Here is a 144,179-nt window from a genome sequence, read left to right on the forward strand (position 1 = left end):
GCAGTGAGCCTATGGAAATCATTACCACGGGAAGCAGTTGATGCCAAAACATTGAATGTATTCAAGAGGCAGCTAGATATCGCACTTGGGATGATTGGGTTCAAAGGTTATGGGGAGAAAGCAGGATTAGGCTATTGAATTGGCTAATCAGCCAGGACCGCGATGAATGGCAAAGCAGGTTCAAAGGGCTGAATGGCCTCCTCTTGCTCCTATCTTCTATGTTTCTACCTGCACTTGAATCAAGCTTTAAAAAACCCTTGAGTGAAAATTAAAAGCTTTAAAAACAATGCAGATGAGAGAGAAAAAAAAAGGTACTGTTGCCAAGCAGCAAGGTTTGCTATGATGCAAAGTGGCAGAGACAGGCAAAGGCTCCGTTAGAAAGGCAGAACCTCCAGAAGGTCAGTGAGTGGGAAGGTTTCTTTCAGAGAAACAAGCAGGTCATTCAGAGAGGAAGAGGTCTGTAACATCAGCAGTGCAGTTTAGCAGCTGAAAAGAAGTGGAGTAAGTGACCTGTTTTGGCAATTTGTTTAAGCGTCTTATGAAGTGATGTTAACTGAAGAAGATAGCATCGAAAAAATGCGTAGGCTTGCCGGAAAGAAATCAAATGCAGCCATGCCAACTGAACAAGGAACTTAACTGAACCTTCTCTGAGGTTTGAATATCTGTAGGGTTGTTGTTCAGCGTTGAATCTTTATTGCTAATATTTATAATAAGTGCCTTTCAAAGAATTGCATAGTGTAAAGTAATAATTACATCGTATAAAGTGGGTGGCACAGTGGTTAAGCACTGCTGCCTCATGGCACTCAGGACATGGACTGGATTCCAGCATCGGACGACTTATCTGTGTGGAGGTTGCACATTCTCCCCATATCTGCTTGGGTTTCCCACCACAGTCCAGAGATGTGGCAGGTTAGGTGGATTTGCCATGGTAACTGTGGGGTTACAGGGATAGAGTGGGGTTGTGTGCTCTTTGGAAGGCTGGTGCAAACTAAGTGGGCTGAATGGTCTCTATCTGTGTTTTTTTTTTCTTTTGATGTTTTCTCTTTTAATTTTTTTAAGTACTTCAGCAGCCTCTCAGTGACTGACTACCACAGTGGCCAAATTGCAAAACTTAAGCTTCTGGTCAACCAAGCCAGGTTGCATTCTGAAATCTGACTTGTCCAATATTATAATCAGCTGGGATTAGAATGCCATCATTTCTCTGAAATAGAATAAAATGGTTTTCAAACTTACGACAAAATGGAAGCATCTGAGATAGAGAATTCCAAAGATTCACACCCCATGGGTGAAGAAATACTACCTCATCTCAGTGCTCAATGTTTCAGAACACCCCCACTCCCAGCCAGTGGAAACCTCTTTCCTACTTCTCTGTTTGATAATTCTGATAAGAATTTTGAGATCAACTTTCAATCCCCAGAGAATATCGACTCAGTCTGTTTGACCTTTCTTCCTAGGAAGTAGTTTGGTGAACCTTCATTGCACTCCCTCTATGTCAAGTTTATCTTTCCCCAGGTAAACTGTACATAATATTCCAGGCTGATCAGGATTATAGTTGTGTTAGACCTTTTTACTTCAATTCTCAAATCCTCTTGCAATAAAGGCCATCATATAATTTGCTTTCTTACTTATTTACTTCCTGTCTGTGGTAATTACGTAAGCCTGGTGGTGGTCAGTTTAGTTTTAGCACAGCAATGACGGATTTTCGAGTTTATCTTGGCAGTACTCACTCTGAAGGGTAGTTCATCTTTGAGGTGAATAACCATTGTTAGGGAGATTGAAATATAGTGAGGACTGTCACATAGCCTTGCTTAACTCTGGTCCAGATTTTGAAGGTATTGGTTTCAGATCTCCCACTTAGACCAGTTGCAGCCACATCATCATGAAGCAGTTACCGGATTACAAAGTATCTTGGACATCCCAATCCTCCAAGCTCAATCCGCCGAATCTTGCAATTCACTGAGTCAGTTGCTTTGGTCAGGTTGGTGAACGCAGAGTTCCTGGTGTTGCTCTCAATATTTTTTCTTGCATTATTGTGGTAGAAAAGATCATGTCAGAGATTACTCACTGGGCCTCAGGGAAGATTTCCTCAGCGACAGGAAGTAGCTAATTCATGAGAATGTGAGCCAGGATTTTTTCCCTGCTGTGAACAAGAGAGACATACATATCCCTTCTTGGAGATAGTTACAATGATCACATTCCTGAAGTCAGTGGTGAGTTCTTTTCGGTCCCAAATCCAAAGGATAATTGCATGGTATCTTGATGTGACCAGACCTGGAAAGAAATAGAAATGGGGTCATAGGCAAAATGATGCAGGAGGCCCCATTGTCACAGGAGTGGGGAGGAACCCTCTGACTCAGAGGGGGGGAAGGATGAGATAACCTCTACAAAGTTCATGGGAGTCTCTAATCAAACTGCCGATGTAGCAGTTGAGTGAGAGTGTCCTTGGTAACAGGCCGTGGCCTACCCAGCTGCAACTCGTCGCCTGAGCCCTTTGTAAAGCAGACTCAATAAAAATAAATAAAATCAAAATAAAACAGGCCCAGTTTGTGAGTGATAACACTTCCAGACATTTAATAAAAGAGAATAAAGCAGACCCAGTGTAAGTCTCTGTTAGGCTGCACAGGTGATTTCCCGGTGCTGGTGAATGGTTGAATAAAACATTCACAGTGATTTAGTGGTGGGAAAGCCATTTGGTTGTGTGTGGTTAACACTTCGAGGTATAAAATTTAAAAATCAGCTCCAGGAGGAACCTTATGGCACCGCAGTAGTGTGCCTATCTCTGAGCCAAAGACCTGGATTCAAGCCCCATCTGCCACAGAGGTGTGTCATAACAAGGGGCAGCACAATGGTTAGCACTGCTGCCTCACAGCACCAGGGTGCCAAGTTCAATTCCAGCCTTGGGTGACTATCTGTGTGGGGTTTGCACATTCTCCCCATGTCCGCGTGGGATTCCTCCAGGTGCTCCGGTTTCCCCCCACAGTCCAAAGATGTGCAGGTCAGGTGGATTGGCCCTGTTAAATTGCCTGTAGTGTTAGGTGCATTAGTCAGAGGGAAATGGGTCTGGATGGATTTTTCTTCGGAGGGTTGGTGTGGACTTGTTGGGCTGAAGGGCCTGTTTCCACACTGTATGGAATCTAAAAAAAAATCTCCAGAGATATCGATTAGGAAAGATCCATAAAGCAGACCCAGGAGCTGCTATGGTGCAGCGATTATGTCCCCACTTCTGAGACAGAAGGGCCAAGTTCAAGTCCCATCTACAACCGAGATGCGTAATAACATCCCTAAACAGGTCAATTAGGAAAAGATCTACATTTAAAAGAGGAAGGGCTCTTGTGACTCAGTGATAGCGTACATACCACTGGGCCAGAAATCCTAGACTCGTGTTCCATCATCTCCATCTGAACCGGTTGATTTAAAAAAAACAAAGTCTATAACAAAAGAAGCCTTATTAAGGCCAAGTTGAAGAAGAAAGAAAAAGCAGAGGGGTGGGGTGGTGGCCAGTGATGTCGTAGTGTCATCATTGGGCCAAGCTGCTGAACGAGAGAAGTGGCATCGTATCCCACCTTGACAGATGATCAAATTTGCATTTAATAATCTACACATAATGGGTGAAATGACAAATCTTTGGTCTGTTATGGTACAATGGTAATGTTCCTTCTAGGAGACCTGGGTTCAAGTCCCATCTGCTCTGAACATATAAGGAGACATGTTCATTGAAATAGCTGTTAAGCAGACCCAGAGGGACCTTGTGATGCAGTGGTAGTGCCCGTTTCTGATTCAGGATGAAGTCTCACCTGCTCCAGAGGTGTGTATAATAGCATATTTGCACAGTTTGATAAGAAAAAAAAAGCAGACCCTGCAGTAGTCGTGTGCAACGGATTGTGGCAATTCACAGACTCCCAACCCAATTGTTTATTTTGGAGTGGTGTGGAGATGGTGAGTCACATGTATATTGGTTGTGGGCAATTGCACTCTCTTTTTAGTTATTTGAGAAATGTGTTATGTTTGATTTGATTTGATTTGATTTGATTGAACTTATTATTGTCATATGTAACAAGATACAGTGAAAAGCATTGTTTTGTGTGTAATCCAGGCAAATTATACCTTACATAAATCCATCAGGCCACCTCCAAACGGACCCCAGCACCAGAGATATATTTCCCTCCCCTCCCCTATCAGCGTTCCGAAAAGACTACTCCCTCCGTGACTCCCTTGTCAGGTCCACACCCCCCACCAACCCAACCTCCACTCCCGGCACCTTCCCCTGCAACCGCAAGAAATGCAAAACTTGCGCCCACACCTCCCCCCTTACTGCCTTCCAAGGCCCCAAGGGATACTTCCATATCCGCCACAAATTCACCTGCACCTCCACACACATTATTTACTGCATCCGCTGCACCCGATGTGGCCTCCTCTATATTGGGGAGAGGGGCCGCCTACTTGCGGAACGTTTCAGAGAACACCTCTGGGACACCCGGACAAACCAACCCAACCACCCCGTGGCTCAACACTTCAACTCCCCCTCCCACTCCACCAAGGACATGCAGGTCCTTGGACTCCTCCATCGCCAGACCATAGCAACACGACGGCTGGAGGAAGAGCGCCTCATCTTCCGCCTAGGAACCCTCCAACCACAAGGGATGAACTCCAATTTCTCCAGTTTCCTCCTTTCCCCTCCCCCCACCTTGTCTCAGTCCCAACCCTCGAACTCAGCACCGCCTTCCTAACCTGCAATCTTCTTCCTGACCTCTCCGCCCCCACCCCCACTCTGGCCTATCACCCTCACCTTGACCTCCTTCCACCTATCGCATTTCCAACGCCCCTCCCCCAAGTCCCTCCTCCCTACCTTTTATCTTAGCCTGCTTGGCACACTTTCCTCATTCCTGAAGAAGGGCTCATGCCCGAAACGTCGATTCTCCTGCTCCTTGGATGCTGCCTGACCTGCTGCGCTTTTCCAGCAACACATTTTCAGCTTAGCACCATTGATACAGGCAGAGGAACATCTTCCACTCCACTTCCTGAAATTGATGACCAACCCTTTCGTGACACTTCATTTTTGGTTGCAGTTCAGCCCCATCCTCCTGCTGTTTGAGCATCTGGTGCAGAGCATTTGGGAAAATCAGAGGACCACCTCAGGCGGTCTGCTCTTGGGCCTGGCCAGGCTGATTATTAACAGGTCCCAGCAGCACACTGTGAAGGGGAGGGTTGTCATTTCTGGTGACTACTTACCTCTCTTCCACAGTTCGGGTTTGGAGGAGTGAACAGGAGCACTCAATGTCCATCAATGCTCTCGTCACTTTTAGGGAGTAGTGGATATTGCAGGGGAGAGAGTGCAGTTCCCACATCCTGTGAGTGAATTTGAAAAACGTTTTCAACCAATTTGACTCATTCCATTTTATCAAGTAATGGCTGAAGGTGCTGGATTGTTCGAAGATTATGGGCCTTGACAACATTCTGACAATAGTACGGGAGACTTTGCTACAGAGCTAGCCACGCCTCTAAGCAAGCTGTTCCAGGACAATTGCAACATTACTACCTACCCAACAATATTTACTCACGCACGTCCAGTCCACAAAACTCAGGACAAATTCAACCCAGCCAATTACTGACAGTAAGTTTTTCAATCCTCAAAGTAATGGAAGGGATTGTCAACAATACTATCAAGCCATATCTGCAAAGGAATAACCTGCTGATTGACAAGTCAGTTTGGGTTCCCCAAGTCCAATAAGCTCCTGACTTGATTATAACTATAGTGAAAACATGGACAAAAGGTCTGAATTGGTGAACTTGAAGATGAGAGTGAGTGCCAAGCCCAAAAAAAAAATCCCTTGATATTCAAAAGCATTACCATTGCTAGATCCATCACTCAACATCCTGGGGATTACCATTGATCAGCAATCGCACACATAAATAGTGAAGACAACAGTATTCAGAAACTGAGAACTCTGCAGCAGGTAAGTTGCCTCCTCTCTCCCTGGAGTCTGTCCACCACTTACAACACACAGGTCAGGAGTATGCTGGAATACTCCCACTTGTTTCAATGAGTTGTTTTATGTCCATTCACACGATGAGGGTGTCTCTGGCTAGGCCAGTATTTATTATCCATTAAGAGTTAACCACATTGCTGAGTCTCGAGTTACATATAGGCCAGACCAGGTAAGGATGAGTTTTCTTCACTTAAGGACATTAGTGAATCAAATGAGTTTTTTTTTCAATAATGGATTCATGGTCATCACTGGACTCTTAATTCCAGATTTTTATCAAATTCAAATTTCACCGTCGGCTGTGTAGGATTCAAACCCCAGTCCCCAGAACATTATCTCGTCTCTGGATAAACAGTTGAGAAAATACCTCTCGGCCATTGCCTCCCCCAAGGATTCTTTTTTTGAGTTCAGTTTTATGAAGCAGAAGAGAGAGTGTCCAAAGGAACGACACATATTTCAAAATTCAATATAATCCCCAAGGATCTGGTGGGGTGTGGAGAGAGCTGGCAGGTTTGATCTTAGTACCACAGTGGACACGAGCCTTCCCTTGGTAGGTTTCTACTTTTCTCACTTATTATGATAGAATTTAACTTTGCAGCAGCACCTTTACTAGATGAGCTGATTTCAGGTCTTCCTAAATCAAAGAAAAACATAGTAACAACACAAGAACAGGCCCTTCGGTCCACCAAGTCTGCGCTGAGACATGACACCTTTCCGAAACCAAAGTCCTTTTGCCTAACGGTGCATATCCTTTTATTTCCTGCCTATTCATTATGTCAAAATACCTCTTAAATGTTGCTGTTATATCTGCTTCTACCACCTCCTCTTGCAACAGATTCCAGACACTTACCGTCCTCTGTGTAAAACATTTGCCTCTCGCATTTCCTTTAAACTTTCCCCTTTTTACCTTAAGCCTATGTCCAGTAATTGATATTTCTACTCTCAGAAAAAGATTTGACTATCCGTTCTATCTATGCCTGTCAATTTTGTAAACCTCTATCAGGTCGCCCCTTAGCCTCCGACAGTCAAGTGAAAACAACCCAAGTTTGTCCAATCTCTCCTCACAACTAATACCATCCAAACCAGGCAACATTCTAGTAAATCTTTTTTAAAAACCCACTGCAAAGCCTCCATAACCTTTTGGTAATGTGGCAACCAGAACCATACGTTTTATTCCAAATGTGGCCTGACTAAAGTTCAGTACAGCTGCAACATTACTTGCTAATTTTTGTACTCTATTTTTGGATCAAAATCCAGCAGCTCCTTTCTTAACAATGTTGCTAATGTATCTGCGTGATTTGGACTGCAACACAGTTCACAAACAATCAGAGGGACAGCAAATGTTAACCTTGCCAATGATGCCTACGTCCACACAAGGAATATTAAAGCTATTGATCACTTAATTTGCATTAACATTGTTCATTCATCAGTTTGTAAAGCATTGTGACTTCATAATAGCACAGAATTGTGTTGATCAGCGTCAGCCATGACAGTGAACTGATTTAAGAAACTAAACAAAATCACATCATCTCCCAGGGTTCTTGAATCTTTTCCTAATACTGACATTCATAGATGTCCAAGCTGGTTTTTCCATTCTCATCTGGTTACAGTGAATGTTGGAGGTCATTACCTCAAAAGTTCATGCTGCTCCATATTGTTCTTTAATTTTAGTGCCAGATAACTTGCAGTGCTATGGGTCCAGAACATAGACCCTAAGTGTTCAATTTATCAATCTGTCCTTCAGTTCAGTGAGACTTTGCTTTGGGAACTGGCCAGAGGCCCAAAAGCACCAATAGAACAGTGTAGCCAAGGTTTCCCTCTGAATTCAACCTTTGTTGTAACTGTTCTGGAAATATTCAATAGGAACAGAATAGAGAGAGGTTTACTGCTTATCTAACTCTACGCCGTACCTACCCTTAAGGCTGTTTGATAAAAATTATGCGGCGGTGTTCTAGTCTGAATTCTGAAATCAAATGTTTCATCTTTTTCCACTGCCACCAATCAAACTGATAATGATTTTAAATGTTTAAAGCAAGTCAGATAGTTCTAATGTGTGGCTTTCCACAACTAATGGGATAAAGGAGGATAGCATCTCCAGTTGAATAATACACTGGAGAAACTCAGCAGGTCTTGCAGCATCAAAAGAGCACTGGACTGGAAATGTTAACTCTGCCTTTCCACAATATATGCGGCCAGACCTCCTGAGATTTCCCAGCAATTTGTTTTTGTTTTGGATTTCCAGCATCCACAGTTTTGTTTTTTTTGCTTGGTGTTCTGAAGAAGGGTCATTGGACTCAAAACATTAACTCTGCTTTCTCTCCATAGATGTTGCCAGACCTGCTAAGTTTTTCCAGCAATTTCTGGCTTCCACAGTTCTTTGGGTGTTTTTTTGAATGTATTGCAAGTTTGGGCAAATTCAGACCAAGATCTCTAAACTGAAATCATTGGGTAGTCTGGATTTGGTTTGTACCTGAGAAGCAGGCAAATGGATCCGGAGTGAGTGAGTGAGAGTGTGTGTGTGTGTGTGTGAGAGAGAGAGAGAGAGGGTGAGTGAGAGAGGGGAGATAGACAGACAGGTGCCGGTAGTGACTTAAAGCATTTTGAAAAATGAAAACAAGGTCCACAGATGGGTAAATATGTAGAAATCCTCACTGAGGGTCAACTTTATTATGACAAAGAATCAGTTAGTTAACATTGTATGCAAATTCACCCAGCAGTACAATTTTAATGTAATATAAATTAAAAAAAACATGCATACTCCAGTATTTTCCAGCAATTGTTCATATACACAATATAAAGATGGGGGCTTAACACTTTTTTTATGGATAGCTTTGTAAACAATGTGTGCTTGAATGTATTTGGACCTGGTAGGTAAGACCTCAACCTTACTTACAAAGGGTAGGGCTCTCTATTTGTGGGGAGTTATGATTAAATCTGAGAGACAGCAGGACAGTCAGGCACAGACAGCTGGCCTGGGTATGGAGATCAGTTTGGTTAATTGGTATCCCAATGTTTTATGGGGAGGACACTCAAGAGTCTAGTACTGTCAAAATCTACTGATCAACTGGTGGAAATGTTCTGAAGGCAGTATTTGCTCTCCCTGCAGCATTTAAGAAACAGCAAAGGCTAAGTGCTCAGACCATTGGGCCATGCTGTTTTGACAGTGCTGTAACCAAGGTGAACCTCCTTTACCAGTTCTGGCCCATTTAGATGCAGCACACCGTCAGCTCGGTGCTGTACAAAGGCACTCTCTCTCTGAACAGCAGTAAAAGATCTCTAACCTTCAACTCATGCTGGCAGAATCAATGAAACTTTTCAATCTAAACATCCCTTGGACAAGAAGGTGGGAAGTTGAAGGAAAGCTAACACAGTGTAACAGACTAAATTAACCCTTTGAAGGTCAAGTAGAATGCCAGGCTTCTGCCTCCCTGAAAACAAGGTTTCTAAATTATTACTACAAAAGGTCTTCTGTCTTATTAATGAACAAAGTTCCTTCCTGCTGTTTGTGGCAAGAAAGAGAATAGGGAGAACTCTACTCTGATCACATTGTGTCAGAATCTCAAATATCACCAACAGGAGAAAGTGGAGCTGCTTTTGTGCAAACCACTTCCCAACACTCTCCATTACACAAGTCACAGGGGACACACATGACAAGGTGTTTGGTTCAAACAGTAAGATGATTTGATGGTCATACAAGAATACACTGCCACCTAATCAAGGGCAATTATGGATTAGCAACACTGGCCTTGCCAGAACTGCTCACATCCCAATAAAACTTTTTAAAATCAACTTTGGATTTTGAATTAAAAATGGTTCACCCCAGCACAGCTTCTCTGCTGGTTAATAACTCATTTTGCAGCCTCACCACCAGATCTGAACCTGATAGTGGAGATAAAACCCTCACTCATAAATGTAAAAAAGTAGATAACAGGAAAAAAAATCAGTTAAGACACATTGCAATTAAGATTCAGTGTACACAGTCCCGTATAGTACAACAAATTCTTATACATAAGGCAAAGACCCCTGTAAAGGAGGTGAGGGGTCAGACATATTTACAACAACTCAACTCAATTTTGTTCTGATAATTCATGCTGCCACTGGGATTATAGCGAGAAATATAGGTTTTACATTTCTTGCAGGTAGCTCTAAATCTGTTGGTATAGAAAGTACCTTTTTGAGCCACTTAACAGATGGGTAGAGAGATCACTTGCAGCTGGTCCACACTTGAGTAAAGGCAACAATCAAACCCCTGCTTCCCCTATATGTCCGTTTCAGGAAAATGTCTGTACATTAAAATATTTTTTTAAAAACTGTAACAGCTGAAAGTTGCTTTAAGTGTGATGGCTATAACCATTGGTGTCTGAGCTATGCTGCTACGACAAGCCTTGTAGGACCAAGAATGGATTAACTTCAAAAAACAAGACTACAAGAAACCCCAAAAGGACAGTGAGTGACTGGGCTGGTAACTCCACGTTTGTCTGTTGCTCAACATGGCCTAGCCCCTGTACTTGATCTACAGTCAGGCAGGCATTTCCTGCACAACTACACCACATGGAGAGAATGCAAGAACTGGTCCCACTTCAACAGTGCTGGACAGAGGTGCAGTAATGGATAAAAAGGTACCACTGGTCTTTGTGTGTTTATAAAAACAAAAAAGTACTTCCAGTTTACTCCCAGGACAAGTGGATTGATTTACTGGCCAAGTTTCAGCAGAGTATCAGCCCAAATCAAACTCCAAAAAGAAACCAATGCGGAATGGGAAAAAAATGCAGTAAAACTAGCCTCAGGAACAGAAGGAAACTGAGAAACTGGGTGTTACGAATGAGTAAATAGTCTGAAGAATTTTGTACTTCAGACTATTTACTTCCTACTCAGCTAAACAAGCTGCTTCAAATCAAAATCAGATTGAGAGACTTTTCTTACAATTGTTCTTTCACAAGGTTTAGACTGTGTTTATGTTATCAATGAGCATTTTCACCATCACCTGAACCCACCTGGCTTCTACCTAGCTTGACCACTGCACCAGAGGGTAGGGGTGGGAAGCTCTTGAGTTTATCAGTGCACAGTGCAGTAGGGTGTCCCTACAGGGAATTTCTCTTGGGTCACAGCATATCATACAAGTTCCAAAAATGACAAATCGAGGAATAATGGAAAAGCATTCCCAATCTGTACAAAAGCTACAGGTCTCAGTGTCAGTGAAAGGCTCGTGGGTTTCACAGCTGTTCAGTTCATCAGCTTTAAAAAGATTGAACAGATCCAGGAAGTATCTCTGCCCTCTCCAATGTTTCTGCTCAAGTTCCATCTTGAAAAAAAAGTGTTCACGAGCTGAGCATTTGCAGTGTCTGCTCTGCATTGACCCACATGGGGGAAATGTCCATAGTTCAAAGTTGAAACTCCTTCCTTCTTACTTTCACCACTGATATCAGAGGGCAGGCAGAGTACTCAGAAAGGTCAATGTCACATCTTAGATGCAGCACATCAAATCCCAGAAATTACTCGTGTGGCCTCAGCTTATCTTTGTTAAGCCATTTGTATCCCATATCATCAAACCTCCCCCCACCCCCAACCCATGACTAACATCCCAACTGAGTGTTGCATCCCTCCTCTGTAACCACGACAAGTTTCAGAACTTGTCGGAGGTAGTGAAGGAGGGAAAGTAGTTTCCAAAGAATAGTCCAACCCACTTCACTCCCCACGTAGGGGGGGGGGGGCTGTATGTCATCCTGAAAGCGGCAGACTTGGCCGGCTGGGAATGGAAGGCCCGCAGGCTGCTAGAATGAGTCACTCCTCTATCATTTGGCTGATAATGTTGATGAGGTTGTCCATCCCCCACAAGTAGCCATCCTCTCGATTGCCCTCCACCCAGGGCCCCCTGTGGTTCAGTGTCCCATGATCAGGTAACAGCACTGTCTTCCCAAAGTCAATCATCCAAACCTTCGCCAGCTCGGACTTGTCATGGACGAACAGGAGAGAACTTCCAACCACCTGGAAAGAACGAAACAAAAAGACATATTTCCCTGGTCAGGAGTCATTCAGAAGAAATACAAGGAAGAGGCCATTCAGCCTGAACAACATTGCTGTTGAATAAAATCATGGCTTATAGTTGATTTTTCTCAGTCTTGCCCCATTTCCCTTCATTCCCATGGTGCCCAGAAGTCTTTTGATCTCAGTCTTGAACACACTCATTGACCGAGCATTCCACAACTCTCTGGGTTAGAACATTTCAAAGCTATACAACCCCCTTAGGAAACTTTGTCTCTTCAGTCTAAAATGGCAGAAGATAATTTATAAATTTGCTTTTGGTGCATTCTCAGCATATAGCTGTTAATTAGTCCAAATTTATTGCCATCTAGAATGGCTTGAGAAAGCAGTGAATAACATGTCATCTTGCACTGCTGCAATCTAAACTACACTTTGATATTAGGGGATGAAAGGTGAGAGAGACAAAAGAAGCCATCAGCTCAAGTGAACCCCAGAGGAGGAAGCAAGGAGGTGACTCTGAAGCACTCCATGGTTAGCCAACCCAATGACTCAAATTATTTTAATCAGCCAGGAACCTAATAAGTGCAGAAACCATGAATATATTGAACAGCCTCCAAATCAAACTGTTGAGAAATCAAGAGTGTGTGTGGAGACTGTGCAGTCTTGTCTTAAGCAATTGTTGGAGAGCCACTCACACCCCAGCTACCAAGAGATATGGGGCAATAATGATAAGAACATAGAATTCCTACTGTGAAGATAGAGGCCATTTGGCCCCCTAAGTCTGCACCAACCCTCTGAAGAGCATCCCAACCCATCCCATAACCTGCATTTAACGCAGCCAATCCTCCTAACCTGCACGCTTTTGGTTGTGGGAAGAAACTGGAGCACCTGACAGGAACCACACAGATACAGGGAGAACATGCAAACACCACACAGCTAGTATGGAATTGAATTTGGGTCCCTGGCACTGTGAGGCAGCATTGTTAACCACAGTGCAACCCAAATAACCTTCAAACAACAATACTTGCCAAGTCTCAAACATGGCATAAGTAAATGGGCAGAGTAACAACAGGAAACAGAAGTACAAGCAGCAACTTAATCCTGACCCCAACTCAAAGATTAGGAATGATGTTGATACAAACAGATCAAATCAGGAACATTAAGTAGACAATTAAGAGGCTCCTGGACAGCCTAATTATATAAAAAGGTACAAAATCATGGGTGACACGGTGGCTGAGTGATGAACAATGTTGACTCACAGCACAAGGGACCTGGGTTTGATTCGGGTAACTTCTGTGTGGAGTTTGTACATCCAGCCAGTGTCCACATGGGGTTCTTCCAGGCACTCCAGTTTCCTCCCACAGTCCAAAGATGTGCAGGTTCAGTCAACTCGCCATGCTAAATTGCCCATAGTGTTCGAGAGATGTGTTAGTTAGTGGTAAATGTAGAGTAACAGGGGAGGGGAATGGGTTTGAGTGGGATACTCTTCAAAGGGTCAGTGTGGCCTTGTTGGGCCGAAGGACCTGTTTCCATACTGTAGGGATTTTAAGATTCTCATTCTAAGAAATCAATGGCAACAGCTCCATCTACACAGAACTTTGATTCTGAAAGTATCACAAACATTAAATTTTTGTTTCCTTGCCAGCTGCATCTGGGATTGCTGTACATTTTCAGCTGCTAATGTTTTTTAATGCATATATGGTTAAAGTAGTAAACAGGGATGTTAGTTCACAGTGGTCTGTACGCTGAGTGGGTAGACAGGCAACATGCATTACCTCATGTGTGTTGAAGAACTCAGAGCCCTCCAGAGCTGCCCTCAATTCCTTCAACCGCGTCAAATAGTTTCTCTGCAACAGAACAATACAGGAATATCAGCATCATTTACATGAACAAAGGCAGGTGGGGGATGTGGAAGGGCAATTTGGGAGTCTCCGTGTATTGGTGGTGAGTGTGCGTGAAATAGAGGAGGAACTGTCCAATCCCAGGTGGAGAAATGAGGGAGAAATCTGTGAACTCTGACATGAAGAAAGCAGAGACCACTTGGCTCCTTTAGTTTACTCTGACATTCACGGCTGACCTGGTGTGGCCTCCACTCCTCATTCCTGGTGTCCCCATAAGCTCAGCTCATCAATCCATCAAAATAAAACTCCACCTTGAATATATTCAGGATCCCAGCCTCCACTGGAGAAAAGAATTCCAAAACTGACAACACAGAAAAAGAATTTCTCCATCATAAATGGGAGAGTCCTTATTTTGAATTCAAGCTCCCTAGTGGAGGTCTGATAATGCAGAGCCCTAAGTTAATGTTCTGGGGAAACTAGTTTTGAATTCCACCATGGGAGATGGTGCAATCTGAATTCAAAAGAATAATTCTGGAATTAAATGCTAGTCTAATTGTTGTTAACTTTGTCAGTTGTTGTAAAATCCTATTAGGTTAATTTGTGTCCATTAGGGAGGGAAATCTGACATTTTTACCCAGTTGTGTGACTTTTGGCCCACAGTAACGTGATTGACTTTTATCTGCCTGCTGAAATGGCTGAATTCACCACTCAGTTCAAAGGCAACTGGGAATGGGCAACATGGAGCGGCATGGTGGCGCAGTGGTTAGCATTGCTGCCTCACAGTGTCAGAGACCTGGGTTCAATTCCTGCCTCTGTGAGGAGTTTGCACATTCTCCCCGTGTCTGCGTGGGTTTCCTCCGGGTGCTCCGGTTTCCTCCCACAATCCAAAAATGTGCAGATAGGTGAATTGGCCATGCTAAATTGCCCGTAGTGTTAGGTGAAGGGGTAAATGTAGGGAAATGGGTCTGGGTGAGTTACACTTCGGTGGGTTGGTGTGGACTTGTTGGGCCGAAGGGCTTGTTTCCACACTAAGTAATCTAATCTAATGTCAGCAATGCCAACGTCCTAGAGGGTAAAGAAAACAAAAGACACCTTTTACTTTTTTTAAGTGCCATTAAGTATAGTCTCAACCTGCACAGCCCTTCCTTGTAAGGCAACCCCTTCATTCCAGGAATCAGCTGAGTGAATCTTCTCTGAACTGCTTCCAATGCAAGTATTCCTCTCCTCAAGGAAGCCACAGCTGGATGCAGTATTATAGCCTCACTGGTCCAAGCTACACTTGTAGCAAGATCTACCCTTCCTTTACGCAACATCCCCTTGCAATAAAGGTAAACATTCTATTTGCCTTCGAAAATGTTTGTTGCATCTGCATGCCACCCTGGTAATGGAGGATAGATAGTTACCAGGATGTTTCGATTGCTGTCCACAAAATCTTTCAGTGCTTCCATGACCTCCTCTTTGAGTCTGGTTTTCTTGAAGCTTGTGCTGCAGGAGCCATCAGCCTTCTACGGATATGAAAGAGAAACAAAAAGCCTTTAACATGAGTGAAGGCAGATGTACAGGTCCAAGTGAAATGAATGCCAGAGTCACCATTTCTATGGAGCGTGATTCCCCAAACCCTGCTGTCTCCTCTAGCCCAACTGACTTCCCCAAAAACATCTGGCTGGTGTGGGACTCTTTTACACTGAGTTCTGACTGCCACACCTTAGGAAGGGTGTACTGGCCTCAGAGAAAGTGCTGCATAGCCTCTCCACATCTATGCTTGATTGACCAGGGTTAAGTAACAAGGAGGCAAAAGTGAGGACTGCAGATGCTGGAGATCAGAGTCAAGATTAGAGTGGTGCTGGAAAAGCACAGCAGGTCAGGCGGCATCCGAGGAGCAGGAAAATCAATTTTCATACTCCTCGGATGCCGCCTGACCTGCTGTGCTTTTCCAGCACCACTCTAATCTTAAGTAACAAGGGGTGATCACATCCATAGACACACATACACACGGGTGTAATTACCCAAATGATTAAAGTGATAGGAGGAAAAACTTTTACAGATAGCTCTTCTATAATACAATGGTTGCTTTAGAAACAGCGCTTAAAATGTTGGCAATATAATCGCATTACAGCCAACACACATTTTAGAAGTTGGTATTTTAGAAAGAATGTCCCCAATTCACCAATCATATTATAATGAATTTACCTTAACAAAACGCATGTTACAGCAGAACGACCTGTACATGTACTGAATTTTTAATGTCAGGAGTGGACTGCAAGACTATGGAGCCATATTAAACAGAGGCATTCAAAAATGGACTAAATAGTTATTCACAGGGTCATAAGGAGGAACAGCACAGGGGCATCAAGTGCATTGCTCCTTCTGAGAGCCAGTTCAAACAAAATGGGCTGAGATTCCACGTTTAAGCCCTGAAATTAAAACAGGTTAAGCAGTGAATAGATCTAAATGTTTAAGATAATAAAGGAAATAGTATAGAGTAAGAAACTTAACTACGGTGATTAGGGAATCTTACACCAAGGGATATTGTCAAAAGATTAGAGACAGACATGTCTGAAGTGAAATTAAGGACTAATTCCATAGACAAAAGAGAGGGAGCCATCTTCTGCAATTTTACAATTCTAAGTCAATTATTAATTTTAAAATGGAGATGGATGGGGTTTTGGGACCAAAGGCATTATGAAATATAAGGCATAGGCAGCTAGAGTCATGGATCAGCCATGGCAGATCTGGTTCCAGAAGGTGAGTGGTTTACTCCTTTTTCTAGCTTTCTCTGACAATGTTGATTCTTGACTGGCCCAGACAGCCCCCCACCGCCTCCTCCCCACCTACCCTGATGCCTTCTATCCTGAATCCAAGTGTTGCAGTTGAACTGAGTGTCTCCCGCCACTGCATGTAACGTGGCTTCAGGACAGCTTTCTGCTCATGCTCCTCCTGCGTGGGGGCATTTGGATCCACTGCGATCATCTTCTCGTACATGTCTTTCCGCAGTTTGGGCTTTTCACGAGCTTTGGTTAACTCTTCCTCAAGGTATGTCCTTCAAAAGGAAAGTCGAGTTCCAGTTAGAAAAATGTGAGGGCTAAACCAAAAAACATCACCATTTGTAAATATGGTTACTGTACACACTGTCCAGTTCAGCTCTCTCCTTCACCTCTTAATCCACATCCTCCAGCAATACAGTCTGCCTGAGTGGGTTTGCGTGAACGTGCATGTCTGCCTGCCTGAGAGTGCGTGTGTGTGTGTGTGCATGTATGCCTCCCTGCAAGTGTGCGCGCACGCATGCATGTCTGTCTGCCTGAGTGTGTGTGAATGCCTATCCCCGGAAAGAGAGAGTTTGTGTGCATCTCTGTCTAAGAGTGCGTGTGTGCTGGGAGTTATAGTAAAGAGAAAGAGAGGAGCGATCACAACTAGGTATGGAGCACACAGCTTGCAGCTACAGCAGAACATTGCACCATTCCCAGCACCTCTCTCACAAGGATCTGGGAAAGATGATGAATTATGCAGCCGACTAGCAAAGGAACAAGCAGTGGTTTTAGAGGTCACATAATGCCCTGCATTTAAATGCAGCTGAATGGAAAGTTTGAGGGTGCTTTGCAAACCACACATTTGCATTCTGGTCTGGTTTTCACAAGTGAGCATGCCACAGCCCCATGCTCAGATGTGTAAAGAAATGTGGCTAAATGCTGCTGCAGGCTCTTCAGCGTTCAAAGCAACAACTCCACAGCATTTCTAGTATAACCTGGTTGCTACGACCAAAGCTGCAACAACTGAACAGGGAACAGACAGTGTTTCCTGTTTGTTCAAAATTCCTGTTTTGAAAACACTGCAGAGATTTAGTGACATCAGAGCACAGAGTGCCGATCCTCTCCTGCTTCTGACAAGATGCTGTCATTGTCTCTTGCTGTAATCTCCCAGAGATGCTTAGCCCCAGCTGATCACTTTCCAGACATGTGGAGAATCACAAGTAGCCCTCACACTCTGAGCATGCACTCACCACAGAAGACATGGGGGTGGTGACTGAATCTTCACACTCTAATCCAAAGGGCATTCAATTAAAGTAAAGCCTCTCAGCCCAAGATCACTAGCTGCACAAATAAGCAGTCAAACCAGGATCCCTGTGATCTGGATTGCTTCAAAAGCAGTGACCAACTCCAATTACAAACTTAACTAACATACATACAAATCCTTTGAACAAGGTTCTGAAATGATGCATCAACATATCAGGGCATTAAATTCTGAATCTAACAATTCACATTTATAATAGTGCCTTTAACTGAATAAAAACATCCTAGGATGCTGCACAGGAATCTTAGGAAGCAAAAGTGAACATACAAAAGGGAGAGATTTGAAGCAGCATATTAAAAACAACAGAGATACAGAGGAGAACTGAAGGTACAGTTGCGAATGGGAGCACAATAAAAGAATGAACAGTTCAAGTGACCAGAATTGGGTTTGAGCTTGAGGGAGAGGCTGAACAGGCTGGGGCATTTTTCTCAGGAGTGGAGGCTGAGTGGTGACCTTATAGAGGTTTATAAAATCATGAGGGGCCAACATCTTTTTTAGGGTGGAAGACTCAAAACTAGAGGGCATAGGTTTAAGGTAAGAGGGGAAAGATTTGATAGGGACCTGAGGGGTAACTTTTCACAGACAGTGGTGCATGTATGGAACAAGCTGCCAGAGGAAGTGGAGGAGTCGGATATAATCACAACATTTAAATGGCATCTGGGTGCATATATGAATAGAGGGAATGAATAGTTTAGAGGGATATGGGCCAAATGCTGACAAATGGGATTAGGTCAGATTGGGATGTCTGATTGTCACGGACAAGTTGGACCAAACGGTGTCTTGCCATGCTATATGACTCTATAGTTGGAAGAGAGTAACCAAGTTCTGGGTTGCAGGGTTGATGGGAGTTACAAAGATCTCAGAAATTTACATAGTGGGTGAGATCAGAGAAATCAGGGAGAGTTGCAAAGCTGAAGGAGGTTACAATGAAATGCCACAGTCAACGCTCACTGCTAGCTGTCACTTTGTAAAACTAAGAATACAGTCCAGGAACAGGCCCTTCAGCCCTCCAAGCCTGCGGCAACACATTTTACCCTTCCATACTAAGATTGTCTTCACTTCCAGGATCCATTGCCCTCTATTCCCCTCCTATTCATCCAGGTGCTTCTTGAATGCTGCTACTGTGTCTGCTTCTACCACCTCCCGTGGCAGCGCATTCCAGGCACTCACCACCCTTTATGTGTAAAACATGCTTCTCACATCTCTTTTAAAACGCCCCCACCCGCCGCACCTTGAACCTGTGTCCCTTGGTAATTGACCCCTCCACCTTGGGAAGAAGCCTCATACCTTCCACTCTATCCATGCCATTCACAATCATACAAAATTCTATCAGGTTGCCCCTCAACATTCTGCATTCCAGTGAAAACAAACCCAATCTATCCAAACTTTTTTTCATAGCTGAAATCCCCCAACATCCCAGTAAACCTTTTGTGTACCCACTCCAAAGTATCCACATCCTTCTGGTAGTGTGGTGACCAGAACTGTACGCAATATTGACCTAACTAAAGCTCTAAAGCCTTGTATTCATTGCCCCTTCCAATGAAGGCAAGCATGCCATAGGCCCTTTTTAAACTACCTTATCAAACTGCGCTGCCACCTTCAGTTATTTGTGGATCTGCACACCCTGATCCATCTGCATATCAATATTCGTAAGGGTTCTGCCATTCACTCTATAATTTCCAAAACACATCACCTCACATTTGTCTGAATTAAACTCCATCTGCCATTTTTCTGCCCATGACTCCAACTGATCTATATCCTGCTGTATCCTCTGACAATCCTCCTCCCTATCTACAACACCAATCTTCGTATTGTCCACAAACTTACTAATTAGACCAGCTACATTTTCCTCCAAATCATTTATGTAGACCACGAATAGCGAGGTTCTAGCACTGATCCCTTTGAAACTCCACAAGATACACCTCCCCATTCCAAAAACCATCATTCCACCATAACTCTGTCTCCTATGACTCAGCCAGTTCTGTATCCATCTTGTCAGCTCATGCCAATACCATGTGACTTCACCATCTGTACCAGTCTACCAGTTGGAACTTGTCAAAATCCAGTGGACAAGATCAACTGCTTTTGCCTCAATCATCTTTGTCACCTCCTCAAAAACACTCGATCAAATTAGTGAGGCACGACCTCCCCCACACAAAACCATGCCGTCTATCACTAATCAATCAATTTGCTTCTAAATGCACATAGATCTTGTCCCTAAGAATCTTTCCCAATAACTTCCCTACCACTGACATGGCAATTATTTCCAAGATTATTCCTGTTGCCCTTCTTAAACAATGGGACAACATTGGCTATTCTCCAGCCCTCTGGGAGATCACCTGAGGCCAAAGGGGATGCAAAGATGCTCCAGCAATTTGTTCTCTTGCCTCCCTCAATATTCTGAGATAGATCCCATCAGGACCCAGGGACTTAACTACCTTAATACGTTTTAAAACGCACAACACCGCTTCCTTTTTAATAACAACTTGGCTTAGAGATTCGACACTTCCTTCCCTGAGATTATCCTCCTCCAATGCCTTCTCTTTGTTCAGGACATCACCTACCTCTTCAGGCTCCACACTCAGATTCCCTTCTTTGTCCTCAAGTGGGCCAACCCTTTCCCTGGCTACCCCCCTTGCTTTTTATATATGTACAACAAGCCCTGGAGTTCTCCTTCATCCTGTCTACTAATGACTTTTCATGACCCCTTTTAGCCCTTCTAATTCCTCGTTTAAGTTCTTTCTCACTTTCCTGATATACTACAAGGGCTTCGTCAGTTCTCATCCTCCTCGGCCTTACGTATGCTTCCTTTTTCTTCTTGTCCAATGTCATAACTTCCCTGGTCATCCAAAGTTCACGTAGTTGTGGTTCTGTTCGCCGCGCTGGGAATTTGTGTTGCAGACGTTTCGTCCCCTGTCTAGGTGACATCCTCAGTGCTTGGTAGCCTCCTGTGAAGCGCTTCTGTGATGTTTCCTCCGGCATTTGTAGTGGTTTGAATCTGCCGCTTCCGGTTGTCAGTTCCAGCTGTCCGCTGCAGTGGCCGGTATATTGGGTCCAGGTCGATGTGCTTGTTGATTGAATCAGTGGATAAGTGCCATGCCTCTAGGAATTCCCTGGCTGTTCTCTGGCACTCATCCACAGATTCAATCAATAAGCACATCGACCTGGACCCAATATACTTCTCGCATTGAAACACATGCATTTCAGAGACCACCTCCCCTGCTCTTTCCAGCAGCGTTTCCCTGGCTGTTCATGTTCTTGGTCATGTTTGCCTTGGTTTCTACCTTGTCCTCAATTTCTGCATCTACTGCCCTAGTCCTCTGGTTCCCACCAAACTAGTTTAAACCCTCCCAACCACTTGGCCAAGTAGCCCCAACTCAAAGGACATCAGGTGTAACCTGTCCACTTTGTACAGGTCCCAGTTTTTAGTTCAAGACTCAGAGCATGAACACCCAGAGTGATAACAGGGTAACTTACCGCACACCCATCTTACAATCCATGATTGAGGGTGAATCAAATTCTGATAACAGATCATCCATCTGGTTATAGCTGTCTCCATCTTTGTCCACCACTCCATAATATCCTGGCACATAGGGGCGCAGTAAAGAATCCTTCATCAAGGATTCCAAACACTGATGCTCGCATTCACAGTACTTCTTCAGGATCTTACCATAATCTCCAGCTTTAAAATTACCTGAAATAAATACAGCAGCTTTGTGAAACACCATTATTCATCCTTCAACTGTTCACATTTCTGCTGCCGTCTAACTCACTCCAATATCCTAAACTCAACCAGCCCCACAGATTATTCTCACAGACAGGGCTTGATCTGTGAGGGACAGCTCTTGAAAGGGGAAAAGGGGTCTGCTGTTGATCTTCTCCCACTGCAAAGGGACAGTAAATTCCTGTCAAATACAACTAGACTAATGACATTTGAGGCTCAAATATGTGGCAGTCCCAATCTTGAAACAGAAGTTGGTGACTTCAAATACTATTCCCGAGAGACACAAAATCTAAGCTGATGCTCTCGTGCAGCACTGAGAAAGTGCTATCTGGTCAACGTTCCTTCCTTTGAACAATACATTAAACCAGGGCCACAGCTGCCTTCTGTTGCAAATGTGTCACATCTCATTCCTCATTCCAAATACAAGCAAGGAGTTCTTCCCAGTCAATATTTATGCCTCAACCAATAGTTTATCTGATCCCCATCATATTGCTATTCGGAGGATTGCACCGTGCAGAAAGTGGCTAACTCATTTCTTGTCCATCACAATTGGTGTATTCATTGGGTGTAAAATACTTTGGGGTATGGTGGGAGCTTGAAAGGTACCACCTTATTGTTAGCTTTCCCGCTGATGACAACCAAAGGAGTAAAAGCCCTTCAGCAGTGTGAAGTTCCAGCTTTACAGCATAGGGAGATTACACAAGGATAAAAGCTTCACTGTTCTGGAGCTAGCTTAATCATTGGTGCTTACAATGGGCAGCCTACTCTTATAGAACCGTGGTTACTCTCCTGACAGAATTTTACAAGGTCTTAGGACGTAATCAATTGAATCCCGGTGTGGTCAATCTCATCCATCAATTTCTACTTTCGATTTGCATCTAACCCTGCCTCTTATTGGTACAACTCTACAGTGCCTAATGAGATATCACATGCTTTAACCAAGAGCTGAAGAATATTGCCAACCTGTTTGATCACAAGGAACGTCAATAGGTCTAATTCTAACCTGACACAAGCCGTGTCTCCATTTCTAGCTCATAAACACTGATCAGGAGTGGAACTCAGAGCCAGTGCATTGATTCCTCTCTCCTCAATCTACTCCAATTAATCCAACAATGCATCTCTCCCAATGATACCCAGGTTGCAGTCAAACAAACTGGATATGGAAAGTCATCACTGTTTGCACTACCCCAAAGGGGAACTGGCCAATGAGCTATTAGGAGAGCTAAAGCTACTTTCTCAGTGCCAGCCATTCTCCTACGTAACGGAGCTACCCACTGACAGAGAATGTTCAGGGTGAGGTTACCTGCATGTCCTGCTAATTGTACCCATGGATAGCGCTTCTTGAAGGAAACAACAAATGGGGACCAGTGCACCATAGTCTTCAGCTTTTTCCACGACTTATTCTGCAAAGGAAAACACCAATTAAACAAAAATAGAATTACAAGATCTGGAGTGACCCTCTCCCACACTACCTCATCCCAAGGTCACTAAGACCCACCCACTTCCCAGTTCCCCCACCACCCGAAAACCTTGTACACCTGAACCGCCTCAGAAATCACTAACAATATCTCCCCCTGCAAAAACTATTGATGTCCCTGTCCCACCCTGAAAGCCATCAGCATCCCCATCATACACACAAACACTTCCCCCACGCAACTCGTCTTTATTTTTTAATTCATTCATGGGATGTGGGGATTGCTGGCTATGCCAAAATTTATTGCCCACCCCTAGTTTCCTTTGAGGTGGTGATGAGCTGCCTTCTTGAACCACTGCAGTCCATTTGGTGTTGGTACCCCTCACAAACCTGTTCGAGATAGGGTTCCAATGGGTGAACTCAAATTAACGATAACAACTTGATCTTATTCAATGGTACCCGAGTGTTTATGACAAGAGTGAAACAGAATCTAACACAGGGCTAGAGAGACAGAGATAAGGACAAATGGCCATTGCTTGCCTAAATAAGTTGGATTGAAAGAACACTTTAATGGAAGACAGTGCTGGGGAGATTTAGCAATAGATACATCGAGCGTTGGTTGAGGCATCTGAAAGTTATTCCACCAGTTCAACTTATCACTTCAGCCCTGAGTAATTAGTCTACTCTGCATCAAGTGAGTGACCACACAGATAGTGCTCAACGCTGGAGCAAAGAAAATCTGGGTACGCAAAAGGCCAGAATTGGCAGAGCACTTTGATCTTAGAGAGTTAAATGGGGTTGCAGGAGGTTTATTTATGTATAGGTGCAAGTGAGGAATGCTGATGTTGGAGATCAAAGTCAAGAATGTGGTGCTGGAAAAACACAGCAGGTCAGGCAGCTTCCGAGGAGCAGGAGAATCAACATTTCGGGCATAAGCCATACATCAAGATTTACTGATGTATGTGTATTAGGGGGAAAAAAAGTGTACATCAGGCATTGAATCATATAAAAACAAGATGAGACTTAAAGCCTTTGTAAGAAACCTTTACTATTAACAAATCAATCTGACATAATTGTCAGTGACAGGCAGTCCTATATGCATTTATGGACACTGCTGAAGTTAATGCTCCTCAATCTTCCGCAAACTTCAACACTTTCTTGGCACATTCCCCTATCTTATAAACAAGGGCTACGCAAATAGCAGGGAAGCCATGAGTGTTTATAATGAATGCTTATAGCCTGTGAACATTTGTTTTGAAGACATCTGCAATCAATGTCACAGCTAAAAATTGTGCATTCCCTTGTGTTCTGAACTCATTTAAACCTTTCCAGCATTGTCTAAGCTCAAAGGTAAACACAGCTTCTTACTCAAGCTGCAGCTTCACTATTGGAAAGCCAAACACATGCAGCAATTCTCAAGAGGGTCCCCCTTGTCCTCACTTTCCACCCCACTAGTCTACGCATCCAATATATCACCCTTAAACACATCTGCCAATTCCAACTAGACCCCACCAAGAACATTTCCCCTCCCCACGCTTCTCTGCCTTCCGCAAGGACCATTCCATTCGCCATTCCTTCGTTCGCATGACTCTCCCCACTGGTACCTTCCCCTACAACTGTAAGAGATGTAAAACCTGCTGGCACACCAACCCCTTCCCGCTCCCCCATTTCCACCCAGGACCCCAGGTGAGACAGAAGTTCACCTGCCTCTCCTCCAACCTAGTTTAGTGTATCCCGTGCTGCTGATTTGGTCTTCTCTACATAGGGGAGACCGAACGTTAACTAAGGGCACGTTTCCCCAGCAGCTCAGCTGGGCCCATAAGGGCCAGCCTGACCTCCTGGTCGCTACCCATTCCCCTTCCCACACCTCTCTTCAACATGTCCATCCTTGGTCTCCTCCATTGCCACAATGAATCAGACAGCAAATTTGAAGAACACCACCCCATCTTCCACCTGGACAGGCTACAGCCCAGGACTCAACATGAAGTTCTCCAATTTCAAATAACCTTCCCACCCATCCCCCGACTCCCTTTCCAATCCTGTCTCCTCCCTTCCATCCCACCAACTAACCAGATTCGTTCTTCCTTGCGACCAACCAGGTCATACCCACCACCTGTATTGACCTATCACTACCCCACCATAACCCTTTCCCCTTCACCGCCCCCCCAACCCCAAGCTCCATTCCTGAAGATGATTCATAGCCAAAACATCGACTTCTCCCAACTCCTGATGCTGCCTGCTTGTCTACTTTGGATTCCAGCATCTGCAGTTTTTTTTGTCACTAATGCATCTCATCTCAGAATGACTTCACACAGAGGTCTGGATATGATGCTGTGCATTCCCATGAATCTGACTTCAGCCAACTCATTCCCCTTTGTGCGAGTGTCCAAAACAATACACACACAACTTCCCCCACCCAATGTGGGCAGCCCTCAACATGTGGGCGGCACGGTGGCACAGTGGTTAGCACTGCTGCCTCACAGCGCCAGAGATCCGGGTTCAATTCCCGCCTCAGGCGACTGACTGTGTGGAGTTTGCACATTCTCCCCGTGTCTGCGTGGGTTTCCTCCGGGTGCTCCGGTTTCCTCCCACACTCCAAAGATGTGCAGGTCAGGTGAATTGGCCATGCTAAATTGCCCGTAGTGTTAGGTAAGAGGTAGATGTAGGGGTATGGGTGGGTTGCGCTTCGGCGGGGCGGTGTGGACTTGTTGGGCCGAAGGGCCTGTTTCCACACTGTAAGTAATCTAATCTAATCTAATATACATGCTCTCACAGCCTCACGAGGTGGCTACCACATAGTGCAGAATGAGGGTGTTACTGTTGTGGTGCGATCTTACTTAGAAATGTGCATTTATTCTGCACTAAATTATATTGAACTGTGCAATCGACTAATATTTGTGTTCCATCATTTAGTTCCTCCAATATTAGTTAACCATAATTTTGTACCAACTGCAAATATTGATAATCTCTTCACACTGGAGTCCAGATTATTTAAATAAAGTTGAAAGAGTTCAATATTAATCCATGTCAGAATACTGACCAGGAAATTTCAACCTTTCAGTCACCACAAATGAATGTCCTTTAAGCAGTTCCTATTCCTGCTACTTGGTGCCTTAACCTCCATCCATGAACACTCTACTCCTCTCCCCACTGTCTACCCCGGACTACTGTGCTGCATTCCACCCAGTAACTGACAAGTCCAGAATCCACAAAGTCATTCCCTCAAAGCTGCTTTGTTAAAATGTGACTGCATCCCTATTGGCTTACATGCATGAGCCAATGTTTTGTTGAACATGTGACCCCAGTTTGCAGTCTTACCCCTTCTGATTGTGCAGTGATCCTGGAGGCACATGTGTGGGCATTGGAGTTCAGAGTCAGCTCAGCTGGAACATCAAGTGAACAAACTATCTTTTGACATGGAATGATCAGAGGTTGTCTTTTCAGCTGCCTGGGCCCCAAACACTGGAATTCCCTTCTTAAACAGCCACCTCTCCACCTTTCAGACACTCAAACCTCTTTCATCAACCAAAACCTTGGGTTGCCTCTCCTAATACTTGACATACCTTGGTGTCAAATCTTCTTTGTTAACACCCTTGTGAACTGTTGCTGGGATGTGTTTTGGTATAATGAAGTTGTTGTGTTCTTTTAAGTTGGATGAGATACTGAGGATCTCTCTGATAACGGAATCCGATGGTTTACTCAGTTCAATTAACAACCCACTCTCTAACTCCACAGGTTCCGTGACCAACCAGCCACAAAGGGCAGCCCTGTTAGTTCGTCCACAGGAGTTTGCCTGAATAGGTCAGCCTGTTTCACAAGCAACTGAGACATGCAGTACTTGCACATATCGGGGTTCCCCGACATTCGAACACTTATGAATGTGATCTTGTGAACTGCTCTGTATTTTAACAAAGTCAGGTCTACAGGATCTGGCTGGGTGCCAACTGTCATGACGTCCTTAGCTGCTAGCGCTCAGGATATTGCTTGTTTCATTGTGTGAACAGCCCTCAGATTGCAGATCTACTGCTGATATTGTGCAGTAGATAAGGAATGTTTCATCCACGTGAGCTCAGGCCTTAAGGAGCCACAACTATTCCTTTGTTGAGAAGACAAGCAATGAACTGGAACATGTTGACAACATAGCATTCCTTTGTTGGGTGGTATGGTGCTTTGCTTGCACCTCAGGCAGCAGTCTTCTTCCTGCGACACTCTGCCATTTACATACTGTACAAAAAGTTAGTATTGAGACTGAGGAAGGTTTTGCTCCCTTGGTACCCCAAGAAAGGTATGTTAGTAACTGTGCTACTAGACCATCTCAACAAAACTGCATTTAAATAACACCTTTAACATACCAAAATGTTCACACACAAGCATCATCAACATTCAAACTCACAAGGCCTCTTAGGGCATCTAAAGTCCATCTAAAAGGCATGTTTTAATGACTATCTTAAAGAAGGAAAGAGTGGCAAGATAAATTAGGAAGGAAACTTTCAGACCTTAAAGCCTTGGCAGGCAAAGGCACACTCACTGCAGTGGAGTTGCAATTGGGAATGTTCAAGACCACAATCAAAGGAGCGCAAATGTCACAACGTTTCAGGGTTAGAGGAGATTAGTGAAAAAGAGGCGAGGCTAGTGATTCCTCTTATCTTTCTGGTAGCATGGGCCTCCAAGATCTGTGCATGGTAGCGACTTCTGGTGACAAAATTGGCATACCAATCAATCATCACACGTAGAACCTTGAAGTGGTTGCACATGTATGCAACTTCGAGGGAAGGTTGGGTGAGACCAGGATATGAATTGTAAAAGAGACATCAATTGATCACCGAGGAACCACCATAGGTCAACGAAGGCAAGTGTGAAAGAGCCAGTGAGAGTAGATGGAGAGCAAAGGACACCGAGGAAAAGAGGGAACAAGGTATGCAGGTGGAAAACAAAATAAAAGGAGTGAAGGAAGGAGAAGCGACAGCAGGTAAGGAGGATCATCTAGAATTGCTAGTCATCATCACTATCCCGTTCCCTGTTCTAACTAAGTGAACCTCATGCGGAGCAGCAGAAAACAAACCTGAAAACATAGGAATGGTAACAAAATCAGGTGGAAATGGTGTGATAGGTGGTTTGGGTTAGACACACACAGGAGTTTACTGGAAGGTAGGGAGGGGTGTGTATGTGTGTGTGTTTTTTTTTGGGTGGCACAGGATTTGGATTGGATATATTTGCATGACAATAGCCACAATCCACACAAATACAGATTAGCCAGTGGAACTAACTTTCATATTTAATCAATAGGGGTTTTGCTTGCAGAATGTGATGCAAGAAATGCAAAGTCAGAAAAAACACCCACAGCCTACTCTCAAACCAACAAATTTATACAGTTCAGCCAGCCAGGATAAGGGGCAATACAGGACATGTGAGGACAGGGATGGGGGCAGCAAGGCACTTTATGCCCCATCTGACAGATCCGGACTGTCTCACTCCATTATCATGCTGCCCTGCCCAAGCAGAGTGCTGTCAGCTCTCTGCAACTCGCCTGCAACCGAAGTGATGACACATCTTTTCCATTACAGCCTATTTGTGGTTTCTGCGGATCTCTCAAGTCTTTTTTTTGTGTAACACAATAACATAAGCACAAGTTGCAGCAAATCTGGCAGAAACCACATCCACATGGATGCCTTTAATTTAAATCTACACAGCTGTGAACTGACATATGGATTTAACAAGGCCTTCAGGGTCTGCTGGATTGATAAAATTCCATTTGCAGCCAGGTCAATGAGTTCACATATCAACACTAAGACGTGTTGGTCAAGCTACTTACTGACAATTTTAAACCAGGAATTTTCAAAGAAACAGGAAAGTCTTCTTGAAACAAGGTGGCGTTTGTATAAACAAAATGTATTTATACAGTATCTTTAAGATCATAAAACATCCTAGGGCTTATGGGGGAGGATGATGACAGAGGCAGTATCTAAAGACAAGGACACATTCAATGCTGCATGATAAACAGGCTGAACAAAAAAGCAAAGCTTTCAAGACACTGAGCAGATCGTTTGCCTTTCCCTAACCAGTTCTGCAATATGTGTCAACTGATACCCCACATAAAAATGGCTAAAACAAACACATTCGGTGCAAAATATTCTTATAAACCCTGCCCCCCAGCATCCAACAAATTAGTAGAGCAGGCAGATCCCTTGCCCTTACATTCATCAACCAAATCTCGCAAATACTACACCAATCTGATGCAAGTAAGAGATCAGAATTCAACAGACTGACCACTTGAGAAAACTTTGGAGACCCCCTGCACTAATCACACAACTCCTCAAGGAGACCATACGATTCATTGTTGCCTTGAAACTCCAGCACAAGCTGTGATCTAATTAATCTCCCAGCTTCACTCGTTCCCATTCTTATTCCAATTTAAAAGTGAATTTACCTTCAGGCATATCATTCCAGATCATCACAGCCTCATCATGTAAAACCCTCTAGCTCTTTTGTGAACACATTAAATGTGTCTTTCTGGTTAACGACTCTGTTTCCAGTCGAAGCTGTTTCTTCTTAATTACATTATCAAAACTAAGCAACATGGATTGCAATCAGGAACTGGTCATTAGCAGGCTGGACCCAGAGGTGAACGACAACAAAAACATGAAAATAAAATTCAAGCTGTTATTCAAGAATGGAATTCAGTTCTCCTTACCACTGACTGTTTCCACAGAGTTATATTCTCAATGTCCATTAACACAGCATGCTTCTTTAGTATCAAAAACACTGCTTGGGCAGGTCTCCCAAGTGCCACTCGCATTAAACAGAGCCTCAGCAGCACCAGACATGCTCCAGGAATAAATACTTCAACATTCCCCTTCGGCCAATTCAACCTAATAGATGCTCTCAGTCATAACACAAAATGGACAGGATGAAACATTTACCAGTTTCACTAGCCACAATGCAAGGCTCTCTCAGCTGCCCAAGAGAACACTTCGTATTCCTCCTCTAGACGACAGTCTAATTAAAAACCATTTCATCAGTGAAGCCCCACTACTTACCGCGACTTGACAAGATTTCAGAATAAAGTGATTTCAACAATTTTTTAAGCGATCACAAATCCTTGAAGATTTTTCCGCAGTAGCCAAGGGTTTCAATAGACACTGTACAGAGAAGGCAAGCCCAGTGAGAAATAGAGAGGGAGTTAAAAAGTCATCAACCCAGATCAAAATCACCAAGGGCCAAAATCAAAGAATGTGCCGAGACAGCTGCTGCACAAGGTATGTCTCCACAGTTAATGCTGCAGCTTCCTGGTTTTATCCCATGTCTCAGGGAACGTCAATGAGACACTCCCCCTCAGTACATGTGGGAAAGCAGACTGACGGTTGCAGCGACTCATGACTGGGAAATGATGTCAGAAAGCGACCTTGGCTCAGCATGTTTGTTTTCACTCGCACTTCACACTTGGACAGGATTAGGCCACAAGAGTTTCAGTTGATCCAGTCAGAGTTTCTGCTGTACTATCAGCCTGAGCTGCCTCTGCCACTCAAATGAGAGAGAGAGAGAGAGAGAGAGATTTTTTTTCTCCTCTGCAAAGAGAACTACACACTTCCAGTTTCTGTGGAATGACTATGACTTGGCAACTCATGAAGCTTTGAGATGATTACTCAAAAAAACAATGACAATAAGATTTGATCATTCTGCCCCTCTAAATGAACAGTCAACTTCCTTACACAGAGGATTTGCACTATGTTACTGGACCATTGCCTAAGATGAAGATTGGTACTGTGCAGAATAATAAAATTACAACTAAAGCTTCTCTTCGTTCAGAACTTGTACAATCACTTTTTTTGTAAAGTGCTCAATTCAAATCACAGAGCTGATAACTGCTTAATGCCTAGGCAAGTTTCTAATCCAGATCCTAATTAATCAGCTCAGACATTTTTTATGTTACTACAATGAGTTCATCGATTCCCAGAAACAATTTTCTCAGCACTGCCGCAAAGACACTGGGCAGACAAATATTGATATGGAGCCTTTCACAATGTTAGGCAGCCCACAGCTCTTTACAACCAATTAAGCACTTCTTGAATTGCAATGTGTGTTGTAATCTTGGAAATATGGCAACCAATCTGCACATAGAAAGATCCTACAAATAGAATGTGGTAAAGATCAAAATCGATCGTTTTAGTGACTGTGGCCAAGAGCCAAACAGCCAGGAGACATTGTCCACTAAATACTTCCACTAAATTTACTTCAGAACATTGAACAAAGTTGTCAATGTGATGTATTCCACCTCTAGGCCCTATAATGACTACAGTTATGGTACAGAGACCAGCATTCAGAGAAATGAAAAACCAAGCATAACATGATACACGAATGACTACATACTCTATCTGTGTGCATACAACACCAAAACTGCAGTCACAAGGAGTCTGAGGGACAAATGATATGTGAGCTTTCACGAATTGTTACGGTGACAGTGGGTAAGCAGCTTCATATCCTAACTAAAAAGGCAAGTTCAGAAGAAGCTATGTGGATAAAGAAACAGTGTTCATTTGAAGGCTGCCTTAATTGATAAGCACAGCATTGCTGAATGGCCTGGCAGCTGCCCAAGAACATACAGGCACAGTCCCAGAGATAGATAAACTCAATTGAAAAGGTTCAACTGAAGAGTGTTTGGGGCAGTATGCAGCATAGGTTGAAACAAAAAGCAAGGTTAATCTTCGCACTGACTAAAACCAGAAGAAGAGTTGAACCCAGGAACTCTAGGTCTGGGTTCTCAGGGATTGAGGCAGTGCTTGCAATACCAAGCCATGAGGAAAACCTTAAGACTAGCTTGTTTGTGTGATCTTTAAACTAGACACTCTGGGGAAGGTTGCTCTAGATCTGAAAATAACTATTATAACTCCTTTATTCATAGGGGTAAGAAGGCAGAAAGCAGGAAACTGCAGGCCAGTTAGCTCATATGGAAAATGTTAGAAGTTATTTTAAAGATGTTATAACAGGGTATTTGGTTAAGTTCAAGGTAATCAGGCACAGTCACCATGGTTTTGTTAAAGGGAACTCTTGTTTAGCTAATTTATTGGAGTTATTTGAACTAACTTGTGTTGTAGATAAAGGGGAACCATGGATGCTTTGTATTTAGATTTTCAGAAGGCATTTGATAAGATACCTCAAAAGGTTATTGGAGAAAATAAATGCTTATAATGAATAAGAAAAACATATTGGCATGGATCAAAGACTGGCTGGCTGCCAAGAAGCAGAGAGTAGGAACAAATATATCTTTTTCAGACTGGCAAGTTGTCAGAATGGTGTGCCACTGGGCTGGGGCCTCAACTCATTACAATTTATATCAATGGCTTTGATGATAAGATCAAAGGTATAGCAGCTAAATTTGCTAATGACACAAAGATAGGTAAGGAAAGCGAGTTGTGAAAAAGACAAGGAGTCTACAAAGGGATATAAATAGGTTAGGTGAGTGGACAAAGATTTGGCCAAAGAAATACAATGTGGGAAAATGTAAAACTATCTATTTTGGTGGAAAGATAGATGATGGGAGATGCAGAGCTCTGAGATACAGAGAGATCTGGGTGTCCTGGTGCATGAATCACAGAAAGTTAACATGTAGGTACAGCAAGTAATTAGGAAAGCTTATAGAATGTTCTAGTTTATTGCAAAGGGAACTGAATGCAGGAGTAAGAAAGTTTGTTTCGGCTATACAGGCATGGATGAGATTACATCTGTGATTAGTACTGATCATCCTATTTATAGAAATATATTAGTGAGTCAGAAGCAGTTCAGAATATCTGGAAGCAGCAGATAGCCTGACTAGCCTTTCCTCATAAGGCAATGTCCTCTACAGTGGCTACTTCTAGTATTTGTTCATGTTTCAGGCTCCTAATTCACCTCATTTGACCCAGTTATCCAATAACAAAACTTCCTTACTTAGTGTGCTGAACTTGTTTTAAAAGAGAACATGACACCAATGCACAGGGGTTACATTGTGGTACGGTCACTGGATATGTCATTCCACCATTTTAAGAGTCCCAGGCTAATGCCCTTAGGACACAGGTTTAAATCCCACCATAATAGCTGGTGGAATTGAAGTTCATATTCAAATAATTCAAAATCTAGAACTGAAAGCTAGCCTCATCGATGGTGAATATGGAACCACCACAGCACAAGATTCTGTTAGACTCACTACAGGCAGGAAAGAAATCTGCTGCTTTATCTAAAGTGACCTCCATGTGACTCTAGAGTCTCACCTACCCTCAGATTTACCTAAGCAAGCAGTCATACCAAACCACTGCAGGAAAATTGCCAAACAGACAGCAGTGGTTTGAGAACGCAGACCAGCACTATTTTCACACAGGCAATTGGGGACAGGCAATAAATGTTGGCCAGTGATATCCACATTCCATCAGGGAGCTTTAAAATTCCCAACCCTTGATTACTGGAGTCTATACAAGAGAAAGCGTGGCATCAGTATGAGACATACTGCTTCCTGTCATTATGCCACAATGAGTCTGGATTAACACAATTACAATAGCTTTTCTAATAGCTTCCAAGATCCGGGGCTGCAGAACTTATGAGTCAGAGTCAGTCATGGAGTCATACAGTGTGGAAACAGAACCTTCAGCCAAACTTGTCCATGCCAAACACGTTTCCTAAACTGAACTAGTTCATTTGCTCACAGTTGGCCCATATCTCTCAAAACCTTTCCTATCCATACACCTGTCCAAATCTCTTTTATAAGCTGCAACTGTACTCACCTCTACCAGTTCCTCTGGCAACTCATTCCACATACGCACCAACCTCTGTGGAAAAAGTTGCCACGCAGGTCCCTTATAAATCTTTCCCCTCTCACTTTAAACTTATGCCCTTTAGCTTTGAACTCCCCTACCCTAGGAAAAAGACCTTGGCTATTCACCTTATCTATGCTCATGATTTTATAAACCTCAGTAAAGTCACCCCACAGTCTCCTATGCTCTAAGAGGAAAAAACCTAAGCCTATCCAGCTTCTCCTTATAACTCAAACTCTTCAGTCTCAGTAATAATGTTGGAAAACCTTCTTGCATCTTTTACAGTTTAATAACCTCCTTCCTATAGCAGAGAGACCAAAGCTGCACACAGAACTCCAGGTGCAGCCTTACTGATGTCTTGTATAGCCACAACGTGATGTCCCAACTCCTGTACTCAATGTGGATTGAGGTTAGAGTGATCAGAACAGTCAAGTAGACTGGGTGACAGGGAAGCTGAAAACAGGCAAAGTAAACTCAAAAATAGTAAAAGCAATTAAATAATCATTGCAATAGCATCTGGGCAATTTCAATTGAAGTCATCTTATCCTTACAACCTTTCTAAAACGGCACAAAAGATCTCAAGCACAAGTCATGTATTCTGTTATTCAATGAAAGGAAAAATAAGCAGCAAAGAGAACAAAAGGAATCTAAAGCCAACAGAACTTTTTTTGTTTTACAAATTCCAAGCAGTCTTGGAGAAGGGGAGAAAGATGACAACCTCTCCCTCAGTATCAGCAAAGCGAAGGAGTTGGTTATCAACTTCAGGAAGTGGAGTTGAGGACATCCCCGTTTGTATCAATGGTGCTGAGGTGGTCGACAGCTTCAAGATTCTCGGAGTAAATATCACCAACAACCTGTCCTGGTCCATCCATGCTAACACTACAATGAAGAAAGCCTCTACCAGTGCCTCTACTTCTTTAGAAGGCCAAGGAAATTTGGCATGTCCACAAGGACTCTTACCAATTTTTAGAGATGCACCATAGAAAGCATCCTATCCCAACGCATCACAGCTTGGAATGGCAACGGCTCTGACCAAGACTAAGAATTTACAGAGAGACACAAGGGGCAACTTTTTCACGCAGAGGGTGGTATGCGTATGGAATGAGCTGCCAGAGCAAGTGGTGGAGGCTGGTACAATTATGACATTTAAGAGGCATTTGGATGGGTATACGAATAGGAAGGGTTTGGAGGGATATGTGCTGGGTGCTGGCAGGTGGGACTAGATTGGGTTGGGATATCTGGTCCGCATGGACGAGTTGGACCGAAGGGTCTGTTTCCATTGCTGTACATCTCTGACTAAGTGAATGCAATCCAGTCTGTCATGAAAACCAGCCTTCCTTCCATTGACTCAGTCTATTCTTGTCATTGTGCCTCAGGAAGAGAGAAAAGAAAACTGCAGATGCTGGTAGACAAGCAGGAGGCTGGAAGAATACAGAAGCCAGGCAGCATTAGGAGGTGGAGAAGTTAACATTTCAGGTGTAACCCTTCTTGAGGTCTTGGGGAAGGTGTGAGAAGAGCCGCAGATAAAGGGGTTGGGGGGGGGGGGGGGGGGGGGGGGGGGGTTGGCGGGTGGTGAGGAAGAGAAAGATGAACAGGTAGAGGGTACGAATTGATAGGTCGATGGGAGGAATGAATCCAGTTGGTGGCTGGAAGGAAGGGTCGATCAGAGGAATGGAAGGGAGGGGATGGGGCTGGGAAGGGAGGTTATTTGAAATTGGAAAACTCAAATGTTGAGTAAAGCAACCAACATAATCAAAGACCTCTTCCAATCAGATTAGATCCTTTTTCATCCTCTTCCACCAGAACTATACAAAAGTTGGAAAACACAGACAAATTTAAGAACAGCTTCATCCCTGCTGTTACTTATGAACAGACCTCTCACATATTAGAGTTAATCTTTCTCTGCACCCTTTCTGTAGCTGTAACACTATATTCTGCCTTGTGTTCTATTACCCTGATCTGATGTATGATATGATTTGCCTGGATTCCATGGGGAAAAATACTTTTTGCTATATCTGGGTACATGTGACAATAATAAAATCATATCAAATTGATTTTATCACTCAAAACTTAGCGCCCTCAAGTTGAACGAGCTAAGTTTCAGAATGGAGTTTGGAATGTCCCAGTTCCATGGTAAGCACATATTGTCAGGTTTCTGATTTTTTTTTAAAACTGAAATTGCCATACAAAAAGTTCCAAAGTCCAAACAAGAATTAAGTTTAATCTTAATTGAGCCTCACACTCACTAGTGGGCACCATCAGGTGACCATGGAGCCAGTAAAGTCACAAAATTAATGGACAAAACTATTGTGTTTTAGAATGATAATACCTTGTAAACTAACAAAGAATTGAAATTCTATTTCTCTGTATAATCTTTCTTAAAATAAAGTCTTAGCTAAATATTTACTGAATATTTCTGAGTAATGTGTGAACAGGCTGGGATCAAATACTCTTTTAAAAAAAGACTGAGGCAAACCAGAAAAGATGTTTTGTTTAAATTAAGAGGAGGTTTGGTCAGCTAAACAGATGTGTCCACTTATGGGAGAGGAGGTAACTGAAGGGACATAAACATATGACAGTCACTAACAAGTTCGATAAGGAATGCAGGAGAAAACTTCCTTAGACAGTACAGCAAATATAGTGCAGAACTCACTACCATAAGAGCAGTTGAACTGAATAACGTGGACACATTTAAAAAGTTAAGTATCTGGTAGAAAGGGGAGTAGAATACATCAACAGGAGGTTCGTGGATGGCATAAACACCAACATGCACCTGTTAGTCTCAATGCTGTACTGCTGAGCTGTAAATTCTGTGCAACATTTAAAATAGATGTTTGGAAGCAAAGATCCACAATTAGCCTCAGCCAATTCACTTTACAAAGAACAGTGCACAATGCTATTTTTGAGAATCTAGCTCAGAGCTGAATAACATGGCAGTAATTATCAAAAACAAATTCTTCACACAAGGAGCATGTCTGAGAAGCAATCAGCCTCTGCCAAGAGGGAATAAAGTCAGGATCCAAAATATATTTGGAGGTTGAACATAAACAAACTGACATCTGGGGCCACAGATGTGACTGAAACAGCTGGGATCAAAGGACACAGTGAGAATTTAGAAAAAAAACTATTTAGAATCTATTCCAATGACTTGGATGAAAGCGCAGGGCATACTAAGCTAAATTTGCTGATAACATCAAGACCGGTCAGAAAATAAGATGTGCTAAACAGTCTGCAAAACTACATAGGATAGGATACATAAGTGGACAAAACATTGGCAATTGGAATAATAGCGTGAGAAAATGTAAACTTGCATAATTTGGCACAAAGTATAAAAAAGGAGTCAGATATTTAAATGGAGAAAGATTGCAGAACAGTTGAGAGATCAGACTGTCCTAGTACTTGAATCACAAAAATCTAACTTGCAAATACAAGTGATCAGGAAGGCAAACAAAATGTTGTTGTTTATTCGAAAGGGAACAGAATATAAAAGAAGGGAAGCTTGACTGCAGCTGTACAGGGTGTCAGTCAGTCAATCATTCTGCAGGACCAGTTTTGGTTTCCTTATTTATAAAAGGACATAACTCCATTAGAAGCAGTTTAGTGAAGATCCAATAATTTGATTCCTGAGATGAAGGGCTTATCAAATGAAGAAAAGTTGGACTAATACCCAAGGGCTGTCACTCTCACCTCACCTCTGGAATTCAGCTCTTCTGTCCATGTTTGAACCAAGGCTGTAATTAAGTAAGGAGCTGAGTGGCCCTGGCAGAACCCAAACTGGTCGATGCTGAGCAGGTTAGTGCTGAGCAGCTGCTGATTGAAAGCACCGTTGCTGACACTTTCCATCAGTTTATTCATAATGTACAGGATTCTGGGGAGACGGTAACTGGCCGTTCTGGATTTGTCCTGCTTTTAGCTTATAGGTCATACCTGGACAATTTTCTACATTGTCAGGAGTTGCCACTGTTACAACTGTACTCGAACAGCTTGGCTAGGGACACAAGATTTGGAGCACAAGTCTTCAGTCCTACTGCTGCACTGCTGTCTGGGCCCATAGCCTTTGCACTGTCCAGTGCCTCCACCCATTTCCCGCTACCACATGGAGTGAATCAAATTGGCTGAAGACTGGTTTCTGTGATGCTTGGGACCACTGCAGGAGGCAGAGATGGATCATCCACTTAACATTTCTGGCTAAAGATTATTACAAATGCTTCAGTCTTCTCTTTTGCACTGATGTGCTGGGCTCTTCCATCATTGAGAATGGGGATATTTGTGGAGCCTCCTCCTCCAGTGAGTTATTTCATTGTCCCCCACTATTCACAAGTGGATGTAGCACGACTGCAGTACCTGGATCCAATCTGTTGGTTGTGCTTTTGATGCTTGGCAAGTAGCCCGGTTTGGTAGCTTCACCGGGTTGACATCTCATTTTTAGGTATGCCTGGTGCTGCTCCTGCCATGCCCTCCCTCACTCTCCATGGATTACTAAGGGGATCAAGAGTTACAGAGAGAAGGCAAGAGAAAGTAGTTGAGAAATAGATCAGCCATGAGCAAATGATGGAGCAGATTTGATGGGCTGAATGGCCTATTCTGCTCCTATATCTTATGGTGTTATGGTCCACTGAACCAGGATTATAGCAGTTGAGTGGGGAAGATACCGGTCTATTAGTTACAGATTATGCTGGAGTACAAATCAGCTGCTGTTGATGGCCCATAGCACTTCACGGATGCCCAGTTTTGAGTGGCTAGACTGTTTGAAAGTCTATCCCATTTAGCGCAGTGACAGTGCCACACATCATAATGGAGGTGAGTCTTCAACAAGGTGAGTCTTCATCTCCACGAGGACTGTGCGGTGGTCATGGACAGATGCATCTGCAGCTGACAATTGCTAAGGATGATGTTAAGCATATTTTCCCCCCCTTGTTGATTCAATCACCACCTGCTACAGATCCTCGAGGACCTGACCAGCTTGATTAACAGTGCTGCTGGCAGAGGGGAACATTGAAATCCCCATCCTGAGTACATTTTATGCCCTCCACTACCTCAGAGGTTCCTCCAATTCTTGGTTAACACGGAGGAGTATTGTTTCCTCAGCCAAGGGAGGATGGTACGTGGCAATCAGCAGGAGGTTTCCTGATCTATGTTTAATCTGAAGACATAAGACTTAATAGAGTTCTGCGTTAGTGCTGAGGACTCCCAGGGTAATTCTCTCCTGACCATATACAACTGCGCCGCCACATCTGCTTGGTCTGTCCTGCCAATGGGACAGGACATATCCAGGAATGACGATTTCTGAGACTATGCCAGGCTGTTGCTTGACGTGTCTGTGAGACAGTTCTCTCAGTTTTGGCACAAGCCACCAAATGGTAGTAAGGAGGAGTTTGTAGGGTTGACAGGGCTGTTTCTGCCATTGTTTTTTCCAGTGCCTTGGTTGATGCCAAGTGGTCTGTCTGGTTTCATTTCTTTTCTGAGACTTTGCAGTAATTGATACAACTGAGTGGGTTGCTCAACCACTTCAGAGGACAGTTGATCAGCCACATTGTTGTGGGTCTGGAATTTGCGAGAGGAAAAAGAGTTGTGAAGGCTCTTCAATAAAGGTAGCAATATCCCTTACTTACTCAATAGAGAACTTAAGTACTAAGAGAATGTGAGGACTGCAGATGCTGGAGGTCAGAGCTGAAAAATGTGTTGCTGGAAAAGCACAGCAGGTCAGGCAGCATCCAAGGAGCATTCCTGAAGAAGGGCTTATGCCCGAAACGTCGATTCTCCTGCTCCTTTGATGCTGCCTGACCTGCTGCGCTTTTCCAGCAACACATTTTTAAGCTCTGATCTCCAGCACCTGCAGTCCTCACTTTTTCCACACCCTATGCCCTGGCATCCTAAGTCCTCATCCAGGTGCTTCTTTAATGGGGTGAGAGTATCTGCCTCCACCAACCTCAATCCATATTTCAACCATGCCTGGGTGAAAATTTTTTTTCTCAAATCCCCTGTAAGCCACTTACCCCTTACCTTAAACCTATGCCCTCTGATCTTAAGGTGTGTCTGCCATGGGGAAAAAAATTCTCAAATTGATCTATCAATACTTTTCCATTTTTTATACCTCACTCAGATCTCCCCCCTCAGCCTCCTCTGCTCCAAACACAATCTATCCAGCTTCCTCCCATAACTGAGACTTCCCATCAGGCAACATGCTGGTCAATCTCCTTCGCACCCTCTCCAGTGCAATCACATCCTTCCAATAGTGTGGCCATCAGAACCGCATACAGGATTCCATCTGTGGCCGAACCAAATACTTTATGAAGTTTTAACTAGACTTCCCTGTTCCCAACATGCTCTTATACAGCTAATGAAAGCAAGCATCCTCTATGCCTTCTTCATGACCCTATCTACCTTTTCTAACACCTTGAGGAATCTATGCACTTGTACAGAGAGGTCCCTTTGTTCCTCAGCACTCCCTAGGGACCAACCATTATGCATATCCCTCCCATATTAGATCTCCCAAAATATATCACTTCAAAATTATCAGGATTAAATTCCACCTGCCATTGCTCTGCCTAATTTACCAGCTGATCGATAGACTGAAACCATCCTCCTCACTATCAACATCAATTTTCCTGTCACCTGCAAACTTAGTAAATTATTCCTTCTTATATACACACCCCAAGTTGTTCATGTACATGACAAATAGCAAGGATCCCAGCACTAATCCACATGAACTGCTTGTCACTGGCTTCTAATCACAAAAACAACCCTCCACTATCACTCCTTTCCCTCCTATTGGAAGTGTACTAATTTGTCTTGGATCCATTGGGTTCCTACCTTTTGGTCAAGGCTTCCATATGGGGAGGCCTTGCTAAAGTCAATGTAACCCACATGGTATTTTTATGACCATTTGAAAGGGTTGATAGAGCCTCTGCTTAGCATCTTAGCTCAAAGATCACAACAAGAAAGTGTAACTCTCCCTCCATGCCATATGGAAACACCCAGTCAGACTGTGCACTTCTCAGTGTGTGAGTTGAACCCACAGTCTCTGATTCAGAGGTAAGAGTGCTATCCACTGAGCCACAGCTGTCACCGAGGTTTTGGGAACTTACACCACAACTCCTTCACACTTTGGGGGAAAGAATCAGACCTCCCTTCTGACTGTTAAGTTGCTTAACAGAGAGAAAAAAAAAACAACCTTGCAGATTTGTTACAAAACACAGCTAAACCTTGAAGAAAAATGCAGAAAATGCTGGCAAAAAAAAAAAATCAGCAAGTCTGGTTCCACACAAAGTGCGTATATACATCTCATTGTAATACAGCAGAAAACCCATTCACCTCGGTGGGTGACACATTTTGAGTAATACTCAGTTCACGACCTTAAAAAAAAAATCTCCAACCACGGTAACCACCAAGACCAGAATTCTACACACCAAAATAGGGCACAATGGGCTCATTGTTGACAACAGTGCAAAAGGGACAGAACACAAAAGGGACAATACCAAACTGCTGTGGGTACTTGCACAGGGCAACTGTTACATGCCACTGACATTCAAGTATGAACAATTTGCAATACCCATTTCCTAGGTAATACAGAATACTGATTTGCAAGCTCATTACCGAGACCGGAAGGTTTCCATTATAAGGAGAGGCTGGATGGGTTGGGACTTTTCTCCCTGGGCCATAGGAAGCTGAGGGATGACCTTTTACAGGTATAAATAATCATGAGATCTATAGTTATGGTGAGTAGTAAAGATCTTTTCCCCAGAGTAGGGTAGTCCAAAACTTGAGGTTTAAAGTGCGAGGGATAGATTTAAAAGGGACTAGGGGACAACCTTTGCACACAGAAGGTGGTGCATAAATGGAACGAGCTGCCAGCCGAAGGGGTAGAGGCTGGGATAATTATAGCATCGACAAGATATTTGGATAAATACGTGGATCGATGAACATGGGACAAATGTAGGTAAATGGACTGGTGAGCCAGCATGGACAAAGTTGGAATGAAGGGCCTGTTTCCATGCTGTATAACCCTATGAATTGTATAAACGGCACAGGTTGCTGGCTTTAATACCTTCACTCTAACTGTCTGCAAAGTTTCAAACCAACAGCCTCACCTGAAGCTGTCAACCCTTCTGACAGTATCTCAAGGACTTCAGGTGGCACTCGAAGTGTCAGCACAATTTCAGGCTGCAGTGGAGCTTGCTCTTACCCATACCTTTACTTTATATACAGGCACCAGAAGAGACATATAAACCAATACTGAGAAGCAAACAGAAGTTTATGAGAAGCCACAGTCTCTGCTTCTCTTCCTAGTCATACCCAGCACCTACCCTCAGCTGCATTCAATTTTAAAAATTGTCCAGCAACTGCACCAATGCCTTCCACATTCTGATGACCTTGAAGATTATCTCCTGTCCTCCATCTTCAAATATTGAGTTGCCAGGTCATATTTGCCTACTTTCCATCATTCTGTCCTTTTTCATTCCTTCATAATTTTGAACACCACTGGCAAGTATCCTAATCACCAGAGTTTGTGAAATCACAACTCAAGTTGCTGTTTTTTTTCCTCCTTGCTATCAGGAAGATGTTATGAAACCTGAAAGGGTTCAGAAAAGGTTTACTTGGATGTTTCCAGGGTTGGAGGATTTGAGCTATAGGGAGAGGGTGAATAGTCCGGGACTGTTTTCCCTGAAGCATTGGAGCCTGAGGGGTGACCATATAGAGATTCATAAAATCATAAAGGGAGTGGATAGGGTAAATAGACGAAGTCTTTTCCCTGGGATGGGGGAGTCCAGAACTAGAGGGCATAGGTTTAGGGTGAGGGGGGGGGGAAAAGACTTAAAAGGGACCTAAGGGGCAACTTTTTCATGCATAGGGTGGTGTGTGTATGAAAGGAGCTGCCAGAGGAAGTGGTAGAGACTGGTACAGTTGCAACATTTAAAAAGGCATCTGGATAGGTATATGAATAGGAAGGGTTTGGAGGGATATGGGATGGGTGCTAACAGGTGGGACTAGATTGGGTTGGGATATCTGGTCAGCATGGACGGGTTGGACCGAAGGGTCTGTTTCTGTGCTGTACATCTCGATGACTCCATTTCTGGTAAATATTCCACCTCTTCTGCAATGTCCCTGATACAGCTTCAAAACGACATGCTTTCTCAATGGGCCTCAAGCTATATTTCTTTAAACTAAGGATTTAGGACTGCACAGATTTTTATTTCTTGGGTACACAAGAAAAGGCAGGAAAGTGGAGTTGAGAATTATCAAGTAGCAAAGATCTCACTGAATGGCAGAACACACTCGGTGGGCTGAATGGCTTACTTCTGGGCTTGTCTTATGGTCTTATTGTTTTACTATTAAAGACATACTTTCTTGGTTTTGTTTTCCTGCCTCCTCCACATAATGGATAACCTTACACTTGTATTGTGTCCCCCAATGACAGGTGATCTGTTTCAAATACCACATAAATATAATTATCCACAGTGAGCAGTGTGCCAACCATGCTCAACCAGCCTGTGCTTACAAAACTCAGGATGAAGTATTCATCAGATATGTTTCAGTGATTGGACCACATTCACCAAATAATTCCTACTGTGCTAATGATTACACCAGAAATCAAATCTATCACCATCAATCTGGCTTGCAGTAAAATTTATTCACAAACAGAGCCCTGGTCTTTGGGAGTAAAAGGTATCTGCCCACAAATTGCACCAATGGTATGCGCATCAAACTACATCTCTCATTTTGTCTGCTTGCTGTCACAGTCTATTTGTATCCTTCTGTAATATATCAATCTCTCCCAGCAGTTTGCTGGTTCTCTACTTTTGACATGATCAGCAAACCCAAAGTTAACACTTCCTGGCGAAGTGCAGATCATTTATGCTCAGAGAGGCCCAAAGGCTATTCAATCAGACATCTGTCTCTAGTCTTAGGTACATCCATTTAGCACAAATATTTGCCATTTGCACCTTATCAATTTCCCAATCAACACTTTCCATTTGATGCTACATAAGTAAATTTCTTAACTTGAACTTCTACAAAACAGTATCAAGCTCACACACTTGCCTTCCTCCCCATCCTCAAATCAAAGATAACAGGGGTCATGCAGCTATTCCTGCTGAGACTTTGCACAAACCAGGTATTGAACCAGCGATGCCCCGAACCAAAGGGAGTTCCAATACTAGACCCAAAGGAAAGATAACACTGGGAATTCTTGAAAGAAAACGCACGTTTTCTTTATTGAATAGGTTGTTCTCAAAGTGAAATGCTCTGGCACTAACCTTTTTACCTCATTAAGTAGGCTATTTGAAGGAAGAAAAAAAGAAATGGGAAACTCATGGAGAGCATGATTAGGCCAGGTGCAGAAAGACAGCAGAGCCGAACTGATGGGCTAAACATCCTGTTCCTGTCCTTTACTTTTATGGAGCAAGACACATGGAATTGTTATAATTGTCACAGCAATCAAAACACAACGAATCCGAACAACCTATACCCTGATGACAAATGCCACCCATCGGCAGTCAGTGCGTCATACTCCAGATAACCAGCTCTCACAATCAGGACACTGGAAAACAACTTCATGCCTGCTCAGCCATGACTCAGATAACCAGGCAGTGAAGGATTGAGCTGAAACCTAGCCTCTGTAGGTAAAAGCTTATAAACTCATAGAAAGACATGTAACACATCATACAAGTCCAATTCATACCACTTCAGGTTTAGCCAGTTCCTGGTTAAGTTAGTATTTTGGGTATAGTGGTAATCTTCTTATTTTAGCTCAGATTCAAATTCCATTACGGAAGCTTATGGAATTTAAATTCATTTTATAAAATCCTCAACACAGGGACGTTTCTGGTGTAGCGAAAAGCCTAACTCTGAGCCAGAAAGTCGATATCCAAGTCCCACCTGCTCCAGAGATTTCTAGGAACATAGGTGATAAAGGTTGATTAGAAAATATCCAAAACCTGAAACATAAAGCCAATTGCAGTAAAGACAGCGATCGTGATTGTTATAAACACCCACCTAACTCCCTCATGTCCACTCTGAAAGGAGATTTGCTAGCCTTATCTGATCTGACCTATACATGACTTCAGACCTACAGCAATGAGGTTGACTCAACTGTACTGTGAAACACCTGAGCAAGCCACTCAATTCAAGGGCGACTAGAGATGGACAAAACATGCTGGCCTTGAATGAATCTGCCAATCCCCTAAAAAGAACAGAAAAGCACAGATGAATGCCAGCTAGTGTCCACCATGTGAGAGTCATTAATCAAACATTAGCATGCTCTTTCACTGCCTCTCTTAACCAATAACCAACATATAGTCCTGCACTCTAACTCTGTCCTTTACCACTTACCCACAGGTATACACAACTGCTGAATACCCATATTTAGTGTATATCTTTTTTCTCTCATTGAAGCACAGTGACAGCAGCTGAGTATTGTAAACATAGGGTCAGGAGAAAGCGATTCAGACCTTTCAGATAGGTTTTTATTTGTTATTCATGGGATCCAGGTGTTGCTAGCTTGTCCAGCATTTATTGTCCATTGCTCTTTACACTCAAGAAAGTGGTGGTGAGCTGTCTTCTTGAAACGCTACAGTCCATTTAGCGCAGATGCACTCTCAATGTTATTATTTTGGGTGAGAGGGCTGGATGGTTGACCCACAGCAGTAAAGACATGGCAACATATTTCCAAGACAGGATAATGAGTTACTTTGCTGGTGGTGGTGTTCCCATGTATTTGCTGCCCATATCTTTCAGGGGTGTTGGCGGTGGCTGTAGATTTGGAAGGTACAGTTTAAGGAGCTTTGGAGAATTTCTGCAGTGCATCGGCGCTGTATGGAGTGAATGTTTGTGGATGTGATGTCATTAAGGCAGGTTGCTTTACCCTGGATGGTAGCAAGCTTCTTGAGTATTCTTGAAAGTTGCGCTCATCCAACCCTGCCATCCGATGAGATCACAACTGCTCGGATTGTGCTCTTAACTCCAGCATCCTGTCTTTCCACTATAACTATAAACTCCTCTGTCCACCAAAAAATGTCTAACTCAATCTTGAATACATTGGCTGCTTTATGGGGCAGAACAACCAAATGTCCATCTTCACAGCAACTGACCCATGCTGAAAAGAAAAACACCAGAATCTTGGACTAAACTCCACCCTGAAACATGGGTTTATTTATAAAATTAAAAATCAACTTGGATAAAAAAAAGCACATTAATCAGCAGGGCAAAACACATCGAAATCAATTCCACCTGGGTGGGAGTGATGCAGAGTTTACTACAATCGAAGGTGTATGCAGCTTTTCATTTGTGGAACATTCGATTCACCATATTTCCTATCCAGCCACGCAGAAAATATACCCTGAGGAAACTTTGGCAAATAGCTTAAATACCCTGGAGAAAGTTTCCATCCAGTTCTAAAGACAAACTGGGGCAGGCGTGAAGAAAACAACTCACCACATACAAGATTAACTGCAATCAGAGAATGATTATAAAATGACAACTAAAGACCGGCCCTGAAAGGTTAATTAAAATGTCACAGACGAACACCTAGAAATGTCAGAAACATTTATTTTCCAAAGACACTGGTTGAGTTTGAGTATTCTCTCTCAAACTCCTGTGACATTAATCATGAACTCAATTGGTCCGAACAAGGTCAGAAGTTACAAGGTTATAGTCCAACAAGTTTATTTGAAATCAGGAGTCCACCTGATGAAGGAGCAGCGCTCCAACAGCTTGCAACTTCAAATAAACTGTTGGATTATAATCTGGTGTCATGGAACTTCTGACCTTGTTCACCCCAGTCCAACACCACACCTCCACATCATAGTCCAGACAAGGCTATTCTGTGCTCATTACTATGCTAGCTCTCAAGCAGAGCTATCTGATTCAAATCTACATGAACCACCACCTTTCCAAATGAACAAACACCTCATGCCATTCCCTTACCTTTTCTCTACAGCCTGGCACATTTTTCCTTTACAGGCAATAATCCAATTCCCTCGTGAATGCTTCAACTGACCCTGCCTCCACCATATTTTCAGGAGGGATATTCCAGACCTTAATTTGTTTTGTGAATACGTTTTGATGCATATCATTTCACACAGGTTACTTTAAATCTGTGCCCCCTTCCTCTCAATCACGAGTTTACTTTCCAAACCTTTCCTTTTAAAGAACCTTTATCAAATTAGAAAGTTTACTTTATCAAATGATAATTCATCGATTGTGGTTGGAAAACCAAACCACATTATCAGCATCACCCCCAACTGCATTTGTGGCCAGATTCAACTCTGAAATTTGCAAAAGTCTAAAAACAGTGTTGTAATCCCTACAAATCAGCAGAAACATGGTCAGACAAGTGACATACACCAGCACTTATCTATGCAACATAATCTCAATCCAGGAAGAGAAACATACATTTTTCAGATTTGGAGGTGCCAGTGTTGGACTAGGGTGTACAAACTTAAAAATCACAACACCAGGTTATAGTCCAACAGGTTTAATTGGAAGCACTAGCTTTCAGAGCGCTGCTCCTTCATCAGATGATTGTGAAGGGGTGGCACTCCAAAATCTAGTGCTTCCAATTAAACCTGTTGGACTATAACCTGGTGTTGTATGATTTTTAACTTAATTTTAGATTGCTTCAAAGTTCTCCTTTCATCTTCAACAGCTACTCAACCTGGGGTTAGAGGGGTTGGGGAGAAAGGAGAGACTGGGGAAAGAGGGATGATAGGTTGGGGAAGGGGTTAGAAAGGGAAGAAGCTTTACTGCTGAACACAATCTTGTTCTAATTAACAATGACAAGCAACATGAGTTCGACTGGGACAACACTACTATTATAGGACAAGCCAAGCAGAGAACAGCCAGGGAATTCCTAGAGGCATGGCACTCATCCACTGATTCAATCAATAAGCACATCGACCTGGACCCAATATACCGGCCACTGCAGCGGACAGCTGGAACTGACAACCGGAAGCAACAGAGACAGGCCACTATAAATGCCGGAAGAAACATCACAGAAGCGCTTCACAGGAGGCTCCCAAGCACTGAGGATGTCACCTAGACAGGGGACGAAACGTCTGCAACACAAATTCCCAGCTTGGCGAACAGAATTACAACAACGAGCACCCAAGCTACAAATCTTTTCACAAACTTTGTTCTAATCCAATTTATGCACAAGTCATTCTTTTCAGCACAGTTCATTGATGGACAACAAGGGTTAACTACAGTTCTGTGATAGACTCCACAGCACATAGCTGCTCCTCTGCACAGACTACTCATAAGTCAGTTTCTATAAATCGTACATCTTAAATGGAATACTTTCATGAACTGTGGGGCAAATGCCCTATGACATGGGGACACAATAGTCTAGTGGTATTATCACTAGGACTATTAAGCCAGAGATCCAGGTAATGTACTGGGAACCCAGATTCAAATCTCATCATGGCAAATGGTGGAATTTGAATCCAATAAAAATTTGGATTCAAGAGGCTAACAAGGACTATGAAATTAATGCCAATTTTCGGGAAAACCCATCTGATTCACTAAATGCCCTTTAGGGAAGGAAGCTGCCATCCTTACTGGGTTTGGCCTACATGTGACTCCAGTTAACTGTCCTCTGGGTAATTAGAGATGGAAAATAAATGCTGGACTAACCAGCGATGCCCATGTCCCATGAATGAATACATTTTTGAAAATGTGCACTTGTTGCAATTTTGTCCACAGAATGCTCCAAGGGAAGATCAGTGCAAAACGTAGCCAGCTCACATACTTCCAAACAACATACTAATAAATGATACAAATCTTTGAGATGTGGAGGTGCCGGAGTTCAGCTGAGGTGGACAAAGTTAAAAATCACACAACACAAGGTTAGAGCGCAACAGGTTTATTTGGAAGTACAGGTACAACAGGTTTATTTGGAAACGCTGCTTCTTCATCAGGTAGCAAGTTGGGCAGGATCATAGGACACACAATTTATAGTCAAAGGTATAGGTGTCATACAACTCTTTTGATGTATTGAATTAACCTTGATTGCTGTTAAGTCTTTCACCTTTTAAACTGGGTTGCAGGTTTCGATTCATTAATATGTAAATCCCATAAGTTCTTTCAAGTCACATTCCCGAGATAACTTAAGGTTTTATATATATTTTTTAAAAAGGGACATTTCAGTTCATTAAAGGTGTACGGTCAGAATCTGTCTGTAATCCAATCTTGAGTCAGACTGGTTCGATTTTCAAAGTAGGAATTTATAAAATGTCATATGGACTGACTGCCTACAGATTGTGTGCTTTTTAAACAAAATAGAATGTATCTGCAAACATAAATCTGCAAATGCAAATTCACCCCATAGACTTGTATGTGTGCATGTGTGTCAGGGAGGGAGGCAAGATGAGAGCGAGAGTGCGTACGTGTAGAGAGCGAGGGAGAGAGAGTGAGTGTGCATGTTTGATAAAGTGTGTGGACAAGTGTGACGGTGTGTATGCCTGAGAGAGTGGGTGTGAGGGAGAGAGCATGTGTACAAGAAAGGGATCTCGCCGAGATGTTCCCTACACTACCACTTCTCGCCTTTAAACAACCAAACCTTAAACGGATCATTGTTCACAGCATATTGCCTAATCTTTAGAACAACGTCAACCACAACACCATAGAACCGTGTCATGGCAACCACTGCAAGTCACGTCAGAGTGTCAACATGGATACTACCATTACATGTGGGGACACTACCCACCATGTGTACGACAGGTACTCACTTGACCCAGGTGCTCAGCGGACAAGGGAGATGCAGTGATAGTTTGGCACGCTGCCCTCTACACCGCTGAAGCCAGCCACCAACTCGAAGACATCTCCACCTACTGCCCCATTGACCATGACTTCGCTCCCCCCCATCACCAAACCATATCTCCCAGACCATACACAATCTCATCGTCTCAGGGGATCTCCCACCCACAGCTTCCAACCTCATATTTCCAGAACCCCACACCATCTGGTTCTACCTCCGACCCAAGATTCATAAGCCTGACTGCCTCAGTCATCCCATTGTCTCGGCCTGCTCCTGCTCCCACCGAACTCATCTTCACATGCCTTGATAGTGACCTATCCCCCCCAGGAATTCGCCACATACGTTCGGGACACCACCCACGCCCTCCACCTCCACCAAGACTTTCGTTTCCTTGAGCCCCAACGCCCCAACTTCAGCATGGACATTCGTCCCTATACACCTTCATCAGCATGACAAGGGCCTCCAAGCCCTCCATTTCTTCTGCTCCTGGTGTCCCCACCAGTACCCCTCCACTGACCCACACATTCATTTAGCTGAACTGGTCCTCCCCCTCAGTAATTTCTTCTTCAAGTCCTTCCATTTCCTCCAGACAAAAGGGGTAGCAATAGGCACCCACCCACATGGGCCCAAGTTATACCTGTGTCTTTCTCAGTTATGTGGAAGAGTGCATCTTCCGCAGTTACATGTGCACCATTCCCCACCCTTTGCGATGCTACATTGATGACTGTATCGGCACGATCTTGTGCTCTCATGAGGAGGTTGAACTGTTCATCAACTTCACCAACACATTGCACTCTGACTTTAAGTTCACCTGGACCATCTCAGACACCTCCCTCCCCTTCCTGGACCTCTCCATCAAGGATGACCAACTCAACACAGACATCTTCTACAAACCCGACTCCCACAGTTAGCTGGACTACACCTCCTCCTACCTTGCCTCTTGTAAAAATGCTATCCCCTTATTCCCAATTCCTCAGCCTCCACCACATCTGCTCCCAGGAGGACCAAGTCCACCACAGAGCACACCAGATGGCCTCCTTTCTTCAAAGACCACAATTTCCCCTCCCACATGGTCGATGATGCCCTCCACCGCATATCATCCACTTCCCATACTTCCACCCTCAAATCCCACCCCTCCAACCACAACCAGGACAGAACCCCCCCCAGTCCTCACCTTCCACCCCACCAACCTCCATACATGTTGCATCACCCTCCACCATTTCAGCCACCTACAAACAGGCCCTACCACAGATGTACTTGCCTCCCCTCCCCTAAGACACCGTGACTCTCGCCAGATCCACGCCCCCCCATCAACACATTCTCCCCTCACCTTCCACTGCCACCGCAGGAATTACAAAGTCTGCACCCACACCTTCCCCCCTCACCTCTGTCCAAGGCCCCAAAGGAGCCTTCAACATCCAGAGTTTTACCTGCACTTCCACATGTTATTTAGTATATCTGTTGCTCCTGATGCGGTCTTCTTTCATTGAGGAGATAGGACGCCTACTTGCAGAGAGCATCAGAAACATCTCCGGGACACCCACACCAACCAACCCCACTGCCCTGTGGCCAAACACTTGAATTCCCCCTCCCACTCTGCCGAGGACATGCAGGTCCTGGACAGTTTCCATTGCCACACCCTAACTGCCCGACACCTGGGACCCTCCAACCACACGGCATCAATGTGGATTTCACCAGTTTCCTCATTTCCCCTCCCCCTACCTTATCCCAGTTCCAAGCTTCCAATTCAGCACCACCCTCATGACCTGCCCATCTTCCTTCCCACCTATCCGCACCACCCTCCTCTCCGACCTATCACCCCATCAACTCAGCCATCTTCCCCCAGCTCCACCCCTCTCTCATTTATCTCTCCACCTCTTGGCTCATAACCCTCATTCCTGATGAAGGGCTCTTGCCCGAAATGTTGAGTCACCTGCTCCTTGGATGCTGCCTGACCGGCTGTGTTTTTCCAGCACCCCACTCTCAACTCAAGTGACTCAGCCATTGTTGTCTATCTCATACACTACAAGCAAGGATGCCCCGAGATATGGTACATTGGTGAGACCACGCAAACACTACAACAACAGATGAATGGCCACCCCGCAACAATCACGACACAAGGATGTTCCCTTGCAGTTGGAGAAAACTTCGGCAGTCAAGGACATTCTGCTTTGCATCTTCATGTGACCATAGTCCAAGGCGGGCTTCAGGATACGCAATACGGAGTCACCCAGCAGAGGCTGATAGCCAAGTTCGGTAACCATGAAGATGGCCTCAAATGGGATCTTGGGTTCATGTCACACTACAGGTGTCACACTAATCACTCTCAAACACACACACATTCTGACACATGATCATACTCACACTGACCCTCTCAGACACAAGCATACACTCACGCACACACCCTCTCACAGGCATATACTCAAATCATACTCACACACAATATCAAGTACACGCACATGCGTACTCTCACACTGTCGCTCCCACACACATGTCTGTGGGGTGAATGTGCATTTGCAGATACATTCTACTTTGTTCAAAAAGCACAGAGTGTAGGCAGTCAGTTCATGTGACATTTTATAAATTCCTACACTGGAAGGTCAGAAGACAGACTGACTAACCTCACATTTTTAATGCATCATCTGAGCTGAGATATCTTTTTCTTATATAAAATCTTAAGTTATCTCAGGAGTGTGACTTGAAAGAAGTTCTGGTATTTACATATTAATGAATCAAAACCTGCAACCCATTCTACGATTAAGGCTAAACAGCAATCTAGGTTTGTACAATGCATGGCATCAGTTGTATGACACTTCGAGCTTCTACTATAAATTTTGTGTCCTACGATCCTGCCCCACCAGCTAACTGATGAAGGAGCAGTGCTCCAAAAGCTTGTACTTCTAAATAGAGCTGTTGGACTATAAACTTGTGTCGTGAAACAAATTTTTAAGCTAGTGTCAGGACCGGTGTTGTTAAACCTAAAACTGTGGAGGTGGATTCCAAATCCAGCCTGCAATTATTCTCATAATTGCTTTGAAATGTTAATCTCGTCAAAAATTAGAAAGATTACTGCCAGTGACACACCCAGCCCCTCAGGCACCGCTGAACAGTCTGCTCTATGACTGGCTACACTATTGAATAACTTGCATTCAAATCACAGGCCATGCACACCCAATCTCCTCCAAAAAGTTTACAGATTTGAATTTACAAACAAATACTCTAAGTCTCAGAAGTACTGCACAAAGCAATGAGAAAACAGAAGAAGCAGTTTCTAAAGTTCCACCATTTTAGTTCCTTTGTAGGATGTTGGTGTCTCTGGCAAGGTAGCATTAATTCCCTATCCCAAACTGCCCTGGAGAAAGTAGTAGGATGATGTTTTCTTGTAGTCCTCTCTTGTAGTTCGAGGTGCATGAGGTTACAGGTTTGGAAGGTGTCTTTGAAGGATCATGGGCGAGTCATGCTTTCTTGTTAATAGGCACTGTGCTGTCACTGTGTTGTTGGTGGAAGAAGCGAATAGTGAAGGTATCAGTATCTGAGTTGCTGAAAACAGTACTGAACTTTATCAACACCAAATATCTCAACTTGACCTCACAATGGAAGCAAGATCATAGCTGAAGCATCTGAAGATGGTTGGATCAAGACACTAACTTGAGAAACTCCTGCAGTGATATCCTGACCTCCAACCATCACAACTTTCTTCTCTTGTACCAAGTAGGACTCAGGAGTGATCCCTACCAACCTTCGCATAAACCACATCATCCAACGACATTTCCACCACCTCCAAACAGACCCAACCACCAGGGATATATTTCCCCTCCCCACCCATTTCCGCTTTCCGCAAAGACCGTTCCCTCCGTGACTACCTGGTCAGGTCCATGTCCCCCCTACAACCCACCCTCCCTTCCTGGCACCATCCCCTGCCACCGCAGAAATTGCAAAACCTGCGCCCACACCACCTCCCTCACAGGCCCCAAAGGAGCTTTCCACATCCAAAGTTTCACCTGCACATCCACCAATATCATTTATTGCTCCCGGTGCGGTCTCCTCTACATTGGGGAGACTGGACGCCTCCTCGCAGAGCGCTTTAGGGAACATCTCTGGGACACCCACACCAATCAACCCCACCGCTCTGTGGCCCAACATTTCGACTCCCCCTCCCACTCTACCAAGGACATGCAGGTCCTGGGCCTCCTTCACTGCCACTCCCTCACCACCCGACGCCTGGAGGAAGAACACCTCGGAACACTTCAACCCCAGGGCATCAATGTGGATTTCACCAGTTTCCTCATTTCCCCTTCCCCCACCTCACCCCAGTTCCAACCTTCAAGCTCAGCAACACCCTCATGACCTGTCCTACCTGCCTATCTTCCTTTCCACCTATCCACTCCACCCTCCTCTCTGACCCATCACCTCCATCCCCACCCCCATTCACCTATTGTACTCTATGCTACTTTCTCCCCACCCCCACCCCCTTTTCATTTATCTCTCCACTGCAGACTCCCTGCCTCTATTCCTGATGTTTCGGGCAAAAGCCCTTCATCGATATTCCTGCTTCTCGGATGCTGTCTGACCTGCTGTACTTTTCCAGCACCACTCTAATCTAAAGTCAGGAGTGATCCCCACTGATGACAGCTTTCCTAGGGCTCTGGAATGTCATACTCAGTCAACTGCTACCTTGATGCCAAGGATAAAAATTCCCACCTCTCCTCCTAAGTTCAGCTCTTTTGTTCATGTTTAGACAAAAGCTGGAATGAGAAGCTGACAAAATTTAAACTGAATGTCAATGAACTGTCACTGTAGATGACTCCCTTCCATCACTTTGCTTATGATCAAGAGCAAGATTGATAGAACAACATGTGACTGAGTTGGATTTGACCTGTTCATTGTTGGCAAACAGATATCAGTGTTAAGAATTTGGTAAGGAGCACAGCTAGTTCTGGGATGCAAATCTTCAGTACTATTATCAAAATGTTGTCAGGGCACCCCTTGCCTTTTCAGTATTTTGTGTCTTCAGCTTTCTTTTGATGTCACGTGGTGTCAAATTGGCTGGAAGACTGGCCTCAGTGATGCTGAAGCCCTCAGGAGGAGTTTGTGATGAATTGTCCACTCAGCACTTCTGGCTGAAGATGGATACAAACGCTTCAACCTTGACTTTTGAACTCTTGTGCTAGGGTGACCCAATGTTGGAGATGTGGTTATTTGTGGAACCAACTTTCCCATCATTTGTTTAACTTTTCACTGCTGTTCACGATTAAATAAGGCTGGGCTGCAGAGTCGAGACCTGATCTTTGGGTTCATTTAGCTCAATGTATCACATGCAAGTTGCCCCACGCAGCAGCAACACCAGGTTAATCTATCATTTTTTTGGTATGCCTGGTTTCTACTCCTGGCATGCCCTCCTGCATGGTTGCATGGTTACATGGCTCGATGATGATTCTAGTGAGAGATTCATGCCAAGCTTCTAGTTGAATTCAATTCTCTTGATGGTAAACTTGTTGTAACTGAACTCTCTAGCTGGTGTGACTAATTACTGAGTCTAAACTTTCTCACAAAGGCAATGTTATAGCGTCATAGGGTTATGCAGCATGGAAACAAACCCTTCAGTCCAACTCATCCATGCCAACCATATCCTAAAATGATCTCATCAGATTTGCCAGCATTTGGCCCATAACCCTCTAAATTCCCCCTACTCATTTACCCATCAGATACCTTTAAATGTTGCAATTGTACCAGTCACCACCACTTCCATTGGCAGCTTGTTACACAAATGCACCATCCTCTGCATGAAAAAGTCGTTTTCCGTGTCCCTTAAATCTTTGCCCTCTCACCTTAAACCTATGCCCGCCAATTTTACACTCACCTACTCTGACAAACAGACCTTGGCTATTCACCCTCATGATTTAGTAAACTTCTATAAGGTCACCTCTCAGCCTGAGATACACAAGGGGAAAAAAAGCCTCAGCCTTTTCAGCCTCTCCCGATAGCTCAAACGCTCCAATCCTGCCAACATCTTTCAAAATCTTTTCTGAACCCTTTCACATCTAATAACATCTTTCAAATAGCAGGAAGACTGGAATAGACAGTATTCTAAGCAGTGGCCTCACCAATGTCCTGCACAGCTGCTATGTTATGTCCAGTTCCGATACTCACCAATGAACTGACCAAAGGACGTAACACGCCAAACCCCTTCTTCACCCCTGTCGTTCATTACAAACAACCGTTCTTTCTGTCTACTGAAAGAGTCAACAGGCAATGAAGCAGGGGTTGAAAGTAAATGTTATATTGTTGATATGGAGCATTCTGGAGTTTCAACACAAGATGCTCATAGATATTGTACTTAAACTTGGCCATTGCACACAGGGAGAAGCTTTAATTCTTAAAGGCAAATTAGGGCAGGACTTATACACTTTATATTAAGGTCTTGGGGAGCGTTGCTGAACAAAGAGACCTTGGGGCGCTAGCTCATAGTTCCTTGAAAGTGGAGTAAACAGTAAAAAAGTGCAACAGTAGTAGACTCATCAACTTTATGAGCATTTAAATGGCCCTTGGATAAACATACGGACGAAAATGGAATAGCGTAGGTTAGTTGGGCTTCAGATTGATTTCACAGGTCGGCGCAACAGAGGGCCGAAGGGCTTGTACAGTGCTGTAATGTTCTAATTCCTATGTTCTATGAGTCACAGGTAGATCGGATCGTGAAGACGGCGTTTGGTATGCTTTCCACTATTGGTCAGAGCATTGAATATAGGAGCTGGGAGGTCATGTTGCAGCTGTACAGGCCATTGGTTAAGCCACTTTTGGAATATTGTGTGCAATTGTGGTCTCCCTCCTATCCGAAGGATGTTGTGAAACTTGAAAGGATTCAGTAAAGATTTACAAGGATTGTGCCAGGGTTAGAGGATTTAAGCTGTACAAAGAGGATGAATAGGCTGGGGCTATTTTTCCTGGACTGTCAGAGGCTGAGGGGTTACCTTATAGAGATTTTTTTAAATCATGAGGGGCATGATCAGGGTAAATAGACCAAGGTCATTTTCTTAGGTGAAAGTGAGGACTGCAGATGCTGGAGATCAGGGTCTAGATTAGAGTGGTGCTGGAAAAGCACAGCAGGTCAGGCAGCATCCAAGAAGCAGGAAAATTGACGTTTCGGGCTAAAGCCCTTCTTCCTGGCATGAGGAAGTCCAGAACTAGAGAGCATAGGTTTAGGGTGAGAGGAAAAATTTAAAAGCGACCTAAGGGGCAACTTTTCATGCAGAGGTTGGTGCATATATCGAATGAGCTGCCAAAGGGCGTGGTGGACGCTCATACAAATACAACATTTAAAAGGCATCTGGATGGGTATATAAATAGGAAGGGTTCAGATGGATACGGGCCAAGTGCTGGCAAATGGAATTAGATTAGTTTAGGATAAATGGTTGGCATGGATGGCTCGGACCTGCTTCCGTGTTGTACATCTCTATGACTCTAACTGCTACACTGTTCCAGTGAATTTTAAGCTACTTCACAACCATCAAGCAGCAACATCAGCAATTTTAGACCATAACCATTAATCAAAACAGACAATGTTCAGACGTTGCCTTTACAACCACTGTGAAGAATCTTTTGTTTCTTTCTCATATTCTCATCCCCCTCCCCCCACCCACCCACACACTGCCTTGCACCAACATTCCTTGTTGTTATTTAATCTTCTCTGCATTCCACGCTATCACAGGCTGTCCCTTTTGTTCATTTCTCCTCTGCCACTGAATTTGTTCAATTACAAAATCTCTAAACTCTTGTACTTCTGACTTGAAACATTAACTCTTTCCTTCTCCTCATTAGTCATGTCTCCTCAGAATTTGAAATATCTCCTATTTGTAGTTTGCATTTGAAAGTCACACATTAAATTCTTCTATTATAGGTCCCTATGTCTCAGTTAAAATGGACACAGTGTACCTGTAATGCTGTCACACTGCAACTACACCCAACCAGTGGGGACACTAAACTGCTGTATTAAGCTTAGATCAGTCCATCAGAGCCACTGGCTATCATTTGATGCAGAATATGTTCTAAACGACTGTGAGACAGAGTGTCCCTTCACGTGCCATGCTTGCAAAGAAGTTTTAAATTTAAATGTTATTTCAAATACTTCATGAAGTCAATTATTACACATTACAAGAGAATGCAAAGCGTGCCCTATTCCTTGTTACAATGTTGGACCATGCCTCGATGGAGTCCGCTAGAAAGACAACACGAAAACTGTCTCAGTTTGTGGTGCCCTAACTGAATCCATGCCAGCTGGACCCCATTTCATTTCCCAATACAAGATCCATCTACAGTTCTGCATTGCCATCCACCTCAGCTATGAGCCAAGCACAAGCTACGAATTGGTTTGAGCAAAAACCTGAGCAAAACATTCCTTCAATAATTCTGGAGAAAATCAGAATTTGAGTACACGTAATTGATTAGCAAATCAAACAGGACAACCAGCAGCTTACCCCTGGGACATGGTAATCAGAAAAATAGAAACCTATTGATTAATATTAGTCTACTTAACAACAGCTCTGTACAGTTCCACTGTAATCGTTAGCCTGACTAAACAGAAGCTATGCAGTTACACAATGAGCAATCCCTTCCTGTGCTCAGCAACAGAAACCCTGTACAATTACAGTGCTAAGCAGAAAGCTATAGATAACACTAAATGATCCCACAACCAAGCGATCAAGTCTAAGCTCTGGAATCCTTGTCAGACAAAGTAACGCAGCATGCAACCCTTAACCTGCTGGGAAATAGGAACTCCATACAGTCACACTGATACTTTGGTCTGGTGAATGCAATAACTCAACAGAGTTGAATTCGGGTCCAATGCTTCATTTTGATTAGTATGGTAAAAGCAGGCCAGCTGCACCTTGTGCTCCTGATATAACATTAGACCATAGAAAACAACTAATCTGCAATTAGACACCAAACATAACAGTCCTCACAGTCAGCTCAAAACGTTATTCTGTAGGTTGTGAGGTTAACAGGGAGCAGAGAGCACGAGAGAAGGGAGGGAGGGAGTGAAGTGTAACTAAAACAGCTTTGCTAACATTGCACTCTTGATGGCCAGTTGCATCTCAGCCCCTTAATTATCTTTCCACAAAAAGCAGACATGGAAGTTACAATTTATCATGAATACATGTATAAAATGAAACATTTGTCTCCCTAAATTAATAGTCAGAAAAAAGCAATCCGGGGATAACTTACAAAATGGTCTAATCTGAATTGAGCATAAAGTTATCACAGTATCAGCAAAATCTGGATTTGGAGATCTGGGAAAAGCACAGCTCACCTTTACAGGCTCTGCAGCATACGGGGATGCAGGCGATGTACAGTCACGTGCCTGCAGCATCGACAAAGATTTCTCTTACCCAGGCTGACTCCCGCCGCCCCATTCAACCCACAGGTAGCCACACAGAATGCCTTAACAGAGCGGAGCAGATCAGAGCAGCTCAGCTCACAGCCTGCTCCCCTCCTCTGGCAATTTCCTGCAACACCCTCCTTCTTCTGGTCCTGCTTGCTACAAAAGGCAAGGTGACGTAACCTGGTTGCCTGGCAACCCGTTACCTGCACATAAAAAAAGTTTCCATTACAAACAGCTATGTGGTTTCTGTGACAAGTTGGTCAAAACATACAAAGCATTGAGTGTGGCAGTTATTTAATCACCTACAAATAGCTCTTCTTGCAACCAACAATCCTGTTGAGGGCAGTATACACAACCTGTAGACAGAGATACTATTAACAGGAATAAAGTGGTAATACTTAGAGCTAAAATGGGTAATAGACCCCTTATCTGGTTTATAGTATTATAGAATCATCTGAATATACAAATTAGGAGTAAGGTGGTCTATCCCTTGCTCAGTTACTCAGTAAGATCATGGCTGCTCTGATGACCTCTCATTCCTGCCTACCCGTGATATCCCTTCACGCCCTAATCAAAAATCTACCCACATCTGCCTTGAAAAGATGCAAAACTTCTACCACCACCTTTCATGGAGAATTATAAAGACTCACCATGTTCAGAAAAAATTCTCATCTCTACTTTAAATGGACAATCTCTCATGTTTAAACAGAATCAGGAATCTCCCAGAAGAGCAGATATCTTTTCCAGGTAGATCCTGTTGAAATTCCCCAAGATCTTACGTATTTCCAACAAGTTGCTTCTAAACTCCAATAGGTAAAATCCTAGCCTGTCCAATCGAAACCCAGAACACTTACAGCACAGAAGGCCAATCAATTATTATGCCAAATGTATATACTTTACATTTAGAAGCCAGTTCTCTTTCTCCTGCTCAGACTTGGTACTATGCAGTTTACTGGTAATGAGAGCAACTTGCACGAGCCTCTTCTGATTATTACCCTCCCTCTGTAATGATAATTACCACCACCAAAAGGACGTTTACAACCACAGCACTGACACATGGCCAGCGTAAGTTTTTCTGGGACTTGTATTCATGATAAGCCGACCTACCTTCAGTATGGGCTTATCAATACGCCAACCAGTAACACCTGCCTACGTTAGACCATGCAGGAGGCTGGAAGAACACAGCAAGCCCAGCAGCATTAGTACGTGGAGAAGTCAATGTTTTGGGTATAACTCTTCTTCAGGATTCGGGGTGGGGGTGAGAGGAGCTGCAGATGGGTGGCTGTGTTTGGGTGGGGAGAGGGGCAGAATGGTGAGGTAGTGATAGGTGAACACTGTTAGAGGGTACAGCCTGGTTGATCAATGGGAGGAATGAATCCGGTTCGTGGCTGGAAGGAAGGTTGGTAAGTGGAAGGGAAGGGAGGGAGGGCGCTGGAAAGGAAGTCGGGAGCTGGGAAGGGAGGTTATTTGAAACCGGAGAACTCAATGTTGAGACCGTGCGCTGTACACTGCCCAGGTGGAAGATGAGGAGTTGCTCCTCCAATTTGCGTTCCCTTTTCAGTACACACACAGGCACTGTTCCCCAACTCTTTCGGCATTACATCGATGGCTGTGAGAGTACAGCATCCTCCATCCAGGCTGAAATGGAGCAGTTCATCCACTTCACCAAACAACTTCCACCCCACCCTTACATTCATGTGGTCTAACTTGGATACCTTCCTCCCTTTCTTGACCTCTTCATTTCCATCTCCGGCGACAGTCTACAGACGGATGTTTACTATAAACCCACAGACTCCCATAACTACCTGGACTACACCTCCTCCGACCCAGTATCCTGCAAAAACTTCACTCCATTTTCCCAATTCCTCCGTCTCATCTGCTCAGATAAGAAGACATTCCACTCCCAAGCATCTCAGATGTTGACCTATTTTGAACAATGTGCTTTTCCACCCTCTGTCATCCAGATGGCCCTCCATCACACCTCCCCCATTCCCCGCTCCACTGTTCTAATCCCCCTCCCCCCTCTCTAAACATAATAAAGACAGAGCTGCATCCAACTTATCTCTATATTGGGGAGACGAGACGTAAACGAAGGGCTCGTTTCATCAAGCATCTCAGCCGGGCCCACAAGGGTCGACCTGACCTCCCAGTCACCCCCATTTGAATTACCCCTCCCACTCCCTTTCTGACATGACCATCCTCAGTCTCATCCATTGCCTCACTGAGTCAGACCGCAAATTGCAGGAGCATCACCTCATCTTCTGCCTGGACAGCCTACACCCCGCTCCCCCACTCCATTCCACTTACTGACCCTTCCCTTCAGCCACCAACCAGATTCATTACTCCCATCAACCAACCGGGCCATACCCTCTACATGCGTTCACCTATCACCAGCTCACCACTCCGCCCATCTCCCCACCCAAAACCAATTAACCACCCCCCTGGCACACAATAGACAGTAGGTGCAGCAGTAGGCCATTCTGCCCTTCAAGCCTGCACCACCATTCAATATGATCATGGCTGATCATCCTTAATCAGTATCCTGTTCCTGCCTTATCTCCATAACCCTTGATTCCACAATCCTTGAGAGCCCTATCCAACTCTTTCTTAAATGAATCCAGAGACTGGGCCTCCACTGCCCTCTGGGGCAGGGCATTCCACACAGCCACCACTCTCTGGATGAAGGAGTTTCTCCTCATCTCTGTCCTAAATGGTCTACCCCGTATTTTTAAGCTGTGCCCTTTGGTTTGGCACTCACCCATCAGCGGAAACATGTTTCCTGCCTCCAGAGTATCCAATCCTTTAATAATCAGATCCCCTCGCAGTCTTCTAAACTCGATTTGCTCTCTGGCCCTAACCCCACCTTCAGCCCTGAAGAATGGTTATACACAATCTCCACCTCCAGATTGCTGTGTTCTTCCAACCTCCTGGCTGTCTACTTTGGGTTTCAGCATCTGCACTTTCTTTTGTCTCTACATTAGATCAGAGAGTCACAGAGATGTACAGCACAGAAACAGACCCTTCAGTCCAACCCATTCATGCCGACCAGATATCCCAAACCAATTCCAAACCTGCCAGCACCCGGCCCATATCCCTCCAAACCCTTCCTATTCATATACCCATCCAAATGCCTCTTAAATGTTGCAATTGTACCAGCCTCCACCAGATCCTCTGGTAGCTCATTCCACACCCGTACTACCCTCTGTGTGAAAATGTTGTCCCTTAGGTCTCTTTTATATCTTTCCCCTCTCACCCTAAACCTATGCCCTCTAGTTCTGGACTCTTGACCCCAGGGAAAAGACTTTGCCTATTTACCCTATCCATGCCCCTCATACTTTTGTAAACCTCTTTAAGGTCACCACTGAGCCTCCAACGCTCCAGGAAAAACAGCCCAAGCCTGTTCAGCCTCTCCCTATAGCTCAAACCCTCCAAACCAGGCAACATCCTTGTAAATCTTTTCTGAACCCTTTCAAGTTTCACAACATCTTTCCGATAGGAAGGAGACCAGAATTGCACGCAATATTCCAACAGTGGCCAAACCAATGTCCTGAAAGCTGCAACATGACCTCCCAACTCCTGTACTCAATACTCTGACCAATAAAGGAAAGCATACCAAATGCCTTCTTCACTATCCTATCTACCTGCGATTCCACTTTTAATGAGCTTATGAACCTGCACTCCAAGGTGTCTCTGTTCAGCAACACTACCTAGGACCTTACCATTAAGTGTATAAGTCCTGCTAAGATTTGCTTTCCCAAAATGCAGCACCTTGCATTTATCTGCATTAAACTCCATCTGCCACTTCTCAGCCCATTGGCCCAGCTGGTCCAGATCCTGTTGTAATTTGAGGCACCCCTCTTCGCTGTCCACTACACCTCCAATTTTGGTGTCATCTGCCAACTTACTAACTGTACCTCTTATGCTCGCATCCAAATCATTGAAGTAAATGACAAAAAGTAGAGGACCCAGCACCAATCCTTGTGGCACACCACTGGTCACAGGCCTCCAGTCTGAAAAACAATCTTCCACCACCACCCTCTGTCTTCTACCTTTGAGCCAGTTCTGTATCCAAATAGCTAGTTCTCCCTGTAATCTGTGAGTTCTAATCTTGCTAATCAGTCTCCCATGGGGAACCTTGTTGAACGCCTTACCCAAGTCCATATAGATCACATCTACTGCTCTGCCCTCATCAAATCTCTTTGTTACATCTTCAAAAAACCCAATCAAGTTTGTGAGACATGATTTCCCACGCACATAGCCATGTTGAATATCCCTAATCAGTCCTTGCCTTTCCAAATACATGTACATCCTGTCCCTCAGGATCCCCTCCAGCAACTTGCTCACCACCGACGTCAGACTCATTGGTCTATAGTTCCCTGGCTTGTCCATACCACCCTTCTTAAACAGTGGCACCACGTTAGCCAACTTCCAGTCTTCCGGCACCTCACCTGCGACTATCGATGACAGTCTCAGCAAGAGGTCCAGCAATCACTTCTCTAGCTTCCCACAGAGGTCTAGGGTACACCTGATCGGGTCCTGGAGATTTATCCACCTTTACCAGTTTCAAGACATCCAGCACTTCCTCCTCTGTAATCTGGACATTTTGCAAGATGTCACCATCTATTTCCCTACGGTCTATATCTTCCACATCCTTTTCCACAGTAAACACTGATGCAAAATACTCATTTAGTATCTCCCCCATTGTCTGCGTCTCCACACAGATCATGCATTGCATTTTAAAAAAATCTTCAATTCACTATTAGTTATTGTGTTCATCATTTGAAATCCATGATCACTGCCTCTTGGCTTTCCTACTGATGAGTAGTTTAGACTCCACACGAATGTGAAGACCCCTATCAAATCTCCTCTCGACTATCCCAAAGACAAGTAATCAGTTTCTCCAATTTTTATCTGTCCTCACGGGTGAAGGATATCAATTTCATTAATGTTTCGGCAACCTCTCTGGGGCCTTCACATATTTCCCAAAGTGTAATGCTCAAAACTGGATACGCTATTTGAGGCAGAATCAATATTTTGTAAAATTTCATCATAACATGTGCTTTTGTCCTATATCTCCCTATTATACAGCCCAATGTACTCAGGCAACTTCACCATTTTGTGGACTTGCACCCCGTGGTTCTTGCACCCCTAGACTAGTGTTGCCTCTCTTCATTCTTCCTATCAAAATAAGCCACTTCAAACCAGTTTGTTCCATTAAATTCATTTCTGCAAATTCCACCTCTTGAAATGGGAAGCGATGGCCTAGTGGTATTATTGCTGGATTGTTAATCTAGAGACACAGGTAATGTTCTCGGGGCATTTCAAATAATGCCATGGTTGACGGTGGAATTTTGAATTAATTAAAGATCTGGAATTAAGAGTCTAATGATGACCATGAGTCCATTGCCAATTGTCAGAAAAACCAATCTACTTCACTCATGCCTTTTAGAGAAGGAAGCTGTCATGCTTACCTGGTCTGACCTACACGTGATTCCAGACCCAGAATAATGTGGTTAACTTTTACCTGCCCTGTGGGCAATTAGGGATGGGTAGTTAATGCTGGCCAAGCCAGCAAGTTCACATTCCATGAATGAATGTTTCAAAAAATGTCACGAGTTCCCTCCTAGCTCACATGGCTTTCAATCTTGCCATTTTAAAATTTTGAAATTAAATCCTGTACACCCACATCTTGGCCCCCAATATAAATAAAAACAAAAGCAATGGACCCAGAAAAGGAAATTTAGTCATTCTTATCTGATCTAGCCTCCACGTGTCTCTAGACCATAAAACGTAGGAGTAAAAGTAGACCATTCAGCCCATTGCTCTGCCATTCATTGAAATCATGGATGGTTTGATAACTTTCAACTCTACTTTCCTGCCTTTTCCTCATAATTCTTGATTCCTTACTGATTAAAAAAAAATTGTCTATCTCAACCTTAAATACACTTAGCAACCCAGCCTCAATAGCACTTTATGGTAAAGAGGTTCACTACCTTCAGAGAAGAATATTCTCCACACCATTATCGCAAGCCCTTATTCTAAGATCATATTCTCTTAGAATTTTGCACATGGAGACACAACTTTTCTGTATCTACCCTGTCAAGTCACCACGGAATCTTAAATGTTTCAATCAGGTTGCCTCTCAATCTTCAAAACCTCAATAAGCATGAGCCCAGTATACCCAAACTTCCAAATCACTGTGCGATAGCATTCTGCAGTTTTTCTCCATTTCAAGTAATATTCAGCTTCTCTATTCTTTCTACCAGAGCAAACAGCAGTGTGGTTAACTTTTAACCACTGTTTGAAATGGCCTAGCAAGTCATTCAGTTGCATAACAATTTGGGATAGGCACAGTTGCTAGTGTTACCAGCAACAGCCATGTATCAAAGAATAAAGAAAATACTAACCTGTGAGGAACCCCAAAGTACACCTCTCTCAGTGCAACAAATTGTTTATCAGCACTCTGTTTCCTGGCATTTAATCATCGACAAATCTATGTCACCACTATCCCATTAATTTCAAGAACTCGAAGTTTGCTAGAAAGGCTGTTCAATGGCATTTCAGCAAATATCCTTTGGAAGTCCTCAGCACATTCCAGTCATCAAACAAATTAATTTAGCATGTTGTTTCGCCTTTAACAAAGATGTGATGGCTTTGTTTAATTAATCTAAACTTTTTGAATTAACTGTCAATTTTGTCCCAGAACATGGTTTCTAAAAGATATCCCACCATTGATGTTAAACTGACTAGCTTCTCACTGATGAGTTGAACCTTGCAACTTTTTTTTTAAAATAAGGGTACAACATATGCAATGTGTCGCACCTTTGATCTTTAGCCCACAGCACTTGAGCTATGACCCTGGTTGCATTTTTTTTTGTTGGCAAGGAGAAAAATGAGAATCATTGAAGAGGTTGACATTTCAGCAAGTTGGAGAAAAAGCAGAATGACAGGCGGTTTGAGGGGTTGGTGAATGGAGTTGTTGGAAACAGAAAAGGGGATGAGATCAGGGTGAAGAAATGTTCAGTTCTGGTCTTCATATCATTGAAGCCTGTGCAAAACTAAAACAAAACAAAAAGAAATTGGTGAATTGATACCAGAACTGAGGGAGAAGACCATCAAACTTGACATTTTTCCTCAAAAGGCAAAGTTGGAGAGGTAATCTAACTGCTGTCTTTCAGATTTTAATTTCCGCCTGTGATCAAAACCAGAACAAAAGGCCAGAAAGATAAATAGTCACTCATCAATCCAATGTGAAATTCAAGATAACATCTTTACCCAGTGAGTAATTATAATGTGGAATATGCTGCTACAGAGAATGATAGAGGCAAACAACATTCGCGTATTTAAGGGGGAGCTAGCTGAGCACAAGTGCAAAAAGAAAGAGAAATGGTGCTAGGGTTAGACAAAGGAGGGTGGAAGGAATTCCATGTGGAGCACATACATTCTCTTGGAAATTATTAGATCAAGTGGCCTTTTTCTGTCCTGTAAACATTTGTAAATGTGGAGTTTAAAATCAAAGTCAAGATCAAACAGTACCCAATATGGTACAGCCTGAACACAGGCAAGGGACAGAAATGGAATTCGGACAGAGCTTTTGGCAGGAGCTAAATGAGATGGTGACAATTTTCTCCGGGTCACATTTTAAAGATTTTAGATGACCCATAACACTGACAGTCTGGCCACAGAGTGATGGACAGTGCACTGGGAAGCCAGGTGCAATAGCAGATGTACTCAACCTATTTAAAAGGTCCTTTTAAAACCTACACATCCCTGAACACTATAGGTAATTCACCACGGCCAATTCAGTTAACCTGCACACTTTTCGACTGTGGGAAGAAACCGGAGCACCCGGAGGAGACTCATGCAGACACGGGGACAATGAGCAAATTCCACACAGGCAGTTGCCAGAGGCTGATATTGAACCCACGCCCCTGGCATGTGAGGCAGCAGTGCCAACCACTGAGCCACCGCGCTGCTTGCACACTGCTTGCAATTCCACTCTCCCTGCTATAGGAAGGATGCTGTGAAACTTGAAAGGCTCCTGAAAAGATTTACAAGGATATTGCCAAGGTAGGAAGGTTTGAGCTTTACGGAGAGGCTGAATAGGCTGGGGCTGTTTTCCCTGGAGTGTCAGAGGCTGAGGGGTCACCTTATAGAGGTTTATAAAATCATGAGGGGCATGAGTAGGATAAATAGACATGGTCTTTTCCATGGGGCGAGGGTGTCTAAAAACAGATGGCATTGGTTTAAGGTGAGGGAGAAGATTTAAAAAGAGACCAGAGGGGCAACTTTTTTGTGTACAGGGTGGTCGTGTATGGAATGACCTGCCAGAGGAAGTGGAGGCGGCCGGTACAATTACAACAATTAAAGGGCATCCTGATGAGTATATGAATAGGAAGGGTTTGGAGGGATCTGGGTCAAATGCTGGCAAATGGGACTAGATTAATTTAAGATATCCGGTCAACATGAAGAGTTGGACCGAACGATTTGTTTCCGTGCTGTACATTTCTAAAACTCTATGACTCTAATTTAGAAAGCTCCAATATTGGAGGCATCAACAAAATCCCAAACCCCAGTTCACCCACTGCAGTCAATGGTAACAGAAGGAATCAAGCAAAAACATGCTTTAACAGGTGGTTTTCAGCTTTACGGTAAATATCAATATATAACTACAAAATAATACATGCTGGGATGTTGCTTAAGTTTAAAGTCTGGGTTGCGTGCCCGAGTCAGCCTTGCGTGACTACAGCCTGTCAGATGACAAAAAGGTGAAGAAAGATAACCACGACAAAACGTGATGGTCTGCAGCAATCCAGAAGACAATTGTGGCAGAGTCTGATTGGTTAAGGGGACATACAGGTAATGTAGGCCTAGTGTGATTGGTTATGCTAATATAACAGGACAGGGCATGGCTTTTATAACAACATAACTTTCAAGTACTCTCGCTATTTGGGGGCTTTTTGGAGTTGGCTTCTCTGATGGCCACAGCTTTTGTTTACAAATAAAGGCTTATTACCTTGAGGAATTCGGAGTCTCCTCGTCATTCCTAAAAGGTGCTATTAACCACAACAGCTTCTCCCTCTTTTGATCGTAAAAACTGAGGGAAACATACATTTCAACTTTCATGAGGTTCTTTCACAATCATTTCAGACTCCCAACATTGGTATTTTTGGGGAGGCAAGGGAAAATATTAAATTTTGTTTGTGACAGATGTTCAAACTTTATTGGGTTGGCTTAGCTGTTCTTGAAAAGCTGGCATAGGCACAACAAACCAAATGACTTCCTTGATTCTGACCCTGTGGTTTGAATTAGCAAAGTGTAGCCCTACATAAAGACATTGTTGAGGATTGAAGGACACACAACAGGCAGCGGGCCACCACACATTCAAAGATGGTATGCGACAGTGAAAACATGGTCAATAGAGTAGTTTGTGTGCTGGCAGTGCTGAATCTGCTCAGTGTTTAAGTGCCAATACTACCCAAGTAAAACAGAGTGAAAGGCTCAGTAATAAGCTCAGGATGGATGAGAATTCACTCCATGTACAGCAATCAATCAGTCATGAGATACCTGCTGTTTTGGGGAAGTTTGTTTTTACATTCATCTTGCTGTCCTCAATCACTACTACTCAAAGTTTATTTGCCTGTTATCAGCATGGTGCTTATCAGAGTTTGCTGTGCACAAATTAGTGCACATTTGCTGTGCAATTTTTTTCTTTCTTGCACACAACAATGGCAACACTTCTAAAGTACTGGAAAACATTATAGGACAGCTCAGGTCATGGTCTTCCTTCATCGTATGGTAATTAGACTGCGTAGTTAGGGAGCCAGCCACAGACATTCAGGAAGCAGAGTGATGTGGGCTATTCCCTTCTTTCCCATGGGAGGCAAACGACTGGATTGGTTTTTAGGAGTTGCTGAGGAAAGCTGATTCATTCCAGCCTTTCCAGAAATAATGAACTTCCAGTATCTGTGGGCAATCAAAGTGCTCATGAGCTCCTGGGGTTTAAGAGGAAGTTTTCGCACAGCTTCCTGAATTAGCAAATTAGTCTGTTGTTTCCAACCTCTCAGGAAATGAAGAACATAATGAGTTTCAGTGGAAAATGGGCTGGATCATACTAATCCAAGAGTTCAGCAGAAATTAGTCTTGAAACGTGTAAATTTCCCTGAAACCTTGTTCAGCTAAAAGGAGAACATTCCTCCTCTGTTCCTAATCACTCTTCAATGTACAATGCCTTACTCAGGCAGGAAGTGACTGCAGAACATGAGATAAAGTACTTCCGGCTGATTTCTGAATCAGCATTTCCAGTGGATATTACTACCTTTGTTTCCTCACTCAAGCATCTGAGGAGTGAAGGGCTACATCAAAGAGTGTCTCACACAAAAATACAAACAAAAGAGGGGAGGAAAAAGGGATGCAGAAAGGGAACCAAAGAACGGGCTGGAGGTCGTGATGAGAGAGACTTGAGAAAATCAGACTAAGTAGGAGCTAGAGAGGGAGACACAATTCCAAGAGAGACAGAGAGAATTCACAAGGGAGCATAACTTTGCACTGCCCTCAATGTTAACCATTTCCATTCCGGTTCCACCTCCTCTACCTCTTTCAAGTCTAAAATTACAACTGTTTTCTCCAAATTAACTTGAATCCAAACTAATACATGAATGTTCCTTGATTCCAACTCAGACACATGGGCATCTTTAAGTTCACTCATAGAATGCGATTTTATCGATGATCTCAGATTAAAACATCCCTTAGGGTGAACCAAGAATACAATGAACAGTTTTGGTCCCCTATAAGATATACATTATTTGAAATGGAGGCAGTACAAAGAAGGTTCACTAGATTGATTCTGAAAGGGCGTTTTTTGTTTTATGAGGAGACATGGAGTAATTTGGACTTACGCTCATTGGAGTTTAGAAGAACAAGTTTCATTCCATGGAATATGAGATTCTTAGCAGACTTGACAGGACAGATTCAGTGAAGTTGTTTCCCCTTATGAGAGAGTCTTGGAACACAGAGCATTTTCTCAGAGTAAGGGGCTGAGATGAGGAGGTACTTCTTCTCTGAGAAGGTAATGGCTCTGTTGAGCTCTTTACCGCAATGGGCATCACAGAGTCATTAAATATATCCAAGGCTGAAATCGACAGATGTTGAAATGAATGAGCAAATGAAAAGTTATGGAGATAAGGTAGGAAAGTGGATTTAAGTATTATCAGATCAGCCATGATATTATTGAATGGCAGAGCAGACAATTGTTCAAAATACCCACTTCTAGTCCTGCATTTTATGGTTTAAGACTATTGTCAGTAATAATAAGTACTAAACTTTGAAAGAGTTAATTGATTAATTCTGTGGCTGATTAAATTTAAAGAGGAACTGACAGTACAATAGAGTGGAATAGGCTGTGAGAATGATAAGTCAATAATTCACAAGGAAAGAGTGTCAAGATCTGTTTCATCAACAGGATGAAAGCAGAGTTGATAGGCATTGCTTCTACAGCCAGCAATTACTGCTGTCCCATATAGCCCTGGAGAACTGATGATGAGCCAACTTTGCAAACACAATGGAATAGCCTTCTGATATACTTAATGCAGTTACAAAGGATCAGGCATAGATCATTCACACCTTCGAGCCTGTACCACCATTCAAAGAGATCATGGCTGATCTGTGGTCATACTCCATATTCTGACTTTTGACACATATCCCTTAATTCCATTGCGTAACAAAAATTTACCTATCTCAGATTTAAAATCAACAACTGTTCCTGCATCCACTGCCATTTGTGGTCGAGTGTTAGAAACATTTACCACCCTTCATATGTAGGAATGCTTCGTAACATCTTTCCTATTTGTCTGGCCCTAATTCTCAGACTATGGCCCCGACTTCTTGAATCTTCAATCAGGGAGAATAGTTTATCTTTATCTATGTCTTTTTCTGTTAATATCTTGAAGACTTTAGTCAGGTTTGGTTACCCCTTAATCTTCTAAATGCTAGAGAAAACAGGCCTAATTTGTACATGTCCTCCTCAGAACTTAGCCCTTCAAGTCCTTTCATGATTCTTGTAAAACTACATTGTAACCCCTCAAAAGCCAACATGTCCTTCCGACACTGATGCCCAGATCTGCTCACAGTACTCCAACTGGGATCAAACCAGGGTTTTGTATAACTGCAGCACAGCTTCTGCATCCATGTGTGCTAGACCTACAGATATAAAGGTCAACATTCCATTATTAGCTTTCTTGGTTATTTTCTGCACATGTGTGTGACATTTTAAAGATCTATGCACCTGAACAGCCAGGTTTCTTTAGACAGGAAAATCGATGTTTGGGCCAAAGCCATTCATCAGGAAAGACCATTCCTGATGAAGGGCTTTTGCCCGAAACATCAATTTTCCTGCTCCTCGGATGCTGCCTGACCTGCTGTGCTTTTCCAGGACCACACTCTTGATTCTAATCTCCAGCATCTGCAGTATTCACTTTCACCTAAGTTTCTTTTGACATCCATTGCATTTAACTTCATACCATCTATAAAGTTCCCTGACTTATTCTTTATCAGTCCAAATTAGAGAACCTCACATTTGCTTACACTAAACTCCACCAGCCCATTTGTTTAGCATAAAATTAAGAGATGTGACAGATCATCATCTACACTGTGTCACTAGCAAATTTGGATGTATGACTTTCTCTGTCATTCTCCAAGCTGTTAATATAAAATGTCAATAACTGAGGCCCTGACAGTTTGTGGGACCTCACTGGTGACATCCAGCTAATTTGAGTCTAATCCTTATTCCAACTTTCTATCACCTGCCACTCAATCAATTTCCACAATTCTGTGGGCTTCTACTTTTGATAACAGCCACTTGTGTAGGAATTCAAATTCTTTCTGGAAGTCCAGATAAACAACATGCAGAGACAGAGACATTCTTCTGTCCACTACCTTAGTCACCACTTCAAAAAAAATTCAGTGAGGCTTGCCAGGCCGGTCATGAATCTGTGCTGGTTCTCCCTTAATAACTGAACATTTTCAAGGTGTTCAGTTACCCCATCTTTGATTAGAGACGCCAACAACTTCCCCACCACAGATGTTAGGTTAACTGGTCTCGAATTCCCTAGTTTTCCTCTACGATCTTTGCTTTTTAACAAAGTGACATGCAATTTTCCAAACCAGACAGACGAGGGAACTCCGAAAGATTAGAGTTAGGATACCAAAAATGTGCTTCCCTACTTCCTTTAACACTCTTGGATGGAAACTGTCAGGTTTCAGGGATTTGTCACTCTAATTTCATTAATTTCCTCATTACCGACAATTTACTTACGTTAATTTTTTTCAATTCCCACTATTAATTTCTCAGGACTTCCAGCAAGCTATCCCCCTTTGCCTCAGTATTTACTGTAGAAAAGTAATTATTCAACATATCTGCCATTTTCCCATAGTCGCTGATAATATCCCCACTTTCAGTCCCGACTAGGCCAACAGTGTGTTTTTGGTCAGGAACAAATTGCTGGAGAAACTCAGCGGGTCTGGCAGCATCTGTGGATAGAAAGCAGAGTTAACATTTCAAGTTCTGATGAAGAGTCAAAGGACTCAAAACGTTAACTCTTTTCTCCCCACAGATGCTGCCAGATCTGCTGAGTTTTGTGAGCAATTTCTGTTTTTGTTTCAGATCTGCAGCAATTACAGTTCTTTGATTTATATTATTGCTCCTGACCACCAAAATTCCCTTTATGTAACTCTAACATCTCTTCTCACTAATCTGGGTATCTTTGGCAAATTTTCTTTTACAATCTCTTACAGTAGATTTTAGAAGCTGCTTTCTGGTCCTTTGCTGATCTTTGTATCTTTCCCATTCAGCAGAATCTGGGCTGCTTTTTCATAAACTTTAGTTTTATCGTGTTCCTTATCTCTTTAGTTGCCCGTGACAGTTTTTGTTGAAATGGAGCTTTTCCTTCAAGGGTATTGTGTTAAATGTTTCTTTCGACATCCTCCACTGTTCTTCAGTAATTTTACCCAATTGCAGTTTTCCCAGTTACTGTGGACGGTCTCGGCCTCATCTCATTAAAGTCAGCCTTACCTAAATCTAAAACTCTAGCAGCTGCTCCGCGCTTTTCTCTTTCAAATGAACTCAGTCAGGTTATGATTATTATTTGACAAATGTTCAAGCATAATTAGGTTACTAATTCAATTTGGCTCATCACTCATTACTAAATCCAACATTGCTGGTCACCTTGTTGTTTCCAGGACATATTACCATCAGAAACTATTCCAGGCATACCCCAGAAATTAGGTAAAAACAATGACTGCAGAAGCTGGAAACCCGATTCTGGATTAGTGGTGCTGGAAGAGCACAGCAGTTCAGGCAGCATCCAAGTAGCTTCGAAATCGACGTTTCAGGCAAAAGCCCTTCATCAGGAATAAAGGCAGTGAGCCTGAAGCGTGGAGAGATAAGCTAGAGGAGGGTGGGGGTGGGGAGAAAGTAGCATAGAATACAATGGGTGAGTGGGGAGGGGATGAAGGTGATAGGTCAAGGAGGAGAGGGTGGAGTGGATAGGTGGAAAAGATGATAGACAGGCAGGACAGGTCTGGACAAGTCATGGGGACAGTTACTGAGCTGGAAGTTTGGAACTAGGGTGAGGTGGGGGAAGGGGAAATGAGGAAACTTGAAGTCCACATTGATGCCTTGCGTTGAAGTGTTCCAAGGCGGAAGATGAGGCTTTCTTCCTCCAGGCGTCTGGTGGTGAGGGAGCAGCGGCGAAGGAGGCCCAGGACCACCATGTCCTCGGCAGAGTGGGACGGGGAGTCGAAATGTTGGGCCACAGGGCGGTGTGGTTGATTGGTGCGGGTGTCCCGGAGATGTTCCCTAAAGCGCTCTGCGAGGAGGTGCCCACCAGAAATTCACTCCCATTTTGACAAGTGCTTGTCTGCATCTCCCAATCCATGTTCAAGTTAAAATCCCCATATTAAATATCAACATTGCTCTCGGCCAGAGCCAAAGACAAAACTAGGTAAGGATGGTATGAATTAGATGGATTTTTATGACAATCCAGTAATTTATGATCACCACTACTTATCCAATTTATTCCTGGATTGTATTTCACTAATTTAGGAAGGATGTAACAACACTAGAAAGGTGCTTAACATCTTCAAGGAATCTTTACATAAAGCAGTCAGGGAAAAATTGTTGAATTAACAGAAAACCAAGAATGAAGGGGCTCAGATTTTGGTGAATTGGCAGGACCAAAGGAAAATCTTCATGCAGCCAGTGTATGGGATCTAGAAAGCAATGCCAAAGAGAGCATGGTAGCATAAATTCAATCAAGGTTTTCGGGGAATCAGATTCTTAGCTGAAAAGGAAGTACGAGAAGGGCTACAAGGAGAAGACCAGAGGAGTGGCAGTAAGGGGAAAGTTAATTTGGAGAGCCAGCGCAGACAAGACGATCAAGGTAGCCCCCTTCTGTACACTGATGTTGAGCCTAAGTTTCCTGTCTGCTGTGCTGGAATTTGGATTGGTCTTTATTTTACCAGGTCAACAAAGTATCCTAAGTTATGCTGCTGCAAATTTCTGCTGGTGCCAGCAACTCTTCCCACTTATCTTCAGCAACTGGCTACAAAAGCTAAACAGTCTCACTTCCCTGTCCAAATAACCTCAGGAGAAACTATTCTTGCACCTTGTCATTTTAGCGTTCTAGTGGTGACTCTCAGCTCATGTCCCTTTGATACTTTCTTGCCTCAGTTTCAAAATTGTTACCCTTGTTTTCAGATCATTCCCTTGGTCACTCCTCCCCATCTTTGTAACATTCTCTGCCCAACAATAGTCCAGGTTTTGGAATTCGCTCTCTCCATCTCCCTGTAATGTAGACCAGACTTAGAGAAAGGAGGACAGGAGTTTGTCTATGTGATTTGGGATGTTTTGTCCAAGAATATTCTACATTATTAAGTAGCGTTATAAACACAAGTTCTTGTTGCCATAATCTTTAGCATATAGAATATATAGAATTTCAAGGCAGGAAAAGGCCAGTGATTCAACCAGTCCTTGCTGGTGTTTTTCCCCTTTTCCAATTCATTTCCCTCAGTTCCCTTCCCCAAAAACTTAGCCAAACGTAATAAGTTCTTCCAAACTTCCAGCCCTTTCCCTGTTCCAGCAGAGAAATAAATCCCCAATTTTCTGAGCTTTTTGCTTTGGAACTATAAACTCTTGGCTTCAGAGTCAGCCAAATGCATCTTCACTGCCCTCCTTGCCCTTGCTTCACATCCCTCGTGCAATCCGCTGGTCAGAACTATGTGCAATCCTCGAACTGTGACCTAACCGAAATCTTTCACAAGCTCCACGGCACTTCCTTGATTCTGTATTTAATCTTAACTACTCACTTCCTAGCAAATGCCTACTTAGCAGGCTTACTCCTCCATTTTGACGTCTTGGCTGTGCTCAGATAATTTATATACACAGATATTGAGAGGTTCCAGGACAGATACCCACATCATTGTCCCACTCACCTCTATTTGTTTCTTTCCAGCATACCCCCAAACAATCACTACCTATATTATAATATCCCACCTAATAACACGTCTTAATTGGTGAAACATTAAAGCACCCGAAGTTCAGTGGGAAGTACTCTCACTTATGTCAGAAGGTTCAAGCCCACTCTGCAGATGCTAGAGCAGCATTAAAGCACATGAGCAACCTAGTTCCATAACATCACAATCTTCAAATATTGGAAATGCAAAGACAAAAAAAAGGACCTCATTTCAAACTGCTGAAGAACCGTAAAACAGATTTAACATTTTAAGTGCGGATAACTTGGTATGAACATACATCTGACAATTGTCTGCCTGATAAGTTTGCATATCCTTTAAGATCCCACTGAAATCTGTGCAGGTCCTAACTGCCAAAATTCTCTGATCTCTTTGCAGGTCCTCACCAACCTACTATGATTCCCTGTTCTTGGAATTCAATTGTTTGACAGAGAGGAGTCAAATTTTTGAAGCAGTATAATGTGTTCCTGAAGCCTTTCCAGTCTTTTCTGCTGACTTACAAATCTAACAGACGGTATAAATTATATACCGACCATGACAAGGTATGAAATACCGTTTGTGATAACTGGATAAAGCACAAGAAAGGAGGTGGAGCTGATGATTTTGGAGACAGAGGCAGGGGGAATCAGTTATTTCCATGCGTAGGTAGGTTACCATGCAATTCTGGTCTCCTTCCTATCAGAAGGATGTTATGAAACTTGAAGGGTTCAGAAAAGATTTACAATGACATTGCCAGATTTGGAGGATTTGAGTTATGGGCTGACACTGAATAGGCTGGGGTTGTTTTCCCTGGAGCATGGAAGGCCGAGGAGTGACTTTATACAGGTTTTATAAAACCAGGGGGAATGGATAGGGTGAATAGACAATGTCTTTTCCCTGGGGTGGGGATGTCCAGAACTAGAGGGCATAGGTTTAGGGTGCGAGGGGAAAGATATAAGAGGGAACTAAGGGGCAACTTTTTTCACACAGAGGGTGGTGCATGTATGGAATGAGCTGCCAGAGAAAGTGGAGGAGGCTGGTACAATTGCAACAATTAAAAGGTAACTGGATGGGTATATGAATAGCAAGAGTTTAGAGGGATATGGGCCAAGTTCAAATGGGACTAGATTAGGTTAGGATATCTGGTCGACACGGACAGTTTCTGTGCTGTACATCTTTATGATGCTATGATTCTAATTAATGACAGATCTGCCAAAAGCTATTTTCCAACATCTGACAACAGACAAGAATGTCAACAAACCAGAATTAGAATGGATAGTGCCTTTCACCATACCTGATCTGCAGCCCAACATTTAACCTTCCAATCACAATAGGTACAGTTCTACCAATATAACACAGAGGCACAGTAGTAGCCCTCTAGCACCAGTTTCACCACTGCATAACACTTGGGTATGGTGCTGGGTGAAGGCATTTATGTACTACTTCACCCTATCCCCCCACCCAAACCCTAAACAGCACTTTGAAAAAGCATTCTACATAAAGGAAAGCAAGGGATAAGTAGAAGGTAGAATAAGCATTAACTGTGATAAATTATTGAACTAATATATCAACAGAAATGGTACTGTTATGAGGTAAGACATACGGCAGAGGTGGTCAAGTTCACCAAGATAATCAAAACCTTTTAAGGAACAAAAAAACAAGCCCTTCATTTGTGTTTACACAGGAGTCTGAGAAAAAACAAATCAAGAACTAGATAAAAGTGAGCAAGAAGCATTATCATTGACAAAAAGGAAATGCTTATAAAAGTTAGTTAGCTTGAACCAACTTGCTATCCATCCCCCACCCCTTTGCCTACTCCAATTATCTGCATGAACCCATTTCTATGATTCACTCATAGCCCATGGACATTGCATCTGTATTCACTTTGTTCAGCTTCTTCTGGAGTCAAAATAAAGAATGCTTAGGGAAGTTGGAGAAAAAATACGAGCAGTCTACAATGTTCTATTCCCAGCACTGTTGAATCAGACTGGAAGTCTTGTTTTTTATAGAAACCTTCCTCCCAAAAATATACTTTCAAAAATTTTTAAGTGTTTTATAACATATTTTTAAAATGTATTTTTAAACTTAAATTTCAGAAGTTGCAAAAAAATCCACCTTGTTTCCATACTCATGCCTCACCACAATTGCAGTAGCCTTAGTATATGCAATATAAATTTCACATTAGGTCCACAGTCCGAGGCAAAATGTTACAAAGTGAAAAATCAGCAAAAAGTGCACTAAAGATAAATTCTTCTTCCTATAATGATGTTCCACTCTGGGGTGCCTCAATACAATTTTAATAATCTTGGTGCTCAGTTTGAGTACTATAGCTGAAAGATCTTAGACACATTAACGAGAGGTAACCAGTTGGTCCTGCCACCTAGAAATGGAGCTCTTAGAACATGAGGAGCTGTAACATTGAAATGACTGAAGGTCTTCACTTTTTGTCCAATAGAACCGTCAAAAATAGGGATATTTGAAGTTTGGAACTGTGATTCCAAGTGTTAATAAAGAAAACAGAGCCAACCTAATAGAATAACAGGCCAGGTGAGTCTCACATCATTAATAAGGTGGTTTTTGGGACTTGAATTATAAATTACCTAATTGGATATCTAAAATGATACAAAATAGTCTAATACTGATCTCTGAAAACAAATCTGTTCTTAGCAAGTACACAGGACTCCAGATGAAGCTGAACAAAGTGAATACAGATGCGATGTCCATGGGCTATGAGTGAATCATAGAAATGGGTTCATGCAGATAACTGGAGAAGGCAAAGGGGTAGGGGATGGATAGCAAGTTAGTTCAAGGGGGAAAAAAAAACTGGTGAGATCAGAAGACAGATTATAGAGAAATACAACATGGAAACAGACCCTTCGACACAACCAGTCCATGCTGACCATGTTCCCAAACTAAACTTGGCCCATATCCCTCCAAACCTTTGCTATTCATGTACTTGTCCAAATGTCTTTTAAACATTGGCAAATGGAATTTAATATAGAGAAGCACGAGATCCTCCATTTTGGAAAGTCAAACCAAGGTAGGAGTTGCATGATAAATGGTAGGGCCACATGGAGTGTAATGGAACAGGGGGATCTTGGAGTTCAGGTTCACAGTTCTCTGAAAGTGAAGTCACAGGTAGACAGGGCAGTGAAGGTTGCACACTGGCCTTCTTCAGTCAGGGCACTGAGTATAGAAGTTGGGAAATTATGTTGCAGTTATACAAGACGTTAGTGAGGCCACACTTGGAAGTACTGTATTCAGTTTTGGTAATTTTGTTATCGGAAAGATGTTATTAAACTGGAAAGAGTGCAGAAGAAATGTACAAGAATGTTGCTTGAGCGCAATGGTCTGAGATAAAGGAACAGGTTGGACAAGCTAGGACATATTTTCTTTCGAGCATAGGAGACTGAGGGGGGATCTTATAGAAGTGCATAGGATTATGAGAGGCATGGATAGGGTGAATGCACAGAGTCTTTTTCCCAGGGTTGGGGAATCAAGGATTAGAAAGCATTAATTTAAGGCTAGAATGGAAAGAATAAAAAAGGGAACCTGAGGGGCAACTTTAACTTTTTTTTTTACACAGAGGGTGGTACGCATGTGGAATGAACTGCCATTGGAAGTGATTGAGGCCAGCACGTTAATAACATTTAAAAGACATTTGGACAAATATGTGGATAGGAAAGGATTAGAAGAATATGGACCAAGTGCAGGGAAATGAGGTTAGCATGGACAGACATATTGGTCAGCATTGGGCTAAAGGGCCTGTCTCCGTGCTGAGGACCCTGTGACTCTATCTGCATCCACTACTTCTCTGGAAGTTCATTCCACACATGAACCACTGTGTATACATTCTGTATACAGAATGTCCCTCAAGTTCTTTCTAAATCTTTCTCCTTTCACCCTAAACATATGCCCCCTAGTTTTGAAATCCCCCACCATAGGGTTATTCATCTTATCTATGTCCTTCATGTTCTTATAAACCTCTGTAAGGTCACCTGTCAACTTCCTACACTCCAGTGAAAAAAGTCCCAGCCTTTTCAGTCTATTTTTAAATCTCAAACTCTCCATTCCTGGCAACATCCAAGTAAATGTTTACGAGACCCTCTCCAGTTTAATAATGTCCTCCTATCAGGTACAAGCACCAAGATAGCTTGATAATGAAATATGGGCTCTTTCTGTGATGCAGTTCTGATGTAATGTAGTGTGCCCATGGTGCATTCAGTTTTTATGAATCAGCGAGCCACTGGCAATTTCTCTCTATGACGGGCTCAGAACACTTGATTAAATTACCATCATTGTTGCCAAAACAAACAACTCTGGTCAGTCACTCTTAACTTGGTCGGCACTAAAATACAGTGACAATTCACCAGGAATTGCATTCAATCACTTCAATCTAACATAGTCAAGCACACCAAGTCAGCGAATCTTAAAATAATTCAGTTCACTGCTCTGTCAGCCGATGATAGAAAGGAGGTTTCTTTACCGAGACCAGTCAGTTCAACTGGTGTTTACTCATACCTGAAATTCCTTCGGGAGTCTCTGCTTGGGTATACAGTTTATATTAATAGCAGTGCCAGAGGGTTATCCGTTACAACACTGCTGACATTGAGTAGAGCTTAATCACAGCAACTATATTCACAACAAAAACATCTGACTTGGCCAACACAGACAGATTCAGACACACACACCGAGGCTTTCATAATACCAAACACTCAACCACAGATGCAGAGTTAGTCACAGCAACAGGCTAACACTTCCTCTCTCCACAGAAACTGTTTGATCAGCCGAGTGTTGCCAGCACTTTCTGCTTATGAAGTACAAGCAATAAAGGCACTGGCACTACATATCCTATTCTGACACACTCAGCTCCTTGCGTAAATTAGACAAACAGCCATGTTGTTCAGTTTTATTTCTTTCACTCAGGTTTTTGTTGAAACCTATAATCACAATTTAAGCCAACTCATTACCAAGAAACTATACGAATCAACTTTTTAGAACTGATGCTCTCGACTGCAATTTGGATGATATTATTCGCACATCCCCACAGCTTTATAATCTCACAATCCAGTCAGAACAGACTGGTTTTGTCTCTAGCACAACATGACAGTGCCTATCATATCCTTATGGCCCAACAAAATAGGGCTGAAAAAGTCAAATCAGATTAAAAAGACCAAAACAACAGTAGTTACAAGGATAGAGATAGCCTGAAGGAATTTTGTGAAGGATGCATGAACAAGAAAATGAACAAGGAATTCAAAACTCCCAAAGATAGTATGTTCTGTTCACTTGCCAATATGTCTCTGAAACATGGACAATAATTACAGATCTACGGAAACTTCAGAATTGCACTAAGATTCAGCTAAACATTCCATATACAGGCTATAAAACAAATGAAGTTGGAAGAGCATTACGAACTCTAAAATGTGACATCCAGAAAAGAAAATGTCAGTATTTCAGCAACTTGATCAGAGCTGAAAAGCTACAGAGAACTCTTCCACAGGGTAAAGTGGAGGACTGCAGGAAAAAAGATTGACAAAGGGGTGGGTGGATGACGGATGTGACAAAGCAGATACAGATGAGCTACGGTGAGGAAGGGACAGCATGGCACAAGACTGTCCAGCAAAGCATAACATGACAGCAGATCTCCCAACACAAGTTGGTACAATCAGACATCAGCAGTTTCACATCTTTGGGACATTCCAGAACACACTGCAACAAATTTAGTACTTTCCAAGTGTGGTCATTGCTGTCATTGCATACTTATGGGAGTTTACTGTCTGCAAAGTGACAATGATGAGGTTAACTCAGCATTTTTTTAACATTATGTCAGTTTGAGGATAATTATCAATTTTGGCCTGACAGCACTGCTCCACCCTACTTTAGCAGTGTTGGGTTATCATGACGTTAAAGCATTACACCTTCAACACTATAGAATCAGTTTAGATTATGTGAAGTCTTTAGAATGGAACTTGAACTTCCACCTTTGGACTGCATTGAGAGATATCAACTGAATAATTTGAAATTGTGCATATCCTTAATAACGCAAGAGGCCTCACAGAACTGTAAACCAAAGCATGGCGCTGATTCACTCAAGATATTCATAGAGATTAGCAAAAGCTTGGTCAAAAAAGGAAGGTTTTAAGGGTCTTACAACTGGGGAAATAAGTCGAGGGGGGGAGCGGTTCAGGGAGGGACTTCTAAAGCTTAGGATCCAGGCATGTAAGGTATGAATAGTTATTTATGAAACGAGTGTGGTGTCTGTGTCTGGGTGCACACGTATCTGTGCCTGTGTGCATGTATGTGTGATTATTAGCCATTGCTCATTTATGCGAGTGTGATACCGAAGGTATGACCACAATTGGTGAACCAATTAAAAGCAGGGATGTTCAAGAGACCAAAATTAATGGAATGCATAGATTTTGAAGGGTTATAGGATGAGAACGAGTTAGAGATAGGGAGGTGGAGAGGCAATACGTTGAATTGAAAAGAATAAAAGTTTTAAAATCGAGGTGGTTCTGGGTTAGCAGCCAACAGATCAGCAAGCTTGGGGTGAGGGAGAATGAACAGGCCTCGTGGGGAGTGGAGGGCAAGGTAATGAAAATCTGAATGAACTTTGGATTTACAGAGGGTGCAAAGTGTGAAACAGATCTGAACCTCTTGAAGACATTTCCTGTACACCAGAGCACATTTCAATTTGCAATCTGTACTCCGTTCATTCACATCAGCTGGATTCCTGCAATTGCCTTTCACCTTCCAGAAGTAAGGAAATCCAATAGTACACCAGGCCCTTGCTCAACAACTGATGAATCCTACAGGATCAGACAAGGTACTCCAAGGCAAAACAAGTATGAAGAAGCTAGAATACTTGTTGTCGTGCTGTAATGATAACAATCTGTCTTGCAAAATGAAAGAACTGAACATTGACTTCAGGGAGAAAGGAAGAGAACACGCCCCCATCTACATCAACAGAGCTAAGGTGGAGAGGCTCAAGAACATCACATTCTGAGGAGTGACAATAACCAATCTGCCCTGGACCTCCCATGTTGATGTGATGGTCAAGGCAACACAATATTACTACTTCTTTCTCAGCAGGCAGAGGAAATTCAACATATCCACGAGGACCCTAACCAATGTTACAGATGCACCACAGAAAGCCTTTTATCTGGATGCATGACATTTTGGTGCAGCAACTGATCTGCCCAGGATCGTAAGAAAATACTGAAAGTTATGTGCACAGCCCAGACCCTCACCAAAGCCAACCTCCGAGCCATGGACTCCATTTAAATCTCTGGTTACCACAGAAAGGCTGCCAACATCATCAAAGATTCCTCTCACCCTGGTATACGCTCTTCAAACCTCTTCCATCAGGAAAAACATACAGAAGCTTTAACACGCACACCAACAGGTTCAAGTACAGCTTATTTCCTGCTGTTATTAGACTGCTGAATGGACCTTCTAATTTCCAAGCCAATGCTGACCTTGGTTTTGTGCACCTCCTGTGCAGTGGTAACATTGTGTGCATTGCTCGAAGAACCCTACAATTTCTATGTCCTTGTTTGCTATGATCTGCCTGTACTGCTTGCAAAACAAAAAACTTTTCACTGTACTTAGGGACATGAGGCAACAATATAGCAAAGATCCCAAGCCCTCCACAATCACCTGATGAAGGAGCGTCGCTCCGAAAGCTCATGTGCTTCCAATTAAACCTGTTGGGCTATAACCTGGTGTTGTGATTTTTAACTTTGTACACCCCAGTCCAACACCAGCATCTCCAAATCATGGATAGAGTAGCCAAAGTCTTTCTCCCAGAGTAGGAGAGTCCAAAACTAGAGGATGTAGGTTTAAGGTGAGAGAGGAAAAGTTCAAAAGGAACCCAAGGGCAACTTTTTCATGCAAAGGGCAGTGCATGTTTGGAATGAGCTGCCAGAGATGGAGGAGAAGGTGGGATCAATTACAACATTTAAAAGACAACTGGATGGATACATGAATAGAAAGGATTTGGAGAGATATGGGTCAAATGCTGGGAAATGGGACTTGATCAGTTTCGGATATCCGGTCAGTGATGATGGGTTGGACAAAAGGGCCTATTTCCATGTTATGTAACTCTATGGTTCTATAATCAAGAGCAGAAGTAGGCCCTCAAGCCTCCTCCACCATTCAATAAAATCGTGCCTGATTTCCCTATGGCCTCAAACTCCCTTTCATGTCTGCTCATCTCCTCAATAATCCTCAATCAGAATCCATCTGACTCAGCCTTAATTGCAATCAATGACACAGCCTCCAGTGCTCTCTGGGGGAATCACTCAGACTCACAACCTTTAGAGAAAAGATTACTCAACTCCATCTTAGACTCTGAGTCCTGATTTTTAAACCATGTCCTCATTCTAGACTTTCCCACATGAATAGTTAAGGATATGGGGTAACCCACTCAAGATCGAGATATGGAGAAATGTCTTCACCCAGAGCAGCACCCTGTGGAGTTATCTTCCATAGAAAGTTGTTAATGTCAAAAACATTCTATGTTTTCAAGAAGGATTTAGATATAATTGCTGTAGCCAAAGGGATCAAAGAGTGGGGATGAAAGTTAGAACGGGGTCGTAAGTTGGATGATCAGCCACGATCATATTGAACGGCAGAACAGGCATTAAGGAGTGAATGGGCCACTCCACCTCCTATTCCCTATGTATCTCCAAGACCAGAATTGGACAGCAACAATTACAGTGAAGATAGATCACCACAGCAACTTGATTCAGTGCAACTCTCAGTGATAAACGAGAGCAGAAATACTGAACTTCCCTCCCAAGGATTTGGTCTGTGCCACAAATGGACCTATACCTGCAAAAACAGAACACTGGACCAACATTTCTAGCTCCACCACAGCATGTAACAGAGACTTTCAATCAAGCTACCCGTACTTAACTAACACATCAGAAATAGTAGAATGCACAGAACATAACACAATAACTGCAAACCCTCAAAACAAGATCAATGCCCTCTTCTTAAAATGAGCAAGAGAACACATCACAAAGAAAGAGAACACATTCCAGTTCCATTCTTAATTTAAATAACCTCCGTAACTCCAGAATTTATCTGCTGCACAGAATCTAAACACAGTTTCTGCTGCCTTATGACAGCATCTGTCATGACAGGATAACCCAAATAGAAAATGAATGAAACAAGCTGCTGGAAATCAAATAAAATAAAAAGAAAACAGAAATGGCAAAGAGCCATTTGAGGAACTAGGAGAAAGTGAGGACCGCAGATGCTGGGGAGTCTGTGAAAAAACGTGGCACTGGAAAAACACAGATCAGGCAGCATCCGAGAAGCAGGAGAATCAACGTTTCAGACATAAGCTCTTCATCATGTGTCCAAACTGAAAGTCCACAACCAAAACATTCTGACAACCATCTGATGAAGGTGCAGCACTCCGAAAGCTAGTGCTTCCAAATAAACCTGCTGGACTATAACCTGGTGTTGTGAGATTTTTAATTCTGACAAGACACACCATCAACTTGATCAGTCTGACATAGCACACCTTCCACGTGAGCTACAACTGCCAACCCCTCGGCAGTCTTCAGGGAATACATACTCTACACCATACAGTCTCAACCCTCTCCCATTTATCCTAGCTCCTCCACTCCCCAGACACAAGGGTATCAACCTTTCTGCCTCTGTCACCCACCCACCAACCCCTTGCACCCCTCACTCAAGTTACATCAGTCCACATCACCCTACCCTGAATGTGTGAACATCCCTGACCCAGAGCATTATCACACAAAAGACTCCCACAAGTCAATTCCTCTCCCCAACACAAACTCTGGCGCATACGTAAACACATATACCCACCCTGCACTTGATCCCAGAGGGTCTGGGGCAAGGGGAAGGAGAAAGAGACAGTGGAGGCGGGAGGAAACGGGGAAAAGGTGGCGAGAAAGAGGGACTGGGGAGAGGACTGACGAGGGATGGGGATGTAACGGGTAGGGTGCTGAAGTGACTCCGCAGGCCCCATGAGCTGTGGCACTACCTTCTCCCCACTCAGGCCCCGGTCACTCACCCCCAGGCCGTCCTCCAGGCCCAGGCCTAGTCGCTGCTGTTGAGTCTCGGCGTCGCTGGACGGACTGAAATCATCCTCGGATTCCTCGAAGGAAGACGAGTGTCCGGCGGAGGATAACGATGAGCCCGAGAGTTTACGGAGCAGCAGCGAGGGAGCCGGTGAGCCGCCGCAGCCGCTGTCCGAAGACCGGCATTCCTCGTCCGGCGGATCATCCGCCGCCCGCTCGGCTCCGGAGTTGGGGCCCAGCAGCAGCGACTCGTCCTGGGTGACAATCAGCTGCGGGATGGGCCTGTGGGGGCCCGAGGACTTGGCCAGGCCTGGCTCCCCGCCCTCCTTCCCCGGGCCGTTCGCGTTCTCCGGGCTTTTCATCAAACTCCGAATCCCCGCATCGCAGAGCCCCGGGCGGAGCCGCTCCTCAGGCGGACACCCCGAGCTGCTCCGTCCATGTACAGTCTCCCCGCCCCTGCTGTCAATCATCCGGATAACCCAACCCCGCCCCTGCTGTCAATCATCCGGATAACCCAACCCCGCCCCTGCTGTCAATCATCCGGATAACCCAACCCCGCCCCTGCTGTCAATCATCCGGATAACCCAACCCCGCCCCTGCTGTCAATCATCCGGATAACCCAACCCCGCCCCTGCTGTCAATCATCCGGATAACCCAACCCCGCCCCTGCTGTCAATCATCCGGATAACCCAACCCCGCCCCTGCTGTCAATCATCCGGATAACCCAACCCCGCCCCTGCTGTCAATCATCCGGATAACCCAACCCCGCCCCTGCTGTCAATCATCCGGATAACCCAACCCCGCCCCTGCTGTCAATCAACTGTAAACTCCAAACCCACCCCTGCTGTCAATCAACCGGAAACTCTAAACCCGCCCCTGCTGTCAATCACCCCGAAACCACAGCCACGCCTCTGCAGTCAATCCCCCGGAGATTCCAAATCCACCCCCTGCTATCAATCATCAGGAGACCCGCCCCTGCTGTCATTTACCAGGAGACCCCAAACCCGCCCCTGCTGCTAATCTCCAGGAGACCCCAAACCCGCCCCTGCTGTCATTTACCAGGAGACCCCAAACCCGCCCCTGCTGCTAATCTCCAGGAGACCCCAAACCCGCCCCTGCTGTCATTTACCATGAGACCCCAAACCCGCCCCTGCTGCTAATCACCAGGAGACCCCAAACCCACCCCTGCTGCTAATCACCAGGAAACCCCAAACCCATCCTGCTGTCCAGAAGAACCTGCAGTGCTTTTTCCAGCTCCACAGGTTATTGACTCATCATCAGTGTTCAGTGACATGTTGTAAAAACAATCTCTCCCTCAATGAATTGAATTGAATTTATTGTCACGTGTACCGAGGCACAGTGAAAAGCTTTGGTTTGCAAACAATACAGGCAGATCACAGAGTTAAGTAGCATAGCTAAGTAAATAATAGATACACAGTGGCAAAAACAAAAACCCAGGTACAGGCAAATGTTAAGAGTTTGTGAGTCTGTTCAGTATTCTAACAACAGTAGGGTAGAAGCTGTTTCGAAACTGTGTATTCAGGCTTCTGTACCTTCTTTCTGATGGTAGAGGTTGGAGAAAAGCATTGCCAGGGTGGGATGGATCTTTAAGAATGCTGGTGACCTTTCCTTGACAGCAGGCCTGGTAGATGGATTTTATAGATGGAAGGTTGGCCTTTGTGATTGTCTGGGCCAAGTTCACTACTCTCTGTAACCACCTCCGATCTTGAATGGTACAGCTGCCATACCAGGTAGTGATACACCCAGATAGAATACTCTCAATGGCGCATCTTTAAAAGTTAATAAGGGTATTCGCCGTCATGCCAAATTTCCTCAGCTGCCTGAGGAAGAAGGGATGTTATTGGGTCTTTATAGCTAGTGCATCCAAATGAAGAGTCCAAGAAAGCTTGTTGTGGATGACCACTCCCAGGAGCTTGACACTCTCCACTTGTTCCACCTCTGTGCTGTTAATGTGTAGGGGGACATGAGTAACATCCCACTGAAAGTCAATAATGAGTTCCTTGGTTTTGCTGGCATTGAGAGCTAGATTGTTCTCATTTTTCCAGGACTTCGAATTCCCGTCAGTAGTCTGTTTCGCCACCATCTGAGATTCAATTGACTATGGTGGTGTCATCAACAAACTTGTAAATGGCATTAGTCTGGCATTTTGTGACATAGTCATGGGTATACAGTGAGTACAGTTGGGGGCTGAGTATGCACTCCTAGGAGGCTCCAGTGTTATGTGTTAGTGAGGATAAAATATTGTCCCCAATCTTCCCTGATTGTGACCTGTAGGTAAGGAAACTGAGGATCCAGTTGCAGAGAGTGGGGCTGAGTCCAAGATCACTAAGTTTAGCAATCAATCTCGAGGGGATAATAGTTTTGAAAGCTGAACTGTCGTCAATGTGTAGGATTCCTACGTAGCTGTTCTTGATGTCAAGCTGTTCTAGGGAGGAGTGAAAGGCACGTGATATGACAAGTGATATGTTGAATTTTCTTAGCTTCCTGCTGTTGTACTTCCTTGATCATTGCGTTGATGTGGGTGGACAAGGACAGATTGCTGGTGATTGCCGCTCCCAGGAACTTGATACTCTTGACTATCTCCACCTCACTCTGCTTCCTGAGGTCAATGACCAGATCCTCCATTTTGCTGACATTTTGCAAGTCCTGACAAACCTTTCCCAATAGTCACTGCATCAGAGGTCAGATCAGTTTTCCTTCATGTGAGTCCAAGGAAAGTGATGGGACCAGACGGAGTACCAGGCTGTGCACTCAGAGCATGCACAGATCAACTGGCAGAGGTCTTCTCGGACATGGATTTGTTGGTCTGATAGGCAAGTTGGAGTGGGTCAAGGGTAGTGGGGGGGCTGGAGTTGATGAATGCCATGACCAGCCTTCCAAAGTACTTCATGACCACCGAAGTTAGGGCCACTGGACAGTAGTCATTGAGACAGGTTGCATGAGCCTTCTTAGACACAGGGATGATGTTGGCCCTCTTGAAGCAGGCAGGGACAGTGGCCTGCTGCAGGGAGAGATTGAATATTTCCAAGAACACCTCTGCTAGTTGATCTGCGCATGCTCTGAGTGCACGGTCTGGTACTCCGTCTGGTCCCATCGCTTTCCTTGGATTCACACAAAAGAAAACTGATCTGACCTCTGATGCAGTGACTGTTGGGATAGGTTTGTCAGGATTTGCAAAATGGAGGATTTGGTCATTGACCTCAGGAAGCAGAGTGAGGTGGAGATGGTCAAGAGGATCAGGTTCCTGGGAGCGGCAATTACCAACAATCTGTCCTTGTCCACCCACATCGACGCAACAATCAAGGAAGCACAATACGTCTCTACTTCATCAGGAGGCTAAAGAAATTCAACATATCCGTGAGGACTTATCCATTTTCATAGTTGCACCATAGAAAGCATCCTACCTAAATGCATCACAGTGTGGTACGGCAATTGCTGTTCCCAAGACCAAAAGATCCTGCAATGAGTTGTGAACAGAGTAAAGTCCATCATGCAAAACAGCCTCCCATTGATAGACTTGGCCTATACTTCTCATTGTCTCAGGAAAGCAACCAACAAAACCAAAGATCCCTCTCACCCGAGTTATACTCTCTTTCACCCTCTTCTGTCGCGCAAAAGTTATAAAAGTTTGAAAACACATACTAACAGATTCAATAACAGCTTCTTCCCAGCTGTTATCAGACTTTTGACTGAATGTGTTTAATGTTAATGTTGATCTCTTTCTGCACCTTCTCAGCAGCAGTAACATTGTACTCTGCACTCTGCTCTGTTACCCTAATGTAGTACAATTTGTCTGTAAAGCATGTAAGACAACACTTTTCACTGTACCTCATACATGTGACAGTAATTGATCAAATCAAATCAATTACTGGAAGACCCTGCCCCGCCCCTGTTGTGAATCAACCGGAGGCTTCCACCTTTGCACACGCTGTCAGTCGCCAAGAGATCCTGCCTCTCTCGCTATCAATCAACAGGTGACACCGAGACCGACTCTGTCCTGACTCCTGTGAGTGTCACTGGAGGGACTTGGGCTCAGAGGTGTAGAGCTGGAATGGTCACTGCTGCACATCAGGGAGGTGAAGAAGCACCTGGATCCTGGAGGCAGTGATGTAGATTAATTATATCAAAATTGACCATAGTCAAGAACATAAGAGTGTGACTGCGTATGAGGCTGCTTTGGAGGACCTGAAGCCAGTTCCTTTGTCCCATACCAGACCCTTGCTCACAATGTAGACAAGGCTACGAACTGCAGCAGGATGCACAAATTGACCACAGCACCATTCAAGGGACAGGTGAAAAGGGAAATGTAGCAATAACTGAGGAAAGTAGTTACAGGAATAAATACTATTCCATGCAGGAAAGCCAGAGAGTCCCAAAGGCTAGGTTGCCTACCCAGTGCCAGGATTCAAGATGTCTCTTCTGGGCTGGAGAGGAACTTGGAATTGGAGGTTACGAATCCAGTTGTTGTGCCCGTAGGTACCAAAAGCATAGGTAGGAGTAGACCACACTACAAAGCAGAACCACAAAACTTATAAATTTCAGGATATAATCTGAGCCTCTTGCAAATTGGTCTAGGGTAAATAAGATTCAAGAGGTAAATGTGTGACTCAAAGACTGGTGTGGGAGAATTGAATTCTACTTCATGGAGCACTGGCATCAATAGTCAGGAGAGAGAGAGAGCTAAAATAAAATAAATTTGGACATGTTAAGACATTGACCTCTTCTTCCATCACCTTCACTTCCATGCCCATTTCTTTGGACAAGGCTCCTCTGGATGTAAGCTTGCTCACTGAGCTGGAAGGTTCGTTTTCAGATGTTTCATCACCATACTAGGTAACATCATCAGTGAGCTTCCGGATGAAGCACTGGTTTAACCACATAAATAGAATGCGGGCCAAACATCAGTGCTTCAGCCAGAGGCTTACTGATGATGTTACCTAGTGTGGTGTCAAAACGTCTGAAAACGAACCTTCCAGTTCAGCAAGCAAACCTACATCCAGAACCTCAACCTGAGCTACAAATCTTCTTAAGACTCCTCTCTCCACCCACAGATCCCTTCCCATGTCTCCAACACTCTCTCTCCACCTAGACTCCTCCCTGTTACTTGCACTTGAATGGTTTATTGAGAACTATCAATGTGACATCAGTTGCCTTATTTGTCCTTGCCCAACACCCACCTATTTGAACCCCTCTCCCTCTGAACTGACTGCATTTCTTGCTCCGAGGTCCACCCCTGACTTTGTACTGTACTCAAGTCTGCCAACAAGGGTTGTTGTCTGGTGTACTGACCTTTACATTGCAGAGGCGAAAGTGAGTACTGCAGATGCTGGAGTGTTTTGCCTGAAACATCAATTTTTCTGCTCCTCGGATGCTGCCTGACCTGCTGTGATTTTCCAGCACCACACTCTTGACTTTATATTGCAGAGGCTGAATGCCAGCTCGTGGATACCTCTCCTATCTCCCCACGATCCATGACCCACCATCAAACATCAGGCTATTGTGTTCACATCCGGCACGAATTTCATTTTATCTGGAGATCTCCCCATTATAGCCTCTATGCTCATGGTGCCCCAACGCAACACAAAATCCAAAAACAGGACAACAAAGTCAAATTCATTGTTTCTGCCTGTTCCTGCCCCTCAGAACATAGCCCTTCCTGCCTTGATTCAATGTTTTCTCCCCTTGTCAAGTGGAGACACAGGAGATGGGAGAGTTACTAACTGAGTATTTTGCATCAGTGTTGACGATGGAGAAGGACATGGAAGATATAGAATGTGGGGAAATAGATGGTGACATCTTGAAAAATGTCCATATTACAGAGGAGGAGGTGCTGATGTCTTGAAATGCATAGAAGTGGATAAATACACAGCACCCGCTCAGGTGTACCCCAGAACTCTGTGGGAAGCTCGGGAGAAGATTGCTGGGCTCTTTGCTGAGATATTTGTGTCATCGATGGTCACAGGTGAGGTGCCGGAAGACTGTAGGTTGGTAACGTAGTGCCATTATTTAAGAAAGGTAGTAAGGAAAAGCCAGGGAACTATAAACTGGTGAGCCTGACATCGGTGGTGGCCAAGTTGTTGGAGGGAATCCTAAGGGACAGGGTTTCCACGTATTTGGAAAGAAGAGGGTGGGGTGGATGGCTGCTTTTCAGACTGGAGGCCTGTGAGCAGTGGTGTGCTACAAGTATTGGTGCTGGGTCCACTGCTTTTTGTCATTTACTTAGTGTGAACATAGGAAGTAGTGGACAGTGAAGAAGATTACCTCAGAGTACAACAGGATCATGATAAGATGGGCCAATGGGCTGAGGAGTAGTAGATGGAGTTTAATTCAGATAAATGTGAGGTGCTGCATTTTGAAAAGGCAAATCTTAGCAGGACCTAGACACTTAATGGTAAGGTCCTGGGGAATGTTGCTGATCAAAGAGACTTTGGAGTGCAGGTTCATAGTTCCTTGAAAGTAGAGTCACAGGTAGATAGGATAGTGAAGAAGGTGTTTGGTATGCTTTCCTTTATTGGTCAAAGCATTGAGTACAGGCGTTGGAAGGTCATGTTGCACCTGTATTAGACATTGGTTGGGCTACTTTTGGAATATTGCATGCAGTTCTGGTCTCCTTCCTCTCGGAAGGATGTTGTGAAACTTAAAAGGGTTCAGAAAAGATTTACAGGAGTGTTGCCAGTGTTGGAGGATTTGAGCTATAAGGAGAGTTGAATAGGCTGGGGCTGCTTTCCCTGGAGCACTGGAGGCTGAGAGGTGACCCAAAAGAGATATTTTAAATCATAAGGGGCGTGAATAGGATAAATAGACTGGGTCTTTTCCCTGGGGTAGGGGAGTCCAGAACTAGAGAGCATAGGTTTAAAGTGAGAGGGGAAACATATGAAAGGGACCTAAGGGACAACCTTTTCACACAGAGGGTGGTGCATACATGGAATGAACTGCCAGAGGTACTGGTGGAGGTTGGTATAATTACAGCACTTAAAAGGCGTCTGAATGGGTACATGAATAGGAAGGGTTTAAAGGGATAAGAGCCAAGTGCTGGCAAATGGGACTAGATTAATTTAGGATATCTGGTTGGTATGGCCGAGTTAGACCAAAGGGTCTGTTTCTGTGCTGTACATCTCTGTAAGTCTCTGACTCTACATCCGTGATTCTTCTGATGCTTTACGTCAATTTCCAAATTTGCAGTTAACGGGCACTAACCACCTCTTCTTTACCATGGACGTACAATCCCTTTCCACATCTATTGCCCAACAGGGTGGTCTTCTGGCTCTCTGCTTCTTCCTGAGAAAAGGTCTGAATCACCTCCATCCACCACCACCCTCCTCCGCCTGGCTGAGCTTATCCTCACTTTGAACAACTTCTTCAACTCCTCTCACTTTCTTTAGATCAAAGATATGGCTATGGGTACTCAGATGGGTCTCAGTTGTGCCCGTCATTTTGTGAGGTTTGTGGAACATTTGTCTTTCCAGTCCTACTCAGATCCATCTCCAAAATATTTTCCCCAGTACACTCATTACATCATCATTGTTGCTTCCTCCTCTCCTTTGGAATTGGAAATATTTATCAATTTTGCTTCCAATTTCCACCCTGCTCTCTCTTCACATTAGTCCGTCTCTGACTCCTCCCTTTTCCTCCTCGACACCTCTGTTTCCATTTCTGGGATAGGCTGGTCACCATTATCCATTACAAACCCTCCAATTCCCCCAGTTACCTGGAGTATACAGCCTCACACCCTGCTTGCTAGAAAGACTCTATTCCATTCTCTCAGTTTCTCCATCTCCATTGCATATGTTCTATGATGACACCTTCTGCAGGGGGGGGGCTTCAGAAATGTCCATCTTTTTCCTCAGCTGTGATTCTGCCACCATGGTTGACAGGACCATCAACCGCGTCATAGAATCATAGAGTCATGGAGATGTACAGCACGGAAACAGACCCTTCGGTCCAACTCGTCCATGCCGACCAGATATCCCAATCCAATCTAGTCCCACCTGCAAGCACCTGGCCCATATCCTTCCAAATCCTTCCTATTCATATACCCATCCAGATCCGACCATTTCCCAAAGCTCTGCCCTCACCCTTTCTCTTCCTTCCAACAGCACCCACATGGTCCATCTCATTCTAACTTTCCATCCCACCAGCATCTACATTCAAAGGATCATAAGGTGCCATTTGCACCACCTCTATCATGATGCCACCACTGGACATGATGTAGAGGTGCAGGTGTTGGACTGGGGTGGCCAAGTTAGAAATCACACAACACCAAGTTATAGTCCAACAGGTTTATTTGGAAGTGCAAGTTTTTGGAGCACTGCTCCTTTGTCAGGTAGCTAAATCCATCTAACATTTAAGAATTATTTTGACGTGCACTTGTGTTTCCAAGGCATACCTGACTATGGGCCAAGAGCTGGAAAATAGGATCATGTTTTTGACTGGTGTGGACATGATGGGCTGAAAGGCCTTTTTTCCATGCTGAAGATTCAAAGATCTATGGTTCTAATATTAATAAATGAATATGACTTGACAGCTATTACAGGGACATGGTTGCAGGGTGACCAGGACATGAAACTCAATATGAAAGGAACTTGCCATTCCAGAAGAATAGGTAAAAAAGGAAAAGGACATGAGATAACATTGTTAAGAAAGGAGAATATTGGTGCAATAGGTAAGAGTGAAATAGTGTAATAGATTGTGATGTGGAATTTGTTTAGGTAGAAGTAAGGAATAGCAAGAGTAAGAAGTCTTGGGTGTAAATCATCTATATGCCTTAAAGAGTTGCCTCACTATAGGAAGACATCTGGACGGGTAGATGAACAGGAAGGGTCAAGATAGATATGGACCAAATATTGCCAAATGGGATTAGATTAGTTTAGGATATCTGGTCATAATGGATTGAACCAAAGGGTCTGATCTATGCTGTCTGACTCTATGACAAAGTACAAATCGGGAAATAATGGATGGGGGCAAGAAAGGCACTACAATTGACACAGGTAATTTTAATCTGCATATTTATTGAACAAACCAAATGGTCTGCCAACTGTTTGGCCGTCTTCAACAGTTATCCTCTTGCTCGGAAGTCCTTGGAGGAGGAGCACGCAGTGTCCATCAATCTTCTCAATACCTTGAGAGAGAGGTGGGCACCATGGGGGATACTGTGTTTATTTCCCCATCCAACTCAATTTTGATTATAACCCTTCCCACTCTCCCTAACCCCCTTTACCTTGATGACTTACATTACACATAATGGGCTTTGTTTGTAAATATTCAATTGGCTACATGGGTATTTTACTGGCAATGGTTACTAGTTTAAAGTAAAAGCAAAAAAAAAGTCACGGTAATTTTGGTGGTGTGATGGTTGCTCAGTTAGGTGTAATAGCACTTCTGAATAGGGAATGAAAAAGAAAAGAGACAAATCAAGGATAATCTGGAAAATGAATTGTCAAGTGTATTATGAATTGTTTCTTAGAGCAGTCACAGAACCTACCCAGGGAAAGGCTATTTTAAATCCAGTAATGTGTAATGAAATTGGATTAATCAGAGACCTCAGAGGTAAGGATCCTCTGGATGATACCGTTCTACCACAACATAGTAGAATTTCTAATTCAGTTTGAAGGAAGGCACCTTGGATCTCAAACAGCTTCACCCACTTAAATAAGGGCAATTACAGAGGGATGAAGAAATAATTGTCTAAGCAGGCTAAGCAGGAAAGTAGACAAAGGGAATGGTCAGTCGTTGAACAGTGGCAGACAATTAAGCAGGTATTTCATAAAGCTCAGCAAAAATTTGTTCTAGTCAAAAAGAATGACTCACTGAGAAGGGTGAAACATCTATGGTTAACAGAAGCAGTCAAGAATAAGCAATACCTTCCAAAACCATGACCACTTCTATCTAGAAGGACCAGGGCAGCAGATATGTAGGAACACCACCAGTTGCAAGTTCCCCTCCAAGGCACTCACCATCTTGACTTGGAAATATGTCACCATTTCTTTAGTGTCAAAATTCTGGAATTCGCTCCCGGAGGGCATTGTGAGTCAACCTTCAGAATGCAGTTGTAGGCAGCAGCTCACTACCACTTTCTCAAGGACAACTAGGAACAAGCAATAAATGCTGGTCAGCCAGAAATGTCCACATCCCACGAGTAATAAAATAAAAGTATCCAATAAAAACTAACACATAAAAAGTGATGAAAACTAGTGCTGGCCAGAGGATTAAGAATTGTTGACAAAACAGCAGCAGGTAGCTAAAAAGTAATAACGACGGAGAAAAATGGTTCTGAAAGTAAATTGGCAGATAATATAAAAACAGCAAGGATTTGCACAGGAGAATAGCTAAAGTGAATGTGGGAATCTTAATAATGCAACTAGGGAATTGATAACAGGGAACGAGGACAGGGTATACAATTTAAACCATTATTTTGCATCAGTCTTCATGGTGAAGAACACTAATAACATCCCAAAGCTATCAGATATGCAAGGTGCTAATGGAAACAAAGCTTTATAACAGTCCCTATCATGAGGACCAAAGTATTTGACAAACTAATGGGACTGACAGCAGACAGGACTTGATGGCCTGCCTTCAAAGGTTTTAAAGGAAGTGGCTGCAGAGACAGTGAAGCTTTTGTTCAAAATAGCCAGAACTTATTGCATTTCGGGAGAGTTGCAGTGGAAAATGTCTAACGTCACATGTATGGAACGAGCTGCCAGAGGAAATAGTAGAGGCAGAAACATTACAACAATTGAAAGGCATCTGAATAGGTATATGAATAAGAAAGGTTGAGAGGGATATAGGTCAAATGCTGGCAAATGAGACTAGATTAATTTAGGATATCTGAACAGCATGGATCAGTTGGACCGAAGAGTCTGTTTCTGTGCTGTACAACTCTATGATTCTATGTCCCTGTTCAAGAAGAGATTAGATTACATTACATACAGTGTGGAAACAGGCCCTTCGGCCCAACAAGCCCACACCGACCCGCCGAAGCGCAACCCACCCAGAACCATTCCCCTACATTTATCCCTTCACCTAACACTATGGGCAATTTAGCATGGCCAATTCACCTAACCTGCACAATTTTGGTCTGTGGGAGGAAACCGGAGCACCTGGAGGAAACCCACGCAGACACGGGGAGAACATGCAAACTCCACACAGTCAGTCGCCTGAGGCAGGAATTGAACTCAGGTCTCTGGTGCTGTGAGGCAGCAGTGCTAACCACTGTGCCACCATGCCGCCCACGGTGAGGAGGAGATAGAAGTCAGGAAACCATAGGAAGTTAGCCCAACGTGTGTCATTGAGAAAAAGCTAGAGTCCATTATTAAGGAAGAAATAGCAGGACAGCTTAACGCAGTGTCAGAGTTAACATGGGTTTAAGAAATGGAAATTATGTTTGACAAATTTGTTAGAATTCTTTGAGGTGAGGTGCATTTGGATTTTTAGAAACCGTTCGATAGAATACTACGTAAAGGATTATTGCACAAGGTAGGACCTCATTGTATTAGGGATAATGGATTAGTATGGTTTGAGGATTGGTCAACACTTAGAAGACAGAATGTCAGATTAACGGGCCTTTTTATGGTTGGAAAGATTTAAGTAATGGCGTGCCTAAGGATCAGTCCTAGAGTCACAATTATTTACTATCTATGTTAATAATGTGGAGGAGGTAGAGGAGAGTAAAGTATCCAAAATTCCTGATAATACTAAAATAAATGGGAAGGCATGTTGTAATAAAGTCTGAGGATTCTGCAACAGGATATGGTTAGGTTGAGTGAGGGGGCAAAAACTTGGGAATCGGCTTAAATTCCAGCCTCAGGTGACTGTCTGTGTGGAGTTTGCACATTCTCCCCATGGCTGCATGGATTTTCTCCGGGTGCTCTGGTTTCCTCCCGCAGTCCAAACATGTGCAGGTTAGGTAAATTGGCCATGCTAAATTGCCCATCGTGTTTAGGGATGTGTAGGTTTGATGCATTAGTCAGGGTAAATGTAAAGTAGTAGAGGAGGAGAATGGGTCCGGGTGAGATAGTCTTCTGAGGGTCGGTGTGGACCTGTTGGGCCAAATGGCCTGTCTCCACCCTGCAAGGATTCAATGATTATATGAACCCTAATCTTGCCCTCCCATGAATCCTCTCGCCACAAAATCTGCCTCCTTTTAAAAACACACAATGTTTTGGCTTTTATTTTTAGCCTGTGTTGTTTTGCACAATTTAAATAGAGAGATTCCAAAAGTGCGCAGTGCAAGGGATCTAGGTGTTCTATGAGTACAGCAAATAATTAAGAAGGCAAATGAAGAAGCTGTCATTGCTGGGGGACAGATTAAGGAACACTCATTTAAAACTGAGATTTGAAGGAATTTCTTCTCCCAAAAGATAGTAAGTCTCTGGAATTCTCTGCCCCAAGTGTTGCAGAGGCTAGCTTAATGAAAGTATTTAAAGAGATGGCAGATAGATTTTTGAAATCTTGGGAGTTGATGGCTATGATAAGCTGGCATGAAAGAGGAGTTGGGGGCGGAGCTTACCAGGCATGATATTGTTGAATGGTGAAATAAGCTCGGGGTTGAATGGCCTTCTTCTGCTCCTCTTTCTGATGTTCTATGCACCCACTGTCAAGCATTAACTGTCTCCATCCTGACCTCCAGTCAATGACTCATTGGATCTGTCTCACTCTCCTGACCCATTCAATGGCACAACCTACCTCCTGTCCATCACCTTGAGGATCTGCCTCTTGATAGTTACTCAATGACACACCCTGAACTCCTGTCAATCGCCTGGAAGATGCACCATCTCTTATTGCCAATCTCAAGGCTCCACATTCTGCTTCACATTGCTTCTCTCACTCAAGATTTTGGTTCCTGTCCACTGGTGAGTCTCTGCTTGAAAGCTTGTCCCTTTCCAGGTCAATCTGGAATTCCCCTGAATTGATCTCCTGAGATTGGGTGTGTCCACTATCCCAGCTTCCTCAGTGAGAGTTCTGGTGATATGTCCCTAACCTCACATTGAAGATCTTTAGAAAACAACCCTATGACTTACAAGTTATACTGGCCAGCAAATTACAAGGGTAAAAGTTGATGACTTAGTCAAAAAGTTGTTATGCTGAAATGGTTAATTTACTCTGTATCTGTGATTACACATCAGAAATGGGCAATGACTGCAGGAAAACTGAAATGGTTAGAGATTGACAAGTTCTGAAAAGGAAATTAAATTAAGTTGTTTTGTTACTTTCCTCCAAGCAAATCAACAGTTCATCAAGATCTTGCGTCTGTAAACTCCAGTGTGTTACTTTATGCCTAACAAACAAATACTTTGTCAAGACTGAGCAGAAATCTGTTATTTGAGAACTCAGGAATTAGGAAGAGGAGTTGGCCATTCAACTCCTCTTGAGCTTCCTTCACCATTCAACAAGATCACAGTTGATCTGGTTTGGTCTCAACTCCACTTTCTTATCTAGCTCCCCCACCCTAACCCTCAAATCCCTCGACCAACTCAGCCTTAAATTTAGTCAGTGGATGTGTTTTATTTAGATTTCCATAAGACCTTTGACAAGGTGCCCAACAGGAGGTTGCTTATTAAGACCCATAGTGTTTGGGACATAGTACTATCATGTATAGAGGATTGGTTGACTGGCAGAATGTAGAAAGTAGGGTCTTTTTCAGGGTAGTAGCCAGTGACTAGTGGAGTTCCACAGAGATCAGTTTTGGGACCACAAATATCCACATTATACATTAATGATCTGGATGAAGGAACTGAGTGCATTGTTGCTAAATTTGCAAGTGACACAAAGATAGGTGGTTGGAAAAGTAGTGTTGAGGAAGCAGGGAGACTGCAGAAGGTCTTGGACAGGCTAGGAGAGTGGTAAAGAAGTGGCAGATGGAATACAACATGTGTGTGAGGTTAACACTTTGGTCAGAAGAATAGAGGCATAGACTATTTTGTAAATGGGGAACGGCTTCAGAAAGCTGAAGCTCAAAGAGTCTTAGTTCAGGATTCTCTTAAAGTTAACAGTTAGAGTTAAGAAGGCAAATGCAATGTTGGCATTTATTTCAAGAGGACTAGAATACCAGAACAGGGATGTACTGCTGAGACTATGTAAGGGTCTGATCAGACCACATTTGGAATATTGTGAATAGTTTTGGGCCCCATTCCTAAGGAAGGATGTGTGGAGGGGTTTCAGAGGAGGTTTACAAGAATGTTCCTGGAGATGAAGGGCTTGTCATATGAGGAGCAGTTGAAGACTTTGGGTCTGTACTTGCTGGATTTTAGAAGGATGATGGGGAATCTGATTGACAATTATTGATTACCGAAAGGCCTGGATAGAGTGGATGTAAATAAAATGTTTCCACTAGTAAGAGAGACTAGGACTCGAGGGCACAGACTCGAAATCACAGGACGACCCTTTAGAACTGAGATCAGGAAGAATTTCTTCAGCCGGAGCATGGTGAATCTGTGGAACAAAGAGCTATGGGAGGCCAAGTCATTGAGTGTATTTAAGACAGAGATAGAGAGGTTCTTGATTTGTAAAGGGGTCAAGGGTAGGGGGAGAAGACAGGAGAATGCAGTTGAGAAACATATCAGCCATGATCAAATGGTGGAACAGACTTGATGGGCCGAATAGCCTACTGCTGCTCCTATGTGTTATGGTCTAATGGCTCTCTCTTTCACATCCCCTTCTGACAATGCCCCAGGTGTCTTCCTCCTTTCACTGTAAGCAAAATGCTCAACCTTTTATACCCTTTCACAAGGGTTTTATACCCTTTCACACAGCTTTGTTTCTTATGTCAACAAACACAACTCTTTTTGAGGCTTCTTTTGAAAACACAGTCCCCAGCTAGAATTAGAATTAAGTTTATTGTCATGTGTACTCAAATACAGGGTTACAGGTGAAAAACAACAAATGCTGGAGATCAAAGCAGGTCAGGCAGCGTCCATGGACAGACAGAAAGCTAACGATTCAAGTCTAGATCAGTGCAGTGAAAAGTTTACAAAGTCTCAGTTCTTGGCGCCATCTAAGGTACAAAGGTACATAGATGCTGGGCAAGCTCTCCTCCGCGATGCTGTCTCACTGCCCACCGCCAGAGTACAGCCTGGTTTACCAGACACCTTGCCACCGACCGCTATCCGGGCTGACCAGCTACCTCGCCGCAGATCACCATAAACCCGATCTCGCACAACACCGAGTCCCCAAGCTGCTTCCATGCTCCAGACCTCAAAGAAGCCACAGTAGCACCACACCAGCCACCTCGTGCCAAAGACCTGCTCCAGGCCCCCATCCACTGCTGTGGCCACTGCCTCCACAACTGAGCTCCTTCCAGAACGTAACCTGAGAAAGAAACAAACTCAAAACAATGAAAATAAAAGTGATAAAGCAAGAAAGAAAAGTGGTCGGAGTGGATGAGCCCTAACTCAAGAGCCCTATTCCGCTGACAAGTTGATATCTTCCATTCTTCCAGTTTAAACCATGATATTGAACCTATCCATAAAGTTATCTGCCCTCCTATCACTTTCCCCAGTGATCTTCCATTATGCGCAGTTCCTTGTGTGAACTATTTAGAAAATAAGGATAATTAGACCATAATATGTAGCAGCAGAATTGAGTCTGCTCCATCATTCAGTGAGATCTTGGCTGATCTCATCATCCTCAACTCCATTTTCCTGCCTTTTCCCATTAACACTTGATTCCCTTGCTGATTAAAAATCTATCTCAGCCTTCAATACACTTGTATACAGTATGTTGTTGTAAAATTGTGCTGATTGACTGTGGTGTGTTCAGAAACTAAAGCTAAATGATCTCTTTCTGTCCTGCCTATCTCTCAATAAAATTTATCTCTCAGCTTAGTAAGCTTCGTGGTTTTGTTTTAGAAAGGGAGTGTAATAAATGTTTGCTTGGTCCAGTTCATTGCATTGAAAAATGTGATTGGCCATCTTGTTGTCCCGACTTCATTTAAAAATGTTATTTCTCTGCACCACATAAATAGCTCCTCTACTGAGAATCAGATTGAGTTATGTTAACAGAGCCAAGTGCTTAGGGTAAGGGGATGGGAGCTGGGGAGCTTATGATTAAGAACAAAAATATACACAGAAAGGGACAAGCAAATTGCAAGCCTGAGTCAGACCAGTGAAGTTACTCATTTTACGTGCAATGTGACCTTGTTCATTAAGAGCTGGAAATTGAAACAGACACAAAAGAATAAAACAACTGGAAAATGCCTCCTGAATGAATCAACACTTGAGATGACGACAAAGGAAGAGTGATTTTCTGACTCTGATCACTCTTAAACATAGTGTAACAATGTCTAGGAACAGACAAAGTGACACATTTGGGCCAGGGCCCTGCTGGCCACAACCCTGTCTGATTCATTTAATTAATCATATTCATGTAATTGTTCAAAGATAGGGGGCAGATAAGAAGATTGGACAAAACGTTAAAAAAAGTAAAGAATTACTTAAAGATTAATAAAGAGGGAAACATTAGAACATGAGAGCAAGTTAGTCAAAAATATTAAAAGAGACAGGAAAAGTTTCTTCAATTGTTCAAAAAAGAAAAGAGTAAACAAAGTAAGTATTGGTTCTATCAAAAATAAGTCGAGGTAATTAGTTATGAAGGATAAAAGGATGAACGGGTATTTTGCGTCAGGCTTAGGATACAAATAACATCACAGAAATAGCTATAAATCAGGAACTGTAAGGGAGCAACTCCGGAAAGTTATAATTACTAGGGAAGTAGTACTGAGTAAATTGTTGTAATTGCAAGTTAACAAGTGGCCATGTCCTGATGTATTTCACCCTGCAATCTTAAAAGAAGTAGCTAGTGAGGTAATTGATGCATTGGTTTTGTTTTCAAATTTTCCCAAATAGATATGGGTAGGATTCCTTTAGGTTCGAAAATAGCTAGTGTAACTCCTTTATTTAAAGAGGGAGGGAGGCAGAAAGCAAGAAACTACAGGCCAGCTAGCTCATATGGAAAACGTTAGAAGCTGTTCTTAAAGACATAACAGGGCACTTGGACAAGTTCAAGATAATCAGGTAGAGCCAACAAAAGGAAAACATGTTTAAAACCCACTTATCAGAGTTAAGTTCAAAGCCATAGAGAGTGAGTAATACAGCACAGAAATAGGTCCTTTGGCTCACAAACACCAAACTATACTGATCCCATTCACCTGCACTTGGTCCATAATATACTATGCCCTGTTCTTTGAAGTGCTTATCCAGATGCCTCTTAAATGCTGTGAGAATACCTGCCTCCACTCTCCTCTCAAACAGCATGTTCTTCTGGGTGAAAGAATTTTTCCTTCGATCTCTTTTCTCTCTATCTTAAATATGTGCCCTCTGGTTTTCAACACATATGCCACGTGGAAAGGATTCTCACATTTACATTACCAAAAGGATGTGGACACTTTAGAGATGGTTCAGAGAAGGTTTACGAGGATGTTGCCTGGATTGGAAGTGCTAGCTATGAAGAAAGGTTGAGTAGGTTAGGTTTATTTTCATTAGAAAAAAGGAGATTGAGGGGGGACCTGATTGGGGTTTACAAAATCATGAAGGGTATAGACAGGATGGATAGAGACAAGCTTTTTCCCAGAGTGAAGGATTTCATAACGAGAGGTCACACTTTCAAGGTGAGGGGTGGAAAGTTTAAGGGGGATACACACGGTAAGTACTTCACACAGAGGGTGGTGGGCATCTGGAATGCATTGCCAGCAGAGGTGGTAGAGGCAGGCACAGTAGATTTATTTAAGATGCGTCTGGACAAATGCATGAATAGGTGGGGAGCAGAGGGATAAAGATGCTTAGGAATTGACCGACAGGTTTAGACAGTACATTTGGATCGGCTCAGGTTTGGAGGGCCGAAGGGCCTGTTCCTGGGCTGTAAATTTTCTTTTTTCTTTTTCTTGTATACTCTGTCGATGCCTCTCGTAATTTTGCAAACTGCAATCAGAACCCCCTCCTGCCTTCTCTGCCCCAGTCTGTTTCCTTCATTTTTTAAACTTTTGCCTATATGCCTCAGGAACTAAATCCAATCCACCCAGAAAAATCAATTTTTAAAACATGATCTGTCGAGAGTCCCCTGACAGTGATGCATTTATTTCCTGTGTTCTTTCCATTTAATTTTTATAGATGGCATTTTTCTCTGGCCATTTAATTTGAGTTGTAATTTTATTTTTGAAGAAGTAACTTCAGTTGTAGATGAAGGGTAATCAGTGAATATATCAAAATTAGAATTCAGAAGGCATTTCATAAGGTTCCACATTAAAGATTATTGTGGCAAATGAAAGCTCATGATGTCGACAGTCACTATTTTTTCTCTCAGAGAGTTGTGAGTCTTTGGAATTCCTTTCGTCAAAAGGCAGTAGATGCAGAATCTTTAAATAATAGTAAGCCAGTAGTAGATAAATTCTTGATTATCAGGAGGATGAAAGATTAACGGGAATATGCAGGAATGTGGAGTTGAGATTAAAATCAGATCAGCTGTGATTTTGTGGAATGGTGGAGCAGGCCTACTTATTCTTGTGTTAGCTGATCCCAGGTATCATTAAAACGCAGAGACTCCTGGGATTCTGTTAACCTGTCCACGCTCTGCCAGAGTAAATTAAAATCTATGGAGAGAGAGCAAGCTAATATTTTGAGTCTAAATGACTCTTCATCAGAGCTGAAGTGAAGTGTGGAGGGGACAGCATTTATGCTGTAGTGGAGGGGTGAGTTGGAGTGCTCACGGTCTGATCACTTAATCTGAATTATCAACATCCTTCCTCCCCCATACCCCGCGCCAACTATTGCATAAATGCTTCCCCCTCCATACTTCACGACAGCTCTACTGAAGAGTCATCTAAATTTGAAATGTTAGCTTGCTCTCTCTCCATGGATGCTGCCTGACCTGCTGTGATCTTCAGCATTTTTTGTTTTCAGTTCAGATCCCAGCATCTGCAGTAATTTGCTCCAAAATTAAAATCTATCTCTTCCCCAGCTCTTCATCTGTTTCTATTCTTTCCTGGTCAAACTCTCACCTTCTAAACTGCCTAAACTTTCCAAATTCCCAATATTATCCTAGCCCTCTCTCCATCCCATTTACCCATCAACATTGCACTGACTGACCTACACTGGTTCCTGGTCCAGCATGCCTCTTTCTTAAAATTCTCATCATTCTTTGCTAATGCGTCCATGGTCTCGCCTCCTTCCTAACTCTGTAACTCGCCCAGCCCCACAAAATCTACAAAATCTCTATGCTTCTCTAGTTTGGGTCCATTAAGCATCCCTGATTTCTATTGTTTCAACATTGCTGGCCGTGCCTTCAGCTGCCTACGCCCCAAACTCTGGAATTCCCTCCCTGAACCTCTCCTCCTCTCAACTTCTCCCACCTTTTATGATGCTCCTAAAAACTAGCATCTTTGGCCTAGCCACCAGTGGCTCAACCTGTTATCTGGCCCAATGTCAAGCTTTGTCTGATAATATTTGACTACATTAAAGGTTCCATATAAATGTAGGTTGTTGTTGTTTTATTCTCCTAATACCCAGTGAGTGATGTTGGCAGGAGATCAGAAGAACACGAAAGCTTTCAAAACCTGTCTCCTGCCTTTTTCACAAGGTGTCAGTTCTTCGCGTGTTGCTTGTTATTGTTTGAAGTGTGCTCCTCTTGCACACATCATCTCATGGCTCCAAATAGACACAGTGTTCCTGCAAATTGGTGTCTGTTGTTATGCAGTCCATAGAACTATATTAGAAAGCCTTCCTGACCCTGTCTGACCCTTGCTGACCCAGTCTCACCCAGTCTGACCCTATCTGCCCAGTCTAACCTTGTCTACCTTGGTCAAACCAGCCTGACCCTAACTGCCCACTCTGACCTAATCTGATCTAGTCCGACCTTGTCTGGCCCAGTCTGACCCTATCTGATCCAGTCTGACCTTATGTGCACTGTCTGACCCTGACAAACCCACTCTAACCCTATTTGCCCACTTTAACCCTATCCGACACAGTCCCACCTTGACATACCCAGTCTGATCCTATCTGGCCAGTCTATCCAAGTCTGACCTGATCTGCCCAGTCTGAACGAGTCTGACCCTGTCTGATCCAGTTTGACCCAGTCCAACCCTGACTATCCCAGTCTGAATATATTGATCCAATCTGTCCCTGTCTGACCTGATCTGCCCAGTCTGATCCCATCTGACTCAGATTGATCCAGTCTTACCCAGACTCACCCTATCTGACCCAGTGTGACACTGACTAACCCAGTCTCAGCCTATCTGCCCAGTCTGTCCTAGTCTGATCTGATCTGCACAATCTGACCCACTTTGACCCAGTCCTGGCCATACTCACCCTATCTGACTCACTTTGACCCTATCTGACTCTGACTAATCCAGTCTATGCTTATCTGACCTAATTTGATTTAGACTATTCCTGAGTAAACCCAGCCTGACCCTGACTAACCCAGTCTGTCCCTATCTGCCATTCTGACCCAAACTGTCCAGTCTGATCCTGTCTGCCCTGTCTGACCCAGTCTTACCCAATGTGCTCAGCCTGACATGGTCTGCTATCAAACAAATAAAACAGCGGATGCTGGAGATCTGGAACAAAAACTGAAATTGAAAAACTCAGCATCTGCAGCATCTGTGGGGAGAAAGCAGAGTTAATGTTTCCAAGTCCCACAACTCAGTTGAAGACTGGTCCTGATGCTGACTAACCCAGTCTCATGAAGAATCATCAGAATGAAAACATTAATTCTACTTTTTTCCCCACAGGTATTGCCAGACATATTGAGTTCTGCCAGCAATTTCTGACCTAGTCTAACCCCGACTAACCCACTCTGACCCAATGTCAACCTGACTAACTCAATCTGAGGGGAAAGTGAGGACTGCAGATGCTGGAGATCAGAGCTTGAAAAATGTGTTGCTGGAAAAGCGCAGCAGGTCAGGCAGCATCCAAGGAGCGGGAGAATCGAAGTTTCATTCCTGAAGAAGGGCTTATGCCCGAATCATCGATTCTCCTGCTCCTTAGATGCTGCCTGACCTGCTGCACTTTTCCAGCAACACATTTTTCAGCTCCAAACCAATCTGACCCAGGCCAATCGAGTCTGACCCAGTCTGTCCCTGACTAACTCAGTCCAACCCAGTCTGACACTTACTGGTCCAGTTTAACCCTAGTTTACCCAGTTTGATCTAGTCTGATCCTGACTAATCCAGTCTGACTTATTTGCCCAGTTTGAGCTTATTTAATCCAGTTTGACCCTGACCAATGCAGTCTGACCCGGCCTGACCCAGCCTGGCCTTATCTACCCCTGACAGACCCAGTCTGACCTGATCCACCCAGGCTGACTCAGTCTGGCCCTGACTAAACTCACATTCAGCCACTCTGGCCCAGTTTGACCCGTTCTGACCCTGATTAACCCAGTCTGACCATTTTTGCCAAATTTGACCATTTCTGACCCAGTTCAACCCAGTCTTATCCTGACTAGCCCAGTCTTTTCCTCATTGACCCTGTCTAATCCTATTTTACCCAGTTTGATTTAGTCTGATCCTGACTAAACCAGTCTGACCTTATTTACTGAGTTTGACCCTAAGTGACGCAGTTTGACCCAGGTTGACCCAGTCTGACCCAGCCTTACCCAGTCTGACTCAGTCTGACCCTGACTGACCCAGTCCAACTCCATCTTCTAATTCCAACCCAATCCTACCCGCTGTGCCCAGTCTGATCTGGTCTGATATTAAACAAAGAACTGTGAATGCTGGAGATCCGAAACGAAATCAGAAATGGCCGCCAAAATTCAAAAGATCTTGCAGCAAATGTGGGGAGAAACCCAAGTTAACGTTTCGAGTCCCATGATACTGATCCTGATCTTGACTCACCCACTCTGACCCCGCCTAACATGAAGAGTCACTGGACTCAAAATGCTAACTGTTTTCTCCCCACAGATGTTTCCAGACCCACTGGGTTTTGCCAGCAATTGGTGACCTGGTCTGACCCCAACTAACTCAGTCTGACCCTATTTTATCCAGTTTGATTCTGTCTGATCCTGACCAACCCAATCTGACCTTATCTGGCCATTCTGACTCTTGACCAGTACTCCTAACTGATTAAACTGAGCTCTACAGCACCCTCTCTTGATCAAATATTCTAAGTGCAGATTCAGTTTTCCAAGTCCATTTTCACAGCTGCACAAAGTGGCCATTCTCCCTTTGTGTTCCATGGCAATGTACACTAATAGGCCACTCACCCACCACTAGGCTGACCCTGACTTCACTTGAGCACTGATTATTGAGGGGCATAATTCCAAATGACACACAAACACCACTAACTCGTTGGGAAATTATGGAGAATTCTGACAAGGAGAAGCCAAGATTTAATTAGTACTTTGACACATACTGAAATAAATTGGTTAAATGCAATTTTCCTTCCAGAAAGCCATATAGACTCTGCCTGATTACCTTAAATTTATCCAAATACCTTGCTATGACATCTTTAATAATACCTGTTTTCATTTTCCCTCTCACACATGTTAAGCTAATTGACTTATAGCTTCCTGCTGTTTACCTCCTCTTTTCAAATAAAGGAGTTAAATTGACTCCTTTCCAATCTTTTGGAACCTTCCCCAAATCTAGTGACATTTGAAAAATTAAAATCAAATAATCAAATATCTCATGAGCCACTTCTTTTAAGATCTGAGGATGAAGTCAATCAAGACTCAGTGGCTTTTGTTATTGGCCACAACGGACTCCCTCAAAATATATTAAGAAGGAAGCCCACACCTTAACTTTTCTTATTTTAAAGGTAAATGTCAGCTGCTGTGTGTTAGATGCAATTCAATTGGCCAACTACTTGGCGTTAAGCAAAATAGAATTTATTCAAACACTGTAGTTAAATACAAAAAAGAAAAAGGAACTTTGACAACATAACTCTATTGGAAAATTGAACAGAATAATGGATTATTTTACTACTAAACACTAACTGTTGTAATGTAGTAAAATCCCATAAACATAACCTTGGCAAAAATGCAAATTCAGAATACATTGTCTCAATACAGTTCTCCAATCCAGGAGGAAAGAATATCAAAAGACAATTTTTAGAGAAAACTCAGAGAGAGTGTAGCAGCCAGGAGAGATTCACTGCCTTCCAACTCTGCTGAGACCCCAGTAACAACTGCTGAAAGCTAACTAAAAACCTTGGTTCTGTGAGAGCTTAACCATATCCGTTCAGGCTGCTTCTATTGTTCTAACTTAAATAAACTCAAAACCTCACAAGTTGTTTACCTTCTTGCAGACTGCTTGATACCTGTTCCCCCTATCTCCCTTTAGATGAAACTAGGACAAAACACAGCTCTTAAAGCCACAGTATCATGACACTTACTTGCTACGTATTTCCTCCTAGGTGATTGTAATTTTTGAGTTACAGCAGTACCCCACCCACCCCAACTGACCTTTTAACTGATAAATATTTCTGGAATGTCTCTTGTATTCTTTGTATAGATTCTCAGGTAGCTGAACTGCTTGGATCTGTGAATAAGAAAAGCAGAATCCAACAGATCTCCAACAGTTCAGGAACTCTCTCTGTTCGCTGTAGTAAAAGCCACTTTGAGCCAGTTTATCTCTCTTTTAGCAGTTGCTATAAGCCATGCCTTTTAACTGTTAGTTTAGAGATCTCTTATATGTGTGAACCAACCACCCTGTGCCTTCTGCAAACCAGAAAAAAACCTCTCCAGCATACTCCTGGCAAATGTCAAAACTATTGAAAACAAAATGGATGAAGTTAAGATTGACTTACCTTCCAGAGGAAACTGAGACAGTTCTGTGTGCTCTGCTTTAAAGACATATAACTTACTCCTGGTACACCTGACTGTGCCTTACAATCTGAAAGTTTCTCAATATGTTGCATGGACTGCTCAGTGTTCTCAGGTAAGGCAAGGGGTGGTGGAGTCTGCTTTCTAATCAATATCTCCTGGCATTCAGACGTGGTGACCCTGACAAGTTACTGCTCCCTGGCCCTCGAATATCTAACTTTGAACTGCCATCCCTACTAACCTGCCACATGTGTTTACCTCTGCCACCCTGACAGCAGTCTACATATCACCCATTGTGGAAGTGAAGAGTGCTCTTAACGAAATACACACCGCATAAATGCACTTGAGATGGAACACCCTGAGGCCCTAGTCATTATAACCAGTGACTTCAACCAGGCCAATCTCAAGAGGGTGCAACCAAAATATCATTAACACATCTCCTGACCCACCAGGGGGTCAAACATCCTTGACCATTGCTACACAACCATACTCTGTCCGCACTTTGGAAAATCAGATTGTAATGCTATATTCCTCCTCCTAGACTACATGCAGAACTTTGAAACGTGAGGACCCAGTACAGAAAGTAGCACAGTGCTGACCTGAGGCATCGAAAGAACTGCTTGGAATCAGTCCACATTCAAGAATTCTGGAGGCAATCTAGACAAAACGTCACCATTATCACAGACTTCATTAGCAAGTGCTTAGAGGATTGCATGCCCGAGAAACCTTGGATAAATTGGGAAATCTACTTCCTACTGAAGGCCAGGTGTGTGCCCTTTAAGTCAGATGATCCTGACTTCTATGTAAATCCAGATACAACCTCCGTAAGGCTATTAGAGATGCCAAGAGGCAATACCAACTATGTTAGAGGCCCAAACTAACCACACGGACACCCGCCATCTGCGGCAAGGCCCACACCACATAATGGGCTACAAAACAAAGCAGAACAAAATAGTGGACAAAAATACATGCCTCCCTGATGCGCTCAATGCATTTTACGCCTAGTTTGAACAGTAGGTCAGTGAAGTGTTATCACCTGCTCCGACAGCCTCAGTTGCACCTGTTCCCTCAGTCACCGCAGCAGGCGTCAGTTCGGCCTTCCTGAGAGTGAACCCATGGAAGATGACTGGTCCAGATGGAGTTCACAGCCGTGCACTTAGATCGCGGCACTCACTAGCAGGCAAAGTATTCGCTGACATCGTCAACCTCTCTTGCTACAATCTGAAGTCCCCACCTGCTTTAAGAAAACTACATCATCCGAGGAACCACAAGAAACACAAGCAATGTGCCGCCATGACTACCACCTGATGGCTCTGATCTCCATAATTATGAGGTGCTTCGAGACGTTAGTCATGGCGCATGTAAACACTTGCCCCACCCCAACCTCCCTCGATTCCTTGCAATTTGCCTACTGGCGCAACAGGTCCACGGCAGACACTATCTCGTTAGCCCTACACTCATCCCTGGAACATCTGGATAGTAAAGATACCTACATCAGGCTTGTACTTATTGACTACAGCTCCACCTTCAACACCATAATCCCGAACAGTCTAATCTCCAAACTCAGCGGCCTACATCTCTACTCCATCCTGTGCAACTGGATCCTCAACTTCCTGACCCACAGACCGCAATCGATGAAGATAGATAACGGCATCTCCTCCATGACAGTCCTCAACACCAACGCCCTGCAAAAATGTGTATTCAGCCCTGTACTCTATTCCGTGTACACTCATGACTGGGTGGCCAAATTTCATCCGAACTCCGTCTACAAGTTTGTTGACAACACGACTGTTGTAAGCTAGATATCAAACAATGACGAGACAAAATACAGGAAAGAGATACAGTGCTTGGTGGTGTGGTGTAGTGATAACAATCTCTCTCTCAACGTCAGCAGAACTAAAGAGCTGATCATTGACTTCAGGAAGCAAAGATGAGAGCACACTCCTATCTACATCAAAGGAGCCAAGATGGAGATGGTCTACAGCATCAAGTTCCAAGGTGCGTCAGTCACCAACAATCTATCCTGGACCTCACACTTTGATGTCACTGTCAATAAGATACAACAATGCCTCTTCTTCCTTAAGAGGCTAAGGAAATTTGGCATGTCCATAAAGACTATCAACAACTTTTATAGACACATCATAGAAAGCACTCTATCTGGTTGCATCTTGGCTTGGTACAGCAACTGCTCTCCCCAGGATCATGAGAACCTACAGAAAGTTGTGAACACAGCTCAGTCCATCATGCAAGCCGACCTTCCATCAATTGATTTGGAGATGCCGGTGTTGGACTGGGGTAGACAAAGTTAAAAATCACACAACACCAGGTTATAGTCCAAGTCAATTGGTTCCATCAATAGACTGCATCTCCAGCTTCTTGCTGCCTTGGAAAGGTAGCCAACATCATTGAAGACCCCTCCCAACCTGATTAAAATCTCCTTCAACCTCTTCTGTAAGGCAGAAGATACAACAGCTTAAACACAAGCACCAACAGGTTCAAGAACAGCTTAGAGTCATAGAGATGTACAGCACGGAAGCAGATTTAAGATGGTGAAGAATCCTCTGGTGCTGTGGATAGTTAACTGAGATTAGTAACTTATGGCTCACATTTACCTGTCCTTGAAACCCTGGTTTATCATCCAGGGGTGAAGGAGTTACTGCTCACTCTAAATGGCCCCTTGCTGCAATTAACAGGTGCCCAATCACAGACTATTGCCATCCCACCTACCTTTCCCCCAGCCCTACCCTCCCACCCCTATTTATTTCTCAGTTCCTTCCCCCTCCCAAGTCCGGATGAAGGGTCCTGACCCAAAATGTAGACTTTCCTGCTCCTCTGATGCTGCCTGGCCTGCTGTGCCTTTTCAGCTCCACTTCTTATTGAGACAGACTCATATCTCTGTCTGTCTCATCTGGTGGTGTACACATCACCTCTGTGACTGCCAAGTGGCTTCACATCCTGTGATTAACATTCAAGGTGGATCAAAGAAATTTGTAGTGAGATTACTCAACACAGCTCAGACTGACCAGATAAACCCAGACCAGTTTAGAATCACTTAGTCCCTTTTTCACATGCTAATTCCCAACCTAATACTAGAAGCCTCTACTGGAAGTGCCTTCTTCAAAGCTGCCCTGTCATTTCTATATAAACATCGACTCATCATAGCACAGAGGGAGATGTAAGTGTTGAAAGGAATTTAACAAGTTAGTTTTGGAAATCTGAGTTGGCTAAGTATAAAGACAGAATTTGAAGGCATGTTAGTGTCAGAATTAAATAAAAATGTTTGATTTCTGTTTAAAAATATTATAAGAATATTTTATCAGATTGCAAAAGTTCTCTAAAACTCATGAAAAGGTAGAATGTCAGTAATGAAATACCTCAGTTAGAAGAGAAGATAGAAACATTGAATATTTGATTGAATATATCAGTTTGGGACTTATATTGGTAATAGTGAAGGAAAATGCTGTTAAAACTAATATACGGGATGATGTCTGGATGATTAAAACTTTGAACCCTATAACAGGATCATTAAAGAATATCCGCAAGTTGCATACTGTCCAAGGAAAAGGGAACTATAGGATCTTTTAAGTTAATTTGATTTGGTCGTTAAAACACTTGTGCTTAAATGCTAGAAATTAAGAATTAGCAATAGTTTTATAAGAAAAGGTTGTTGAATGAGATAATCTCTTGAGAGGCAATGCCATTACAGGTAGGCAGTGACCGCTCCCATTTTCAGGTCTGGAAAACCTTGAAAACAAACTGAAATGTTGGGTACAGATCATTACCCCTCAATGTGCTACCGCACTCAATGGGTGAATATTTATATAGATAGTGTGTTTGCATTTGGGGTCATAGAGTCATCGAGAGTTACAGCATAGAAAAAGACCATTCAACCCAGTCAAAAACAACCACCTGACTACTCTAATCCTATTTGCCAGGATTTGACCCATAGCCTTGCATGACTTGGCATTGCAAGTGCACATCTAAACGCTTCTTAAACGTTATGTGAGTTTCTAGCTCCACCAACGTTTACAGGCAGAGTTCCAGATTCCAATTACTCTCTGGGCGAAAAAAGCTTTTCCTCACGTCTCATCTAAACCTTCTTCCCCTTACCCCAAACCTTACCTGGTCACTGATCTGTTCACCAAGGGGAAAAGTTCCTTACTGGCCACCCTATTTTTGCTGCTCAAGACTTGTGCAGTCAACCGAACTATTTTGTTATAAAATGGGACCTTGATCAGGTGGGCTAATAGACAGAGGAGTGCTAGATAGAGTTTAATTTAGATAAATGTAAGGTGTTGCATTTTGGTAAGAAAAATTAGGGCAGAACTTATTCACGTAGGGCCCTGGGGAGTGTTGCCGAACAAAGAGACTGAGATGTGCAGGTGCGTAGTCCTTGAAAGTGGAGTCGCAGGTGGTGACGAAGGCATTTGGCATGCTAGCCTTCATTAGTCAGAGCATTGAGTATAGAAGTTGGGATGTCATGTAGTGGCTGTAAAGGACATTGGTGAGGCCACTTTTGGAATACTGTGTTCAATTCTGGTCTTCCTGCTATAGGAAAGATATTGTTAAACTTGAAATATTTACAAGAGTGTTGCCAATGTTGGAAGGTTTGAGCTATAGGGAGAGGCTGAATTTGGCCGGGGCTATTTTCTCTGGAGCATCTGAGGCTGAGGGATGACCTTATAGAGGCTTGTAAAATCATGAGGAGCATGGTTGGGAGAAAGTGAGGACTGCAGATGTTGGAGATCAGAGTTGAGAGTGTGGCACTGGAAAAGCACGGCAGGCCAGGCAGCATCCGAGGAGCAAGGTGTTTTTTCCAGGGTAGGGGAGTCCAAAACTAGAGGGCATAGTTTTAAGGTGAGAGGGGAAAGATATAAAAGAGACCTATGGGCCAATCTTTTCACACAGAAGGTGGTGCGTACATGGAAGGGGCTGCTGGAGGAAGTGGTGGAGGTGAGTACAATTATAACACTTAAAAGGCATCTGAATGGATACATGAATGGGAAGGGTTTAGAGGGATATGGACCACATGCTGGCAAATGGGACTGGATTAATTTAAGATATCTGGTCGGCAGAGGCAAGTTGGACTGAAGGGTCTGTTTCATGCTGTATAACTCTATGATTCTCTGATACGCTATCATTCGAGTCAACATTGATAAAGGTTAAAGTACATCAAAAGGGAACAGACTGCATTCAATTCAGAACCCAGTGGGCAAATGAGGCAGCTAATAAGGCAGTCATAACAGACCCTGAGCATCAGATAGCAGCAGCAGCAACTGGGTTGGAGGAAATAAACATGGCACATTCCCACAGGGAGATGGAAAGGAAGAGTAAGCAATTTGCAAGAACAATGGGCAGTAAAGGGTGCCTGTTACATCTGGCCAAGAGATGAAAGGGTGGTAGCATCACACTGTGGTCAGCATAACCTCATAAAATAAACCGCTAAAACACACACGATGGGAGGGAAACAATGTTGGGGAGAATGGGTGGATGCTGGTGGCAAAGAATGGGAGGAGACAGCAAAACATTGCAATGACGCTTGGTATGTGCTCAAAATAACCCAGGAAGACCAGTTAAGGTCCAATGTACCTTCAGCCCTGACCAAAGGGACGATGGAGGTAGTTACTAACAGATTTCACAGGGACCTCTCCCTCTAAGCTGAAGAAAAAATATTGTTTGGTCAGAATTAACCAACTTCTGGGTGGGCAGGTGGAAGCAAATCCCACATAAGATCGTTCAGTGACAAATATTACTTGAATAATTTGAAAGTAATCCCAAGGTGGGGAACGCCATTACAGACGCATTTAGATCAGAAAACATATTTTACAGGGTGTGTGGTTCAATTGCAGCAAATACTTAAGAAGGTGATAGGGTTAGGAATTTTGGTCTTTATTATAAGAAAGCTTAAAATATAGTCCTGCTTCAGAGTGTTGGTGAGTCTGCTCCTGAAGTACTGTGTAGAAATTTGGTCCCTATATTTAAAAATATAATATATTGGCATTGGAGGCTGTCCAAAAGAGATTCACCAGGCTGATTCCCGAGACAAAGAGGCTGTCTTATCAAGAACAGTTAAACAGCTAAGTCCTTTATTTATTAGAGTTGAGCATGAGGGATGAACATATTAAAACTTACCCGATTCTGAGGGGGTTGGCATAGTAAATGTTGAGAAGGTGTTTCCATTAGTGGGGGTTCTTGAGCTAAGAAACATTGTGGCAGGATACAGGGAATAGAGAATATGTGTAATTCTCTACACCAGAGAGTTACAGAGGCTCCATTACTAAAAAGTATTTAAAAAGGAGGTAGAAAGATTTTTAAAATAGCGAGGAATTGAGGGCTTTGAGGAGCCGGCAGGGAAAAGCAGTTGAGGACTGGGGCAGATCAACCATTCTCTTACACAATGTTAAGCAGCCTTAAGGGGCCTACTTCTGCTCCTGTTACGTTTTTAAGAGGTTTGTAAGGGGTGGCACAGTGTGGCTCAGTGGGCAGCATTGCTGCCATACAACACCAGGGGCCCAGGTTCAATTCCACCCTTGGCAACTTTCTGTGTGGAGTTTGCATGTTCTCCCTGTGTCTGTATGGGTTTCTGCTGGGTATTCTGGTTTCCTCCCACAGCCCAACGTGCAGTTTAGGTGGATTGGCCATAGTGTCCAGGGAGATGAGCAATGGGAAATGCAGGGTGTGGGTCCAAGTGGTATGGGCTGAATAGCCTGCTTCCACAGTGTAGGGATTCTATGTAAGTTGCTGGCAATCAAACAAAACTTTTACATCCCCTACAACCTACAGGGTTTAGGCATGGTAAAACAAAGTAATAAGACATTAAAGAGAGCACCGACTGAAGCCGTCCAGGAAATGGCACAGGGATGACAGAGATGTTGCCTTAAATCCTAATGACTTAAGCCAACACCCAGTAGATTGACTGACTTAATTCCATTTAAGTTAATGACAGGAAGGGCGATGGGGATATTGCCAGGAGATGCTGAGACTGGCAGTAAGTAAGTAGGACCCCGTGAGACAGCAAGTTAAATGATTCACAAGAAAGCCATGCAAGTGACTGCACAGCGTGAGGCAATAATTTTGAGATCAGCTGATCAACACGACCAGGAAGCAAAGGCTGGAATGGAGCAGGTTGGGGTCTACCCAGAGGAGAAGATAAGGTTATGGTAAGGGTAGTGCTGGGGGAGCTAGGATTTGCACAGCAATGGGTAGGATATTATGAAGTGATCACAATTAGTGATAGATAGTCCTGTATAGACACAAAAGGCAATGGTCATTGAGAGCAAGTGGAGCAAATAACTAATTGATTTAATTGTTCCAGGAGTAATTGAACTATATTAGCCCTGATAGCGATATTTGCTGTGGCGTTACTGCTTCCTAAAGTATTTCCTGAGGAGCTATCAACAAAAAGACAGTTAATATATAATGGGTCTCCTCACTGCCTGGACCAAGGGTAACTAAATCCAACAATAAAACCTCTATTGTGCTTGATTTGTGAAGGTTTCCTCACTATTGCACTAATAGAAGAAGCAGTGAAGTGATTGTGATCTGTTTAAAGTGATGACACACATTTAACTGTGTACAGCTTGTCTGCACTGCCACCACACTCATCTATAACAAAGCAAAGGTGTTTTGATTTGGACTCCAGCGGTGTGCTGTGTGCCAAAGTGGCCCAGCAGTGAGGTTGGTAACACTAGGAATGTTACTGGGACAGAGCAACAAACTTACCGCGACAAAGCTAATGACAATGTCGGGTTGGGAACTGGGGGCACCAATAATTGACCCACTTTTTAAGCCCAGGACCAGAAAATGCCCAGATCATTAGTGATAAGATCAATGTGCAGAAAATTCTCTCAACTGGTGCAGTCAGGAATAACCTGTGCAGTACTTGTGGATCATGAATACTTGAGCAGAAGAGGGAAAAGGAGAAATGCATTCTTGAAGATGACGTACCCCACTGGGTAAATAATGTTCATTTGTTTAACCTGTCACAGCACAGGGAGCATAGCTGGACTGGCTGAGAGCCCTAGTTTTGAAACCTGACATAAAACTGATGCAGAATGTGTTATATATGTTAAAATGTGTTATATATGTTAACACCTTAATCATCATTGTTCTGGCAATCCCTGATATACCTGAACCCATAGCCACCAAAACATTTTATGGTAGAGACAGTATTGGAGTAATTGGGATTATTACACAAGGAACCTTGCATATACAGTAAAGATGGGGAATATATGACAATCACCACTTTGCACAGATGTAAGGTAGCAGCCCATTCAATAGTATGTCCACTTCAGACATATGAGACAGAAGAAGCTTTAACACATTGGCCAACTGGACAATGGAAGCTAAATGGGCTGCAATGGAACCAACTGATGTTGCATATCTGGGTATGGGGAGATATTGCATTACCACAACACAAAAGGCTATCAATATGAGAACAACCGATCCTGTCTGAAAACTAGCCATGTGGTGTTGTCATATATCAACTAGGGAGGAAAAGGCAGAACTGATGGAAACCCACAGGAGGGAAACAGTTAACATGTAGGTAAAGAGAAGCATAAAAAAAACCACCTGTCACAGTATCTAAGCAGTTCTTCTAAACAATCCCACCTTGCTGAATACCTTGTAGGTATCCAAACCAAGGCCCAGTGGATACGTTGAATGTATTACCCCCTACAGCAACAAGTTAGGGCATTGACTAACAATATCAAACAAATTGATACCACCAGGTGGCTGGAGGGCCTGCAGAATGAAGGATCAAATGTACAGATACACCCATGGATCAGGATATCGGCTCACAGCACAAGAAGGACACACATGGGAAGGCGAGTAGTTTGGAAGTTGGAGTATGCAAGGTCAGAATGTATCAGGCAAGGACCCATTTTACTGGGATAACCTGTACAGCTGCTAGAACTAAATAACTTTACAACCCTAAGCTCAATACCTGGGCAGTGTCAGTAGGCCGTATAGCAAAAAGATAAAAGCGTACCGTTAAGTTGGGCTTGGCTAAGGAACAGAATGGGGCGGGAAAGGGGTTGAATCACTTGAAGTCAGTTTAGAGTGATGGGTTGTTTAACTTAGTTTGCTGGATATCTGGTTTGCATTGCAGGGTGATACTACTGGAGTAAGTTCAATTCCCATACTGGCTGAGGTTACTATGAAGGGCACCCTTTCTCAGCCTGTCCCCTTGTTTGCTGTGAGCTGACTGTCAGGTTAAACCACTGCCAGGTCTCTCTAATGAGACAGCAGTCTATGGCAGGACCTTTTAGTTAAGGGTTACATTTTCAGTCATATGGTCAGCATTAGAAAAAGCAAAAGGAAACCAATGGCAAGTTAACAGGGTAGGAAATGCAATATCAGTAAGATAGCTCCAACCGTAGGTAAAATACAGACTGTGTAAACTGTGGGTAAACTGTGGGTAAACAGTACATAACATAAGACACCTGAGCCATGAAATATGGGAGTTCCAATAATTAATATTGACATACTTTGTAAAAAGCTCTGAGGTGTCTGTAATCCTGTAGAGTTGGTTTTATATTTCTTGGTAATAAAACTAACTCTAAACACATGAACATAAGCAAATAGTGGTCCTGGATCTAAGTCTCTTGCAATTTGTTGAGTTGTCTAACAGCAATACCGAATGAGGTGAGCATGGTAAAACTGCATGAGAAAATTAGATCAAACTCTCGGTCAAACCCTCAAGAAACTCCCCAAAATTGACACTTAAGTGATTTTTTTGGGGGAAAATTCGGTCTTTATTGTCAGTGATGGCGAATATGAAACTGTTATTGATTATTGCTAAAAGTCTACCGCCCTTGCCTGGTCCAGACTCCATGTGACTCCGGACCCACAGCAATGTGGTTGACTCATATCTACCCTCTGAAATGGCCAAACTCAGTTCAGAAGCAATTGGAAATGGGCAATAAATAGTGTTCACATCCCATAAAATATTTGTTTATATAATCTTTCCTTGCGATTTGATGCTTGGAGATGCATTTTCCAAACCACTGAACAACTGGGAAAACATGGTGAGATTAGAGATTCTGAATGTCTAGGAGAAAAAGAGTTTTTCATCAGAGTTTCAAGGATGAGACAAGAATTTTACTTGTGAATGGTGAGAGACCTATTTGCATTTTTTTTCAACTTATTATGTATTCTCATGTTACCTATACAGTTTCCCATTCACCCATGTGATAGAGATCAACTAGATTGTTACAATTCCCAATATGAAAGTCAGAATGGGTAATTGGTGGATCCCAATCACCTCTTGATCCCCCTGGCCCTCCAACTTGACCAGTAGTGCCTGAGACCTCCAGGCATGCTTCACGGTCAGCTGTTCTGATTCTAACGTTCCCCACACAGGTTCCTTGGAACGGTGACCCCGGTCACAGCACGGCACATTGTCGCTGTTGCTGAGATACAATGAAGGTGAAGAGAAATTGAGGACAAACAGATGTGCAGCAAGCCCAGGATCAGCACCAATCTCTAGGGGATGCAAAATAGTTTCCACAGGAAGAAGTCACAGATGAAAGTGCCCAGGGATGCTGAAGACAGAATCTCTCACACTCAATCCCATGATGAGCAAGTCAGTGTCGCGACAGACTGAGGATGTCCCGCGACATCATCACAGAACTATGCCAACTGCTGATGCGGAACCTGCCATCTGGTGGGTTGGCTGGCCAGCAAGATGACATCTGTTTTGAATATGACAGGCTGCTTTCAGAGATCCAATGTGTGATATTTCAAAACCCTCAACCCACAAATGTATCAAGGCTATTACCGATGTTATTTGTGCCAGATCACGGTGCTTCATCTCATTTTCCCATGATAAGGTCTGTACTACAACCCAGGCAGCAGCTTTGCCAACACAACTGGCTTCCACTAGATGCAGAGCGTTCTAGCCTGGACTCACACTACATTGAGAGCACCATACCCCTAACACAGCTGCCTTCATCAACAGGAAAAGCTTTCATTCCATCAGCGAACAAATTATTTGTGATTGTCAGTCCCATAACCTCGAAGTCTGCACCACGGACCCTGGGAGCTGCCATAATGACTGCATACTTTTAAGAATTCCCAGGTTCCTGCTTCATTTCAAGGGTCAGATGCCTTACAAGATGGTTTATTGGGAGATAAAGACCACCATCTGAAACCTTGGCTGATAACTCCATGATACTGAGTGTGGATACAATACAATCCATTCTCCAAACTGGTCCACGGTGGAGTAGACAATCAACTTCCTGCAGATGAGGCTCCAAGACTTGTGAGGAGGCCTTGCAGCAAGTCCAGACAGAGTGTGCCACATAATTCAAGCCCCCTCTGCCCTATATAGCTGGGTCAGATTAGATTACTTACAGTGTGGAAACAGGCCCTTCGGCCCAACAAGTCCACACGACTCGCCGAAGCACAACCCAACCATTCCCCTACATTTACCCCTTTTACCTAACACTACGGGCAATTTAGCACAGCCAATTCACCTCCCATCTTTGGACTGTGGGAGGAAACCGGAGCACCCGGAGGAAACCCACGCAGACACAGGGAGAATGTACAAATTCCACACAGTCAGTCGCCTGAGTCGGGAATTGAACCCGGGTCTCTGGCGCTGTGGGGCAGCAGTGCTAACCACTGTGCCACTGTGCCACCGTGCTGCCCACAGGTAGAGGGGATGAATGGTCACCAAAGAGCTGGAAGAGTGGCAAGGAGGAAGACGATATTGAGCAGGAGGAATACCACCTTCAACATGATGGAGCAGTACCAGAATCAGGAACAACAATCCTGACAAAATCTAACTGATACTTGCTTCCAATAGAACCAAGACAGCTTCAGTTAGGAGAGCTTTAGACTGAAAATCTTAAATCCCCAGTTCAATCCCAGGTTTCGGGAGTGCGTCCATTCTGTTTGGGAGGTGCTTGCCTTGTGATATTATCACTCGGCTATTAATCCAGAGACCCAGATAATGTACTGGAGGACCCAGATTTGAATCCTGTCATGACAAATGGAACTTAAATTCAATAAAAATCTGGAATTAAAAGTCTAATGATAACTGTCAGTTCTCAGGAAAAAAACCTCTCCAGTTCACTAATGTCCTTTAGGGAAGGAAACTGCCATTTTTACCTGGTCTGTCCTACATGTGACTCCAGATCCACAGAAACATAGCTGACTCTTAATTGACCACTTAGGGATAGGCAATAAATGCTGGTATAACTAGCAATGCCCATATATACTAGGAGCCAGGTACAATAATCATTCATTGACTCAAATTTGTTGATGCTCAAAAGGAGAGCAGCCCCTTTCTATTCCCAAAAGCAACTGCAGATTACTTTGTTTTTTTCTGTTTTACTGTTGTTGAATAAAAGTTAACATTTTTGACTTTTGAATGCCCCCCCCCCAATAGTCAGGGGGAAATTGAGGAGCAAATTTGTAGAAAAATCACAGATAGCTGTAAGGATAATAGGGGAGGGGATTTTAACTTTCCAGATATAGACTGGGACTACTGTAGTGTTAAGGGCTTGTCTGGAGAGGAATTTAAGTGTGTACAGGAAACATTTCTCAATTAAAATGTAGATAACCCTATGACAGAAGAGGCCAAACTCAACCTCCTCTGGGGAAATAAGATAGGGCAAGTGACTGAGGTGTTAGTAGGGGAGCACTTTAGTACCAGTGACCATAATTCTATTAGTTTTAAAATAGTTATGGAAAAGGACAGGTCTGGTCCACAAGTTAAAGTTCTACATTGGGGGAAGGTCAATTCTGACGGTGTTAGACAGTGGCGCCACAGACCTGGATTCGAGTCCCACCTCGGGCGACTGTCTGTGTGGAGTTTGCACATTCTCCCCATGTCTGCGTGGGTTTCCTCTGGGTGCTCCAGTTTCCTCCCACAATCCAAAAGGTTCCGAAAAGGTTTACAAGGATGTTGCCAGGGTTAGAGGATTTGAGCTTCAGGGAGAGGCTGAACAGGCTGGGGCTGTTTTCCCTGGAGCGTCGGAGGTTGGGGGGTCACCTTATAGAGGTTTACAAAATTATGAGGGGCATGGATAGGGTTAATAGACAAAGTCTTTTCCCTGGGGTGGGGGAGTCCAGAACTAGAGGGCATGGGTTTAGGGTGAGAGGGGAAAGATATAAAAGAGACCTAAGGGGCAACTTTTTCAAATAGAGGGTCGTATGTGTATGGAATGAGCTGCCAGAGGAAATGGTGGAGGCTGGTACAATTGCAACATTTAAGAGGCATTTGGGTGGGTATATGAATAGGAAGGGTTTGGAAGATTGGGTTGGGATATCTGTTCGGCATGGATGGGTTGGACCGAAGGGTCTGTTTCCATGCTGTACATCTCTATGACTATTACTCTGTGTGCAGGTAAGGTGAATTGGCCATGCTAGATTGCCCATAGTGTTAGGTGCATTAGTCAGGGGTAAATATAGGGTTGGGGAACGGTTCTGGGTGGGTTACTCTTTGGGGGTTGGTGTGGACTTGTTGGGCCGAAGGGCCTGTTTCCATACTATAGGGAATCTAATCAAATTTTCAAAAGTTGATTGGGGGAGGTTGTTCACAGGTAAAGGAATGTCTGGCAAATGGGGGTCTTTCAAAAGTGAGATAATGAGAGTTCAGGGCTAACATGTTCCTGTTAGAATGAAGGGCAAGGCTGGCAGAAGTAGGGAACACTGGATATTGAGGCTAAAGTCAAGAAAAAAGAGGCAAATGTCAGGTAAAGGCAGCTGGAATCAAGCAAATCTCCCGAGGATTATAGGGGTGTCTGAGTACACCTAAGAGGGAAATCAGGAGGGCAAAAAGGGGAAATGAGATAAGGTAAAGGAGAATCCAAAGAGATTCTGCAAGTATATTCAGGGCAAAAGAGTAACTCTGGAGAGAATAGGGCCCTTAAAGATCAACAAAGTCATCTATGACTGGAACCACAGGGGATGGGAAACATATTAATATTTTGCATCAGTATTTACTGTCAAGAAAGGCATGGAAGCGAGGGAAGAGATTGCAGGGCCCCGAGCAGAGATACTTGTATCATTGATAGCCACAGGTGAGATGCTGAAAGACTGGAGGGTGGCTAATATTGTGACATTGTTTAAGAAAGGCTGTAAGAAAACGCCAGGGAACTTGGACCGGTGAGCTTAACTTCAGTAGTGGGTGAGTTTTTGGGGGGTTTCTGTGAGAAAGAATCTACATGCATTTGGAAAAGCAAGGACTGATTAGGAATAGTCAGCATGGCTTTGTGCGTGGAAAATTGTACCTCACAAATTTGATTGAGTTTTTTTGAAGTGGTGGCCAAGAAGACAGATGAGGGCAGTGCAGTCAATCTCTACATGGACTTTGACAACATACCACTTGGTCGGCTGGTTATTAAGGTTAGATCACTTGGGATCTGAGGAGAGTTAGCCAATTGGATATACAATTGGCTTGACGATAGGAGATGGTGGTAGAGAGTTGTTGGACAGACTGGAGGCCTGTGGCCAGTGGTGTGCCGCAATGATCAGTGCTGGGTCCACTGTTGTTTGGCATATATATAAATCATTTGGGTGAATATATAGGAGACATGATTAGTAAATTCGCGGACGACACCAAACTTGGTGGTACAATGGACAGATAAGAAGGTTATCTAAGAGAACAATGAGATCTTGATCAACTGGGCTGGTGGAGTTTAATGCAGCTAAGTGTGTCATATTGCATTCTGCTAAGACAAGCCTGTGCAGCACTTACGCAGTTAATGATAGAGCCCTGGGAGTATTGTTAAACAGGGAGACCTAGGGAAGTACATGATTCCTTGAAAATTGGATCACAGCTAGACGGGGTGTTGAAAAAGGCTTTTGACATACTTGGCCTCATCAGTCAGAGCACTGAGTACAGGGGTTGGGGCAAAATGTTACAGCTGTACAAGACATGATAAGGTCACACTTGGAGTCCTCCATACAATTCTGATTGCCCTGTTATAGGGAGAATATTATTAAACTGGAAGAGGTGCAAAAAAAATTTGAAAATGTGTTGCTGGAAAAGCGCAGCAGGTCAGGCAGCATCCAAGGAACAGGAGAATCGACGTTTCGGGCATAAGCCCTTCTTCTCCAGCATCTGCAGTCCTCACTTTCTCCGCAAAAAAAGATTTACCAGGATGTTACTGAGCCTGGAAAGTTTCAGTTATTAAGGTGAGTCTAGATAGGCTGAGACTTTGTTACATGCAGCATCGAAGACTTAGGGATGAACATAAGAGCTCAAGAACTAGGAGCAGGAGTAGGCCATCTGGCTCATCGATCCTGCTTCACCATTCAATAAGATCATGGCGGATCTTTTCATGACCTCAGCTCCACTTACCCACCCTCTCACTCTAACCCTTAATTCCTTCATTGTTCAAAAAATGTCTATCTTGGCTTTAAAAACATTTACTGAAGTGGTGTCAGCTACTTCATTGGACAGGGAATTCCATAGATTCAAAACCCTTTGGGTGAAGAAGTTCCTTCTCAATTCAGTCCTAAATCTGCTCCCCTTAATTATAAGATTATGCCCTCTTGTCCTAGTTTCACCTGCCAGTGGAAACATCCTCTCGACTTCTGTCTTATCTAATCCCTTCATAATTGTATATGTTTTTACAAGATCCCCCCCCACCTCCAATTCTTCTAAATTCCAATGAATATAATCCCAGTTTACTCAGTCTTTCCTCATAAACCAATCCCCTCAACTCCGGAACCAACCTCGTGAACCTCCTCTGCATACCCTCCAGTGCCAGTACATCCTTTCTCAAGTGAGGAGACCAAAACTGTGCACGGTACTCCAAGCGTGGCCTCACTAGCACCCTTTACAGCTGCAACATAATCTCCCTGCTTTTAAACTCAATCACTTTGAGGATCTAAAATCTGGAATTAGATTGTTGTCAGGAGTAACCATTTATGCGTGCTTTTATTAACCACAAATGGCTTTTTAATGCAAAGTAACGTAACAAAATGGCTTCAGGTTGCAAATTAACACTATGTTTAAAATGACTTCTCACCCTGCTCAAGACTGCATTCCTGCCTTGCTGAGCTAATTGAATCAAAAGATAAAGCAGACAATGGAGCCTTCACAATATGGAATTAACTAAGTTAGATAGGACATTACTAACCATCCCAGCTAACCTTCAAATGCAGGTGGGAAGAGATAATGTGTAGTAAACAACTTTTTTCCCAGGAAATATCATTGGGATAACATGCTGTCTATTATGTCATTTCATTTCACTTTAATTAAGGCTGTACTATTTCTTAAGAAACATAAAAATTGCCTTTGTCCCACGTGAAATTGCGCAGTTTCTCCAAGGAACACAGAAGCTTTTAACTTCTGTGTTGCTGGACAAACTTGTGCCTGGCGTCATAATAAACAATGAAACCTTGCTGAAGCAGACCACATTCCTGTTGATTATTTGAGTGATCATGGAACTGAGAGACCCCTCCCCGGGGTTGAGATCTTCACCTTTACTGATGAAGGACAAAATTCCATTTGCCTTCCTAATTACCTGTTGTGCCTGCATGTGATTCATGCACAAGGAAACCCAGGTCCCTCTGCATAGCAGCATGCTGTAAATTTTTACCATTCAAGTAATAGTCATTTTTACTGTTACTCCACTTGGATGACTTCCCTTTTATTAATATTGTATTCCATCTGCCAGACCTTTGTCCACTCACTTAAGTATCTATGTTACTCTGCACAATTTTGCTTCACCACCCATCTTGGTTCATCTGCAAACTTTGACACACTATACATGGTCACCAACTCCAAATCATCGACATAAATTGTGTATAATTGCAGTCCCACCACTGATCACTGAGGCACACCATGGGCTACTGATTGCTAACCAGAATAGCACTCAGTTATCCTCATTCTTTGCTTCCTGTTAGTCAACCAATCCTCTATCCATGTTAATACTTTACCTGTAATGCCACGCATCTTTATCTTATGCAGCAGCGTCTTGTGCAGCACATTGTCAAAAGCCTTTTGGAAATCAAGTACACCACATCTACTAGGTCTCTGTTGTCCACCGTGCTCGTATTGTCTTCATACAATTCCAAAAGATGAATTAAGGATGACCTGCCCTTTATGAACCCATGCTGCATCTGCCCAACAGGACACTTTCTATGTAAATGCCTTGCTATTTCCTCCTTGATAATAGAGTCAAGCATCTTTGCCACTACAAAAGTTATGTTAACCAGTCTATAATTCTCCATCTTTTGTTCACTGCCCTTTTTAAACAGAGACGTCACATTTGCTGTTTTCTAATCTGCTGGAATTGCCTCAGAGTCCAGCAAATCATGGAAAATTACCACAAGTACACTTGCTATATCTCCCACCACCTCTTTTAGTACCCTGTGATGCATTCCATCAGTCCAGGAGACTTGTCTATGCTTAGCTCTATTAGCTTGCCCAATACTAACCCTTCCCTCATAACGATTTTTTCCAGGTCCTCACCTGCCTTCGTCTCTTTGTCAATTATGGCATGTTATTAATGACCTCCACTGTGAAGACAGATGCAAAATACCTGTTCAATGCCTCGGCCATTTCATCATATCCCATACAGAAAGGGCACAGCAGATATGTGGAGACTACTTAAGGAGCAGTTGTTGCAAATGATGCACAAATTTGTTCCTCAGAGGCAGGTAAGAAGAGGTAAGATTAAGGAACCTTGAATGACGAGAACAGAGGAACTTCTCGTCAACAGGAAGAAGGCAGCTTATGTAAGTTGGAGGAAGCAAGATTCCTGAAGAAGGGCTTATGCCCAAAATGTCGATTCTCCTGCTCCTTTGATGCTGCCTGAACTGCTGCACTTTTCCAGCAACGCATTTTGAAGCAAGGATCTAACAAAGCTTTAGAGGATTACAGGCATGCTAGAAAGGAGCTCAGAAATGGACTGAGGAGAGCCAGGAGGGAGTACGAAAAAGGCTTGGCAAGAAGGATTAGGGAGAACCCAAAGGCATTTTACTTATAAGTGAGGAATAAGAGAATGATCAGGAAAAAGCTAGGGCCGATCAGGGATAGCGGAGGGAACTTGTGCGTGGAGTCTGAGCAGATAGGGGAAGGCCTACATGAGTTTTTTGCTTTGGTTTTCACCAAGGCAAGGGAGCTTGTTATAAATGAAAACTTCAAGGAGCTGGGATACAGGCTTGACCAGATCAAGATTGAGAAAGTTGATGTGCTGGAAATTTTGGAAAACATTAAGATTGATAAGTCCCCAGGGCCAGACCAGACTTATCCTAGGCTGCTCCGGGAAGCAAGAAAGGAGGTTGCTAAGCCGCTGGCGAGGATCTTTGCCTCCTCACTCTCCAAGGAGTCATACCGGAGGACTGGAAGGAGGCAAATGTTGTTCCTCTTTTCAAGAAGGGCAATAGGGAAATCTCTGGCAAGTACAGACCAGTCAGTTTCACATCTATGGTCAGCAAAGTTTTGGAAAGAATTCTGAGGGATAGGATTATGACTATTTGGCAAAGCATAGCGTGATTAAAGGTAGTCAGCATGGCTTTGTGAGGGGCAGGTCATGCCTCACAAATCTTATTGAGTTCTTTGGAGGAGGTGTCAAGACAGGACGATGAAGGTCGAGCAGTGGATGTGGTGTATATGGATTTCAGCAAGGCATTTGATAGGGTTCCCCATGGTAGGCTCATTCATAAAGCCAGGAAGTATGGGATACAGGGAGATTTGGCTATTTGAATTCAGAATTGGTTGGCTGACAGAAGGCAGAGAGTGGTTGTAGACGGAAAGTATTCTGCCTGGAGGTCAGTGCTGAGTGGGTCCCGCAGGGCTCTGTTCTTGGGCCTCTGCTCTTTGTAGTTTTTATCAATGACTTGGATGAGGACATTGAGGGGTGGGTTTGTAAATTTGCAGATGACACAAAGGTTGGAGGTGTCGTTGACAGTATTGAGGGCTATTGCAGGCTGCAGCGCGACATAGACAGGATGTAGAGCTGGGCTGAGAAATGGCAGATGGAGTTCAACCTGGATAAATGCAAAGTGATGCATTTTGGAAAGTCAAACTCAAATGCTGAATATAGGATTAAAGACAGGATTCTTGTCAGTGTGGAGGAACAGAGGGATCTGGGTGTGCAAGTACATAGATCCTTCAAAGTTGCCACCCAAGTGGATAGGGTTGTCAAGAAAGCATATGGTGTTTTGGCTTTCATCAACAGGGGATAGAGTTTAAGAGCCGTGAGGGGGGGATCTAAGATGGCGGCGATCTGAGAAGATCACACTGCAGAGCTTCACATTTGAGCAGGACAGTCCTTTTAACCCACCCAACCCAGGTCATCAGGATTTCTTGGGGCGCTGGAAAGATTGTGGAGCCCCAAGAAACATTTAAAAATTGACTTACCTGTATTTTCAGCTGTCCAGAAATGCCTGAAAAGGGAGGAGGAGCATCTGAGGCTGGGCCTGCAGCAGCCTCTGAGCCGATTACTCTCCAGGACCTGGTGAACCAGCTCTCGAAATCTCGCGAGATGTTGGGGAAACAGATTGAAGAGAAGCTGGCTCCAGTCTCTCTCATGCTGCAGAAGCATGAGCAGCAGCTGGGAGACCTGGAGAAGAGGACGGATGAGGTGGAGCACAGGGTCACAGTGGTGGAAGCTGATGCCAGTTCATTCAAGGAAGAGATCCAAGCCCTGAAGATGCAAATTCGTAATTTGCGTGACCAAGTGGATGATCTTGAAAACAGGGGCAGGAGAAAAAACATTCTGATCATCGGTCTGCCTGAGGGTAAGGAAGGTGAGCGGCCTGCGGAATTTGTTGAAGATTGGCTTCCAAAATTCCTTGACTTGGAGACTGGCATGAGAGGATTGAAGATAGAGAGGGCTCACCGGGTTGCCGCACGGAGGTCGGGTCTGGGTCAACGCCCTTGTCCTTTCCTGGTGCGGTTCCATCATTACTGGGATAAGGAGAGAGTCATGGAGGCTTCCAGACTCTAGGGGAAGCATCCAAAGGCCCTAATTTACGAGGGGTCTAAGATCATGTTTTTTCAGGACTTTTCAGCGGCGGTGATCCAGAAATGAAAATCATATGATGGTGTCAAGAGAAGATTGAAGGAGGTTGAGATTCAGTACTTCCTGAGATATCCGGCAGTGCTTCAGATCACCTTAGATGGATCCATGCATCTCTTTGACACATCGGAGAAGGCAAGAGACTTTGTGGACAAACTAACCTAATTTAAACAATTGTAGGATGTATAAATATTGTTGCTTGGGTATGCGTTTATCATTCTGTAAAAGAAATGGAGGAAATCTGGTTAGAGCTTTGTTTTTCCCCTTTTTTTCCCTCTATTGATAATAATTTGGTTCAAACTATGTCTGGCGGTGGTTAAGATAAAGGTAAAAACGAGGTAATGTACATTTTAAATTTCTAAGTTAGCACATACCAAAGGATGGGTGGGGTATTTATTCCCTCCTTTTTTTTATAAAAGAATGTTTTTTTTATTCATATTGATATTCTATGGGGTGTTGATTCTTTTTAGCTTGTGCTTGTGATGCGGCTCTAGCTGGGAGAAGTGAAGTTGGTTGAGATGGTTAGATGCCTATTTATGGGCAGTTAGGGACAGGTAGTTGCCCCCTCCGGGCAGGGGGTGAGTTCCCCTACTCAGCGCTATTGGCGCTTTATATGTTGGTTTGTTTTCTGGTTTTTGTTGTTTTTTTATTTTTAATAATTTTGTACGTTCGTTAAATGTAGTGGTTTTAGTTTATGTAGTTTTTATATTTGGTGGATCATGCAACACTAGGGTTCAGCAATTTGTGGTTCGGGTTCCTCCTCTCTGGAATTTAAATGTAATTGCAGAAGATTATGGCTAATGATTTGATTAAATAGTGTACCTGGAATATCAAGGGAAGTCACTCACCAATTAAGAGGAAGAAGGTACTCTGAAGTCTTAGAAAGGAGAAGTGGATATTGCTTTGTTATAGGAGACACATTTGGATGACAAGGAGCATCTGAGATTACAGCAGATTGGCTTTGACCGAGCTTACTTTTCATCATTTAATACCACAAGTAGGGGAGTGGCTATATTGGTAAGGAAAAATCTCTCATTTAAATTGTTGGAATGTGTTAAAGACACAAACGGGAGGTTTGTAATTCTTAAAGCCTTGATAAATGGGGAAGAATATGGCATTTTAAATGTTTATTGTCCCCCAGCTCATCCTCTTAAATTCTTGGTAGATGCTTTTTCTAAACTGATAAGTCTCAAGTCTCACCACATCATTATAGGGGGTGATTTTAACTGCCTCATGGACCCCACAGTAGACAGGTTGCCGAAAGGTCCCTCGATACCCTCTGCACAAACTAAACAGTTATTGGGTTTGTGTGGGGAATTAGGATTGGTGGACGTCTGGAGGTCTCTCCACCCTACAAGTAGGGATTTCATGTTTTTCTCCAATCCGCACAGATGTCACACAAGGATTGATTTTTTTTTTCTGACCCTGCGGTAACCGTGGATCTGGTGACATCCTGTACGATTGGTAATATTGCCATCTCTGATCATGCTCCAGTGTATCTCATCATTAAAATTAAGGATGTTACAGTGGATTCAAGGTACTGGTGAATGGACCCCTTTATTCTCATGGACAGCAAGTTTGTTGAGTATTTCTCTAGGGAATTTTGGGCATTCCTAGACATCAATATAGGCTCGGTTGATAGCTCATCTGTTCTCTGGGAAACTACCAAAGCTTATGCCAGAGGGTTAGTTATTTCATATTCCACAAGTAGGAAGCGGCAGAAGGGTGAGCAGCAATGTCTCCTTGAAGCACGGTTGAAGGCAGCCGAGAAGGCCTATTTTGACAGACCCTTGTTGGTCAAACTACAGAGGATTACGGCACTGCGGTCTGCACTAAATCCTGTGCTCACGCAGACGGCAAAGAAGGAGCTGGCTTTTGCAAAGCAAAGGTTATACGAGCATGGTGACAAGCCAGGCAAATACTTAACATACCTTGCCAGAAGGAGAAGTGCCCCACAAACCATTACAGCAATTAGGGAAGGGTCTAGGAACCTAACATGTGATTCTAAAAAGATTAATGTGGCGTTCCAGAGATTCTACTCTAAGTTATATCAGTCTGAGAATTGTGAGGAGGGGCAGGCCAAAATGGAATCATTTTTTAGGGATCTGAAGCTCCGGGTATGACTCCCGAACAACAGTCCTTTCTCAATGCCCCATTATCAGAACAAGAAGTGCAGGAAGCTGTGAGGCAGCTTCAGAGTGGAAAGGCGCCCGGTCCTGATGGACTTCCCAGTGAATTCTATAAGGAATTTATAAGTATACTGTCAGGTCCGATGCCGAATATGTTTAATGATTCATACAGTCATGTTTGTCTCCCACCATCTCTGAGAGAGGCCAATGTTTCACTTATCCTTAAAAAAGGGAAGGATCCAGAAGACTGTGCTTCATACAGGCCCACCCCACTCTTAAATGTGGACTTTAAGATCCTCTCTAAGGCCTTTGTGTTAAGGCTGGAGACTGTGTTACCCTCCATTATTAAAGAGGATCAGACTGGCTTCATAAAGGGTCGCAGATCCTCCAATAACGTTAGGAGGCTGCTTAACGTAATTCAAGCATGTCAGCAGCAATCAATACAGGGATTGGTGATTTCTTTAGATGCAGAGAAGGCATTTGACCGAGTTGAGTGGCCGTACCTTTTCTATACTCTAGACTGGTTTGGTCTGGGCGAAGTTTTCATAAGATGGGTAAAGGTTCTCTACAGTGTACCTCTCACTGCGGTCATTACCAATGGGGTATGATCAAGCAATTCTAATACTTCTAGGGGCAGTCAGCAGGACTGTCCCCTTTCACCATTACTTTTTACGTTGGTGATTGAACCGTTGGCAGAGGCCATTCGTGGGGATCTCAATATATCAGCTCCAGAAGTGGGGTCAAAATTATATAAGATCTCGCTGAATGCAGATGATGTTCTAATTTTCTTGACAAATCCAGCAGTCTCAATGCCTTGCCTGATACAATGCATTCACGCGTTTGGTGCTTTTTCAGGGTATAAGATTAACTTTGCTAAATCAGAGGCTATGCCTATGGGTGGTCTTACGAAAGAGTCGGCTCTTGAGAGTAACTATAGATTCCCATTTATGTGGTCACAGGGGGGTTTTGTGTATTTGGGCATATTTATTACTCCAGTTCTGGATTGGCTGTTCAAAGCCAATTTTACTCAATTATTTGAAAAAAATTAAACAAGATCTCTAAAGGTGGGAGGCACTTCCAGTCTCATGGTTGGGTCGGATAGCGCTTATTAAGATGAACATTCTCCCTCGTTTGCTATACCCTATACGGATGCTCCCCCTGATTTTCAATAAACAAACACTCAGGAGACTGAACAGTTGGTTCAGCTCCTTTTATCTGGCACCGTAAACGGCCCCTCATTAAATTAGCCAAACTGCAGTTGTCTCACAGATTGTGGAGAGTAGACCTTTTGGACATTAAAAATTACCAATTAAACTCGCTTTTGACCTACGTAAGTGATTGGGTTTGTGGGGACCCTCTTTCAATACGGCTAGATATCGAAGTCTCTCAGGTAAGGTGCCCCCTTACCAATTTGCTGTTTTTGGACAAGGTGAGGACAGTTAGGGAATATTGCCATAACCCAATAGTCATCACTACTGTTAAAGCATGGAGGGCAATTCGGCAGAGGGAAGGTAATATTGGCAAAACATCTTTGCTTACACCTTTAGTGGGTATGCCGAGTTTTCAACCAGGTATGATAGATTCAGGATTTAAACGTTGGGCAGCTAGGGGTATACCTTGCATGGGTGATTTATTTGGTGGAGATGTAATGATGTCCTTCGATCAGTTAGTACGGAAGTACAAGTTACCTAATAGAGACCTCTTTCGTTTTTTTCAAGTTAGGGATTTTATTCAAAAAAAGACCACACTTTTGACTGATCCCTACAAATCTGACATAGAAAGAGGGGTACTAAGGGCTAAGAGAACACCCTCTGTCAGTACTCTCTATCATCAATTGAGGGGGGGGTGCCACCTCACATGAGTCTGATCGACTCTGCAAGATGTGGGAAAGAGAGCTGGGTGTTGAAGTTGCTTCAGAGGCATGGGAGGATATTTGGGAGAATGCAAGGAAGATATCAATTTGAAATAGGTCCCATGCTTTACAGTTGAAGATTCTCCACAGGGTCCACTTAGCCCCAGACTGTTTGTCAAAATTTAAACCAGGGGTATCTTCAGCATGTCCCAAGTGCAAGGTCTGTACGGGTACTCTTACCCATTGTCTTTGGTCTTGTGACAGGCTTCAAACATATTGGAGCACCGTGGTGGGTGCAGTGGAGAGGATTTTAGGTGTAAGGGTGGAGAAGGACCCTATTTCGCTCCTTTTGGGCCTACCCATTGTATTTCCTGCAGAACCGCATAAGGCAAAACTTTTCAATATTCTTACATTCTGTGCAAGGAAGAATATCTTGCTAGGTTGGATATCAGAAAACCCCCCAGGCCTGTCGGGTGAGTGGAAGATTGTTATGGAGCATATTCCCCTGGATTTTTTCACAAATATGATACACCAAAACTGAGAATTTTTACAAGACATGGCAACCCTTTTTGAAATACCTGGACACAGATTTATCTGCCACACTAACAAGGGCTTTTATATAGCCATAACGGTTGTGTTTCATGAGTCCAATATCTAGGGAGGAGGAACTGTGAATGTATGAGTGTTTTGTTTGGCTTGGCTGAGTTATTACTATTTATTTGTTTGTTGTTAGGTATTTATTTAGTTAGTTAAGTAGCTAGTTTAAGTTTTTTTTTATTTTTATACTTCTCTATATATGTTCATACATTCGTATAGGAGGGTGGGCTGGGGAATTGTTTTTATTATTTGGGTTTAGTTTTGTACTATTTTTGTACTGTTTTGAATTGCATTGTTTTGTATTTGTTGTAATATTTAAAAATCTATTTTTCTTAATAAAAATATATTCTAAGAAAAAAGAGCCGTGAGGTTTTGCTGCAGCTCTACAAGTCCCTGGTGAGACCACACTTGGAATATTGTGTCCAGTTCTGGTTGCCCTACTCTAGGAAAGACACAGAGGCTTTGGAGAGGGTGCAAAGAAGGTTTACCAGATGCTGCCTGGACTGGCGTATGGAGAAAGGTTGAAGAGGCTCGGACGTTTCTCTCTGGAGAGAAGGAGGAAAAGAGGAGACCTGATCGAAGTGTACAAGATAATGAGTGGAATAGATAGAGTCAATAGCCAGAGACTTTTCCCCAGGGCAGGATTGACTGGTACGAGAAGTCATAGTTTGAAGATATTAGGAGGAAGGTATAAAGGAGACGCAGAGATAAGTTTTTTACACAGAGAGTTGCAAATGCATGGAATGCGTTACCAGCGGTGGTGGTGGAAGCAGAGTCATTGGGGACACTTAAGCGACTGCTGGACATGCACATGGATAGCAGTGAGTTAAGGAGTGTTTACGTTGTTACTATATTTTACATTAGGATTAAATCTCGGCACAACATCTTGGGCCAAAGGGCCTGTTCTGTGCTGTTCTTTTCTATGTTCTATGTTCTATAACTAAATGCCCCTTCTCACCTCTAAAGGATCAACGTTTATGTAAGCCACTCTTTTTCATTTTATATATTTATAGAAACATTTGCTATCTGTCTTTATATTCTGTGCTAGATTTTTCTCATGTTCTATCTTACTTTTCTTTATAGCCCTTTTTTGTGGCTTTCTGTTGACCATTAAAGCTTTCTCAATCTTCTAGTTTCCCATTGATCTTGGCAACTTTGTATGCCTTCTTATTCAATTTGGTAGCCTCCCTTATTTCCTTAAAAACCCACAGAAGATTACATATTTTCTTATATTCTTTCCTTCTCACTGGAATATACTTTTGCTGAGCACTTTGAAAAATTGCTTTGAAAGTCCTTCACTGCTCGTCAACTGTCCCACCATAAAGTCTTGTTTCCAGTCTACTTTAGCCAAGTCCTCCCTCATTCTATTGTAATCTCCCTTATTTAAGCACATGACCCTGGAATTGGATTTTATCTTCACACTCTCCACCTGTATTCAAAATTCAACCATACTGTGATTGCTCCTTCCAAGAGGATCCCAAACAAGAGGTTATTAATTATTCCTGTCTCATTACACAGGACCAGATCTAGGATAGCTTGCTCCCTCATTGGTTCCATTACATGCTGTTCAAGAAAACTATCGTGGATACACTCAACAAACTCCCCCCCCAAGGCTACCCTGACCAAGCTGGTTCGACCAATTGACATGTAGATTAAAATCCCCCCACGATAACTGCTTTACCATTTTTACAGGCATTAGTTATTTCTTTGTTTATTGCCCACCCCAATGTGATGTTATTATTTGGTGGCCTATAGTCTGTCTATCGGTGACTTTTTCTTCTTAGAATTTCTAATTTACACCTAAATGGATTCAACTGTATTCTCCATAGAACCTATATCATCTCTCAGCACCGTCCTGATGTCGTCCTTGAATATCAGAGCTGCACCACCTCTCCTATCTTCCTGTTTGTCCTTCCAAATAAGTAGTCTGATACCCCTAGATAGTGAACTCCCAGTCATGACCATCCCCTAACCACATCTCCATAATGGCTACTGAATCATATTCGTTCGCAATGATTTGTGCCATTAACCCATCGATCTTATTATGAATATTACGAGCGTCCCTCTGCTAGTTTTCATACCTTCATGATTTCCAACATCTTTAATAATATCTCCTGAGTTCTCCTTCCTTTTTACTTCTTTCATAGTCTGCCTTGTAGTAAAACCCTCCTGCACACATGCTGCTTACCTTTTTATTTACCATCATACTTCCTGTTATTTTCCCCTTCCCGTCCCCCCAACTCGCTAGTTTAAAGTCCTAGTGACCACCTTATTTGTCGAGAACACTGGTTCCAGATCGGTTCAGGTGGAGACTTTCCCATTGGTACAGATCCCTCCTGTTCCAAATCTTATGTCAATGCCCCATGAAATGGAACCCCTCTTTCCCACACCAAGGGTTATAATCCAGAGATTATAACCCTTGAGGACCTGTTCCTTAATTTCGTTCTTAGTGCTTGATAATCCCCAAACCAGTCCACCTTCCTAGCCTTGCCTATGTTGTTTGTCCCAATGTGGACCACGACAACTGGATCCTACCCCTCCCGCTCCAATATCCTTTCAAGCCGGTCAGAGATGTCCTGTACCCTGGCACCATGCAGGCAACACATCACATGGAACTCCAAATCCGGCTTGCAAAGGATATTATCTGTCCTAATTATAGAATCTCCGATAACAACTGCTTGTCTTTTTGCTCTCCCCTCTTGAATGGTCTCCTGCACCATGGTGCCGCAGTCAACTGGCTCATTCTCCACACAGCCCTTTCCCTCATCCACACAGGGAGCAAGCACCTCATACCTGTTGGACAAGGTCAAGAACTGAGGTTCCTCCGTTCCTGAACTCAGGATCCCCCTACCTACCTCACTTGCAATCACTCCCTGCTGTTGCTGATCACTGACTGAATTTGAATTACTTTATCCATCAGGTGTGACTGCCTCCTGAAACAAAGTGTCCGGGTAACCCCCCCCCCCCCCCCCCCCCTCCCAGATGTACCACTGTTTGAAGCTCAGATTCCAGCTCATCAATTCCGATCTGGAGTTTCTCCAGCAACCAACACTTGCTGCAGATGTGGTCACTGCAGTTCCTTACAGAGGTTTATAGAATCATAATGGGCATAGATCAGGTGAATAGCCAAGGTCTTTTCCCCAGGTTAGGGGAGTCCAAAACTAGAAGGCATCGATTTAAGGTGAGAGGGGAAAGATTTAACAAGGATCTGAGGGGGAAACGTATCCATCCAGAAGGTGGTGCGTGTATGGAACAAGCTGCCAGAGCAAATGGTAAGAAGCAGGTACAACTACAGCATTTAAAAGGCATTTGGACAGGGACATGAATAGGAATGGTTTAGAGGGATCTGGGCCAAATGGGGGAAAATGAAATTCATTCATGTTAGGAAACCTGATGGGCATGGATGTGTTGGGACAAAGGGGCTTGTTTCCAAGTTACACACCTCAAGATTCTATGGAGGTTTTCCAGCAAGTGATACTTCCACATTGAACAGTGAGAAGATGTTATGCTATGATGGGTGTTAGAGAAAGAGTTTCCCTCTCTCAGACAGTGTTCTATCATGATATGGCAGTAGAGATGGGGAGTATCTGCAGCCTGATTCTTGTTGCTGAAGTTGTAGCAAGTTGATCAGATGATGTAAAATAGCAATACATTTATAAATCTAAGATTCTGTTTGCAGTGAGCCATCCCTGTGCCCCCTACATGCCCTCAGAAGCTTTATTTCATTTCCCTCCTACTGTGTATTGTATTTTTCTTGGCTGGCACACAGCTCAAGTTTGAATACGGAGCCTATGGTGGAAATCCCTGAGGTCTATGCAGTGGCAAGGAACTCTGCTGCCAATGAGCACACAATAGCACGGGACCATCAAGGTGTGGTGCATATACAATGAGGCGAACAGTGTAACATTACCTGAGGTAACTCACTGGAGAAAAACCATCCAGGCCACTCCCCGAAATTGACACTTAGCTGAGTTTCGGTACAATTCACCCCTTGATATTTAGGTATCGATGAATTTACATTGCACTCTCTCCAAGGCCAATACCTCCTTCTTAACATGCAGTGCCCAGAACTGCTCACAGGACTCCAGGTGTAGTCGAACCATGGCATAATACTGCTCAAACATAACTAACCCTCTCATATTTCATTTTTCAACGTATATAGGCCAGTGGTCCATTCTTTTTTGGATCATTTTCTGTACTTACTTCTCACAAACGTATTAAATGTAAAACATCTTTGCCCTGTCACATTATTGCAAATCACAGCCACCAGCATGTAGCATCTGGTTGGGGCGATTTTCTGCCACCAACCCTTCTACCTCTATAAAATACAGAGGAACCTCAATTGTTCAGCATTCGATTATCTGAATTTTGGATTATTCGAACAAGATCGCAAGGTTCCGATGCTTGGCTAAACTGTGTTATCTGGCATTGACTATCCAAACATTCGATTATCCCACCAAAGTACCTCCCACCTGTGTTGTTCGGATAATCAAGTTTCCTCTGTAACTGAAAGAATTGCAGATGCTTTAAATCAGAAACAAAAATAAAAATTGCTGGAAAAGCTCAGCAGGTCTGGTAGCATCTGTGGATAGAGATCAGTTAACGTTTCCAGTGACACACTCAACCCGAAACATTAAGTGATTTCTCTCCACAGATGCTACCTGACCTGCAGAGGTTTTCCAGTAATTTCTATTTTTGTTTCCTCCTATCTCTATCCTAATCAAGGGCCTGTCTAATCATCAGCAGTAGATTGGACCACTGGTGATATAAACAGAAGAGGCACTTGTCTTACATAACAAGGTATTTTGTTTCATGACAGCAACAGACAGTTTATATTAACTTGCTCAGCATAATTACTAAGGACTCTTTCGGAGCTGTACAGAATATGTTTGCTCTCTTCAGGTAATTGTTCAAAATTGAATTGTCTCCGTCCAAAAACTGAGCAACTTCACCAGATTGTGTGGAGTTCAATGCCACATGAATATTAAATCCTTCAGGTCGTTTACCTCGATATTTAAAATAAGGGTTCAGGAGGGACACCCCTCAAGGCCTGTGGCATGACTCTCCGGCCAAACTCAATGCAGGATCTCTTTCTTTAAAAGAATGAGGAGGATTTCTTATTGAAACATATAAAATTATGAAGGTAATAGATAAAATAGAAGCAGGAAGGTTGTTACTACTGGCAGGTGAAACTCGAACTGGGGCATAAGATGTCAGGGGCAGGTTCTTTACTCAGAGAGTGGCAAGGGCTTGGAATGCCCTGCCTGCCAATGTGGTTAACTCAGCCACATGAGGGAGATTTAAACAATCCTTGGATAAGCACATAGATGATGATGGGATAGTGTTGGGGAATTGGCTTACATTAGTTCACAGGTCGGCGCAACATCGAGAGCTGAAGGGCCTGTTCTGCGCTGTATTGTTCTATGTTTTATATAGTAGCCTCAAAATAAGGGGGAGTAGATTTAGGCCCAAGGAACTTCTTCTCCCAAAGGCTTGTGAATCTGTGGAATTCCCTGCCCAGTAAGGCAGTTGAGGGGCCTTGTTGGATGTTTTCAAGGCAGAAATAGGTAGATTTTTGAACAGCAAAGGAAATAATGGTTTTCGTGAGCAGGTAGGCAAAGTAGAGCTGAATCTACAGAAAGATCAGCCATGATGTTATTAAGTGGCAGAGCATGCTCGACAGGCCAGATGGCCTGTTACTGCTCCCATTTCTTATGTTTTTTTATCATTGTCTTCTTCTGATTGTCATGTTGGAGCAGATGCAGCGACAAGCAGCAAGAGTTGGACACTGCCACCTGGGCGCTGTTGATTATGATTGTGGACCAGTGGCAGGCTTCAGATCAGGCTATTGGTGAGGTTGGTGGTGGAGTTGTCTGTCACTGCGGTGAGTATCCAGGGTTGTTTAAAGGGTAAGCCATCAGGACTGAGATGAGGAAGAACTTCTTCACTCAAGAGAATTGGGAACCTGTGGAATTCTCTCCCACAGAAAACTGTTGCGGCCAACTCGTTAAATATATCCAAGAGGGAGCTGGTCACGGCTCTTGCGGATAAAGGGATCAAGGGGTATGGAGAGAAAGTGGGAATGGGATACTGAGATTGCATGATCAGCCAGGATCTTATTGAATGATGGTGTGGGCTCAAGGGGCCAAATGGCCTACACCTGCACCTATTATCTATGTTTCTATGAAACTTGCATCAAAATCCAGTGACTGAGCGAAGGTGTGAGGGGCAAACCAGCACTGGGGGGGAGACATAACCTGATATAACTGAACAATGAGAGAGGCTGGGGAAAATGAACACGATAAGCTTAGCCGAGTGAATATTTCATCCCCATTTGATGGGTGGGAGGTGTTGGGGGGGATGTGAAAAGACAAGCATTGAATCCCCTGCAGGGTAAACCAAAAGCAGGAAGGGTGCTTCTGTGCTGTACGTAGAGCTGCATGTCACTGGAATCAGTGGAATGTGAGGAATGGGTGGGTAAGCCTGAAGGTTTGCCAGAGTTCCCAGGGGTGTCTGTTTTGATTTTGGGAAGGGTACAGAAGTTAGCTGTGACTGTGTGTGTGGAGGGGACTGGGAGCTGTCAGCAATCTCCGTCGCTCCAGTGAGAGTGAGCATGGAGACTGGAACACCAGTCACTCACAGCAAGTGCACGAAAGCCCTTTCCCTGGATGATGTTGACAAAGTGCCAGGAGAATAGGGACTTGACTTTGAAGGCGGAGTGATCAGCCACTTTGCGTGCAGGAGGACCTAACAACCTTTGTTTCTAAATATGTAGCGCTCCCCACGCCTGATTATCTTTGTTCGGTTTAATTGATTTTTTGCTCCTGATGCTTGTTCTGGGAGGCCAGCTCCTGCCCTGAGATGTTGCATGAGGTGCAATGCACGGACTGCAATCGCAGCGACCGTGTTTTGAACTCTTTCTCACGATGCATTCGTCAAGTTAAGTATTTGTCCCCTAGATCTGACCTCACCTCTATTGGTGACGTCTCCATCCAGGAAAACTGCAGGATTGAGATTAACCCTTTGCACCCCAGATTTAAAGCTGTACCCCACCTCTTTCCTTGGTCATTGCAAAAGTCCCATACCTGCACTCAAGTCTTTGCGAGGTTGCAGGAAGAGCTGCTCATCCCTTCAGATACCCTTCTCTTGCAACTCTTTAAGCTACACTCACCCAAGTGATACCTGTATGGTGCAATCCACTCTCAGTGTAAATCCATCCATTCTCCAGCTGGGATCAGTGGAAACAGTAAAGGCACCCAGGAATTCTGTCTCCTTTGTAACCTGCCTGTCATTACTCGACATTCCCCTCTGGTTAGGAAATTCGAGGCCAACTCCAGAGACTTTGCATATTGTACTGTCACGCCATTTAAGGAACTGCTGCACTGTTGCAGGTTAATCTGATGTGTTGCCACCGCCCTCGCTGCTAAAATAGGCCCCAGAGCACTTTCCCCAGAAGAGTTCCCTGGAAATTCTCCCTGGTTCTACAGGCTAATACCTATCACTTAACCTTGGCATCCCTCAAACCAATGATATGGAAAGCCATGGGAATCTGAAACAAAAACAGAAATAGCTGGAGAAACTCAGCAGATCAGAGCTGAGTGGTTAGCACTGCTGCCTCACAGCACCTCAGACCCGGGTTTGATTCCACCCTCGGTTAACTGTCTCTGTGTGAAGTTTGCACATTCTCTCCATCTCTGAGTGGGTTTCTTCCACTTGTTACAGTTTCCTCCCACAGCCCAAAGATGCACAGATTAGGTGGATGGGTCAAGTTACACTGCCCATAGTGTCCAGGGATGTGCAGGTACCAGGAAATACAGAGAGAGGTTGGGGGGGGGGGGGGGGAGGTTGGTGGTGGTCAGTCTGGGTGGGATGCTCTTTGGGGGGGGGTCAGTGTAGACTTGATGGGCTGAATGGCCTGCTTCCACACTATAGGGATCCTATGAGTCAGAACTTCCAGCCCAGTGACTTTTCTTCAGAACAGAGTATTCCAGCTATTTCTGTTTATCTTTCAAGCCCTTCAGAGACCTCTGTAAGATGCTGTACAAATGTGGGTCTTCCTTGTCTAACGGATCTGCGGGAAAAAAAATGACAATGGAATGTGGAGCATTGTGAATTTGTTCGGATTCATCAAATGAAGGCTCTTCTCCTCCTGGGTCCAAGTCCAGTTTTGAGTTTCTTGTTCTGGCTTTCTCCCCGTGCCCTTCTATTCCTTTAAACCTAAGGAATATACCAAGCTCCTTCTTGAAAACATTCAAAGTTTTGGCGTCAATCACTTGCCGTGACAGGGATTTCCATGGGTCCACCACTCTCTGGGTGAAGACATTTCCAATCTCAGTCATTAGACTGTGATCCCTGGTTATGGACTCCCTGGTCATTGAGAACATCCTTCCTGCGTTTAACCAGTCTGATCATCAAGCAGACCCTTGAAAACGGAGGACCTTGTCTTAAAGGACTATTTTTTGAAAAAAATCATGGGGGTGTTTAGGGTGTGCTCCTGATCTTATTCTCTCTTCTGTTTAAAACCCTATAGAGTCAAAGTTTCCCAACAAAATATTAGTTCACCTGTTAATTTTTTCTCTAAGTGCCACAGCCTGTCCTGTAGAATCAGGGAATCATTATTATGGGAGAATTATAAGTCTCCAGTTTGGGTGGGGCAAGTGTCCGTGGCTAAAACCTTACAAACACTTCTGAGTTGGGAAACTGGAAAGAATCCCTGACGTCTGTGTTTAACTGGGACGTATCTCAAACGACCTGGGTACTCCCTGTGGATCAGACAGACCCGTTCTTTTAATGTGGAGAAAGAAAATTAATTGACTGAGGGATTATCCCTGGATTGGGACTTGCACTGCCAGAGTCATCAGATCAAGAGGACGGCAGGGATTGGGCTGTGATACTGACAGGCTGGAACACCTTTCAATTTGTCAGCCCTCCCTCTATTTAAGAGAACAGCTTTTGCATTTGTTGTGCAGCCAAAAGGAAGATGTCCAGGCATTGCACTCTTTTGAACTGAACAAAGGCATAAGGGACTCTATTTCCCCGGTGTGTTCTCCATGGCAACACTTTGACTTTGATTTACTTTGCCAACTGCTCTTTCCGCATGCAGTATCATTTTTACTCTCTCTGAATTTTGGTGTTCTTGCAATTCTGTTCTGGTGCATGAAATGTGATATGCCCTTTCTTTCAACAGCACTTATGATCTGAGTATGTGCATTTCGCTGCCTTGGAGCTGACCTCCAGGACTCTGGAGCCAATATCTGCTTTTTTGACTTTGATCTGCACATTCCAGGCGTCAGCTTTCACTGCATCATGGGAGCAACTCGACCTCAGATGGGAAATCAAAGGGGCAGCACCAGTACCTCCTTTTCCCTCGTCCCCATCACTCACACAGAATCCCTACAGTACAGAAAGAGGCCATTCAGCCCATCAAGTCTGCAGCAACTCTCCGAGGAGCATCTCATCCAGACCCACCCTCCCCCATCCCTGTAACCTCACATGGGGCTTTTACCAAGGCTAACCCACCCAACCTGCGCAATTTTGTTTAAGCATGGTCAATCAACAAAACCTGCAAGTCTTTGGGAGGAAACTGGACCACCCGGAGGAAACCCACGCAGACACTGGGAGAATGTGCAAACTCCACACAGACAATTGCCCGAGGCTGGAATTCAACCAGGTCCCTTGGCGCTGTGAGGCAGCAGTGCTAACCACTGAGCCACCATGCCCACACACAAATACATACACACGCACGCACTCTTTCCCTCTGACACACACACTCTCTTTCACTCTGACACACAATATGGTATTGCTCTGAAGCAGTCTGTCTGCAGATGAACCCTGCCCACTCCCTGCAAGATGCTCAGCATTCAACTGAGTAAAGTGTGTCCCCTGACAGGGCACCTGCCCCTGTTCCTGCTCACCATGTGACCACCCTGTGGATTGCTTTGAAGTCCCCACTGGGGGGATGCAAATCTGAACAGTACTTCCTCGGAGTGGAAGGACTCCTTTTCCGAGGATGAGGCTGCCCCTCTGGTTATCAATGCCTCAGTCATTGGAAACATCTCTATTTTCTCCGTCCAAGCTGTTTGTGATTTTGAATACCTCAATCAAATCACCTCTTTGCCTGTTTTGCTCTGGAGTGAATATTGTTGTCCTGCAGCCAGAGGCAGAGGGGGTGGGGGGGGGGGGGGGTATGAGTGTGAGAAACAATGTGTGGGAGATGGAGCAAAGAGAACATTTTTGTGAAGGATGACCACAAGGGCAGACTTAATTCAATGGATGTTCCTGTCAAGGGTGACCGTTCTTATAGGAATGTGACAAAGTGAGAGAGAGAGAGAAAACTGTGTGTGGGATTAC

General features: G+C 43.6%; 1 protein-coding gene across 1 annotated transcript; it reads right to left on the reverse strand.

Annotated features, from left to right (window-relative positions):
• Window positions 1-8,615: 8,615 nt before the first annotated feature.
• On the reverse strand, window positions 8,616-85,967 carry LOC140454680 (inositol-trisphosphate 3-kinase C-like). Its single transcript, XM_072549609.1, has 7 exons — window positions 85,491-85,967; window positions 22,903-23,002; window positions 21,353-21,569; window positions 16,643-16,847; window positions 15,211-15,312; window positions 13,742-13,813; window positions 8,616-11,969 (listed from the first exon to the last, which is right to left on the reverse strand). The coding sequence occupies exons 1-7, from the start codon at window positions 85,965-85,967 to the stop codon at window positions 11,766-11,768; spliced, it is 1,377 nt and encodes a 458-aa protein (XP_072405710.1). The 3' UTR covers window positions 8,616-11,765.
• Window positions 85,968-144,179: the final 58,212 nt, after the last annotated feature.

The sequence above is a fragment of the Chiloscyllium punctatum genome, chromosome 29, assembly GCF_047496795.1.
Source record: "Chiloscyllium punctatum isolate Juve2018m chromosome 29, sChiPun1.3, whole genome shotgun sequence".
NCBI lineage: Eukaryota > Metazoa > Chordata > Chondrichthyes > Orectolobiformes > Hemiscylliidae > Chiloscyllium > Chiloscyllium punctatum.

Bases quoted from the DNA above. Each gene is read 5' to 3' on its own strand.
- LOC140454680 (XM_072549609.1), bottom strand. From the start codon at position 85,967: ATGATTGACAGCAGGGGCGGGGAGACTGTACATGGACGGAGCAGCTCG. The intron at 16,848-21,352 runs GTAAGTTACCCT...TTCCTTTTGAAG, and splicing joins GATTGTAAGATGGGTGTGCG to GACATACCTTGAGGAAGAGT. The intron at 11,970-13,741 runs GTAATGCATGTT...CGTTCTTTCCAG, and splicing joins AGTTCTTCAACACACATGAG to GTGGTTGGAAGTTCTCTCCT.